General features: G+C 45.6%; 3 protein-coding genes, 2 long non-coding RNA genes and 1 pseudogene across 6 annotated transcripts in view; 4 read left to right on the top strand and 2 right to left on the bottom strand.

Moving 5' to 3' along the window:
• Positions 1-2,519: 2,519 nt before the first annotated feature.
• Positions 2,520-32,929, top strand: LOC105484831 (solute carrier family 26 member 9). The gene is made up of 22 exons (XM_011746871.2): positions 2,520-2,579; positions 10,072-10,214; positions 12,812-12,951; positions 13,082-13,192; positions 13,859-14,034; positions 15,846-16,010; positions 16,544-16,696; positions 16,991-17,073; positions 17,849-17,996; positions 18,293-18,406; positions 18,611-18,688; positions 19,269-19,364; positions 21,407-21,513; positions 22,292-22,361; positions 22,478-22,570; positions 22,710-22,823; positions 24,063-24,344; positions 25,676-25,730; positions 26,895-27,040; positions 28,524-28,595; positions 30,474-30,517; positions 30,692-32,929. Exons 2-22 carry the CDS (start codon positions 10,090-10,092, stop codon positions 31,098-31,100), a joined length of 2,781 nt encoding a protein of 926 aa, XP_011745173.1. The 5' UTR covers positions 2,520-2,579; positions 10,072-10,089; the 3' UTR covers positions 31,101-32,929.
• On the bottom strand, positions 21,298-24,854 carry LOC139358437 (uncharacterized). Its single transcript, XR_011613275.1, has 3 exons — positions 24,679-24,854; positions 22,201-22,351; positions 21,298-21,754 (listed from the first exon to the last, which is right to left on the bottom strand). It is a non-coding gene; the product is annotated as an uncharacterized lncRNA (long non-coding RNA).
• An 18,721-nt stretch (positions 32,930-51,650) lies between the features above and the next one.
• LOC139356612 (uncharacterized) lies at positions 51,651-90,568 on the bottom strand. Its single transcript, XR_011608706.1, has 4 exons — positions 90,050-90,568; positions 89,797-89,801; positions 56,435-56,588; positions 51,651-53,567 (listed from the first exon to the last, which is right to left on the bottom strand). It is a non-coding gene; the product is annotated as an uncharacterized lncRNA (long non-coding RNA).
• Positions 74,143-74,515, top strand: LOC105484830 (non-histone chromosomal protein HMG-17 pseudogene; annotated as a pseudogene).
• A 10,114-nt stretch (positions 90,569-100,682) lies between the features above and the next one.
• Positions 100,683-123,524, top strand: LOC105484829 (peptidase M20 domain containing 1). The gene is made up of 13 exons (XM_011746869.2): positions 100,683-100,911; positions 102,850-102,936; positions 105,566-105,798; positions 106,227-106,313; positions 106,907-107,037; positions 107,338-107,457; positions 108,373-108,448; positions 108,928-108,989; positions 109,254-109,332; positions 110,822-110,893; positions 118,964-119,132; positions 121,174-121,273; positions 122,805-123,524. The coding sequence occupies exons 1-13, from the start codon at positions 100,743-100,745 to the stop codon at positions 122,926-122,928; spliced, it is 1,509 nt and encodes a 502-aa protein (XP_011745171.2). The 5' UTR covers positions 100,683-100,742; the 3' UTR covers positions 122,929-123,524.
• A 14,568-nt stretch (positions 123,525-138,092) lies between these two features.
• Positions 138,093-143,252, top strand: part of LOC105484828 (solute carrier family 41 member 1) — a 23,463-nt gene continuing 18,303 nt past the window's right edge. The window contains exons 1-2 of one of the 2 annotated variants that reach the window (XM_011746868.2): positions 138,093-138,190; positions 140,789-141,806. In XM_011746868.2, coding sequence (XP_011745170.1) covers positions 141,435-141,806 — 372 coding nt within the window. In that variant the 5' untranslated portion in view covers positions 138,093-138,190; positions 140,789-141,434. Of the gene's footprint in view, positions 138,191-138,681; positions 139,075-140,788; positions 141,807-143,252 lie in introns of those variants that run through there. The other variant, XM_011746867.2, reaches the window with a different exon arrangement.

The raw sequence follows: 143,252 nt of genomic DNA, 5'->3' as shown, positions 1-143,252 counted from the left end.
GTCCCTATGATGCAAGGGCTACCTGCTCAGAATTTTGCTGAGACAGTAGAAAAGTTTTGAGGAGAACAGACAACAAGTTTCCAACTCCAGCACATGTCCCAGAGGCCCCAGACATCTTCATCCAGGTTACCTTAGGAGTTATACCTGCAAGGGAGCCTGATGGTATCTAAAAGGTATGGTCTTGAATAGGATCTCATCCTTAGCTTCGCAGGCTCAAAGGTTAAGATGATATCATAGACTAAGCAGAGGATTTGAAGCCATTTTAGCCAAGTTAGATTCCTGTCTCTTCCATCCAAATCTTTGTGACCTTGGACAAGGTATTTCACTTCAGTCAACTCAGTTTACTCATCAAAAAAAGACAGTAACATACCTATATGTTTGGTATAAGAATTAAACCAAATAACCTGTGTGAAAACCAAGTGTTACTATGGAAAGTAGGTCAGACTCAGGAGATACTAACTCACATTAATGAAACTCACACTGGACCAATGGGTAGCCCAGAGTGTCCATGGGTCATTTAAAAGAGAAGCATGCCTGCAAAAGCAGCCCTAGACGCTCCAGCCAGCTGGGCAGTGCATTCTCTGCCCTAAAGGACGAACAACTAGAAGATTCCCTGGTGGACATGGTGTCTCAGCAAGGGGACTTAGTTGTTTGATCTTGATGGCCACTGTCACCTGGCTACAGGAAGAACCTAATGACTCATCTGCTTTCTAGGAATTTCCTGGCCAAAGTCTAGAACAGGTCAGGCTACCCATGACACTGGACAATACTGAAGATGCACGGACAAATTCTCGCCCTCTGGCTCTGCTTTGTTTAAAGACTCTATCGTACAATTGTTCATTCATTCTACAAATCTATATTGAGCTCCTCCTAAGTGCCGGGCACTGGGCTAGATGGGTAGGGATACAAAAAAGGCATTGCCCCCTTGCCCTCCTCAGGGAGCTCACAGTGTTTTCAGAAAGACTGACAATTCCATACATAATTACCATTAATTGTGGTCAGTATTATGAGAGTGAAGCAGAGGAAGCCAGAGGAACGAATGTGCAACCTGTCAGCTAAGTCCACATAGGGGTCTGGGGAAGGGCTCCCCGAGGCAGTGTCCATGCACATATCCTTCCCTTAGCCAGGTGTCAGGGCACACTTGGGTCACTTGAATTCTGGCTCTCTTCAGCCAGTTGTCTGGCTACACCCTGACAACTCTGAGTGACCCCGGGTGTTTCCCTAGTCCCCACAAGTAATACATCTACAAACTATCCCTTGGGTTGGGCTTGCAGACAATTCACTCTTTCATTCATTTAGCAAATATTTATTGAGTCCCTATTATGTACTGAAGCTAGCGCATTTCACCATAGGGAACTTTCACCCCAACTTCCAGAGGTGCCTTACTGAAGCCCCTTGCACAGATTCCAGCCCACTTCAGAGCCTCTGGTTTCTTTTGGAGAGATGGGAGGACAATTGAGATGAGGACAGTGCAGCCTTTGATGTCTCAAAGAATGGGCACCTGGTGTCAGGAAGGGACTCTCCCTCCCAGGAATTAAATCAAGAAACACCTCCACCCACCCTCCCAGCCCCTGTCCAGAATTGCTTTCTGAGGTCCTTCCGCAGCACTCAACGGGCCTGGGAAGGGCAGCTCTGCTGGCAGCAGCCGGAGCAGTGCCATGACCCAGGGAGACATTAATTCCTGGAAGCAGCAGAGGGCTGTGATTGGAGATTTGCTAGCCTTCAGGTCACCTCTCATATAATTGTTCTAAGTCCAGTTTCTTGAGCTCTTTTATCAGATCCTAAACCCCTGTGTTCTCTTTGCACACTACCTGGAGGGCCAGGAATAATTTCCCCCATTGCACTGTTGGATAGACCAAGGCACAGAACTCATAAGCGACTTAAGACTGGGGACAGAACTGGGAACCAGGTCTCCATCACAACTCAAAACTGCATAAAGGCTCCCAGGGCCTCTCAGACATGGTTCTTCCCCTTCCCCAGGGGTGTTCAGAGGACTACTGTCTTCCCACCCCCTAGATCTCCAATCTTCAAAGCAAGCAGCCCCAAGAGCACACCCCTCGGGTGGCCTCAATAGCTCCCATTGTCCAAGAGGCTATTTGGCCTGACCCCCAGCCCCATAAGCAGCAGGACAGCAAGCTGAGAGGAGCTTGTCCTGCCTTGTCCCCTCCTCTGCCTCGTCCCCCTCCTTCCAGGCTGCCTTGGGGGAGCCTGTGGGGCAGGAGCCCCGCTGAATGTGACCTATTGTCTTCGGGGTGGATTTAGGAAGTGCCAAGCTCCCATCAAACAGCCCTGCTGCCCAGGTAAAACAAAAAAAGGGCTGTTCATTTGGGACCTTTTCCCCCTTATCTCCTTTTCCTATCTCCTCAGGCTTAGCTATGGTGTAGTGTTCAAAACCACTTCCCCTCTGAGCCAATCAGAAGCCGGGGCTCACCCAGTGGCCCTAAGGAAAAGTTATTTATAAACGCCTCCCTGGATTATTTGAGCAGAGCCCTTTCACACACCTCAGGAACACCTTTCGGCTGCCCGCTCCCCAGACACACCTGCAGCCCTGCCCAGCCGCCGGCTTTGCTCACCCACCGGTAAGCCCCACCCAGCCCAGCCCAGCCCACTGGGCTGGGGTCATCCCTGCAAGAGGGCGGGCACCAGGGGTACCGAGAGGAGGGATGAGAGGAGGGATGACAGGAACCAACTGCCAACCTGAGCACAAGTAGGAAGGACACTGTGGCCCCTGGAGTCTGAGAGCAGCCTCCCAGCCTTTCCCCTCTGAGACGCCCTTTGGGTTTTCAGGTCCATGTAAGGACCTGGGTTGCAAGGCTGGGCTTGGCTGAGAGAGCAAGTAGGGTGAAGGTGTGGTGGAGGAGGCCGCCAGACCCCAAAACAGAGCGAGGCAAGGCCTCCTAGGGAAACGAAAATGTTAGACCTTCCTCTGCACCAGCCTTTGAAGCTGTGGACTGCTCCTCTCCCTTTCTTTTCAAGTCTTGGAGGCAAAAGCTCTTAATGCTTGACTCACCAGCCTACTCTGTACGGCTGTCTCCCCTCCTTCTACCCCCTAGACATCATCCTTCACTCATTTACTTCTCCACCAGCTCAGGGAACTTAGCATGGACTACACAGAATCCCATGTATCTCCATTAGTCCTGAGAAGTTGGAAGAGGTGGAGGGGGAGGAAACCGAGGAGTGGGAGAGGGTGAGCAAGGGACCAGCTCCATCAGGCAGGTGGGTGGGTGGTAGCTGGACCTGGGATGCCCGACTCCCTGGTGAATGCTTCAACACAGAAGGGCTTGGGCCAGGACAGTGGATGGGCCGGCAGCTCCCCAGGCTCTCAGCCTCCAAACCCCTCATACTGCAGCTCCAAGGGGTTCCAAGCCACTCTCAGGCAGTGCCCTCATTCCTCAAAACTAGCCCAGAGGGTCCCCAGCTGAGACCTAGCAAAGCTTTGATTATTCCAGCATCAACTGCCCCTTACACTTGACCTCAAGGGTCTGAGCACCAAAAGAAGACCTTGGAGTGACACAGCCCCCCAAGTGGGCAGACTGAGAGAGGACTTTCCCCCTGAGTGACTTCACTCATGCAGATTACCCTCTCTCGGAGCCCCACGGTCCTCCCCCACCTCCCTCATCCTGGCCCTGGCATTCAGAACCCGGCAAGACCCTGCACGGGCCGCATGGAGACCAGCATGGCCCAGCAGCACCTCCACTGCAAGCATGGCCTTCCCAGGCACTTTCCAGAGCTAGCCACCCACTCTGAGTCTCATTTGTATAAACCCTGGAGCAGAGACGGACGCCTCTTTATCTTTTAATGCCCAGAGTCTTCCGGAGATTGGCATATACCCAGTATTCAAGAGTGCCTCTTAAACTGTACTAAACAGCCAGACTCTGACCCCCGTGAACTGGCTGGGGGAATTGAGGACCAGCTCAACACTGACCAAGCTTTGCGGGCTGCGGGGTCACTACTTGGAAGATGGAAGGGGCAGAGCCACCCCTTCAAGGGGAGTTGATCTTTACTGGATGCCTCTCCGGGCTTTCACCTGGATTTCTGGGACCAGAGCAGCTGGGCCTTTCCCTGGTCTCCTTGCCCAGGCCCTGCTTCCCAGTGAAAGCAGCCCCAGTCTCCTTAAAGACTTCTAGGAATTTAACCTCAAGTGCCCATTCCAGGGAGCCCATGACCTTGTCAGTCTTGCTGTTAGGAAGTGATTCTCAAAGTCTAGCCTTGATCCCTCTTTCTGAAGCCTATTTCCTCAGCCCAGCACCCATCCCTAGCAGGGAAAGTGCAGAGAGAGGGAGAGTCCGCCTGGAGATAAAGAGTGGGGATTTAGGGGTTAGTATCAGTGAATCTCTACTCTACACGGGATGCGGTCTCTATGACACCTTAGGGACATCTCATCCTCCCCTACACTGAGAAGGAAATTAGGCTGGGTGAGGAGCGGGGAGAGATTTGCCCTGGAAACACAGGGACAGTAGAAGGAAAAGGAGTGTTTAAAAATGCCTTGGGGGACTGGGTGCAGTGGCTCAGCCTGTAATCTCAGCACTTTGGGAGGCCGAAGAGGGCAGATCTCTTGAGGTCAGGAGTTCGAGACCAGCCTGGCCAACATGGTGAAACCCTGTCTCTACTAAAAATACAAAAAAAAAAAAAAAATTAGCTGGGTGTCATGGTACACACCTGTAATCCCAGCTCCCAGAAAGGCTGAAGCAGGAAATTGCTTGAACCCAGAAGGCAGAGGTTGCGGTGAGCCAAGATCGTGCCACTGCACTCCAGTCTGGGTGACAAAGGGAGATTGCGTCTCCAAAAAAAAAAAAAGCCTAGGGGTGCAGAGGCCTCTACATCCTTCCTCCTCCTGCCAGGGATGTGGTCTCCCACTGAGACCCCAGCCAGTTTGTCTGTCCCCCTCACATTCACACCTGGGTCACTCAGAGGCTGCTCTTGCCCTGTGGCCCCCTGTGGCCCCCACCCTGGATGAGGCAGGGAGGCAACCAGCAGCTAGAGCAAAGGGGAAACCTCAAGGTGACTTTTCGTCTTCCCAGAACACAGCAACCAGCTGGCTAGGAACCAGTGATAAGGACGCCAGGGTGGGTTGGCCAAGCCGGGGCTGTTCCTGTACCTGGCACACGTGCGTCAAAAACCCCCTCCCCGACATGCAGGACTGAGGGAGGAAGTCAGCCTGGGCCACAGTGACAGCATCGCCTCCAGATCCGACCAAAACCCACAAATAGGCCCCTCATCGTCCTGCTCCCCCGATGTTCTACCCTTTTCTGACAAGATTTTCTGCTGTTCCTCTCATCAAGTCCTGGGAAAATTTGGAGGAGTTAAGTCATGGGGCAGCGGGTACAGGGGCAGATGGAAAAGGGAAAGCCAAGAAAAGGCAGAGTGCCCACTAGAGATGGCAGAGCAGGAAAGAGGCTCCTCTGGAATCATGGCAGTAATGATAATAGTCGGAGTTTATTGCATGCTTCCCACAGCCAGGGGCCGTTCCGAGCCTTTCGGTGCATCCACTCAGGCACTGTCTCTGCCTGAGCCCATCTCTGCCACAGCCCATCTCTGCCTACAATATTTGGATGGTGTTGACAGAGACCTGGTCAGAAATGTGACCGGGAGGAGGTACCAGGGGTTTCTTTGGCCTGAGCTCATTGGAGGAGAAATCCTGGAGAAACCCAGGAGGGGATCTGCTCCAGCCTGTGTCCCCCTCCCCACACAGGGTCTATTTTCTCTTTGCTTCCCCTCTCCCAGCTCCTCCACCTCACAGGACCCCTGCATCCCCTCTGCTCCAGATTTGACCCACTCTCCTGCCGGGGCATAGGAATGGTCCATGCACCCACATCTCCTGCCCTCTGCTCTCCCCGGCTCACCCCCTACTCCCCTTAAACCTCACAGCCCCTCCTCTAAGTCCCTCCAGCTCTTTGGGACCTGCCCCCCTTCCCTGCACAGTGGAGGAGGGGCAGGGTCACCCTTTTGTTTCTCAGTATTATCACATAGCACCTGCTATTTATCCCTGGCCCGGTGGGGGGATGGGAGGCTGTGGAGGGATGGTGGGGGCAGGGCTCGTAGATACACACCTCTGGCAATAGGGCACTTGACTTTTTTTTCCAGCGATGCTGACATCACCTAGCAGGGCTGTTTGTTTGTTTAACTGGGGATCAGATTGTTATGTTCCCTATACCTGGCTCTCTTTCTTGCTCCCTCTTCCACTTTCCCGCCCCTAACCTAGCATTGTGAGACACCCTTTCTGAGGATTCCCTGGAACCCCCGTCCCTGCTAGTTCTCTGAGACCCCTCTTCCCCACCATGCCACTCACCCTTTTCCGCCACTCCCATCCCTCTTCCCTCCACCTCTTGTCCTCACTTGAAGGGCTGGCTGGGGATGAAGTAACCTTGCCTTCTACGTCCCACCCCACCTCAACCCCTTTCTTGGAATTAGGAAGTACGTTGAGGGCACCTCCTCACCAGGAGCTGGGTCAGTTCCTGTGGCTGCAGATTTGCAACTCTGGCCATCATAGTCCTGGGAAACCAAAGCCAGGAGGGAACCAGAGCCCTCAAGAGGAGTAACAGAACTCAGAGGTCCTGTCTCATCAGCTGGGGTGGCAAGGTCGCCACGGTGGTTAGAAAGGGGCATTCTGGGTGCCACTCAGGGGAAAACATTGTCCTGGGATCAGCTTTGTCCCTGGAAGTTCTGAAACCCCTTCCAATAGGAACATCAGAGTTGGAACCAAGTGCAGTTTCTTTATCTGCAAAATGAGACAATTGGATGAATGTGGTCCTCAAGTTCTCTTCTACACAAAGCTTTCTGACTCTGACTGGCTGCTGGGCTCTCCTCTTTACGCAAATTCAGAATTATGAAAGCTCCCAGAGCCTTCTCCCCTTCAGCATCCTATTTCTTGGATGGGCAGAGGGCATGGGAAAGAGACAGATTTGGTATTCCAGTAACGCAGAGGAGGCTTTTCCTCTATGAGCCTGTGTCAGAGGGGACTCCCTAGCATCTGGCGCCCCATCTGTCTGTGAACCTGCCCAGAGGGGCAGGACTGGTCCTGAGTCACCTACCTGTTGCTCTCTGAAGGACTTCCGCCACCCCTGCCGCTTTCCTCCCAAAGGAAAAATGGCCAAAGCCAACACTAGTGTACAGGCTGGAGGGGAGCACGTGGAGATCCTGGGAGAAAGAGAAATCCTTCAGGGTTTCTTCAAGTGGTCAGGAAAGGCTTCATAGGCAAGAAGGAGGAGGGAAAAGTGTTGGAGAGGAAGGAGAGGGAAGGAGGAGGAACTTCAACAGGTCTTAAGGATGGGCAAGTCTAGAAAGGCAGAAACGAGTCAGGGCACCTCAGGTAAGGAGGAAAGTGGGAACAGACACCCAGGCTTGTTTGGCGGGTGCAGAACAGACCAGCCCGGATGGTGTGGAGGGACCCGGCCAACAGATTTCCCGAATCCACCAATACAAGGTCAGAGGATAAAAAAACAAAAATGCCAAAATAAGGAGTTTGGGTCTCATCCTCCTGGAAATGAGGGAGATAGAGGTTTCGGAGCAGGGAGTTTAGGCTGGGTTGAAGGGGCATGGCTGGAGACCAGCAAATCAATTTTGCAATAGTCCAGGTGTGAGATAAGACTTGAAGATGGAGGTGATGGGACGGGGTGGGTGGAGGCATGGAGGCAATGGACAGGACAGAAGGACAAGAAGGAAGGAAGGGAGGGAGGGAGGAAGGAGGGAAATAACAACAGGATTTGATGAACAACTGAATGGAGGCTGAGGGGGAGGGAGAGGACAGGAACAAGGAAGGGGGTGGGCTGGGTGGCAGGAAGAAAGGTACCACTGAGGAAGTGGGGAAATCGTGGGGAGGAGAGCTGGGATAGTAGGGTTCAGCGGAATCAGATGCTAATAACTCCCTTCCCCGCAAACACACTACTGCAAGTTAGAGCCTTTGAAAGCAGCCTAGGAAGATGCTTCAGGGATCGCTGTCTGTTGGTTGGTGTGGAAGCAAGATCTCCCATCACCTCCTCTTCCAAAGGGCTCTTCTTTTCATTCAGCCCCCCTTGAAATTTTTGCCCTTTTTTTTTTTTGCAGGTGGTCTGTTTAGTGGCCTGGGCTAGACTCCCCAAACCATAAGTCTTTTTCTGAAGCAAGGTCTGGAGCTCGGGTTCCTATGGGGGGAGGTCATGCTCCCCACTCGTTGTGCCCCCCAGGCAAACCACCTGGACAACCAGACCCATGCAGACTCTGGAGCAGGTGGAGAGGAAGAGCCAGACCACCCCGCCTTATGGGCCGGTGAAGGGCCGGAAGCCTCTGAATAGTCTCTGCTAGGAGGTAGAAAGCACCCTCCCATCTTAATCATAGTAATCATCGCCACTACCATTTACTGGGTGCCTATAAAAGGCCAGCCTCCTCATACACATGATCTCACTTAATCCTCATAGCAACTGCCTGCGACTGTTATTATCCCCATTTACAGATGAAGAAACTGAATCTTTGAACCCAGGTCATCTGGCTCTCAAACTTGTGCTGTTTTCCTTAAGCCACCCTGTCTCTAATTTCTCCCACTAAAATGTCTCACATGCCATTGCCCTTACTCATTTCTGTCCATGTCTCCTCCAAAACACCATTTATCAATTCACTCAACAAGCATTTGTTGAGTACACTAAGGGCCAGGCGAGGGGCTGGGCACAGGCGCTGGGGGTAGGTTCATTCTCCCACCTCCCCTTCTGCTGGGTATCACCTGTGGGGTCTTGCTGGGCATCCCACCCTCACTTGTAGCTCACAGTGGACCTCGGGACCCCAAGACCAAATGAATAGAATGCACCAGCCCAGCCTTCACCAACGAGCACAATCTTATTCACAATAGAAACTCACATTTGCATCACACTTTACATTTTACACAACCCTTTCTTATCCATTAACTCATTTGATCTTCACAACAACCCTGTGAGATATGTCTGTTACCCCCACTTTATGGATACAGAATCTGAGGTTCAAAAAATAATGTTGCCCATTCTACCTCTTCAATAAAAGCAGGACTAACCCAGGCTCCTGGACCCTTCCACAAAAGGCATTAGGCAACCTGCTCCCCTCTGACAACCTCCCCTCTCACCCAGGCTCTCCTCTGGAAAGTTGGGGGTATCTCCAGCCCCCACGTAGTTACTCATTTTCAATCCCATCTCAAATCTTTTGCCAAACTGGCCACAGCCACCCCACAATCCCCACCTCCCAGATACAAATCCTCACTCTAAGCCTGCCCCATCTCTTTCTTCTCTGTCCTTTCTCTGTGGTCCTCTGAGCGACTTCTCCCAGCTCTGGGAGGTAGAGGGGAGGTGGGAGGCCCAGTAATTGGAAGAGGGAGGGGGAAAGTTTCCTACAGGGAACTCCTCAGGGGCCCTGGCACTCAGCTCTGCCCAACTCAGCTCCTGGAACGTCGGCGAGGTTGCGCAAAAGTGAGGAGGAGAGGAGCGGCAGTACAAAAGGGTGGGGGAAAGGTTAGGCACAGGAAGCCGTGGGAGAGAGCCGGCAGGTGGACCATCCTGGTTTCCCCACACACACCATTGTCCCCCTGGGAAACCTGTTGGTGAAGTTCTAGGTGTCTTATCCAAGAAGGGTCCTCATCTCAGCTATCCCCTTGCCTCCAGGCAAGTTGTTTTCTGTTTCTTCCAAACTGACTGGTTGAATGGTAGGAACCTTTCTGCCAGGGAAACTGAGGTCTGGGGAGGGAGTATGGCTTGTGGGGACACCAGAGGTCAGGGGAGAGTAGGGTCCACGTGCTGAATCAAGTGGGGACTCCTGCCCTCGTACTTCTACCTCCCCTTTGCCTGGTGCTCGGTGGGAGTGATGGTGACGTCACAGGTGTGGAGTCCCAGCCATGTACTGAGCGCCAAGCAAAACAGCCAGGGCGAGTGTATGCATCATCAGTGCCTGGGAAGGAAGGCCACTGCAAGAAGGGAGTCTGACGGAAAAACTTGACAGAGGGAAGGGAGGCACCTTGCTTTATCGGGGCGGGGAAGGCCAGAATAAAACTCGGCTGCTGCGAGGACCAGAGAGAGAAGGCCTGGGCTGGCACTGGAGAGGGATGTTCCCTCACTCTCCCCTCCTTTGCTTCTCCCAAAGCTTGTAAATGCCCCAGATATGAGCCAGCCCAGGCCCCGCTACGTGGTAGACAGAGCCGCATACTCTCTCACCCTCTTCGACGATGAGTTTGAGAAGAAGGACCGGACATACCCAGTGGGAGAGAAACTTCGCAATACCTTCAGGTAACTGGTCCAGAACCCAAACTCCTGCCTCCTCTGCTCCCCACCAAAATCCTTTCTGCACCAGGACACAGCTTCTGCACCAGTATCCCTAAGATGGGGTTAAGGGAAGCCCTGGGGAAGCGAGGTTCTGAATGATGAATTTAAGATCCTACAACCTCATCTGTACTGAGACCCCCAGGGAGGATGGGGAGCAGGAGCAAGAACCATCTAGAAGGGTTATAGGGCATCCCCAAACCCCTGCATGGCATCTCCCATATTCTCAATCCACCCGAGTCTCTCTGGGTTTGTTAAGGCACGGTAGATGAGCATGTTACATTATGAAGGGGTGGGGAGCATCAGAGCCCTTAATCCACACCCTGCTCCCTCCTTACAAAAAATACCTGAAGTTACCATCACCCCAAGCCCTTTGTCCTTTCCCTCCCGGATGTTCCTTCCTCCACTTGGTCCAGAGAATGCCAAAAGGAGGCCCTAAATTTCTGGACTTTCCTGAGGGGACCTACCAGGGTGTAGTCCTACCAGCGCCCAGGCTCTTTCCATTCTTAGCTCCCTGGAAATGCGATGGTGGGTATGAAACCTTGTCCATAAGGAGGTGCTACGCAAGGTGATCCATACCCACACCCCAGGAGGCTGGGGCTGCGAACGTCACCCTCCCCCTTCCCAGACTCCTGGCAGACCTCCTCCGGCCTAGCTATAGGCCGGCTCACTCTCCCTCACTCCCCTGGGGAGACGGCTGATTCAGTTACCTGGATTGAGGTCACTGGTAATGGCTGAAGTGGAGACGCAGGTGGAACTGGTTCAGGCCAGGGGAATCACCCACTTGAGTTTTTACTAAAAGCTCCAGCCCAACCCTGTTTCTCTTGGGAGGCTCCATTTCTGCCCAGTTAGTCTGTCCTCACAGCTGTGCTCCTCAGACAGGTGGTCTCTGCCAGTCTCTGTGCCCAAAGACTTTAGGGCACAGAGTCCGAGGATGAGAAGATCTGCTAAAAGATTGGATAATGAAAGCTGTAAAGGGATATAGCAAACTAACAATTCCCATGATGCTGGCATAAGAGCCTTGAACAGTGTCTGGCATAGAGAAGGTGCACCAATAAATATTTGTTTCATGAATGAATGAATGAATGTCTAGAAAGCTAATCCCTCTCAGCCTCTGTGTCCAGCTCTTCTTTCAAGCTTCAGATTGCTTTGCCCAACATACAGCAGACTTGCAAGTAAGGTTGGGCATGGACTTGCCCTCAAATGAGTTGCTTTTCTTTCCCTAGCCAGCTCTCTATTCATAAGTCCGGCTTTCTCTGCCACAAGCAGACCTGATGGAGCCCCTGCAGGGCTGGTTCTCTCTTCGAGCAACGCTTTAGAGTTGCATTAAGCAATTTATGCCCCATCTACCCCCCCTTCCAGCATCCCAGGAATGGCAGAGGCACCCATGAGCCCCAGAAGGGACAGGGGGTAAGATATTGATGATGATGCTGTTTCATGGAGTGTTAGTTGGAAAAGAAAATCTGCCCAGACTTTCCAAGGTACAAAGCATTGCCTTTGTTGGTTTCAGTCTTGGGTGACATCCAGGGGACCAAGTGTCAGGGAATCTATTGTTGAACAACAGCAAAGAGCAGGAATTGGTGCTGGGCAGGAAAAGAAGCCTCATCAGAGCAGGCCAGTGAGTCACCAGATGGGCCGTAAGTATTCGAGTTCCCTCAACTGGGAGAAGGAAAGCAAATGCCCCTCACCCACTTCCAGTCATCAATCCACCGGCTGTCACCCTTGAGTTTGTAAGCCCTTGTTCCTACCGCTCCTGGGTTTCTATGAAAGGACCTTGAGGTGTTCGACAAATAGGGAAGGAATCAACTCTCCCCACCCTGCGTTGACCAGCGAATTAATCCCTCCTCTGCTGCCCAGTGAATTCACAGGAGAAAGAACTCCGGTATTGGAGTTACCACACATACAGGATAGTGAGTCAGCAGAGTTCACCCTGCAGGAACAATAGAGCCTTCCTTTTCAAGGAAGTTCTAAGAAAAATGGCAGCAGGCAGACCCCACTCAGAGGTATTCACTCATTCATTTATTCAACAAATATTTACTAAGCGCCCCTGTGCAAGACTCAAGGTGTACAAAGATGAACAGGAGAGCTAGACTTTTGCCATCCGTGGTGGGGTTTGCTGCCTAGTGGGAGAGACAGACAAAAAGCAAGGAATGCACACACAGGATGCACACACAGCAGCAAGAGCCAAGGTACAGGTACCCAGGCCTGGAATCAGACAGACAGCACTCGGAGGAGCCTTTCCCAGAGAAAAGCCATCTGAGCCAGGAGACGGATCTGATACCTCCGAAGACTGAGCCACCACAACACTCATACCTTTAAGCCAAGTCTTGTAAACTCCCCAGGTAAGGAGCTGGCAGTCAGAAGACCTCCAGCTAATGCCCAGGGCAAGTTGACGAGCTCTTAAGAAAAAGTTCCTGCCTTTTCTTCTCAGTATCCCTGGCACACAGTTCAGTGAATTTTGAATGAACCAATGAATGAAATGAGCAGGATATGATAATCCCTCTCCAACATGGAATGTCCAAGCCATGCAGAGCCAACTGGAAATTTTCCCCTTTCCCCTCCAGATGTTCCTCAGCCAAGATCAAAGCTGTGGTGTTTGGGCTGCTGCCTGTGCTCTCCTGGCTCCCCAAGTACAAGATTAAAGACTACATCGTTCCCGACCTGCTTGGTGGACTCAGCGGGGGATCCATCCAGGTCCCACAAGGTGAAGGGGCCCCCTTAGCCAGGCCTGGATTGCCACTTCCCCAACCATTCCTCTCCATCCCCACTCCATCCGTCTGTGATCCCCATAAGTCAGTCGTGCTGCTGAGCTTCAATCTCGTTGTCCTCTGCAGGCATGGCATTTGCTCTGCTGGCCAACCTTCCTGCAGTCAATGGCCTCTACTCCTCCTTCTTCCCCCTCCTGACCTACTTCTTCCTGGGGGGAGTGCACCAGATGGTGCCAGGTAAGGCCTCTCCCCTCTGGGCAGGCAGGATGACCCAGACCACAAGGATGGGAGGTGTGGCAAAGGGGGCTCGGGAGACTTTCCACCTGCATTCTCCTAGAATTGTTGTCGTCAGTCCTAGGGGAATGGTCACTGTGAATGTCAGTCCCAGGTCCTCGGTGACCTTGGGGAAACCACTGAGCCTCTTTGAGTTCAGTTAGCATTACCTGTTCCATCTTCCCCCCAGGAATGAGAGGAAGGCTTGGCAGAATAAGATATACCATATGCTATACCATGCTTAAACAGATGTGAGAAATCACCATCTAACTCCCTGGCTGGTCCCAGCCGGCCACTACAGGGACATTTGTACTTCTCTGGTGCTAAGTGAGATGGAGAAAAGCCTGGTCACAAGCGCTGGTTTCTGGTTCAGGCTTTGCTTATATTTCTTATTTCTGAGTTCATTTCTTCACGCGTCTGATAAGACAATATTGACCGTTGAGGTGAAAGCACCTTGAAAAGCATAGATCATGGTTAGAGTGAGTGGTTGTTTTTATTATGATGGAGAAGAGCCTTGGAGGTGCAGGGACCCATCCCCCTGGGGGTCGGGAAGCGTTTCTGGGCCCCTTTCTGGTTTCCACGGGTGTGGTCCAAACCTCTGATTTTTGCTGGCTGGGTGGGGCACCACAGGTACCTTTGCCGTTATCAGCATCCTGGTGGGTAACATCTGTCTGCAGCTGGCCCCAGAGTCGAAATTCCAGGTCTTCAACAATGCCACCAATGAGAGCTATGTGGACACAGCAGCCATGGAGGCAGAGAGGCTGCACGTGTCAGCTACGCTAGCCTGCCTCACTGCCATCATCCAGGTGAGGGGGCAGCCCCCAACCCTGCTAGGAAGGCATCAGACCACCCTGCCCCTGCCTCAAAGCCTTAGCTTTGATGCTAAATCTGATTTAGGGGGCTGAGCGTGGAGGCTCATACCTGTAATCCCAGCACTTTGGGAGGCTGAGGTGGGCGGATCACTTGAGGTCAGGAGTTTGAGACCAGCTTGACCAACATGATGAAACCCCATCTCTACTAAATATACAAAAATAAGCCAGGCTTGGTGATGTGCGCCTGTAATCCCAGGTACTCAGGAGGCTGAGGCAGAAGAATCACTTGAATCCGGGAGGCAGAGGTTGCAGTGAGCTGAGATCACGCCACTGCACTTCAGCCTGGGTGACAGAGCGAGACTCCATCTCAAAAAAAAAAAAAATCCAATTTAGGGCTCTACCTTCTCCTTCCTCCCCATCCCAGGGCTAAAGTGAACCTTGAAAATTAACAGTGTTTCCTACCTGCATCTAGCAGGACCATAAAAAAAAACAACAGCTGCACCTGGTAAAACTGTCCTGAGCTTTAAAACTGTCTAAAAGACTCACCGCCTCTCTCCATTATCCCGTGGAGAAACCCAACTCTCTGCCAGTGCAGTCTTGCAGACTGCTACTTTTCTCTAACATCCCTCACCCTGCTCCAGCCTCCTCTGCTCCAAGCCACAGCAGCAGTTGCACAACATAAATTGAGCTTCCACAAAGGGTTGCAAAGGATTCTGCTAGGTTTTATGAAGGGAAGCACCGCATGACAGAATGCAAGAGCAAAACGCAGTCCCAGAGAGCAGCTTTCCATTCACTCATTCATTCAGTTTTTTGCCAAGAACTAGGCTAAACCCTGGGATACAAAGATAAGTAAGAAAGAGGTCCAATTCACAAGCTGCTCACAGCGCAGCAGAGGAAAGAGCCATGTCAACAGATAAATTTGTATGCAGTGAGATAAGCAGCAAAGTAGAGCTATGTACAAAGAACTGTAGGAACACAGAGCAGAGAGTCACGGAGGACCTCAAAGAGGAGGTGACACTCCACCTGTCTTAAAGGATGAAGCTAACCAGGAACAAGATATACAGAGGATGGTCCAGGCAGAGGGAACAGTGCCTAAAAACACTGAGGCCTGAGAGAGTGTGATCTGCCCAGGGAAAGCAAGGAGGTTGGTGTGGCTGGAGGGTAGAGGGCCCCAGAAGAGGATGGAAAAGTAGGCAGGAGCCAGACAATGAAATCTGGGGTCTGTCCTCTAAACAGCGGCTTTGGGTCTGATTAGCAGTTTATAAGGACCATTTCGGCTACACAGAGAATGAAGAGTGGGAGGTGGATTAGAATCAAGGCAGGGAACCTGCTGGGAGACTCCGCAGAGGCCCAGGCGGGAGTAATGCAGGCCAAGACCACGTAGAGAAAGAGATGGGGCTGGACTTGAAAAGAACATTTTACCAGAAGCTTGGTGATAGATTGGATGTGGGAGGTAAGGGAGGATGACTCTCAAGTTTTTGGTTGGGCAACCAGGTTAATGATGGTGTCATTTTCTGAGAGAGAAAACACTGGGGGAGGACCAGACTTATTTTACAGATAAGGAAGCCAAAGCCAGAGATGTGATGTAACAAAAAGGCCCATGCTCTAAAGGAACTGAAGGTCTAATGGCAGGCATGTAAAGCACAGTGAAGGGCAGGTGAAGGTCACAGATGGCCCGTTTCCCTCAAGCTACTGCTATCCTAGGACTGCACGGAGCTCCAGACCTAGGTGTGGGTGGGGCGGGTTGTTGGAACTGCTGAACCACATGGGTCTTCCCCCACCAACCACCTTTTTCCTCCTCTCAGATAGGCCTGGGCTTCATGCAGTTTGGCTTTGTGGCCATCTACCTCTCCGAATCCTTCATCCGGGGCTTCATGACGGCCGCTGGCCTACAGATCCTGATTTCAGTGCTCAAGTACATCTTCGGACTGACCATTCCCTCCTACGCAGGCCCGGGGTCCATCGTCTTTGTGAGTCTGGGGATGCACCCCTGCCAACGGGGCAAGGCTCCAGCAGACACACGAGGAGGCTGTACTGTTTTAAGAAGTTGTGAGCTCCTCATTGCAAGGGCTGGCTTAGCTGTTGTTCAGCGAGGATTCTGAGGGGGTTTCTGTCTTGGGAGGGTCAAAGTCATGACCTTGAGGTTCTTGGTAGTTAATCCCTGCAGAAAAGAGCTGTATCCTCTCCACCAGTTCCCCATTCTATGGCCTCAACCCCTCCCTGCCTGGAAAGTCCTTCCTTATGTCTAATCTCCATCCTTCCTTCTTTAGCTCAAAGTCTTCTAAAGAAAAAGGAAGCATTCCTTTTCTAGCACGAGTTCCCCATGTGCCTTTTGGGAGAGGGCGGTGGATGAGGGGACAGTGTTCCTGATCTGGGTTTTAATTCTGTCTTGGTGTGCCTCCATTAGCTTTGATGGCATCCCTTCCCTGGGTCAGACACCTAAAGGTGGGGTAGTATGGGAAGAAGGGGTGGGAGCCTGTGAGCATGATGCTCTTTCCCCCAGACCTTCATTGACATTTGCAAAAACCTCCCCCACACCAACATCGCCTCGCTCATCTTCGCCCTCATCAGCGGTGCCTTCCTGGTGCTGGTGAAGGAGCTCAATGCTCGCTACATGCACAAGATCCGCTTCCCCATCCCTACAGAGATGATTGTGGTAAGGACCGTGTCCAGAGCTGGGGTGTTGGGGGGCCAGGCTGTGAGACGAGGAAGCCGCTACCCTTCCTCACCCCATCCCCCCCACTGGCAGCCAGTGGGACAGGAAGTCAGATGTGAATCCATCCCATCCGCCATATGTGGCGTTTCCTCTCTTTCTACTGCTCTAATAATTCCCCCTAACGAGGCAGGGGAGTGGGATTCAGGGTCCCCAGAGAAAAGGGAGACTTGAGAGAGACCCCTGCCCTGGCCCCAACTTAGGGCTAATTCCCATTCTCCACTCTGGGGTTTGCAGGTGGTGGTGGCAACAGCTATCTCCGGGGGCTGTAAGATGCCCAAAAAGTATCACATGCAGATCGTGGGAGAAATCCAACGCGGGTGAGTCCAGGTGGCCAGAGGCCTGGCCCACCCGCACCACATGCCCCACTTAGGCCTGAGCTCGGAGAGGGAGACAAGATGAACTCTGTGAAAGTGCTGTCGAAACTGTATGACACTGGCCATGTCTGAATTCTTACTATTACTGTTTCCTGAGAAGGGCCACACAACCAGCCAATGTAGGCTATTTTATGAAAAATGAGTCTTAACTGCCACACTCCCCTTATAAATCTCATTCAACTGATGCTGTTAAACAAAGCCTCTCTGATCAGCCCCTTGCTGGCTCTTTGCCTTGCTCTAATGCATTGGTTCTTTGTCCATGCAGAAAGGGAGCTATTAGGTTCAACCAGATTCATGAAGCATCCACTCGGTGCCAGGCACCATGCTGGGCCCTGGGAAGAGAAGGGCGATGCTTGTCCTGCAGGGTTGGAGCAGGCACGGGAGGGAAGGCCACACAGCACCAAAGGTCTAGGGGTCTGTGGACTCATGAGCGTGCAGGGTTCAGAATCTGAGAGTTAACAAACGAGGCCCTACCATGTACTGGCCCAGGGACTTTGGGCAAGTTGGTTCTCTAAGCCTCAGTTTCCTCCTTTGTAAAACAGGATTGATGGTCCCTACCCTATGGGGTGGTGCTGAGGATTCAGACTGCATGGGATAACTTAGGCAAAGATTCCGGCACACCATGGGGGCCTGGCTGGTCCTTGTGGGCTGGTGAAGGATTTGGCTGCCCTCCCTACTCACACCCTTGGGCTCAGCCTCCTTCCGGGCTCCTCGGCAGGTTTCCCACCCCGGTGTCACCTGTGGTCTCACAGTGGAAGGACATGATAGGCACAGCCTTCTCCCTAGCCATCGTGGGCTATGTCATCAACCTGGCTATGGGCCGGACCCTGGCCAACAAGCACGGCTACGACGTGGATTCGAACCAGGTAGCTCCGGCCACCCCTGGCAGGACTGGGCAGGATGGGTCAACTCAGGCCTGGCATGAGGTATCTTGGGTGGGGTGCTCACTGTGCTGAGGTGAGGCAGGCTGCCTTGAGTGTGGGGGATAGGGGGTCCTCTGACCCCAAGAGGCTGACGTCCTCTTGACTGGGAATGTGTGACTTTATAGCCACAGGGTCACTCTCAGGTCCTAGGCCCACAATCCAGCTTGCATGCCTGACTGCACTTGGTCCCTGTGCCCCCCAGCCCCACACTGGCTTCTAATCCTGTCCCCTCCTGACAGGAGATGATCGCCCTGGGCTGCAGCAACTTCTTTGGCTCCTTCTTTAAAATTCATGTCATTTGCTGTGCGCTTTCCGTCACTCTGGCTGTGGATGGAGCTGGAGGAAAATCCCAGGTGAGCCTTGTTCTAGGGGAGTGGTGGGGAGGTGGTAACAGAACGGTTGCCCCAGAGAAGCCTGGGCACTGCAAGCTAGGCCAGCTCTTCTCCAACCCCCTTCTTCCCTTCTTAGTCTCCACTCCACCAAAGCCATGGATTGGAAATAAATCAAGAGCAAAGAATTCACACCTATCCTCTATCCCCAACTCTTTCTCGGAATAGGTGGCAAGCCTGTGTGTGTCTCTGGTGGTGATGATCACCATGCTGGTCCTGGGGACCTATCTGTATCCTCTCCCCAAGGTAAGAGCCCAACCATCGAGCAGAGGACAGCGAGAGACTCCAGTAAGAACAATCCCTGAGAGTTGTGTGGCACTTTACAGACTACAAAGTGCCACCGTTGTCATACTTAGTCTCAACCACAATCTGTGAGGTAGACAATGCAGGTTTTATCCTCCCCATTTTGTAGGTGAAGGAAACTGAGTCTGAAAGTCTAAGTAACCTTGTCCATAGTGAGGCAGCTCACAGTGCAGGGCTGGTCCCAAACTCCAGCTTTCTGGCCTCAGAGTCTAATCCCTAGGCAGCATTTGCACCTACCCATGAGTACCGGGCTCTCATATAGCCCAGCTAGGAGGGCTCTAGGCATGTGTCATTTAGGGATGAGGGGAGAGAGATAGGGCAAGGATGGAGCCAGGAAGGACCCCATGGCTCTAACGCCAGCACTTTCCACACCTAAGGGCAAATGCAGCGATTTGGGGGATCAGCCAGGGGAGGTGTTCCAGAACTCCATCTCTGTCCTGCCAGGCTTCAGGGTCGGGTATGCGCAGGAGGGCAAAAAGAAGGGGAAACCCTGGGGGCCTGGAGCAATGTTCTGCTTCTCTAGTCTGTGCTAGGAGCCCTGATCGCTGTCAATCTCAAGAACTCCCTCAAGCAACTCACTGACCCCTACTACCTGTGGAGGAAGAGCAAGTTGGACTGTGTAAGTATCGGGCAGCCTCTGGGTACCGGCCATGCCCCTGCCCTCTCCTCCAACCCCACAGCCCTGTCAGTTAGCCCTGTCCTAACAATGAACTCTCTAGTCTGCTGCTTCCTAATTAGCATAGCTGAGTGGTTAAAAGTCCAAGTTTCGAAGTGAAACATCCTATGTTCAAACCCTCACTCAGCCATCTGCTGGCTCCGTGGCCAATAGCAAGCCCCCTAACCTTTCTGAGTCTTGGCGTCTTAATCGGGGAAATGGTTATTTTGTACTCTCTGCCTCCCAGGGTTTTCTATGAAGAAGAAGCAAGGTAATACAAGTAAACATGTTGTCTACATCGTATTTTATACTCAACAAAGCTTATCTATGACTACTTTATGACATATAGCTCCAAAAAAGCAAAAGGAAATAGTTTAAAAAAAAAAAACAAACAAACCTAGAACATAAAGCCAGAGGACCAAAACCTTCAGGAAGTTACTAGACTTCCCTGGGGTTCTATTTCCTCATCTGTAAATGGGGGTGAGACTCATGCAGTCACGGTTGCGTCAAACACTGGTTCCGAGGATTAAATGAGATCACAGTGGGAAAACACCACACGGGCACAAACATTCTGCAAACATGACTTATTGTTATGATTAGTCACACACTCCACCTCATCTTCCTCTGGGCATAGTCACGAAGACCAGTGTACATTGACGACACTGCATTCTCTCCATTTTAAGCCCCATCATAACCTATGGGAGAGGATTTACTAACCTTTCTTAACGATGATGAAACCAAGGCTCAGAATGGTTAAGTCAATCATCAGAGGTAGGAAGTGGTAGAGTCTGGATTAAAACTCCAAGTCTTGGACTCCAGACCTCCAGGCTGTACTGTCTCATAGGGAAGGGAGGCTCACCCATCGAAGGCAGGGAAGAAAATCCTTAAAGCCAGAGAAGTGAGTGGCTCATCTGTGGTCACCGAGGGAGAGAGAGTGATGAGGACAGGGAGAAAAATTATACCTCAGTTCCCAGCCCAAGGATCTGCTTTGACCACAGCCCAACAAGCTCCTGCTATGGCAGTATTTCCTTAGGTTCATATGGCGGCTTGTGTTTCCATTTGATCTTCACAGCAATTCTCTACAGGAATCTGGGCAGATTTATTTCCTTTAGAGGAATTTGTGGGTCTTAAAATCTACAGGGGGCAACTATCAAAACTTCACCCAATGTTGGCCCCCACCCACACACAACGAGGCCCCCAGTCAATCAGAAAGCACTGCTGAGCTCCTGCCAGGGCCCACGCAGCTTGCTATTAGACAGAGAGAGGGAACTCACATTTATTGATCACCCACTGAGCATCCATCACTAGGCCAGGACCGTCACTTTCCTTAACATTTGAATCCTTTCATAAGGTAGGCGTTATTATTCTCCTTTTGTTTCACATAGCCATTAAAGAACAAAACTTTGGGCAGGGTGCAGTGACTTACACCTGTGATCTAGCACTTTAGGAGGCTGAGGCAGGAGAATTGCTTGAGGTAAGGAGTTCAAGGTCAGCTTGGGCAGCATAGCGAGAGCCATCTCTAGAAAAATAAAAAGTTAGCTGGGTGTGGTGGCACGTGGCTATAGTCCTAACTACTCAGGAAGGTAAGGCCGGAGCACAACTTGGGTTCAAGAGTTTGAGGCTGCAGTGAGCTGATCTTGCCACTGCACTATAGCCTGAGCAACAGAGAAAGACCCTCTGACTCCAAAAACAAACAAACACACACGTTTTGAACCCAAGCAGATCTGACCCCAGCTGCATGCTCTTATAGATGCTGCCTCCCTGTGTGCTGGGGCTTCTGTTAAAAACACAGACAAGATTAGGCAACCACAGTCAATCTAAGGGAAACAGGAAAGTGTAACTGAAGCACAAATAACATAAAATAATGCAAAAACGCAATTTAAAAAAAAAGAGAAGAGAGGCTCTGAGGTTTTACTAGCAGAGAATGGCCTTGGCTAATCCAGGAAGACTTCCTGAAAGAGGTTGTGTTTTCCCCAGGTCTGCTTTTGACATCTCTCTTTTTACAGTGCATCTGGGTAGTGAGCTTCCTCTCCTCCTTCTTCCTCAGCCTGCCCTATGGTGTGGCAGTGGGTGTCGCCTTCTCCGTCCTGGTCGTGGTCTTCCAGACTCAGTTGTAAGTAATAGCTTCCGCCCTTCCAGCCCCATAGTCGGCTCCCTGGGCCAGCCCTCAGAAGGCTACCATGCCACGGCCTGGCTTAGTCCACTGTACTTTCCACCTCTGGGCCTGACACAGGAGTTGCTGCCAGGCCCAAGGAGAGCCCAACCCAGCCAGGACTGTGGGCACAGGCTGGGCTGTTTGACTTCCCATATCCTGAAAAACCTAGAGGAAGCCAGCATAGTCTTGCTGGGGATGGCTGGGGAGAAGGTGGTGGCAGAGAAAGGAGGGCAAGAGCAGGTAGTGAGATTCAACATCCTTCCAAAGACACTGCCAGAACCCCAAACCAAATGGGACCCCACCCCAGGAGAGTGCCAGCGTAGAAGACAGAAGCTGTGTTCTACACACTGGGAGTATCACAGAGAAAGGGTCCTGGCCAAGGCAGGGAGGATGCTGAATGTTGGGGGAATCTATCTTCTCTTCTTGAGAACTCAGAACAAGGAAGTGATGACTTCAGGGCAACTGAACCTTGTCACCTTGTGTGCTCCCACCACTTCACTTCCCTGCCCTCTGGTCTGGAAGCTATGTCAAGGGCCTGCCTGTCATCCTCCTAGTTATAGGAGGCCACAGGCCACCAGACATATGTCTCCAGTGCAGAAAGACAGACACAGCAAGTCTGGGGGTGAGGACAGGACCCCATCCTACCTTGGCTCTGCCCCGGCTCCAGCAGGAGCACCCTTCCGGGCCCATGGGCCATGAACATTCTCTTATGTTTTTCTCTTCCTTCTTCATCCAGTCGAAATGGCTATGCGCTGGCCCAGGTCATGGACACAGACATTTATGTGAATCCCAAGACCTACAATAGGGTAGGTGATTCAAGCTTATGACCTCTTTCTTTTACTCTGCACCACCCCAAGAAGAGGTTGTTTTTTAAAGCCAATAAAGACATTTCTGCAACTTGAGCTCAGTCTCCCTGTCACAGGCCCAGGATATCCAGGGGATTAAAATCATCACTTACTGCTCCCCTCTCTACTTTGCCAACTCAGAGATCTTCAGGCAAAAGGTCATTGCCAAGGTAAGGCTCAGTGCCTGGGGAACAGAGGCTCTGGACAGAGAGTGGCCAGAAGATGGAAGCAAAAGGGTGGTGGGAGCTGAAAACAGGTCACTCCCATAGAGGATGGAGGTCAAGATTGCTATTGGTTCTCTCCCTACAGACAGGCATGGACCCCCAGAAAGTATTACTAGCCAAGCAAAAATACCTCAAGAAGCAGGAGAAGCGGAGAATGAGGCCCACACAACAGAGGAGGTCTCTATTCATGAAAACCAAGGTGAACAGAGGCCAGAAGCAGCCCCCGTGCCCTGCTCCCCTGCCCATTCTGATATTGCCTCCTGTTATTCATGGTACCCCGGGGACCCCACTTCCCACCCTGACAGGCAAAGACAGAAAGTCTCTGGGAACACTGCCTGGCGGCCGCTGGGCATTTTTCTTCTTCTTTTTTTTCCCTTTTATTTTTTACAGACGGAGTTTTGCTCTTGTCACACAGGCTTGAGTGCAATGGCGTGATCTCGGCTCACTGCAACCTCCACCTCTGGGTTTCAAGCAATTCTCCTGCCTTAGCCTTCCAAGTAGCTGGGATTACAGGTGCCACCACGCCCGGCTAATTTTTGTATTTTTGGTAGAGACGGGGTTTCACCATGTTGGCCAGGGTGGTGTCAAACTCCTGACCTCAGGTGATTCACCTACCTCAGTCTCCCAAAGTGCTGGGATTACAGGCCTGAGCCACTGCACCCAGCCTGGGCATTTTTCTTCTTGGATGAGGTGCTACCATCTCCCAGGGAAGCCACTGAACCCCCATGGCCCTTCTCCATTTTCTGGCTCAGATAGGATATGGCCCATGGACTTTTGAACAACCCAGAGGGGGAGCAGCAGTGAATTTCCTGGGGAACCTAGGCAGCCCAGGGCTAGCAAGGCCTGGGGAGTGGGGGGCATGGGAGTAATCCTTGTAATCCCAGCACTTTGGGTGGCCGAGGTGGGTGAATCACTTGAGGTCAGGAGTTTGAGACCAACCTGCCCAACATGGCAAAACCCTGTCTCTACTAAAAATACACAAAATTAGCCAGGCGTGGTGGTGGGCACTGTAATCCCAGTTATTCGGGAGGCTGAGGCACGAGAATCACTTGAACCCGGGAGGCAGAGGTTGCAGTGAGCTGAGATAGTGCCACTGCACTCCAGCCTGGGCAACAGAGGGAGACTCTGTCTTAAGAAATAAAGGAGCTCAGTGTCCCCGGAGGGGCTTTCTCCCGGACAGGGTGGGCTGAGGCTTCAGTGCCTCTCTTGGCTGGGTCCTCTCACTTTGTCTGGGTTGTAGGATACCAAGTTTGCAGGCCCTGCCCAAGAAGGGGCTTTGGGAGAGGCCTCTCTGGTGGAGCTTTCGGGGTCTGTGTTCACCATCACCAAGGAGAGTTATTCCCCTCCACCTACACCATCCATGCCCCTGCTTCAGCCACAGCAAGGTCTGGCTCAGTCTGGTGGTCCCTGACTCTGCCCACCATCTCCACCCCTCCAGACTGTCTCCCTGCAGGAGCTGCAGCAGGACTTTGAGAACGCGTCCCCCACTGACCCCAACAACAACCAGACACAGGCTAACGGCACCAGTGTGTCCTACATCACCTTCAGCCCCGACAGCTCCTCAGCTGCCCAGAGTGAGCCACCGGCCTCTGCTGAGGCCCCCGGCGAGCCCAGTGACACTCTGGCCAGTGTCCCGCCCTTCGTCACCTTCCACACCCTCATCCTGGACATGAGTGGAGTCAGCTTTGTGGACTTGATGGGCATCAAGACCCTGGCCAAGGTGAGCTCTTGGGGGCAGCAAGCACTACCTGCTCCGCCCCCTCTGCTCTGCTCTCCACATTCCCTTTCCTGGGAGCCCTCATTTCAGGAAGCTGAGGGAGGAAGCTCACCACGGAGGCTAAAGGCTCCTAGGGATCCCTCCTTTCCCCAGACGCTACCAGGATGGGACATTCTCCACAAAGCAGGCCCAGACGGCCCATGACAATGATTGGCTAGAGAGGTCTACCAGAGCTTCAGGCTCCCATGCTCCCAACGCCCCCAGCAGTGACCATCCCAAGTCCCTCTCAGCCACCAGGAACCCACCCAGGGTCTCTGAATAGGGTTCAGTTTGGCACCTGGTTCATGATCTGCTGCCCTTGTCCCTCATTCACTGGCCAGCCTAGGAGAGAGGAAGAAATAACACCAGCACCCCACACCATTAGGCCAAACAGACAGCCCACGGGACACCTTGAATGAATGTATCTATCTGATAACTTTCCAGCAGCCACCACCAATGGCAGGAGTCAGCAAACCTCAGAGCTGGCTCAGATAGAGGCAAGCCAGGGGAACAATGGGCACAAAGAGTGTTCGGACTGATGTCACCATCAACCAGGCTCAGGGCAGGCCCCATACCCAGCCTTGGGCCTCAGCTGGCTTCCTTAGCCGGGATCTGGAGTCCAGGCCAGCCTTGACTGAAGCTCTTGATTCCCTGAGCCTCTGTCCTCCCCTCCAGCTTCTGTCTGAAGCCACAAAGGAATCTGGGAATCTAAGCTACTGAAAGAAAAGATCAGCTGGGCGTGGTGGCTCACGCCTGTAATCCCAGCACTTTGGGAGGTCAAGGCAGGTGGATCACAAGGTCAGGAGTACAAGAGCAGCCTGGCCAACATGGTGAAACCCCATCTCTACTAAAAATACAAAAATTATCCAGGTGTGGTGGCAGGTGCCTGTAGTCCCAGCTACTCCGGAGGCTGAGGCAGAAAATTGCTTGAAGCCAGGAGGTGGAGGTTGCAGTGAGCCGAGATCGCGCCACTGCACTCCAGCTTGGGTGACAGAGAGAAACTCTATCTCAAAAGAAAAAAAAAGAAAAGATCTAGCCCCACAAGAAGGGGCCATGGTGACTTTAAGTGCCTGCCACATTGGCAAAACTCCATTTCCGCCCCCCTTCCCAGAGGAGCCATCAGCCAGCACTCCAGGGAGAAGCGGTGTGCTTTGCTGCTATTTTCGTCTTTGGCTGCTGGGCTCTCGGGGTTGCTTATTTGTTTGGCTTCCCCTCTGAAGTACGTTTCGTGAATCACTTTTGAGACCCACTCAGAACATTCCTTTCCTTTTGCCTCCCTACCCCAACACTTCTAGCTGAGCTCCACCTATGGGAAGATTGGCGTGAAGGTCTTCTTGGTGAACATCCACGGTAAGACAAAGAGAACATTTAGGGACTGAAAGGCTGGCAAGGAGTGTGGGGTAGGAACAGTTGGTGGGGTCTGAATAGTGAGGAGCTTGGAAATGAGAGCACCCAGATATCCTCCCCAAGCTGCTGCCTGCTCATAAGAGCTTCAGGTACAAGTCCAAAGAGACTGATCAGATTGTATAAACATCCTAGGGGCCTTAGTGACAGAATGAGGGTAAGGGGGTCATGGAGTTACAAAAGGACAGCTAGGATTCTAATCTACCCCATAACTAATTTGCCATGTATCCTTGGCTGAGTCACTTTATCTATCAAGGGATCTATCTCTACCTATGTAAAACAAGAGGGCTGACTAGATGGATTTGAGGATCCTCTCCCAATCAGAAACTCTGTGAATCTATATAGGCATAGAGCACACCCAGGGAACGTATAAATATGCAGTTTTGTAGGCACACAGCCTCCAAAGGGTGCATATACACAGCCTCAAGGATGTGGCCACAGAGCAACAGACATTTACATTACTAGCATGTATGCAAACTGCAGAGATGTGGGAGCAAGTGCACACAGACACACAGGAGAATGTGAAGGGGCACATACATACACCCCCAGCTCCCTGCACTGGGTCAGACCCCCTCCAGCAGGGCTGCAGGTCCCAAGCTCCACATGGCCATGCTCAGGGAGAGAATCTGCAGTGGCAATGACCTGCTATGATATGCTCTGGAGTAAGAAGCAGTGGATTCTCCCCAACCTCACTGGACACCCCCTCAAGAAACCATCTCTAGGATTAAGAGTAATGGTTCTGCCACACATTGGAAGTTGCTGGAAAGGTCTGGGAAAACAAGAGGAAGGATGGGTCCTTGGGGGATATAACTGGCAACGGCCTCCTCAAGGATGGCTTAGGCTTTTCCACTTGAATCACCACAAAGTACTGACTCCCTAAATCAAACTGCTTCCTTCTGCCCTGGGTTGAACGTTCAGCATCCTCAAGTTCATGTCGCCCTCTGCTGTCCAGAGCTGATATTGCACTGCCAATGCCATGGCCCTCAGATACAGCAAGAGCTCAGACCTCAGGCCTCTCCCATCCCTGCTCTGGTCTCACCATCTTCCCCACCCCCAGCTCCAATCCACAATGGCTGTTATCTTTCTGAAGGTGATCTTTTCTCCTTCTAGCCCAGGTGTACAATGACATTAGCCATGGAGGCGTCTTTGAGGATGGGAGTCTAGAATGCAAGCACGTCTTTCCCAGCATACACGATGCAGTCCTCTTTGCCCAGGCAAATGCCAGAGATGTGACTCCAGGACACAATTTCCAAGGGGTAAGGTCCTTGCATCTGGGGAATCCTAGGCTCCAAGGCACTGAAATAGCAGGACCAAGATGTATTAGAAAGAACACAAGAGAAGGTTTAAGTTCCAATATCAAGTCTGCCATTTCAGTTTTCTGAATCTCAGTTTCCTTATCTGTAGAAGGAGCACCATCAACTAACATTACCTACCTCTCTGCATTTTTCTTTTGTTTTGTTTTAGGGTTAAATGATAATTACATCTTTTGTGTCACTTGAAAGTGCTTTGCGTATTGTAAAAATTCTTTATCAATATAAATTTTCTGGCTGCACAAACACCCAAAGCGTAGAAGAGCAGGCCCACTCTGCTGGCATCGTTCCCTGCCTCCTCCACATCTCTTTCTAATGGGGGCTTTGGGGAAGGAAGGGGAGGGGAGAAAGCCTACCCATTTTAACTTACCAGAGCTTAGAGATTTCAGGCTGATGAGGGATGAAGAGATTGGGTCTGAGTTTTATCTCAGCTTTTCGACATTTAATTTACTAGCTCAGTAAGTGACATACAAATGGGATACAAATAACAGCATCTAAAACTCCAGAAGGCTGAGGAGTCAGAAAAAGCCCACGCCCTTGGGGTCCCTGCCTAGGTATCCCCAGTCGTCTCTCAGCCTTCAGGGTCCCCTCCCAGCTCAGCTCCTGCCCTTGGCCTCCCAAGACTCTGTTTGTGCCCTAGCCCTGGATAAAAACCTCCCCCGCCCTCTGTGGGTCATAAGAAAGGCTTTTCTGGCCCTAGAGCAACGATTTGCTCTTTGCCTTAAGAGACTGATGAAGGTGAAACCATCTGTTCTAAGTGCTGAAAGACTGCCCAGGAACACACCGGGCGCTGGCTCCTGCCCTCCATGCCTAGAGGGAAACCCTGGGGGAACAACGGGCTTTCCTGCTTTGTGAACTTGTCCGCAGAGCAAAGAGGGAGATTCGGGAGGAAACTGCAGTATTTGCTAGTGCCCTAATCATGTTCAGCTACTCTCGTTGATATGTATACTTTATTAGTTATAGACATAAATAATTTATATTTTGTATAACATTACTTACATATTATAGACTACATTCACAGATACAAATCACACACATAAACACACACCTTTTCAACAGCGTGGTGACGGACAAAGCAAGCAAAGTGAGGCTGGTTATCAGACTTTAACAGATTAGAAAACAGATTCCCAAGAGGACAGGAATTCCCCAAGGTCAGGCAGCTAGCCGGTAGCTTTTCTAAGCTGGGTAAAACCTTCCCTGCCTCTAACGGCCCACAAGGGAGAGAAGACCGTGATACACACCTGTCTGGTATAAAGGGGAAGACCACAGCTGTGATGTTTTTGTGAGGCAGGTGAGGGAAGGGGCAAGAGGATGAGTCATGTGTCAGGAAGCAGCGTCCAACCAGAGCCTGTCCCTTTTCCTGCCACCATGCACCAACTTTGCTGTTCAGTCACTGAAGCTCATTCTGCACCGACTTCCTCCCTTCCAGGCTCCAGGGGACCCTGAACTCTCCTTGTACGACTCAGAGGAGGACATCCCCAGCTACTGGGACTTAGAGCAGGTGAGCTGAGGGACGGGGCTGTGAGGGTGGGAGCAGGGTGAGGAGGGGAAGGATGGAGTCGCTGTCAAATACAAGGTGTTCACTCGGCTGTCTCACCTCCAGCCCAGAGCAGTCACATTCAAGGCCACAAAGATTTGTGGTCATCTTTGTTTCTTTTCTTTTCTTTTCTTTTTTTTTTTTTTTTTTTTTTGAGACAAAGTCTCACTCTCTCACCCAGACTGGAGTGCAGTGGCATGATCTCGATTCACTGCAACCTCTGCCTCCCGGGTTCTAGCAGTTCTCCTGCCTCAGCCTCCTGAGTAGCTGGGACTTCAGGCCTGTGCCCAGCTAATTTTCGTATTTTTAGTAGAGACAGGGTTTCACCATGTTGGCCGGGCTGGTCTCGAACTTCCGATCTCAAGCGATCTGCCTGTCTCGGTCTCCTAAGTGCCTGGATTACAGGCATAAGCCACTATGCCTGGCCTTTGCTTTCATTCTTCTCAATCCCTGAAAGGCATCGTGGGGAGAGGGTGAGTCACTGGACCAAGTCCTAGAGAACTAGTATCTATTCTTACTCTCCAACACATCATTCATGTGACCTTGGGCAAGCCACGTACACCCTGGGCCCTAGTTTTTATCATCTGTGAAGTTAGGGAAACATAGGTAATACCTGTCCCATCCACCACACCAGATTGGCAGGGCAGTCACTTGTTCTTTCACTAATTCAGCAGGTATTTATAGTGTACCTACTGTTTGCCTGATGCAGTTCAGGATGGACAAACAGCAGTGAGCAAAACAAAGGCCTCTGCCTTTTAGAAACGTATGTTCTAGTAGAATAAATGAATTCTGGGTCTAAAAATAAATTATTATTGCATGTGGACAGGGCTTAAGAACTAAAAGACATGTGGCTGGGTGGAATGGTTTACACCTGTAATCCCAGCACCTTGGGAGGCTGAGGCGGGCGGATCACCTGAGGTCAGGAGTTTGAGACCAGCCTGGCCAACATGGCAAAACCCTGTCTCTACTAAAAATACAAAAATTAGCCAGGTGTGATGGTGCATGCCTGTAGTCCCAGCTACTCAGGAGTCTGAGGCATGAGAATCACTTGAACCTGGGAGGCAGAGGTTGCAGTGAGCTGAGATCGTGCCACTGCGCTCCAGCCTGGGTGACAGAGCGAGACTGTCTCAAAGACAAACAAACAAAACAAAACCTAAAAGGTCTGTGGATATGAGGGATCACCATCCCCACAGGGCCCCTGGATTAACACCACCCCACCAACACCCTGAATTAAAAGAAACCAGATAACTAGGTTTGGAGAAATCTGGCTTTGGGTCTATGAGAAATAGTGTCTCTCTTTGTGCTTCTTCCCATTCTTTTTGACATTGAGCTCCGTGGTGCTCTGAATCCATCTCTCACAGTGCTGATGGCAGGTGGGACAGATTAGAAAATAGAGCTTGAGCCACAGAGATTTGGCAGACTGATTTCTGTGCCCTCTTGGAATCTCCAGCACATTCCGAAAAGCCTGGATAGGACCAAAATAGCTTATCAAAGTGAGAAAGGACTTTAGAGCTTGTCTACTGCCAACCCTTGTTTTACCCAATGAGGAAAGTGAAGCTAAAAGGGGGCGAGGGACACGTGGAAGGTCACACAGCACACGGGAGGCAATTCACATGTAGATTTCTGCACCTGCTCCTGCCACGCTGGACTGGTTCACCTCCTAGGATGACCCTGCCTCTCCCCTGTTCACACACACACTCTCTCACGCACACACACACAGGCACACATGGTGCCTTGTTCTGGCAAGGGGTTCCTAGGGTCACCTCTTGGTTGCAGCCACTGTGACTCCAACTGGTCTAACCTCTCTCTTCCCCTCCCACTTCCTTCCTGTGGTTCCTGCAGGAGATGTTCGGGAGCATGTTTCACACAGAGACCCTGACCGCCCTGTGAGGGCCCGACCAGTCTTCATGCTGCCTATAGAGCACCTGGCACTTGGAACTTCCACAAAAGATGAGCCTGGGTCACAGGGAGTGTCGGGCAGAGGAAAGTGCATCCCCCAGAGCTTGGCTTCCTGTCTCCTTTCCCCCGTCTCCTCCCCTCTTTCCTTCCCGCATCTCCAGAGAGAGCCTCTCAGCAGCAGGGGGGTGCTACCCTTCCAGGAGTGAGAGTCTGGTGAGCCCAGTCTTCACCCGTCAGGCCTTGGCCGCAATGGACAAGCCTCCTGCTCGCTCCACCCCACCCACCTCTGCCCTGTCCTTGGCAGCTGAAGGACACCTTGACTTCCAGCTTTTACGAGTGAGCCAAAAACAGAAGGACAAGTACAACTGTGCTGGCCTGCTGTACAAGCTTCAAAAAGTGTCCCAGAGCCCACACGGCTCAGTGTCAGATGGTGTCAGGCTGTCATGGGACATAGGGATAAACTTGGTTAGGACTCTGGCTTGCCTTCCCCAGCTGCCTCAACTCTGTCTCTGGCAGCTCTGCACCCGAGGACCATGTGCTCTCCACACCCAGGAGTCTAGGCCTTGGTAACTATATGCCCCCCTCCATCATCGCCAAGGCTGCCCAAACCACCACTGCTGTCAGCAAGCACATCAGACTCTAGCCTGGACAGTGACCAGGGCCATCGAGACCACCAGAGCTACCTCCCCAGGGGCAGCCCACTAAGGTTCTGCCTCAGTCCCCCGAAACATTGGTGCCCCTGCCCTCAGAGGCTGCTCCCTCCCCCTGGAGGCTGGCTAGAAACCCCAAAGAGGGGGATGGGTAGCTGGCAGAATCCCCTGGCTTCCTAGTAATAGATACCAGTTATTCTGCACAAAAGCTTTTGGGAATCCTTCTTTGCACCCAGAGACTCAGAGGAAAAGAGGGTGCTAGTACCAACACAGGGAAAACTGATGGGACCTGGGCCCGGACAGTCCCCCTTGACCTCAGGGCCGGTCAGGGAAATGCCTCCCTTTGGTAAATCTGTGTTATCCTTCTTTACTTGGCAAACAGCCAATCATGTTAACTCTTCCTTATCAGCTTGTGGCCCAGAGACACGATGGGGTCCTTCTGCAGGCAAAGGAGGAAATCCTCCAGGGACCCGCTGCATCCCCTAACTGCATGCAGATATGGAAAGGGGCTGATCCAGATTGGGTCTTCCTCCACAGGAAGATTCCTTAACACGCTTAGGACCTGAGGCCATCTTCTCCTATGAAGATGAAAATAGGGGTTAAGTTCTCCACATGTACAAGGAGGTATTGAGAGGAACCCCACTGTTGACTTGAAAATAAATAGGTTCCATGTGTAAGTGTTTTGTAAAATTTCAATGGAAATGCACAGAAAATCTTCTGGCCTCTCATCACTGCTTTTCTCAAGCTTCTTCAACTTAACAACCCCTTCCCTAACAGGTTGGGCTGGCCCAGCCTAGGAAAACATCCCAATTTCTAACTTCAGCCAGACCTGCATTGTGTGTCTGTGTGTTGAGTGAGCTGATCAGCTAACAAGTCTTCTTAGAGTTAAAGGAGGGGGTGCTGGCCAAGAGCCAACACATTCTTGGCCCAGGAGCACTGCTTTTCTGTGAATTCATTATGCCATCTGGCTGCCAATGGAACTCAAAACTTGGAAGGCGAAAGACAATGTTATCTGGGATTCACCGTGCCCAGCACCCGAAGTGCCAAATTCCAGGAGGACAAGAGCCTTAGCCAATGACAACTCACTCTCCCCTACTCCACCTCCTTCCAAGTCTAGCTCAGGCCCAGGAGGTGGGAGAAGGTCACAGAGCCTCAGGACATTCCAAGTCAGAGTCCCCTTTGAACCAAGTATCTAGATCCCCTGAGGACTTGAGGAAGTGATCCTTAACCCCCAAGTAATCATCAACCCCCAGACCAGCCTCAGAACTGAAGGGGATTGTTGATCCAGTGGCCTGGAGTTGGGGCTCAGGGAGAGGTCTGCAACATGTCTGAGGGTTGCAGAGCCCGCTGTGGAGGTAAGATTGGAAACACGTGGAGCAGAGGGAAGACATTGAAGAAAACGTCTCCGCTGGAATATTTGGAAAAGAACACTCTTCTGGACCTGGTTGAAACAGGAAAGATGGAGGCAAAGTAGTGAAATAATCCAGAATTTCAATACTTTTGAATGTTCTTAGTGATACTGACCTGTGATAATATAATTCCCAGGGAGGTCTGGGAACCTTATCTCTTGAGATATTTGCATAATTTATTTAATTTAAGACTCATTCTCCTTTTGTTTGTTTTGGTAATAAACTGGATTTGAAATGTGAACAAATGCACATGTTTGGGTGGTTTTATAGAAAAGCAAAACAAGTCACTTCCACGGAGACCTGGCCTTGCTTTGCATTATCCTAGGGGGAAGCAATGAGGACTCAGATTTCTCCATGGGTCTCCCAGCTCCTCTCCAAGTTCTGATTTTTCACTCCTGGGAATGCATAAACTTCCACGATCCAGCTAAATAACAGAAACTGGGGAGAGAAGATTGGGCTGAGGGGTCCACACACCCAGTACCAGTACCCAGAGTCAACTCTGGATTTTTGAGGCTATAGGCGATGTCAAAGCCCCATCATCCCTCTGCATGCCTTTCACTCACTAATTCTTTCACCTTCATGGGATGCCTATTAAGGGCCAATCCCATTGTTACTTAGCAAAGCCTTCAGAATCCTTAGTGTGGGGCAGCACACAATCTAATCCCACCTTTCACTCCCCTGTTTGTGAGACAATGCAAGGAGAGCAAAGCCATGGGAGTCAAGTGTCCCACAAGCTAGGTTGACGGTCAACTGTGTTTACCAGCAATCAGAAAGGGAAGAAATAAGAGGAATCACAGAAAAACAAGAAGCAAAGGCATAAAGGAGACAGAAAGAGGATGAAGTGGAAAGAGATGAAGGACCAGAGATTAGACAAAACAAAGAGGGCATGGAGATGAATGGTCAATGGGATGGAGAAACACAAGAATAAAAAGATGGGGAGAGGCCAGGCACAGTGGCTCACACCTGTAATCCCAACACTTTGGAGATTTAAAGGATCAATTCAAGCCAGGAGTTCAAGACCAGTCTGGGCAACAAAGTGTGACCCCATCTCTTTAAAAAAAAAAATGGGGATAACCAGAAGGAGAAACAGTTGAAGGAAGAAGATATGTTGCAGAGACAGAGAAGTCAATGAGTCCCAAAATGATGTTTATTTAAGATAAGCTAATCTTGCTTCAGCCTGCTATTCAGCTGAGCTGTGGAATTTTGGTAAATTAGCAATTAGCATCCCTGTCATAGGAGTTTCAGACTGTTTTTCTAATGATGCTATCTTAGCCTGATTCCCCCTGGATGCAGAACCTGAGACAAAAGTCTGTGCACGGGCTCTTCAGGCAATGATCTCAGGGAGAGGAGTGATGGGCAAGAGTGAAAACAGGGAGGCAGAGAAAGCCAACACAAGAATAAGCCACTGTGAAAGGCAACTGGGGCTCTACCCCGCCAGTCCTTCCCAGGAGCCCTGTGAGAAGCATCTGCAAACTGTCCTAGAGAAACATTTAACCCTCACACCCATAGTCCATTGATCAAGGATGGCCCTATGAGTATTAACTCTTCAACAAATATAGGATGCATGCAGAGCAGTTCCCAAGGTGACCCATGCTAGGGCATCAGTGACGCACCTGCAGGAAGGAAGAGGTATGGCATGGTTCCTGGGAGGGACTGGCAGATAAGACCATCCAGAACCATTATTCCAACAGAGGATTAGTAGGAGCGTTTTGAGTGGCACATAAGTAGCATCTAAATTGGGTACATTTCTTTAGCCTTTCATCTTCCAAACCCGCTGTTACCTATGCAGTTGTCTAACTACAACATGGCATTAGTCGTATATAGAGGTAGTATAGAAGCATTTGTAAGACAGCCATCTCACCATTCTGGACTGGAATGGGGTAATTTTAAGACTGTGAATCCCTGAACATGCCCAAGAAGAGGTAAGCTAACCACCTGCCAGGGATGCTGTCGGGGGAGCTCCTGCTCTAGATGGTAGATCAAACAAGATGACACTAAGACCTCCTGTCTCTAAATCGCATAACATGAAAGCAGGTTCTTTAGAATTATGGGAGTTACTTCTTACTTCCAGCGCTAGAAGTAAACACTTTCCTTCAACAAAGATTTTTGTTTAAATAAGGGATTTTTTTTTTTAAACAAACTTTTCACTTGGAAATAATTTCAAACGAAAAAAAGTTGCAAAACTAAAAGTATCACAAGAGGCCGGATGCAGTGACTCACACCTGTAATATTAACACTTTGGGAGACCAAGGCAGGAAGATCATTTGAGGTCAGGAGTTTGAGACCAGCCTGAGCAACAAAAGGAGATCCCCACCCCTACCCCCCATTTCTACAAAGACAATTTAGAATTTAAAAAAAATTAGCTGTGCACGATGGCACGTGCCTATAGTCCTAGCTACCAGGAAGGCTGAGACAAGAGGATCACTTGAGTCCAGGGATTTGAGATTACAATGAGCTATGATCGTGTCACTGCACTCCAGCCTGGGCAACAGAGCAAGATCCTGTTTTCAAAAAGAAAAAAAAAATTGCACAATAAATACTGTATGCTCTTTAATCTAGTTCACTTATGGTTAACATTTTACCCCATCTGCTTTATCATTGTCTCTCTCATTGTCTCTCTCTCTCTCTTTTTTATTTTATTTTTTTTTAGACAAAGTCTCGCTCTTGTCACCCAGGCTGGAGTACAATGGTGTGACCTCAGCTCACTGCAACCTCTGCCTCCCGGGTTCAAGCGATTCTCCCTGCCTCAGCCTCCTGAATAGCTGGGATTACAGGCACCTGCCACCGCACCTGGCTAATTTTTTTTGTATTTTTAGTAGAGACAGGGCTTCACCATGTTGGCCAGGCTGGTCTCAAACTCCTGACCTCCAGTGATCCGCCCGCCTCGGCCTCCTAAAGTGCTGGGATTACAGGCATGAGCCACCACCACCAACTTATCTCTCTTTTCTTTCTCTCTGTGGACATGCATAACTTTTTTCTGAGCCATTTGAGGATAAAGTCCTTTAACTTTAAATACTTCAATGTGTATTTCCTGAGAGATAGTCTCTTACATAATCACAGTACAGGTATCAACTTAATGCATTTACATCCAATACTTTTATCTAATCTACCATCCATATGCCAATTTTGTCAGTTTATCTAATGAAGCATTTTTTCTCTCCAGCACAGGATCTAATCTAAAGTCAGGTATTGAATTTATTTTCTTTTTTTTCATATAGTTATTGAGATGGGGTCTTACTCTATCACCCAGGCTGGAGCACAGTGGAGCTATCGTAGCTCAATGCAGTCTCAACCTCTGGGGCCAAGTGATCCTCCCACCTCACCCTCCCAGGTAGTTTGGACTATAGGTGAACGCCACTACTCCTGGCTAATTTTTGGTATTTTTTGTAGAGATAGGATTTCTCCGTGTTCCCCAGGCTGGTCTCAAACTCCTCAGCTCAAGGAATCCTCTTGCCTCAGCCTCCCAAAGGGCTGGGATTACAGGCATGAGCCACCATGCCCAACCAGGTATTGAATTTAGTTGCATGCATTTTAGTGTCCTTTTATCTGGAACATTTCTACAATTCGTCTTTGTCTTTTACAACATTGACATTTTTCTAAGATTGCAGTTCACCCACCCTTTCTTTGTATTCCTCATTTTGCATTTGTCTGATATTTCCTCATGATTACACTGAGGTTTTGCATTTTCTCCCAGAATCCTCCATAGGAATCGTCTGTCCTTTTCTGCCTAACATATCTGGAAGCACATAATGGCCACCAGTCTCTCATAGGTGAAGTTAATTTTGATTACTCAGTCGGGGTATTGCCCGATTTCTTCCCTGTGTGATTACTGGGTTTTTTTTTTTTTCTCCCTTGCAACTTATAGTTTGTGAGGACACACTTTAAGACCATGCAAATATTCTGCTGCTCCTTAAAATTTCCCCTAGGTTACGTATCCATTAACAATTCTTGTCTGATCCTATCAATACTGTGATGATTGCAAAAGGATGATTCTCCAACCCCAGCACACCCTCTACATTTACCAGTTCTAATAGGCATCCTACTATAACTAAGAACACTCGCTTCTCACCTTTTTCTACAAGTTCCTCAAAACTGTATATGTGTGTTAGTGTGCCTGTTTATGTGCACATGTATATGTATGAATATGTATATGTGTATGTATGTACATTTGTAGGGATGGGTATGTAGCCATGTGCCACACAGGTTTCAGTCAATGACAATCGCATATACAGTGGGATCCCAAAAGGTTATAATACTGTATTTTTATTGTACCTTTTTCTGTGTTTAGACACACAAATACTTAGCATCAAATTATAGTATGCAGTACAGTAACGTGCTGTACAGGCTTCTAGACTTGGAGCAATAGGCTACTCCATATAGTCAAGGTGTATAGTAGACTATACCATTTAGGTTTGTGTAAATACACTCTATGATGTTCACACAATGACAAAACACCTAAAGAGACGTTTCTCAGAATGTATCTCCATTGTTAAGCAATGCATGAAGAGGGCCCTAGCTAGACAATGAATCTGCCAGCACCTTGATCCTGGACTTCCCAGCCTCCAGAACAATGGTGTGTACATGGATATATTTCCTAGTGCTGACTGCTGGAACTTCCAAGCAGCAATGACACCCAGTAAAAAGGAACAAATCTAGGACCCAGATTTCAGCTTCTAACACCATTCCTTTCTAAAAGGAGACAGAACTCCTTAAAAGAAATGGTTGATTCCAAGGCCAGGGTAGATAGGTACGAGATAAGTATGGAACATATTTTTATACCAGAAAGCAAGGAATTGTTCCAAAAAATTGATGGGGGTATGTCACAAGGTCACAGGAATCAGATCAAAGTGGCCTCTACTCGCAATTTAAGCACCAAAATAATTAAATACAATAATTAATTTTAAACCAATAAAAACAAGAATCGAGCTCATACCAACGATGATATGAGAGAGAGAGAGAGAATTAGAAAGGCTTTGTAGTTGCTATAGAATGTATGTGTTGCCCCAAAATTTGTATGTTGAAATCCTAACCCCCAAGGTGATAGTATTAAGGGCCTTTGGGAAGTGATTAAGTCATGAGGGTAGAGTCCTCATGAGTGGGATTAGTGCCCTTATAAAAGACCCAGAGATATCTCACCTTCTGCCATGTGAGGTTATAATGGAATGACAGCTATCTATGGACCAGGAGGAGGGCTCTCACCAACATCAAATCTGCCAGCACCTTGGTCTTGGAATTCCCAACATCCTTGGATTCCCTTGATGTTGTCATCCCAACATCTGAGTTCTGGAAAGGTGTAGTGGCTACTGGCGCCCAGAGGAGGGCACACTGCAGAAGTGGCACGACAATGTGAGGAGTTCCACTCACCAGCTCCCCTGTGAAACTGGTAAAAATTACTAAAAAAAAAAAAATTAAAGCCTCTAGAAATAGTCCTAAGGGCAAACAGCAAATGAAGAAACATCTATTCAAGAAAACCTATGAAAATTTAATAATAAAGCAAAAGCTATAAGCCTAAAACATCTTTATGTTAGCTCCAAAGTACATCTTTGTGGTCTTTATCTGTAATAGCCCCCAAGTACATTTTTATGTTCTAGGTAGGAACGGACCCTACCAGATATAGAGGAAGGTCAGTCCTTACTGTGGAAAACTGAAACTGTGGGTTTCGCTTTCCACAGTTTCAGTTACCCGCAGTCAACTCTGGTCTGAAAAATATTAAATGGAAGATTTCAGAAATAAACAATTCATAAGTTTTAAATTGCATGCTGTTCTGGGTAGCATGATGAAACCTTGCACCATCCTGCTGTAGTCCTGCTTGGAATGTGAATCACCCCTTTGTCCAGCATATCCATGCTGTGTACACTATGTGCTCATTAGCCATTGAGTAGTCATCTCAGTTATTAAATTAACTGTCACAGTATCACAGCGCTTGTGTTCAAGTAACCCCTATTTTACTTAATAATAGCCCCAAAGTAGGCCAGGCGCGGTGGCTCACGCCTATAATCCCAGCACTTTGAGAGGCCGAGGAGGGCGGATCATGAGGTCAAGAGATCAAGCCCATCCTTGCCAATATGGTGAAACCTGGTCTCTACCAAAAATACAAAAATTAGCTGGGCATGGTGGTCCACGCCTGTAGTCCCAGCTACTCAAGAAGCTGAGGCAGGAGAATTGCTTAAACCCTGGAGGTGGAGGTTGCAGTGAACCAATATCGTGCCACTGCACTCCAGCCTGGCGACAGAATGATACTACATCTCAAAAAATACGTAATAATAATAATAGCCCCAAAGTACAAGCATCGTGATGCTGGTATATTGTTATAATTGTTCTATTTTATTAGTAGTAGTTAATATATTCCTATGCCTAATTTATAAATAAAACTGTATCATATGTATGTATAATATGTACAGCAAAAAAACCAGTATAAATAAGGTTTTGTAGTATCCAAGGTTTCAGGCATCTACTGGGGGTAGATGGATTACGTCACCCACAGATAAATGGGGGACCACTGTAGGTTTTTTTAGTTTAAGAATATGGTATTTCTTTCCATTTGTTTAAGTCTTCTTTTGATAATTTCAGAAGTGTTTCCATATAGCTCTTACACACTTCTTTTTTTTGGAGACAGAATCTTGCTCTGTCGCCCAGGCTGGAGTGCAGTGGCATAATCTCGGCTCACTGCAATCTCCATATCCCGGGTTCAAGCTATTCTCCTGTCTCAGCCTTCCTGAGTAGCTGGGACTTCAGGCACGCACCATCATACCTGGCTAATTTTTGTATTTTTAGTAGAGACGGGGTTTCACTATGTTGGGCAGGCTGGTCTTGAACTCCTACCCTCAAGTGATCTGCCCGCCTTGGCCTCCCAAAGTGTTGGGATTACAGGCGTGAGCCACTGTGCTCAGCCAGCACTTACACATTTCTTAAGTTTAACCCTAAATATTTTTTACCGCCTTTATAAATGGAATTTATTTTATTATATTTTCTAACTGTTTGTTGTTATTTACATATATAAAGGCTATCGATTCTGTATATTAATTGTGCATCCAGGCTACTTACTGAATTCTCTCACAATGTTAGTTTTGCTTTTGATTGCTTCCGGTTTTTCAGCTATACATTATATGGCTGCAAATAATTATAACTGTACCTCCTTTTCAAATTTTATACCTATAATTTCTCTTATCTAATTGCATTGACTAGTATCTGCAAAACAATGTTAAATAATAGTGAGGACAGTAGACATTCTGTATTGTTATTATTATACATCAAGTTCTGGGGTACATGTGCACAACATGCAGGGTTGTTACATGGGTATACATGTGCCATGTTGGTTGGCTGCCCCCATCCACTCGTCATTTACATTAGGTAGTTCTCCTAATGCTATCCCTCCTCCAAGCCCCCCACCCCCCGACAGGTCCCAGTGTGTGATGTTCCCTTTCCTGTGTCCATGTGTTCTCATTGTTCAATTCCCACTTATGAGTAAGAACATGTGGCGTTTGGTTTTCTGTCCTTGCAATAGTTTGCTGAGAATGATGGTTTCCAGTTTCATCCATGTCCCTGCAAAGGACATGAACTCATCCTTTTTTATGGCTGCATAGTATTCCATGGTGTATATGTGCCACAGTTTCCTTATCCAGTCTATTATTGATGGACATTTGGGTTGGTTCCAAGTCTTTGCTATTGTCAATAGTGCCGCAATAAACATATGTGTGCATGTGTCTTTATAGCAGCATGATTTATAATCCTTTGGTTATATACCCAGTAATGGGATAGCTAGGTCAAATGGTATTTCTAGTTCTAGATCCTTCAGGAATCACCACACTGTTTTCCACAATGGTTGAACTAGTTTACGTCCCACCAACAGTGTAAAAGTGTTCCTATTTCTCCACATCCTCTCCAGCACCTGTTGTTTCCTGACTTTTTAATGATTGCCATTCTAACTGGTGTAAGATGGTATCTCATTGTGGTTTTGATTTGCACTTCTCTAATGACCAGTGATGATCACCATTTTTTCATATGTCTGTTGGATGCTTAAATGTCTTCTTTTGAGAAGTGTCTGTTCATACCCTTTGCCCACTTTTTGATGGGGTTTTTTGTTTTTTGCTTATAAATTTGTTTAAGTTCTTTGTAGATTCTGGATATTAGCCCTTTGTCAGATAGATAGATTGCAAAAATTTTCTCCTCTTCTGCAGGTTTCCTGTTTACTCTGCTGATAGTTTCTTTTGCTGTGCAGAAGCCCTTTAGTTTAATTAGATCCCATTTATCTATTTTGGCTTTGTTGTCATTGCTTTTGGTGTTTTAGTCATGAAGTTTTTGCCCATGCCTATGTCCTGAATGACATTGCCTAGGTTTTCTTCTAGGGTTTTTATGGTTTTAGGTCTTACATTTAAGTCTTTAATCCATCTTGAGTTAATTTTTGTATAAGGTGTAAGGAAGGGATCCAGTTTCAGCTTTCTACATATGGCCAGCCAGTTTTCCCAGCACCATTTATTAAATTTAGAATCTCTCCCCATTGCTTGTTTTTGTCAGGTTTGTCAAAGATCAGATGGTTGTAGATTTGTGGTGTTATTTCTGAGGCCTCTGTTCTGTTCCATTGGTTTATATATCTGTTTTGGTACCAATACCATGCTGTTTTGGTTACTGTAGCCTTGTAGTATAGTTTGAAGTCAGGTAGCATGATGCCTCCAGCTTTGTTCTTTTGGCTTAGGATTGTTTTGACTATGCATGCAGGCTCTTTTTTGGTTCCAAATGAACTTTAAAATAGCTTTGTCCAATTCTGTGAATAAAGTCAGTGGTAGCTTGATGGGGATAGCACTGAATCTATAGATTACTTTGGGCAGTATAGCCATTTTCACAATATTGATTCTTCCTATCCATGAGCATGGAATGTTCTTCCACTTGTTTGTGTCCTCTTTTATTTCATTGAGCAATGGTTTGTAGTTCTCCTTAAAGAGTTCCTTCACATCCCTTGTAAGTTGGATTCCTAGGTATTTTATTCTCTTTGTAGCAATTGTCAATGGGAGTTCACTCATGATTTGTCTGTTTGTCTGCTATTGGTGTATAGGAATACTTGTGATTTTCGCACATCGATTTTGTATCCTGAGACTTTGTTGAAGTTGCTTATCAGTTTAAAGGAGATTTTCGGCTGAGACAACGTGGTTTTCTAAATATACTATCATGTCATCTGCAAACAGAGACAATTTGACTTCCTATTTTCCTAATTGAATACCCTTTATTTCTTTTTCTTGCCTGATTGCCCTGGCCAGAACTTCCAACACTATGCTGAATAGGAGTGATGAGAGAGGGCATCCTTGTCTTGTGCTGGTTTTCAAAGGGAATGCTTCCAGTTTTTGCCCATTCAGTATGATATTGACTGTGGGTTTGTCATAAATATCTCTTATTATTTTGAGATATAGTCCATCAATACCTAGTTTATTGAGAGTTTTTAGCCTTAAGCGCTGTTGAATTTTGTCGAAGGCCTTTCCTGCATCTATTGAGATAATCATGTGGTTTTTGTCATTGGTTCTGTTTATGTGATGGATTACATTTATTGATTTGGGTATGTTGAACCAGCCTTGCATCCCAGGGATAAAGCTGACTTGATCACAGTGGATATGCTTTTTGAAGCACTGCTGGATTCGGTTTGCCAGTATTTTATTAAGGAGTTTCACATCAATGTTCATCAGGGATATTGGCCTAAAATTCTCTTTTTTGTTGTTGTGTCTCTGCCAGACTTTGCTATCAGGATGATGCTGGCCTCATAAAATGAGTTAGGGAGGATTCCCTCTTTTTCTATTGATTGGAATAGTTTCAGAAGGAATGGTACCAGCTCCTCTTTGTACCTCTGGTAGAATTCAGCTGTGAATCCATCTGGTCCTGGACTTTTTTTGGTTGGTAGGCTATTAATTATTGCCTCAATTCCAGAACCTGTTATTGGTCTATTCAGAGATTTGACTTCTTCCTGGTTTAGTCTTGGGAGGGTGTATGTGTTCAGGAATTTATCCATTTCTTCTAGATTTTCTAATTTATTTGCGTAGAGGTGTTTATAGTATTCTCTGATGGTAGTTTGTATTTCTGTGGGATTGGTGGTGATATCCCCTTTATCATTTTTTATTGCATCTATATGATTCTTCTCTCTTTTCTTCTTTATTAGTCTTGCTAGCATTCTCTCTATTTTGTTGATCTTTTCAAAAAATCAGCTCCTGGATTCATTGATTTTTTGAAGGGTGTTTTGTGTCTCTATCTCCTTCAGTTCTGCTCTGATCTTAGTTATTTCTTGTTTTCTGCTAGCTTTTGAATTTGTTTGCTCTTGCTTCTCCAGTTCTTTTAATTGTGATGTTAGAGTGTCGATTTTAGATCTTTCCTGCTTTGTCTTGTGGGCATTTAGTGCTATAAATTTCCCTCTACACACTGCCTTAAATGTGTCCCAGAGATTCTGGTACATTGTGTCTTTGTTCTCATTGGTTTCAAAGAGTATCTTTATTTCTGCCTTCATTTTGTTATTCACCCAGTAGTCATTCAGGAGCAAGCTGTTCAGTTTCCATGTAGTTGTGTGGTTTTGAGTGAGTTTCTTAATCCTGAGTTCTAATTTGATTGCACTGTGGTCTGAGAGATAGTTTGTTGTGATTTCTATTCTTTTACATTTGCTGAGGAGTGTTTTACTTCCAATTATGTGGTCAATTTTAGAATAAGTGCAATGTGATGCTGAGAAGAATGTATATTCTGTTGACTTGGGGTGGAAAGTTCTGTAGATGTCTATTAGGTCCACTTGGTCCAGAGCTGAGTTCAAGTCCTGGATATCCTTGTTAATTTTCTGTCTTGCTGATCTGTCTAATATTGACAGTGGGTTGTTAAAGTCCCCCATTATTATTGTGTGGGAGTGTAAACCTCTTTGTAGGTCTCTAAGAACTTGCTTTATGAATCTGGATGCTTCTGTATTGAGTGCATACATATTTAGGATAGTTAGCTCTTCTTGTTGAATTGATCTCTTTACCATTATGTAATAGCCCTCTTTGTCTCTTTTGATCTTTGTTGGTATAAAGTCTGTTTTATCAGAGACTAGGATTGCAAATTCTGTTTTGTTTTGTTTTATTCTTTTCTTTCTTTCTCTCTCTTTTTTTTTTTTTTTTTTTTTTTTTTTTTTTTTTTTTTTTTTTTGCTTTCCATTTGCTTGGCAGATCTTCCTCCATCCCTTTATTTTGAGCCTACATGTGTCTTTGCATGTGAGGTGGATCTCCTGAATAGAGCACATCGATGGGTCTTGACTCTTTATCCAATTTGCCAGTCTATGTCTTTTAATTGGGGCATTTAGCCCATTTACATTTAAGGTTAATGTTGTTATGTGTGAATTTGATCCAGTCATTATGATGCTAGCTGGTTATTTTGCCTGTTAGTTGATGCAGTTTCTTCATAGCGTTGATGGTCTTTACAATTTGTTATGTTTTTGCAGTAACTGGTACCGGTTGTTTCTTTCCACGTTTAGTGCTTCCTTCAAGAGCTCTTGTAAGGCAGGCCTGGTGGTGACAAAATCTCTCAGCATTTGCTTGTCTGTAAAGGATTTTATTTTTCCTTCACTTATGAAGCTGAGTTTGGCTGGATATGAAATTCTGGGTTGAAAATTCTTTTCTCTAAGAATGTTGAATATGGCCCCCACTCTCTTCTGGCTTGTAGGGTTTCTGCAGAGAGATCCACTCTTAGTCTGATAGGCTTCCCTTTGTGGGTAACCTGACCTTTCTCTCTGGCTGCCCTTAACATTTTTTCCTTCATTTTAACCTTGGTGAATCTGATGATTATGTGTCTTGGGGTTACTCTTCTCAAGGAACATCTTTGTGGTGTTCTCTGTATTTCCTGAATTTGAATATTGGCCTGCCTTGCTATGTTGGGGAAGCTCTCCTGGATAATATCTTGAAGAGTGTTTTCTCACTTGGTCCCATTCTCCCCATCACTTTCAGGTACACCAATCAAATGTAGATTTGGTCTTTTCACATAGTCCCATATTTCTTGAAGGCTTTGTTTCTTTTCACTCTTTTTCTGTAATCTTGTCTTCCCACTTTATTTCATTAATTTGATCTTCAATCACTGATATCCTTTCTTCTGCTTGATCAGATTGGCTATTGAAGCTTGTGTATGCCTCATGAAGTTCTCGTGCTGTGTTTTTCAGCTCCATCAGGTCATTTACGCTCTTCCCTACACTGGTTATTCTAGTTAGCCATTCCCTTAACTTTTTTTCAAGGTTTTTAGCTTCCTTGCGATGGGTTGGAACATGCTCCTTTAGCTCAGAGAAGTTTGTTATTACACACCTTCTGAAGCCTACTTCTGTCAACTCATCAAATTAATTCTCCATTCAGTTTTGTTCCCTTGCTGGGAGGAGTTGTAATCCTTTGGAGAAGAAAAGGTGGTTTTTGGAATTTTCAGCCTTTCTGCTCTGGTTTCCCTGCTTCTTTGTGGTTTTATCTACCTTTGGTCTTTGATGTTGCTGACCTACAGATGGGGTTTTGGTGTGGATGTCCTTTTTGTTGATGTTGATGCTAGTCCTTTCTATTTGTTAGTTTTCCTTCTAACAGTCAGGCCCCTCAGCTGCAGGTCTGTTAGAGTTTGCCGGAGGTCCACTCCAGACCCTGTTTTCCTGGATATCACCAGAGGAGGTGGCAAAACAGCAAATATTGCTGCCTGATACTTCCTCTGGAAGCTTCGTCCAAGACGGGCACCCACCAGAGCCAGACAGAGCTCTCCTGTATGATGTGTCTGTTGGCCCCTACTGGGAGATGTCTCCCAGTCAGGCTACACAAGGGTCAGGGACCCACTTGAGGAGGCAGTCTGTCTGTTATCTGAGCTCAAACGTCATGCTGGGAGAACGACTGCTCTCTTCAGAGCTCTCAGACAGGGATGTTGAAGCCTGGAGAAGCTGGGCCCACAGCTGCCCCTTCCCCCAGGTGCTCTGTCCCAGGGGGATGAGGGTTTTATCTATAAGTCCCTGACTAGGGCTGCTGCCTTTTGTTCAGATATGCCCTGCCACAGAGGTGGAATTTAGAGAGGCAGTTGGCCTTGCTGAGCTGCGGTGGCTCCACCCAGTTCAAGCTTTTTCACAGCTTTGTTTATGCTGTGAGCATAAAACCACCTACTCAAGCCTCAGCAATGGCAGACACCCCTCCCCCTACCAAGCTAAAGCAACCCAGGTCAATCCCAGACTGCTGAGCTAGCAGCAAGAATATCAAGCCAATGGATCATAGATTGCTGGGCTCTGTGGGCATGGGACCCACCGAGCCAGGCACCAGAGGGAATCTCCTAGTCTGCCAGTTGCAAAGACCATGGGAAAGGTGCAGTATTTGGGCAGAAGTGTACCATTCCTTCCAGTACAGTCTCTCATGGCTTCCCTCGATGAGGAAAGGGAAATCCCCCTACCCTTTGCGCTTCCCGGATGAGGCAACATTACGCCCTGCTTCACTCTTCCTCTGTGGGCTGCACCCACTGTTCAACCAGTCCCAGTGAGATGAACCAGGTACCTCAGTTGGAAGTGCAGAAATCACCCATCTTCTGTGTCAGTCTCGCTGGGAGCTGCAGACAGAGGCTGTTCCTATTCGGCCATCTTGGAAGAATCCACAGTAGAAATTCTTATACCATTTCTGACTTTATTATAAATGTATCTAGTTTTTTTGTGATTAAACATGATTCTTATTTTGCATTGGGAAAAATATATATATTGTTATTTTGAGATTTTTATCAAGAATGGATGGACAGAGATCAACAACTGGCATGACAATGGGAGGAGTTCCACTGACCAGCTCCCCAGTGAAACTGGTGAAAATTATTAAAAAAAAACAAAACAAAAAAAAAACATGTAGGCCAGGTGCGGTGGCTCATGCCTGTAATCCCACACTTTGGGAGGCCTAGGTGGGTGGATCACTTGACGTCAGGAGTTTGAGACCAGCCTGTGCAACATGGTGAGACCTTATCTCTACTAAAAATACAAAAATTGGCAGGGTGCAGTGGCTCATGTCTATAATCCCAACACTTTGGAAGGCCGAAGCAGGCAGATCACCTGAGGTCAGGAGTTTGAGACCAGCCTGACCAACATGGAAAAACCTTATCTCTACTAAAAATACAAAATTAGCCAGGCATGGTGGCACATGCCTGTAATCCCAGCTACTCAGGAGGCTGAGTCAGGAGAACCACTTGAACCCAGAAGGCGGAGTTGCAGTGAGGCAAGATTGCACCATTGCACCCCAGCCTGGGAGACAAAGTGAACTCTGTCTGAAAAAAAAAAAAAGAAAAGAAAAGAAAACACAGACACACACACACACTCTCTCTCTCTCTCTTAAAGCCTCTAGAAATAGTCCTAAGGGTAAACAGCAAGTGAAGAAACTTCTATTCAAGAAAATTGACGAAAATTTAGTAAGAAAGCAAAAGCTATTAACCTTTTAGAAGAAAACACAGAGGTAAATCTTCATGATCTCAAATTTGGCAAAGAATTCTTAGATATAACTCCAAAAACATGAGAAAAGAATAGGCAAATTGAACTTCATCAAAATTTAAAACTTTTGAGCAAGATGGCTGACTAGAGATGCCTGGTGCTAGTCTCCCCCACAAGAAAGGACATGGCAATAAATAAATAGCTAATAGTTGACTGGATTGTTGAAGGAAGAGCACTAGAGTACAGTGAGAAAGTGGAGATGGACCTGTGGTGACTGGAAGTACAGGAGGGCAACATGGAGGCACCTGCCCTTTGAAGCCCCATTTCCCTCACCAGGATCAGATCAGCCCAGAGATGGGAAGGATTTCCCACTGCAAGGAATAGGTAAGCAGAAGATTCTCACTAGATACATGGCCACCACAAATACCTACAGTCTGTACTATAGGAGAATCTCACAGTCCTCGCAAGTCCTAAGCCCAGTTTGGAGATCTACCAGGAATTGACTTAGCTGCCTTGCCCTGGATTAGGAGCACAAAGTGTACACTCCCCACACTCCACCCACTCCCTGTGAGCCAAGCTGCTGCAGCATGGTGCAATATTGAGACCATAGCCACTTCTGCAGTGTGCCCTTCTCTGGGGGCCAGTAGCCACTACACCCTTCAAGTACACCGATGGCTGAAGGCTCCAGCTCCAGAGAGCCAGACCCCATGTTGGCTGACCCACTGTGTAAACACACATGCTTCCAACCTGAGAAACAGAAACAGCCAGGTGAGCCCACCTCTGGCAAAGCCACACCATCATCACCACAGATTCTCTCAGCTTAGGCTACTGGGAAACTTGCAGATTCCACTAGTGTGGATTATAGCTGAAGAAACTACGTGGAGACCACCACTGCATCCACCTAGAACCAAGACCAATGCACCCCACTGTAGTGACATCCCAAGACTCATTCATACAAGTAAACTTTTCCCTTGAAAATGTATTCCATAAACATAGAAAAGATGACTTTTCCACCAGACATGTAGAAATCAATGTAGAAATACATCAACCATGAAAAAGAAACATGTCACCTCTAACAGAAAACAATAATTCTCCAGTAACAGTAATCGTAGGAAATATAGGAAATGCCAGAAAGAAAAACAATTAAAAATAATAATCTTAAAGAAACTTAATGAGTAGTTCATGCCTCTAATCCCAGTACTTTGAGAAGCCAGGATGGAAGGATGACTTAAGGCCAGGGTTTCGAGATCAACCTGGGCAACACAGGAAGACCACATCTCTACAAAAAAAATAAATAATTAGCTGGGGATGGTGACACACAGCTATATTCCCAGCTACTCTGGAGGCTGAGGCAGGAGGATTGCTTGAGCCCAAGAGTTTGAGGTTGTAGTGGGCTACAATCACACCACCGCACTCCAGCCTGGGCAAGAGGGTAAGGCCCTGTCTCAAAAACAATGACAAGAAAAAAAAATTCAGTGAGATACAAAAGAACACAAACAGACAATTCAACAAAATCAGAAAAACATTTCATAATTTGAATGAGAAATTCAACAACAAAAAAAATAGTATTAAAAAAAGCAGAAATCTCAAAACTGAAGAATTTAATGAATTAAATAAAAATTTAGCCACACACTAGACCAAGTATATAAAATAATTTCTGAACTGGAAGACATGTCTTTTGAAATAAGACAGGGAGGAAGGAAGGAAGGAAGGAAAGAAGGAAGGAAGGAAGGAAGGAAGGAAGGAAGGAAGGAAGGAAGGAAGGAAGGAAGGAAGGAAGGAAGGAAGGAAAGGAGGGAGGGAGGGAGGGAGGGAAGGAAGGAAGGAAGGAAGGAAGGAAGGAAAGAAGGAGGGAGGGAGGGAGGGAGGGAGGGAAGGAAGGAAGGAAGGAAGGAAGGAAGGAAGGAAGGAAGGAAGGAAGGAAGGAAGGAAGGAAAGAGTCAGGCATGGTGGCTCATGCTTGTAATCCCAGCACTTTGGGAGGCTAAGGTGTGTAGATCACCTAAGGTCAGGAGTTCAAGACCGCCTGGCCAACATGGTGAAACACTATCTCTACTAAAAATACAAAAATTACCTGGGCATACTGGTGTGCACCTATAATCCCAACTACTCGGAAGGCTGAGGTGGAAGAATCACTTGAACCCAGGGAGTGGAGGCTGCAGTGAGCTGAGATTGCACCACTGCACTCCAGCCTGGGCAACAAGAGCGAAACTCTGAAAAACAACAACAACAACAAACAAAAGCAGAAATAGCAAGGAAGGAAGGAAGGAAGGAAGGAGAAGGCAGGCAGGCAGGCTGCAGGATTTATGGACACCACTAAGTGAACGCTGTTTTTGTTTTTTGGGGTTTTTTTTTTGGTCTGAGACAGAGTTTCACTCTTTGTTGCCCGGGCTGGAGTGCAGTGGCATGATCCTGGCTCACTGCAACCTCTGCCTCCTGAATTCAAGCGATTCTTCTGCCTCAGCCTCCTGAGTAGCTGGGATTATAGACGCCCACCACCACACCCAGCTAATTTTTGCATTTTTTAGTAGAGACGGGGTTTCACCATGTTGGCCAGGCTGGCCTCGAAATCCTGACCTCAGGTGATCAGCCTGCCTTGGCCTCCCAAAGTGCTAGGATTACAGGCCTGAGCCACTGCACCCGGCCTAAATGAAAAAACATTGATATTGTGGATTTTCCAGAAGGATAAAGGGTGGTAAAATATTAGAAAAGCATATTTAATAAAATAATAGATTCGACCCAAACAGGTCCTCTCTAAAGCATATTATAGTCAAATTGTCAAAAATCAAAGACAATGTAACAATTTTAAAAGCAGCAAGAGAAAAGTATCAAGTAACCTATGAGAGAATCCTCAGTAGACTAGCAGTGGATTTATCAATAACAAACTTGAAAGCTAAGAGAGAATGGATGGTATATTCAAACTAGAGTAAGAAAAACACTGTCTATGCCTATCAAGAATGCTGTACCCAGCAATGCTATCTGTAAGAAATAAAGGCTGGGCATCGTGGCTCATGCTTGTAATCCTAGCACTTTGGGAGGCCAAGGCAGGTGGATCATGTGAGGTCAAGTTCAAGACCAGCCTGACCAACATGGTGAAACCCCGTTTCTACTAAAAATACAAACTTTAGCTGGGCATGGTGGTGGTCTTCTGTAATCCCAGCTACTTGGGAGGCTGAGGCAGGAGAATCACTGGAACCCAGGAGGTGGAGGTTGCAGTGAGCCAAGATCACACCATTGCACTCCATCCTGAACAACAGAGTAAGACTCCATCTTAAAAAAATTAAAAAAAAAAATTCACGAACAAGCAAAAACTAAGAGAATTCATCACCTCTAGACCCACCTTAAAAGAAATGCTCCAGGGGACTGGGCACAGTGGCTGACGCCTATAATCTCAGCCCTTTAGGAAGCTGAACCAGGTGGGTCACCTGAGGTCAGGAGTTCGAAACCAGCCTGGCCAACATGGTGAAATCCCATCTCTACCTAAAATACAAAACTTAGCGGCTGGGCACAGTGGCTCAAGCCTGTAATCCCAGCACTTTGGGAGGCTGAGGCGGGTGGATCACAAGGTCAGGAGATCGATACCATCCTGGCTAACATGGTGAAACCCCGTCTCTACTAAAAATACAAACAAATGAGCTGGGCGTGGTGGTGGGCGCCTGTAGTCCCACCTACTCGGGAGGCTGAGGCAGGAGAATGGCAGGAACCCGGGAGGTGGAGATTGCAGTGAGCCGAGATCGAGCCACTGCACTTCAGCCTAGGCGACAGAGCAAGACTCCATCTCAAAAAAAAAAAAAAAAAAGCTTAGCTGGGTGTGATGGCACATGTCCACAGTCCTAGCTACTCAGGAGGCTGAGGTAAAGGAATTGCTTGAACTTGGGAGACAGAAGTTGCAGTGAGCCGAGATCACACCACTGTAGCCTGGGCAACAGAGTGAGACTCTGAGAAAAGAAAGAAGGAAGGAAGGAACCCAGAGTGAGACCGTGAGGAAGGAAGGAAGGAAGGAAGGAAGGAAGGAAGGAAGGAAGGAAGGAAGGAAGGAAGGAAGGAAGGAAGGAAGGAAGGAAAGAGGGAGGGAGGGAGGGAGGGAGGGAGGGAGGGAGGGAAGGGAGGGAGGGAGGGAGGGAGGGAGGGAGGGAGGGAGGGAGGGAGGGAAGGAAAAAAGGAAGAAAGGAAGGAAGGAAGGAAAAAAGGGAAGGAAGGAAGGAAAAATGGGAAGGAAGGAAGGAAAAATGGGAAGGAAGGAAGGAGAAATGCTCCGGGGATGGCCAGGTGTAGTGGCTGATGTCTGTAATCTCAGCACTTTGGAAGGCCAAGGCAGGAAGACAATGAGTGCAGGAATGTGAGACCAGACTGGGCAACATAGTGAGACTTTGTCTCTAAGGGGAAAAAAAATTAAAGTAACCAGACATGGTGGCACATGCCTGTGATCCTAGCTATTCAGGAGGCTGAGATGGGAGGATTGCTTGAGCCTGAGAGATCCAGACTGCAGCAAGCCATGAATATACTACAGCACACCAGCCTGGATGAAAGAGCAAGACCTTTTAAAAAAAAAAAAAAAAAACTCCAGGGAGGCCTATATTCAGAAGTGAGAAGTGCCAAGACCAGCTTGGTCTAGGAGACCCTAACCCAGCAGCACTAGAGGAATTAAAGACACACACACAGAAATACAGAGGTGTTAGGTGGGAAATGAGGGGTCTCACAGCCTTCAGAGCTGAGAACCTCCAACAGAGATTTACCCATGTATTTATTAACTGCAAGCCAGTCATTAGCATTGTTTCTATAGATATTAGATTAACTAAAAGTATCCCTTATGGGAAACGAAGGGATGGGCCAAAATAAAGGTATGGGTTGGGCTAGTTATCTGCAGCAGGAGCATGGTCTTAAGACACAGATCGCTCATGCTATTGTTTGTGGTTTAAGAATGCCTTTCAGTGGTTTTCTGCCCTGGGCGGGCCAGGTGTTCCTTGCCCTCATTCCAGTAAACCCACAACCTTCCAGCGTGGGCATTATGGCCATCATGAGCATGTCACAGTGCTGCAGAGATTTTGTTTACGGCCAGTTTGGGGCCAGTTTATGGCCAGATTTTGGGGGGCCTCTTCCCAACATGTGCCCCTTCTTTGATTTGCAAATCAATAACAGCAAAGGCAACTTTGTCACAGTGAGCTACTTCTCACAGGAGTCAGGATCCACATCTGCAGACTATACAAAGACTAACAACACAGATTAAAAGCACAATCATCATTGAAATCACAGAGCTTCCAAGTGTTTTACCCATTTTAATGGGTTACTAACTGCTAATTTGTCTGCAGTTCCTTCAACACTCCAGTTCCTGGCATTAAGGCCAGGTGTGCCTGGGATGCTTTAAATATTTGTTCTTTTAATTTTGAAATATCCAAAGACAAGTTTATAGAGTGTCTTTCTAGATGCTTTTCTATTCTTTCCCAAATTTTGATCTTATTAAGAACTATTAATAGTTTCCACAAATCCTTATGTTTAGCTCCTACAATGAGCCATATCATTTGAGGTTGAGATGGCACTATACGGCCATGGTTCCAGGTAATAGGAACTTTTGCCATACTTCTTATCATTTCTACCATCTGACCATTTTCTTCAGACCATCTGAACTAGTGTGGCCATGGCACACAGACTGAGAAGTGCAATTTAAGCTAAACATCCCCTTAGGGGACCAATCAATAATGATTCCATAAGAATCATTGCGTAGCACCTCTGCCTGTTCTGCAATGCAATCTTACTAAACAAGTATGCTCATTATTTCTGGCCAGGTTCTATTTTGTTTACAAATATGTTTTTGAGGGCGGTATGCCTCAATTATAGGAGCAGATTTATTATGGTAAATACTGAGATCAGAAAGCATGTGTAACTGTGTCATAGGGTGATTACATCCAGGCATTATTGCCAGCCAAGATTGATAAATATGCCCAACAAGTATAATTGTTCTCTGTGTCAGCCCTTGCAGAAGGAATACTCACGGCAATGGTGATCACCGCTATCATAGCTACCATTAAATTACTTATTGTGACTGGTTGTTCCACTTTCCTCAGGTTTTCTTCCACCATCTGTGACAGTGTCATGATTTGTCCCCAGGTGGGTGGCTGTGTTCGACAGGTGTTGCTCATGACAGTTAGGGTCCTCCTCAGCATCAGCCTCAACATGGCTGCAACCAGGGGATCCTCGGGATCCTCGCAGAAATTCTTCCTCGTCATCTGGCTCATGATAAGATTTCAGGTGTCTTGATGGTATCCACATTGGCTGTTGATTTTGGCCTGGAGAAACACAAGCATAACCTCTACCCCAAGTTATTATTTTACCTATTTCCCAACTTTTTGTTATCAGATCTCTCCACCAAACCAGTTGTTCTGCTTCTGTCTTTGCAGCCGGTTTCTGTAGATGCTGTTCAGCTGCTGATAACATCTGGCATTTGGGCAGGCTCAAAAAATTTAAAGTTAATAATGCTAGATTCAATTGTATGTGGGCTGTCCTGTAATCCCTGTTTCTTCCCCGTTTTTGTTTTTTTCATCAGTTGTTCATCTATATGAAATAGTAACTGAGCATTTTCAATTAACTGTGTGGAATGAACCACATATGAAGAATCAGAAATCACATTAATAGGCATATCTAAACCAGTCAATACATCAATTACAGCTACAACCTCCGCTTTTTGAGCTGAAGTATAGGGCATCTGGAAAACTTTACTTTTTGATCCAGAATAAGAAGCTTTACCATTACTAGACCCATCTGTAAAACAATGAAAATGCTTAGCAGGTTGCAGGTTGTTTACTGCAGGAATTGTAAATGCATACCATTCACAGTCTTGCTCAGCTAAAGGGATAATAAAGAAACAGTCTTTCAAATCTATGACTATTAAAGGCCAGCTCTTTGGAATTATAGCAGAAGAAGGCAATCCTGGCTGTAATACTCCCATAGGATGTATAACTGAATTGATGGCTCTTAAGTCAGTTAACATTCTCCATTTACCTGATTTTTTTCTTAATTACAAAAACTAGATAATTTCAAGGGGAAATGTTGGAGGTATGTGCCCATTTTCTAATTGAACTAATTTCTCTAAAGCCTCCAGTTTCTCTTTACTTAGTGGCCATTGTTCTATCCAAATTGGTTTATCTGTTAACCTTTTTAAAAGGACAGATTCTGGAGGTGTAACAATGGCCGCTATCAAAAATGATATCCTAAACCTTGGTGGGAACTTAGTCTTTCTGCTAGAAGCAGTTCTTTCAAACAGTGCAAATTCTTTCCTAGTCCAATACCAGGAACACACCCCATTATATGCATCATAGGTTGACTTTGAAGGCTATATAATTTTTCTGGAATTAGAACTTGTGCTCCCCATTGTTGTAATAAACCTCTCCCCCATAAATGTATGGGTACAGAAGCTATAATTGGTTGAATAGTCCCAGGTTGTCCATTGGGCCCTTCACAATGCAAAATATAACTACTTTGATATACTTCAGGGGCTTTACCAACTCCAACTATGTTAAATTGAGTGGGTTGAATTGGCCATGTGGACAGCCAGTGCTGTAGAGAAATGATTGAAATGTCTGCTCCTGTATCGACCAAACCTTTAAATTTCTTTCCCTGAATAGTTATTTCACAGGTAGGACGTTTATCAGTAATTTGATTTACCCAATAAGCTGCTTTGCCTTGTTTGTTCGTGCTTCCAAATCCTCCTGTTCATTTAATTTCACTTTTTCCCATTCCCACATATGGCAAAATCAGGAGCTGTGCTATGCACTCTCTGGGCTCTGCTTTCCAGGGAACAGAAGTAGATATAACAATTTAAATTTCCCCATTGTAATCTGAATCAATGAGTCCTGTATGTATTTGTACCCCTTTTAAATTTAAACTAGACCTGCCTAGAACTAATCCTATCATCCCCACTGGCAAGGGTCCACAGACTCCTGTTGGGAACTTTTGTGGGAGTTCCCCAGGCAGAAGGCCCACAGCTTTTGTGCAGCATAAATCTACTGTGGCACTACCAGCTGTGGCAGGGGACAGACATGGTACAGGGGTGAGGGAATGGCCTGAGCTGGAAATGCCCCAGTTTGGAATGGGGCCCAGGACGGGCCCCTCATGGTGTTTCCTGAAATCAGGTTTCCATCTTTATCAAATTTAGAGTGACACTGAGTAGCCCAATGTTTTCCTTTTTTACATTATGGACATATTTCAGGCTCAGCAGTTTTCTTTTTTCCCCTATCTGGCAGCCTGACTCGCTGATTTTTTCTACATTCTTTTTTAGTATGACCATGCTTCCCACAGTTAAAACAAGCTCCAGGAAATGGAGTATTTCCTTTATCCACTCTCAGTCCTGCCATTGCCTGTGCTAGCAGAGTAGCCTGATGCAGACTACCTCCAATGCCATCACAGGCCTTCATATAATCAACTTAAATGTGCTTTCCCTCTGATAAGTCACAGAGCAGCCTGGCAATTGGGATTAGCATTGTCGAAAGCTAATAATTGCTGCACTGTATCCTGAGCAGCCAAATCTGCAATCACCTTTTTAAGAGACTCCTGTAACAGAGCTATAAAATCCACATATGGTTCTTTTGGTCCCTGTTTTATAGCACTAAAGGAAGGGTATTGTTCCCCACCTGAAGTGATTTTTTCCCAAGCTCTAATGCACACTCCTGTAAGCTGTTCTATAGCATCATCCTGCATGACCACTTGTGCATCTAAACCAGCCCAGCCACCAACCCCCAAAAGTTGGTCTGCAGTTATATTAATTTGAGGTTGGGCCTGGGCATTGCGAGCAGCCTGAATGGTAACTTCATCTGCCCACCAAGTTTTAAACTGTAAGAACCGAGCAGGAGTTAGACAAGCTCAAGTAAGAGCGACCCAGTCAGTAGGAATCATCTGACTTGAAACAGCAACATTCTTTAACAGTCCCATTACAAAAGGAGAAACTGGTCCATACTGATTAATAGCTTGTTTAAATTCTTTGAGAAATTTAAAAGGAAAAGGCTCAAAGGTAGCTATACTATTTCCCTGTTGATCTGGGGGGTATATTCTCACAGGGAACCGCCAACCCTCCAAATCACCCTCTCGTCAAGCTTGCTGAATTCCTGCCTGAATAGAACTAAGAGCGGTCACTCGAGGCGCTGCTCGAACAGTCACTGGGGCAACCACTTTTCACCCAGTGTCCTCTGGAAAAGAAAATTTTGGAGGGTCAGGCCCTCCAAATTACCTTTTTCTTCAAAATAATAATGAGGGGGTGCAGAAGGGTAGGGATGAACCTCTCCCTCCTTTGCCGCTTTAGCTTTAGCTGGCAAATTAACCTGCTCTGTAATCTCTTCTGTTACTTTGTTATACTCTCCTTCCTCCCCATCATCAGTGTGAAAAAGTTCCAAGGTGGAATGAACCAGAACCCATACTTGACCCATTGTTACCCTACACTTCTGAGCTTCCCTTCTTACTCACCATGGGAATTGCTTTAAGAGTACTCAGGTGTCCTCCAGCTAGTTCCACATTCTCCAACCATCATTCCGGTGACGCTTCAGCCTAGATTTGAGGCCCTACGATGGACACCACTTACCAAGACCAACTCGGTCAGGGAGACCCTAACCCAGCAGCGCTAGAGGACTTAAAGACACACACACAGAAATACAGAGGTGTTAGGTGGGAAATGAGGGGTCTCACAGCCTTCAGAGCTGAGAACCTCCAACAGAGATTTACCCATGTATTTATTAACTGCAAGCCAGTCATTAGCATTGTTTCTATAGATATTAGATTAACTAAAAGTATCCCTTATGGGAAACGAAGGGATGGGCCGAAATAAAAGGATGGGTTGGGCTAGTTATCTGCAGCAGGAGCATGGCCTTAAGGCGCAGATCGCTCATGCTATTGTTTGTGGTTTAAGAATGTCTTTAAGCGGTTTTCCGCCCTGGGCTGGCCAGGTGTTCCTTGCCCTCATTCCAGTAAACCCACAACCTTCCAGCGTGGGAATTATGGCCGTCATGAACACGTCACAGTGCTGCAGAGATTTTGTTTATGGCCAGTTTGGGGGCCAGTTTATGGCCAGATTTTGGGGGGCCTGTTCCCAACAGAGAAGATGATAACCACCATCATAAAAATATGTGAAACTGTAAAATTCACTGGTAAAGCTAATACACAGGGAGAAAGAGATTAAGACTCAAATCTTAACCCTACAGAAAACCTCCCAACCACAAAAGTAAACAGTAAGAAAGGAAGGAACAAAGGATATACAGAACAAGCAGAAAACCATAGAATGCTAGGAGTAAATACTCACCTGTTAAGAATAACGTTGCATGTAAATTGATTGAATTTTCCCATTTAAAAGATATAGACTGGGCTGACTATTTTCGGACTCAGCCCACCTGCACCCAGGTGAAATAAACAGCCTTGTTGCTCACACAAATCCTGCTTGGTGGTCTCTGCACATGGATGTGTGAGACATTTGGCGCCAAAGACACAAGTCAGAGGGACTCCTTCAGGAGACCAGTCCCCTGTCCTCACCATCATTCCATGAAGAGATCCACCTACGACCTCGGGTCCTCAGACCAACCAGCCCAGGGAACATCTGACCAATTTTAAATTGGGTAAGTGGCCTTTTTTTACTCTCTTCTCCAACCTCTCCCACTATCGCTCAATCTCTTTCTCCTTTCAATCTTGTCGCCACCCTTCAATCACTCCCTTCTCTTAATTTCAATTCTTTTCATTTTCTGGTAGAGATGAAGGAGACATATTTTATCTGTGGACCCAAAACTCCAGTGCCGGTCACAGACGGGACGGCAGGCTTCCCTTGGTGTTTAATATTGCAGGGACGCCTGCCTGATTATTCACCCATGTTCCATTGGTGTCTGACCACCGCAGGGACACCTGCTTTGGTCATTCACCCACATTACCTTAGTGGCAAGTCAATTGCGGGGACGCCTGCTTTGGCTGCTCACCCACATTGCGGCCCAGGGCTGCTCCCCAGCCCATTCTCTGTGTTTCTACCCTTCTCTTTAAACTTGCCTCCTTCACTATGGGCAACCTTCCACCCTCCATTCCTCCCTCTTCTCCCTTAGTCTGTGTTCTCAAGAACTTAAAACTTCTTCAACTCTCACCTGAACTAAAATCTAAGTGCCTTATTTTCTTCTGCAACACTGCTTGGCCCCAATACAAACTCGACAATGGTTCTAAATGGCCAGAAAATGGCACTTTTGATTTCTCCATCCTATGAAATCTAGATAATTTTTGTCAAAAACTGGGCAAATGGTCTGAGGTGCCTAATTCCAGGCATTCTTTTACACATTGGTCCCTCCCTAGTCTCTGCTCCCAATGCGACTCATCCCAAATCTTTCTTCTTTCTCTCCTGTCTGTTTCTTCAGTCTCCACCCCAAGCTCTGAGTCCTTTGAATCCTTCTTTTCTATGGACTCATCTGACCTCTCCCCTTCTCCTCAGGCTGCTCCTCACCAGGACAACCCAGGTCCCAATTCTTCCTCAGCCTCTGCTCCTCCACCCTATAATCTTTCTATCACCTCCCCTCCTCACACCCAGTCTGGCTTACAGTTTTGTTCCATGACTAGCCTTCCCCCACCTGCCCAACAATTTCCTCTTAAAGAGGTGACTGGAGCTAAAGGCAGAGTCAAGGTTAATGTTTCTTTTTTCTTTATCCAACCTCTCCCAAATCAGGTGGCATTCATCAAATATAAAAATATAAAATTTTTATCAAATATAAAAATCCAGACCAGTTCCTGGCCCATTTGGCAACAACCCTTAGATGCTTTACCGCCCTAGACCCAGAGGGGCCAGAAGGCCGTCTTATTCTGTATGCATTTTGTTACCCAATCTGCTCCCAACATTAGAAAAAGCTCCAAAAATTAGATTCCAGCCCTCAAACCCCACAGCAGGACTTAATTAACCATGCCTTCAAGGTGTACAATAATAGGGAAGAGTTGCAATTACTTGCCTCTGCTGTGAGAGAAACCCCAGTCATATCTCCATACACAAAAACTTCAAAATGCCTAAGCCACAGAAGTCAGGCATTCCTTCAGGACTTCCTCTCCCAGGATCTTGCTTTAAGTGCTGGAAATCTGGCCACTGGACCAAGGAATGCCCGCAGCCTGGGATTTCTCCTAAGCTCTGTCCCATCTGTGTGTGACCCCAGTGGAAATTGGACTGTCCAACTGACCCAAGACTCTAATTCCTTCCCAGATCTTCTCAGCTTAGTGGCTGAAGACTGATGCTGCTGAATCACCTCGGAAGCCCCCTGGACTTCCACAGATGCCAAGCTTCAGGTAACTCTTACCGTGGAGGGTAAGGCTGTCCCCTTCTTAATCAATATGGAGGCTACCAACTCCACATTACCTTCTTTACAAGGGGCTGTTTCCCTTGCCTCCATAACTGTTGTGGGTATTGATGGCCAGGCTACTAAACTTCTGAAAACTCCCCAACTCTGATGCCAGCTTGGACAACATTCTTTTATGCACCCCTTTTTAGTTATCCCCACCTGCCCAGCTCCCTTATTAGGTGGAGATATATATATATATATTTTTTTTTTTTTTTTTTTTTTTTTGAGATGGAGTCTCGCTGTGTCTCCCAGGCTGGAGTGCAGTGGCGTGATCTCGGCTCACTGCAAGCTCCGCCTCCCGGGTTCACGCCATTCTCCCACCTCAGCCTCCCAAGTAGCTGAGACTACAGGCGCCCGCCACCACGCCCGGCTAGTTTTTTGTATTTTTAGTAGAGACGGGGTTTCACCATGTTAGCCAGGATAGTCTCGATCTCCTGACCTCGTGATCCACCCACCTCGGCCTCCCAAAGTGCTGGGATTACAGGCTTGAGCCACCGCGCCTGGCCTAGGTGGAGATATTTTAACTAAATTATCTGCTTCCTTGACTATTCCTAGGCTACAGCCACACCTCATTGCTGCCTTTTTCCCCAGTTCAGAGCCTCCTTCTCATCCTCCCCTTGTTATCTCCCCACCTTAATCCACAAGTATGGGATACCTCTACTCCCCTCCCTGGCAACCAGTCACACACCCATTACTATCCCATTAAACCTAATCACCCTTATCCCACTCAATGCCAATATCCCATCCCACAGCACACTTTAAAATGATTAAAGCCTGTTGTCACTTGCCTGTTACAGCATGGCCTTTTAAAGCCTATAAACACTCCTTACAATTCCCCCATTTTACCTGTCAAAAAACCAGACAAGCCTTACAAGTTAGTTCAGGATCCACACCTTATCAACCAAATTGTCTTGCCTATCCACTCCACGGTGCCAAACCCATATACTCTTCTATCCTCAATACCTCCCTCCACAACCCCTCCATACCCATTATTCTGTTCTGGATCTCAGACATGCTTTCTTTACTATTCCTCTGCACATTTCATCCCAGTCTCTCTTCACTTTCACTTGGACTGACCCTGACACCCAACAGGCTCAGCAAATTACCTGGGCCATACTGCCACAAGGCTTTGTGGACAGCCCCCATTACTTCAGTATCTGTTTTCTGTCCCCATTTCTTCGTCATCTGTTACCTGTCGTGGCATAATTCTTTATGAAAATGCACGTGCTCTCCCTGCTGATCATGTCTGGCTAATCTCCCAAACCCCAAGCCCTTCTACAAAACAACTTCTTTCCTTCCTAGGCATGGTTAGGTACTTCCGCCTTTGGATAACTAGTTCTACCATCCTGACTAAACCATTATGTCAACTCACAAAAGCAAACATAGCTGATCCCATAGATCCTAAATCCTTTCACCACTCCTCTTTCCATTCCTTAAAAACAGCCCTAGAAGTTGCCCCCATGCTGGTTCTCCCTAACTCATCCCAACCCTTTTCATTACACACAGCCAAAGTACAGGACTGTGCAGTCAAATTTCTTACACAAGAGCCAGGACTGTGCCCTGTAGCCTTTCTGTCCAAACAACTTGACCTTACTGTTTTAGGCTGGTCCCCACCCCCATGACTGTATCTCTCTGATCCACCTGACATTCATTCCATTTCCCCGTATTTCCTTCTTTCATGTTCCTCACTCTGATCGCACTTGGTTTATTGATGGCAGTTCCACCAGGCCTAATTGCCACTCACCAGCAAAGGCAGGCTATGCTATAGCATCTTCCACATCTATCATTGAGGCTACCACTCTGCCCCCTTCCACTACCTCTCAGCAAGCCAAACTCATTGCCTTAACTCGAGCCCTCACTCTTGCAAAGGAATTAGGCATCAATATTTATACTGACTCTAAATATGCCTTCCATATCCTGCATCACCATGGTGTTATATGGACAGAAAGAGGTTTCCTTACTACTCAAGGTCCTCCATCATTAATGCCTCTTTAATAAAAACTCTTCTTAAGGCGCTTTACTTCCAAAGGAAGCTGGAGTCATTCACTGCAAGTGCCATCAAAAGGTGTTGGATCCCATCACTCAGGGCAATGCTTATGCTGATATGATAGCTAAAAAACCAGCTAGCATCCATCTTCTATCCCTCATGGCAGTTTTTCTCCTTCTCATCTGGTCACTCCCACCTACTCCCCCACTGAAACTTCTACATATCAATCTCTTCCCACACAAGGCAAATGGTTCTTGGACCAAGGAAAATATCTCCTTCCAGCCTCACAGGCCCATTCTACGTTGCCATTTCATAGCGTCTTCCATGTAGGTTACAAGCTGCTAGCCTGCCTCTTAGAACCTCTCATTTCCTTTCCATCATGGAAATCCATCCTCAAGGAAATCAATTGTCAGTGTTCCATCTGCTATTTTACTACTACTCAGGGATTGTTCAGGCCCCCTTCCTTCCCTACACATCAAGCTTGGGGATTTGCCCCGCCCAGGACTGGAAAATTGACTTTACTCACATGCCTCGAGTCAGGAAACAAATACCTCTGGTCTGGGTAGACACTTTCACTGGATGGGTAGCAGCCTTTCCCATAGGGTCTGAGAAGGCCACCACAGTCATTTCTTCCCTTCGGTCAGACATAATTCCTCAGTTTGGCCTTCCCACCTCTCTACAGTCTGATAATGGACTGGCCTTTACTAGTCAAATCACCCAAGCAGTTTCTCAGGCTCTTGGTATTCAGTGGCACCCGGGTTTCCCTCAAACTGCCACCCTTAAGTCTCTCTTTAAGTGGATAGAAGATCTTCAGTGACAAAGTACACTCCAATACTTTCACCCTGATGAAGTCCTATTCTTTACTTTTATACTCACTCTTATTCTGGTTCCCGTTCTTATGCCACCCTCTACCTCTCCCCAGCTTTCTCCACCACACTATCAAACTTACTCTCTCCTAGCCATTTCTAATCCTTCTTCAACAAACAATTGCTGGCTTTGCATTTCTCTTTCCTCCAAAATCGCTGAGGCCCTGATTTACTCACTGCTAAAAAAAAATGGGACTCTGTATATTTTTAAATGAAGAGTGTTGTTTTTACCTAAATCAATCTGGCCTGGTATAAAAACTCAAGGATAGAGCCCAAAAACTCACCAATCAAGCAAACAATAACATTGAACCCCTTGGACACTCTCTAATTGGACATCCTGGGTACTCCCAATTCTTAGTCCTTTAATACCTATTTTTCTCCTTCTTTTATTTGGACCTTGTGTCTTTTGTTTAGTTTCTCAATTCATACAAACTGCATTGAGGCCCTCACCAATAATTCTATATGACAAATGCTCCTTCTAACAAATCCACAGTATCATCCCTTACCATAAAATCTTCCTTCAGCTTAATCTCTCCCACTCTAGGTTCTCACATCGCCCCTAATCCCACTTGAAGCAGCCCTGAGAAGCCTCGTGCATTATCTCTCCATACCACCCCCAACATTTTTTGCTGCTCCAACACTTCACTATTTTGTTTTGCTTTTCTTATTAATATAAGAAGACAGGAATGTCAGGCCTCTGAGCCCAAGCTAAGCCATCATATCCCCTGTGAATTGCACGTATATATCCAGATGGCCTGAAGCAACTGAAGATCCACAAAAGAAGTGAAAATAGCTGTAACTGATGACATTCCACCATTGTGATTTTTTTCTGCCCCACCCTAACTGATAAATGTATGTTGTAATCTCCTCCACTCTTAAGAAGATTCTTTGTAATCTCCCCCACCCTTAAAAAGGTTCTTTGTAATTCTCCCCACCCTTGAGAATGTACTTTGTGAGATCCACCCCCTGCCTACAAAACATTGCTCATAACTCCACCACTTATCCCAAAACCTATAAGAACTAATGATAATCCCACCACCCTTGCTGACTCTTTTCAGACTCAGCCCACCTGCACCCAGGTGAAATAAACAGCCCTGTTGCTCTCTCTCTCTCTCTCTCTCTCTCTATATATATATATATATATATGCACACACACATAGACTGGCTGCATGGATAAAAACACAAGACCCAGTCATATGCTGCTTACAAGAACCTCACCTTACCTTTAAAGACACACAGACTGAAAGAGGAGGGATGGAAAAAGATATTCCATGCAAATGGCAACCATATTTGAGCATGAGTAGCTATACTTATATCAGACAAAACAGACTTCAAGTTAAAAGCTGTAAAGAGATAAAGAAGGACATTATATAACAACAAAGGTATCAATTCAGTGAGACAATGTAACAGTTGTAAATATATAAGCACCCAACACTGGAGCACTCAAATACAAATAAAGCAAAATTATTAGATCTAAAGGAAGAGATAGGTCCTAATATAATAATAGCTGGGGACTGCAACACTTAACTCTTGTTCCTGGACAGATGATCTAGACAGAAAATCAACAAAGAAACATCAGATTTAAACTGCACCATAGACCTAATGGACCTAAGAGATATTTACAGAACCTTTCATCCAATGGCTACAGAATACACATTATTTTCATCAGAACATGGAACATTCTCCAGGATGGACCATATATTAGGCCACAAAACAGTCTCAACAAATTTTTAAAAATCAAAATTATATTAAGTATCTTCTCAGACCACAGTGGAATAAAAGTAGTTATCAACACCAACAGGAACTTTGGAAACTATACAAATAAATGGAAATTTAACAACATGCTCCTGAATGACCAATGGATGAAGAAACAAATTAAGAGTAAAATTTTTAAATTCCTGGAAAAAATAAAAATACAAATACACATACCAAAACCTGTAGGATACAGCAAAAGCAGTATTAAGAAGCAAGTATATAACAATAAATGTGTACGTCAAAAAACTAAAAAGGTCCCAAACAACCTAACAATGCACCTCAAAAAACTAAAAAAGCAGGAACAAACCAAACCCAAAATTAATAGAAAGAAATTAAAAATAAGGGCAAAAATCAATGAAACTGAGACTAGAAAAACAATAACAATACAAATGATCAATGAAACAAAAAGCTGATTTTTTGAAAAGATAAACAAAACTAACAAACCTATCTAGATAAACAAATCTAATAGACTAAGAGAAAAGAAAGAGAACCCAAATAAATGAAATCAGAAACAAAAAAGAAGACATTACAATGTATACCATAGAAATACAAAAGATCATTACAGAATATTGTGAAGAATCATATGCTGACAAACTGGAGAATCTGAAGGAAATGGACACATTCCTGGAAACATACAACTTACTAAGATTGAACCAAGAAGAAACAGAAAACACAAGCAGATCAGTAACAAGCAACGAAATCAAATAGTAATAAAAATCCTTCCAACAGAGAGAAGTCCAGGACCAATTGCTCCATTGCTTAATTCTACTGAACTTTTAAAGAATTAATACCAATTATTCTCAAACTATTCCAAAATATTAGATCAGAAGGAATTCTTCCTAACTCATTCTATGAGGCCAGCATAACCCTGATACCAACACCAGACAAGGACACAACAGGTCAATACCTCTAGTGAACATAAATGCAAAAATCCTCAGTAAAATACTAGAAAATCAAATCTAAAAACACATCAAAAACATAATACCCCATGATTGAGTGGGATTTATACCAGGAATGCAAAGATGATTCAAAATATGCATATCAACAAATGTCACCCATCACTTCAATAGAATGAAAGACAAAATACTATGATAATCTCAATAGATGCAGAAAAAGCTTTTTCTAAAATTCAACATTTCTTTATTATAAAAACCCTTAATAAATTAGGTATAAAATGAAAGTACCTCAACCTAATAAAGGCCATATATGATAAATCCACAACTAATATCTTACTGAATGGATAAAAGCTTGAAGATTTTTCTGTAAGAACTATAACAGGACAAAGATACCTACCCTCACCATTTGTAGTCAACATAGTGCTAGAAGTGCTAGTCAGAGCAGTCAGGCAAGAAAAAGAAATAAAAGGTATCAAAATTGGAAATGAGGAAATCAAATTATCCCTGTTTGCAGATGACATACTCTGATATATAGAAAAACCTAAAGGGTTTACCCAAAACAACCCTTAGAACTGATAAATGAATTCAGTAAAATTGCAGGATACAAACTTAATATACAAAAATCAGTAGCAGCTCTATACACAAACAGTGAACTAGCTGAAAAAGAAATCAAGAGGGCAATCCCATTTACAATAGCAAAAAATATAAAATACCTAGGAATAAATTTAACCAAGAAGGTGAACAACCTCCACAAGAAAACTACAAAATGCTGATTTAAAATAAAGAAATTGAAGATGATACAAACAAATGGAAAGACATCCCATCCTCATGGAATGGAATAATTTATATAACTAAAATGAAAATACTACCCAACACAATCTACAGATTCAATCCAATTCCTATGAAAATACCAATGACATTTTTTACAGAAATAGAAAAAAAATTCTAAAATTTGTGTGGAACCACAAAAGACTCCAAATGGCCAAAGCAATCCTGAGCAGAAAGAACAATGCTGGAGATATCACAATACCAGACCTCAAAATATACTACACAGCTATAGTAACTAAAATGCATGGTATTGCATAAAAACAGACACACAGACCAATAGAACAGAGTAGAGAACCCAGAAATTAATCCACATATTTACAGCCAACTGATTTTTGACGAAGATGTCAAGAACACTCACTGGGACAGCCTCTTCAATAAATGATGCTGGGGGCTGGGTCCAGTGGTTCACATCTATAATCCCAGCACTTTGGGAGGCTGAGGTGACATCTCACCTCTTCCCTTGCTTGAGCCTGGGAAGTCGAGGCTGCAATGTGTTGTGACTGCACCACTGCACTCCAGCCTGGGCAACAGAGTGAGATTCTGTCTCAGAAAAATAGAGGTGATGCTAGGAAAACTGGATACCGATATGCAGAATGAAACTAGACTCCCACCTCTCACCCTGTACAAAAATCAACTGAAACTGGATCTAAGACCTAAATGTAAGACATACAACAATAAAACTACTAGAAGAAAACATAGGGGAAACACTTCAGGACATTGGTCTGGAAAAAGATTTTATGGATAAAACCTTAAAAGCACAGGCAGCAAAAGCAAAAATAAACAAATGGGATTACCAAACCAAAAAGCTTTTGCACAACAACAGAAGGAATCAACAAAGTGAAAAAACAACTTACAGAATGGGTGAAATATATTCAAACTATTTATCCAACAGGGAATTTATATCCAGAATATACAAGGAACTCAAACATCTTAACAATCAAAAAGCAATCTGATTAAAAAATGGGCAAGTTGGCCAGGCTCGGTGGCTCAAGCCTGTAATCCCAGCACTTTGGGAGGCTGAGACGGGCGGATCATGAGGTCAGGAGATCGAGACCATCCTGGCTAAAACGGTGAAACCCCGTCTCTACTAAAAAATACAAAAAACTAGCCGGGCGCCGTGGCGGGCGCCTGTAGTCCCAGCTACTCGGGAGGCTGAGGCAGGAGAATGGCGTGAACCCGGGAGGCAGAGCTTGCAGTGAGCTGAGATCCGGCCACTGCACTCCAGCCTGGGGGACAGAGCGAGACTCTGTCTCAAAAAAAAAAAATGGGCAAGTGACCTGAACAGACACTTCTCAAGAGCAGACACATAAATGGCCAACACGTATATTTTTAAAATGCTAAACATCACTAATCATCCAGGAAATGCAAATCAAAACCACAGCGAGGTATCATCTCACCCCCGTTAGGTTAGCTATTATCAAAAAGACAAAAAATAACAAATGCTGACAAGGATGTGGAGAAAAGGGAATTCCTATACACTGCTAGTGGAAATATAAACTAGTACAGCCACTATGAAGAACACTATGGAGGTTCCTCAAAAACAAACAAACAAAAAAAAACTACAAATAGAATTCCCATATGATCCAGCAATCTCACTAATAGGAATTTATCCAATAGAAAGGATATAATTATATCAGAGAGACATCTGCACCCTGAGGTTTATTACAGCACTATTCACAATAGCCAAGATACAAAATCAACCTGGGTGTCCAACGAGATATAACTGGATAAAGAAAATGTAGTACGTATACACAATGGATTACTATTCAGTTATATAAAAGAATGAAATCCTGTCATTTGCAGCAACATGGATGAAACTGGCAAACATTACATTAAGTGAAATAAGCTAGAAACAGAAAGTTAAACCCTGCATGTTCTCATTCATATATGAAAGCTAAAAAAAAAAAGTTGATCTCATAGAAATAAAAAGTAGAACAGAGGATACTAGAGGCTAGGAAGGGTAGGGGAAAGGAAGGGATAGAGAGATTTGTTAAAAGATACAAAATTACAGCAAGGAAGGGTGCAATTTAGCTGACTAGATGCAGCTAGAACACACCTCTTCTCTGGACAGGAGCCAAAGTAACAAGTAGATATTCATACATCAACTAGATTATCTATGAGAGAACAATGTAATTCAAAAGAGAAGTGACAGGAAGCACCAAAAGCAAAGAAAGAGAGGGAAGCAAGGCAGTCTGCTCAGCCAGGATCAGCTAGGAGCTGAGATAAGCTCCCACACATCAGTAAAAGGGTGAGAGACCCTCAGGGCTCCACATTCCTCTAAGAACTAGAGAAATGTTCACAGCCACCACTACTCCCACCTAAGGATTCCGCTGGTGGCCTAGAGACCACCCCACCCCTGTCTATCACAGCTGGCCCCTGAATGCAATACTCAGGGACTTGAGTACAAGTCCACTAGCCCAATCCAGTCCCCCCAGTACTCGAGCATGCCATTCAGGGGCCTGGGGATCTCCCAGCCCAGTCTACCATCATTGGCACTTGAACACTCCTCCCAGGATCTGAAGTCAGGCCAACACAATCTGTCAATACTACCAAAGATAGTACCTACCTGCACATGCCACTAGTGGGCTATGGAACTGGCCCACTTAACCTGTCACAGTCACCACCAACACCAGCACAGACTACTTGGGTTTCAGTGAGTTGTTCCTCTACTGCTACTGCCACCACCCACATTACCCTCTCTGCCTAGGGGCCCAAAAACCTGTCAACATGCCCAGTCCCCCACTGTCTCTACTGGCATCAGAGCAAGCCACCTGGAGGCCCAGTAGTCAGCCTCCCTGGACCCACTAACACTAATGCTAGCATAAGCTGCCCTGGGAACAAAGGACAGCATGCTCAGCCCTCTGCTCCCAAAACTGGGGCCCAAAGGCTAGCCCACCTGGCATCCTAGTCCCTAGCAAAAACTTCACCACAGCCTCCACTAATAACGGCACCCTAAGTCACTGAGGAAATCACAGATACCACTGACACTATTTACAACTGGAAAAAACCATAGAAAGATTATACTAGTGCACTCACTCAAAATCAAAGCCAAAGTGCCCTACCCACCAAAAACACATAAATCTTCAGGAATAAGTACTCCTTTATGAAAGCAAATACAAAAAAATTGGAATAAGCAACTGTTACACTAGGTGCACAGATGTCAATGTAAAGACACAGGAAACATGAAAAAGTAAAGGACTCTAAGTGTTTTCTTGGACTGTTTGTTTTCACATTAAAAAAAAAAAGTAAAGGAATCTGACACCTCCAAAGGAACACAATAAATCTCCAACAGCAGATCCTAATCAAAAATAAATTATGAAATCCCAGATAAATAATTCAAAATACAGATTTTAAAGGAGCTCAGAGAGATATCAGATAATTCTGAAAAACAATACACAGAAATAAGAAAAACAATTCAGGATATGAATGAGAACTTTACCAAAGAGAGAGGTTTTTGGTTTTTTTATTCTGGAACTGAATAATTCATTGAATTAAATACAAAATACATTTGAAAGCTTCAATAGTCTAGATCAAGCAGAAGAAAGAATCTCAGAACTTGAAGACAAGTCTTTTGAACTAATCCAGGTGATAAAAATAAAGAAAAAATTAGAAAGAATGTGCAGAGCCTTTGTAACATTTGGGACAATATAAAGTGAACAAATATTCAAATTACCACTGTCCCTGAGAGTGAAGAGAAAACAAAGGGTGAGAAAACCTATTTAACAAAATATTAGTTGAAAACTTCCCAAATCTAGCAAGAGATACAGATAACCAGATAGAGAAGGCCCAAAGATTCCCTAACAAACATAATTGAAAAATATCTTCTCCATGGCATATTATGATTAAACTGTTTAAAGTCAAAACAAACCATAGAACACCAAAAACAGCAAGAGAAAAGTATCTAGTCACCTACAAAGAAACTCACATCAAAACCTTGCAGGCCAGGAGAGAATGGGATAACATATTCAAAGTGCTGGGAGAAAAAACCTGCCACCCAGGGATACTACATCCAGCAAAATTCATAAATGAAAGAGAAACAGACTTTCTCAGACAAGTAAATTCTGAGGGAACACGCCACAAGACCAATGCTACAAGAAATGCCCAAGGGAGTCCTGAACTTGGAAGTGAAAGAATATTTACCATCATAAAAACACACAAAAGTATAAAACTCACTGGTAAACCAAACACATAAATGAGGAAGAGAAAGGATTTAAGTGGTACCACTACAGTAAACCATAAAACCACAATTACTATCAATAAGAGAGAAGAAAAGAACAAAGAATATACAAAACAACCAGAAAATAATTAACAATATGACAGTAACAAACCTCACATATCAATAATAACCTTGAATATGAATGCATTAAATTCTCCACTTAAAAAATATAGACTGGCTGAATGGATAAAAAAACATAATCCAACCAAATGGTGCTTACAAGAAAGACGACACATCTACACTCAAAGGAATGGAAAAAGATATTCCATGTAAATGGAAACCAAAAGCAAGCAGTAGCTATACTTAGATAAAACAAACTTTAAGTCAAAAACAGTAAAAAGGGCTGGGTGTGGTGGTTCACGCCTGTAATCCCAGCACCTTGGGAGGCCAAGGTGGGTGGATCACTTGAGGTCAGAAGTTCAAGACAAACCTGGCCAACATGGCAAAACCCCATCTCTACTAAAAACACACACAAAAGAATGTGCTGGGCATAATGGCAGGTGCTTGTAATCCCAGCTGCTTGGGAGATTGAGGCACTGGTATAAAAACAGACACACAGACCGATGGAACAGAATAGACAGTCCAGAAATAAATCCACACATTCACAGCCAACTGATTTTCAGTAAAAGCTTCAAGAGCATACACTGGGGGAAAGATACCCTCTTCAATAAATGGTACTGGGAAAATTGGATATTTGTATGCAGAAGAATGAAACTGGACCCCTTTCTCTCCCCATACACAAAAATCAACTGAAGATGGATTAAAACTGTAAACATAAGACCCAAAACTATAAAACCGCTAGGAAAAAACATAGAGAAAATATTTTAAGATATGAGTCTAGCAAAGATTTTATGGCTAAGACCTCAAAAGCACAGAAACTATAACAAAAATAGACAAATGGGACTATATTAAACTAAAAAGCTTCTGCACAGCAAAGGGAACAATCAACAGAGTGAAGAGACAACTTACTGAATGGGAGAAAATATTTGCAAACTATTTATCTGACAAGGGACTAATAGCCAGAATATACAGGAATGTCAAACAACTCAGCAATAATAAAAAAAAATAATAATAATCTCATTTAAAAGTGGGCAAACGACATGAATACATATTTCTCAAAAGAAGACATACAGGCTGGGCATGGTGGCTCACATCTGTAATCCTAGCATTTTGGGATGCCAAGGCAGGAGGATTACTTGAGGTCAGGAGTTCAAGACCAGTCTGAGAAATATAGCGAGACCCTGTCTCCACAAAAATTTAAAAAATTAGCCAGGCATGGTGGTGCACACCTGTAGTCCCAGCTACTCAGGAGGCTGAGACAGGAGGATCACTTGAGCCCAGGAGTTTGAGGTTACAGTGAGTTATGATCCTGCCACTGCACTCCAGCCTGGGTTCAGAAAGAGACTCTGTCTCAAAAAAAAAAAATTAAATTAAATTAAAAAATAAAAAGACATACAAATGGCCAGCAGGTATATGGGAAAATGCTCAACATCACTAAGCATCAGGGAAATGCAAATCAAAGCCACAATGAAATATCATCTTAACCCCATGAGAATGGCTATTAATAAAATTACAAAAAATAACTGATGCTGATGCGGATGTGGAGAAAAGGAAAATCTTATACACTGTTACTGGGAATGTAAATTAGTACAACCACTATGGAAAACAGTATCAGGATTTCTCACAAAACTAAAAGTAGAACTACCATATGATCTGGCAATCCCACTACAGGATATCTGTCCAAAGGAAAAGTCTCTATATCAAAGGAATGCCTGCACTTGCATGTTTATAGCAGTGCTATTCACAATAGCAAAGATATAGAATCAACATATATAGAATCAAAGATATAGAATCATCAACAATAGATGAATGAATATAGAAAATGTGATATACACATATGCATATATATGTATATTTATATATGTGTGTATGTATGTATATACACACACATATATATGCATATACATGCATATATATCACATATACAAGTCAAATGTGATTTGACCATAAGAAAGAATGAAATTATGTCATTTGCAGCAACATGGATGGAACTAGAGGTCATCATGTTAAATGAAATAACTTAGGCACAGAAAGACAGATACCTCTTGTTCTCACTCATATATGGGAGTTTAAAAAATTGATCTCCTCAAGAGAGAGAAAAGAATGATAGATAACAAAGGCTAAGAAGAGTGTGTGGGTGGGAGGGAGGATAAAGAGAGATTTGTTAACTGGTACAAACATATAGTTAGATAGAACAAATAAGCCCCAGTATTCTCTTGCACAGTAGGGTGCCTATAGTTGGCAACAATGCACTATACATTTCAAAGTAGCTAGAAGAGAGGATTTGAAATGTTACCAATACATAGAAATGAGAAATACTCAAGATGATGAGTACCCCAAATACCCTGACTTGATCATTACACATTCTATGGATGTAAAAAATACATGTGCAGAACAAAGACCCACCTGCAACATTTGGTGGCAACCATAAGGGGATTCTCCAAAGCAGTGAGTAATATTGTACCACTTTCACTTGCTATTCTGTCCTATCCTTCCTTAGAATTGGAGGAAAATACTGGGCACCTGTCAGCCGGTTAAAAATGATTAGCATGGCCGCTGGACTTAAGACTCAAGTGTGAGGCTTCCTGGAAAAAGGCTTTCTAACAACCCCCAACCCTTCTGGGTTGGGAACATTGGTCTGCCTGGAAATAGCTTCCACTTTCACAATTTCCTGGGGGAAGCCAAGGGCCAACTAGAGGCTGAAAGCTGTCATACTGAACTGGCATTGGCCAGTTAAGATCATGGCACAGCCAGAAGTCTCTACTCAACAGTCGCCCATGTGTGCACCCCTACCTCTCCTTCTGACCCATACCTCCTGGGTCCTGACCATGACTTTCTTGAAAGTGTAGCCCCAAAATTCTCCTTACCTCTGAATCTACTTCCTCCAATCCCTGCCTCCTAGGTACTAATGCTTCAGACTTTCGTTTCCTCTCCAAGTATTAGAGCAAGTTGTATCTCCAAAGGGATCTAAGGAAGCTCTATGCTGTGTCCTTAAGCAACTAGGCTATGAACCCAGGGAGTCTTACCCCAATTTAGGCAAACAGCTCTCAACACGAGCAGTTATGTGGGACCCATTCCCCACCACCCTTGCCAGAGTCCCAAGTTTGTAAATGGCTAGTGTCTCATGTGTCCGTGTAAAGAGACCACCAAACAGGCTTTGTGTGAGCAACAAGGCTGTTTATTTCACCTGGGTGCAGGTGGGCTGAGTCCAAAAAAGGAGTCAGCAAAGGATGGTGGGATTATCACTAGTTCTTATAGGTTTGGGATAGGCATACAAAGTACCTTCTTAAGGGCAGGGAGAGAATATTACAAAGTATCTTCTTAAGGGTGGGGGAGAATATATCTTTTCAGTTAGGGTAGGGCAGGAACAAATCACAATGGTGGAATGTCATCAGTTAAGGCTATTTTCACTTCTTTTGTGGATCTTCAGTTGCTTCAGGCCGTCTAGATGTATACATGCAGGTCACAGGATATGATGGCTTAGCTTGGGCTCAGAGGCCTGACATTCCTGTCTTCATATATTAATAAGAAAAACAAAACAAAGTAGTGGTGAAGTGTTGGGGCAGCAAAAATTTTTGGGGGTGGTATGAAGAGATAATGGGTGATGTTTCTCAGGGCTGCTTCAAGTGGGACTAGGAGCAGCATGGGAACCTAGAGTGGGAGAGATTAAACTGAAGAAAGATTTTGGGGTAAGGAGTGATATTGTGGGGTTGTTAGAAGGAGCATTTGTCACATAGAATTATTGGTGAGGGCCTGGATGTGGTTTTGTATGAATTGAGAAACTAAACAAAAGACACAAGGTCTGAATAAGAGAAGGAGAAAAACAGGTATTAAAGGACTAAGAATTGGGAGGAGCCAGAATATCCAATTAGAGAGTGGCCAAGGGGGTTCATAATTATTTGCTTGGTTGATGAGTTTTTGAGCTCTATCCTTGAGGTTTTTTTATGTTGTCATATACCAGGCCAGATGGATTTAGGTAAAAACAACACTCTTCATTTAAAAATATACAGAGTCCTCCTTTTTCAGCAGGGAGTAAATTGAGGCCTCAGCGATTATGGAGGAAAAAGAAATGCAAAGCCAGCGACTGTTTGTTAAAGAAGGATTAGAAATGGCTAGGAGAGGAGCAGTGTGAAGAAGAAGAGGCAAGAACGACCCTCGGACCGACCAAAGCCCGCGTGCGCTGCATCCTGCATCCAGCACCTACATCCCGCCGCCATCACCACCATGCCCAAGAGAAAGGCTGAAGGGGATGCTAAAGGAGATAAAGCCAAGGTGAAGCATGAACCACAGAGAAGATCCACGAGGTTGTCTGCTAAACCTGCTCCTCCAAAGCCAGAGCCCAAGCCTAAAAAGGCCCCTGCAAAGAAGGGAGAGAAGGTACCCAAAGGGAAAAAGGGAAAAGCTGATGCTGGCAAGGAAGGGGATAACCCTGCAGAAAATGGAGATGCCAAAACAGACCAGGCACAGAAAGCTGAAGATGCTGGAGATGCCAAGTGAAGTGTGCATTTTTGATAACTGTGTACTTCTGGTGACTGTACAGTTTGAAATACTATTTTTTATCAAGTTTTATAAAAATGCAGAATTTTGTTTTACTTTTTTTTTTAAGCTTAGCACACAGAACACTTCATTGTTGTTTTTGGGGGAAGGGGCATATGTCACTAATAGAATGTCTCCACAGCTGGATTGATGTGGAGAAAACACCTTTCCCTTCTAGTTTTGAGAGACTTCCTCTTGGTTCCCAGTAGGAGGGATTCCCTGAGTTTGACACACATGGCCACGTTGGCACAAAAGCCTTGTGGTATGGAAAAACAAATTTGTTTTTATGTCCTCTTCTCTCTTTCCATCTTTCAGCATAGACTTAACTCCCTAAAGCCCAGACATCTGTTGGGACCTGACCCCCAGTCATTGGTTACCAATGTGTCAGGCAATCTAGACTTTCCAGTGATGCCACTGAGATAGCACCTGTCAAAACAGCAGTGGTTCCATTTCTAGATTGTGGATCTTCAGACACATTCTGCCATTTTCATTTCACTTCCTGAAAGTCAGGGTCGGCTTGTGAAAAGTTGTTAAACAACATGCTAAATATGAAATGTCAACCGTCACTCTAAACTTTCCCTGTTCAGAGCATCAGATGAAGACTTCATTGGGTTTTATAGTGGCTTTCTGATTTTTGGTAGTCCATTGAAGAAGGGAGTTTGAAAGTTGTTGTATACTGTTAACAATTGTCTGCCCATGTTCTGCCTGAAATATCATGATTGTTTATGGAAAGTATCTTTAATAAAGCTGGATACAGCTTGACTTGGAAAAAAAAAAAGAAATGTCTAGGAGAGAGTGAGTGAGATTGATAGTGTGGTGGAGATAGCTGGGGAGAGGTTGAGGGTGGCATAAGAACAGGAATGAGAGTAAGAGCGAGTATAACAGTAAAGAACAGGACTTCATCAGAGTGAAAGTGTTGGAGTGTGTCCTGTCAGCAAAGATCATCTATCCACTCCAAGAGGGAGTCAAGAGTGGAGGATTAGGGGATTGGGAATAGATATTCATGATGGAAAGGAAATTAGAGGTTTTAAGAGGCGGGCTAACAGCTTGTAACCTACATGGAAGAGGTTATGAAATGATGACAGAATAGAATGGGCCTGTGAGGCTGGAAGGAGATATTTTCCTTGGTCCAAGAACCATTTGCCTTGTGTGGGAAGAGATTGATAAGTGGAAACTTCAGTAGGAGAGTAAATAGGAATGACCAATTAGAAGGAGAAAAACTGGCCATGAGGGACGGAAGTTGGAATGCTAGCTGCTTCTTTAGCTACCTTATCAGCATAAGCATTTCCCTGAGCGATGGGATCTGATGCCTTTTGGTGGCCCTTGCAGTGCATGACTCCAGCTTCCTTTGGAAGTAAAGTGGCCTTGAGAAGAGTTTTTATTAAAGAGGCATTAATGATGAAAGACCCTTGAGTAGTGAGGAAAGCTCTTTCAGCCCATATAACAGCATGGATATGTAGGATAATACATGAATATGTAGCATATCCATGTAGGATATGGAAGGCATACTTAGAGTCAGTATAAATATTGACACGTAATTGCTTTGCAAGAATGAGGGCTTGAGTTAAGGCAATGAGTTTGGCTTGCTGAGAGGTAGTGGAGAGGTGCAAAGTGGTAGCCTCAATGATAGATGTGGAAGATGCTATAGCATAGCCTGCCTTTTGCTGGTGAGTAGTGATTAGGCCTGGTGGAATGGCCATCAATAAACCAACCAAGTGTGATCAGGGTGAGGAACATGAAAGAAGGAAATACGGGGAAATGGAGTGAATGTCAGGTGGATCAGAGAGATATGTCATGGGGTTGGGGGCCAGCCTAAAACAGTAAGGTCAAGTTGTTTGGACAGAAAGGCTACAGGGCACAGTCCTGGCTCTTGTGTAAGAAATTTGACCGCAGAGCCCTGTGCTTTGGCTGTGTGTAATGAAAAGGGTTGGGATAAGTTAGGGAAAGCCAGCGTGGGGGCATCTTCTAGGGCTGTTTTTAAAGAACAGAAAGAAGAATGGTGAAGGATTTAGGATCTATGGGGTCAGCTAGATTTGCTTTTGTGAGTTGACATAATGGTTTAGTCAGGATGGTAAAACAAGGTATCCAAAGGCGGAAGTACCTAACCATGCCCAGGAAGGAAAAGAGTTGTTTTGTAGAAGGGCTGGGTGTTTGGGAGATTAGCCAGACATGATCAGCAGGGAGAGCACATGTGTTTTCAGGAATAATTATGCCAAGATAGGTAACAGATGACAAAGAAATCTGGGCTTGACTGAAGTAAGGGGGGAGGTCTGCAAAGCCTTGCAGCACTACAGCCCAGGTAATTTGCTGAGCCTAATGGGTATCAAGGTCAGTCCAAGTGAAAGCAAAGAGAGGTTGGGATGAAAGGTGCAAAGGAATAGAAAAGAAAGCATGTTTGAGATCCAGAACAGAATAATGGGTTATGGAGGGGTTGTGGAGAGAAGTATTGAAGATAGGAGAGTATATGGGTTTGGCACCACGGAGTGCTTAGGCAAGACAATTTGGTTGATAAGGCGCAGACCCTGAACTAACTTGTAAGTCTTGTCCGGTTTTTAGACAGGTAAAATGGGGGAATTGTAAGGAGAGTTTATAGGCTTTAAAAGGCCATGCTGTAACAGGCAAGTAATAACAGGCTTTAATCCTTTTAAAGCTTGCTGTGGGATGGGATATTGGCATTGAGCGGGGCAAGGGTGATTAGGTTTTAATGGGATGATAAGGGGTGCATCATCTGTCACCAAGGAGGAAGTAGCGGTATCCTATACTTGTGGATTAAGGTGGGGAGATACAAGGAGAGGATGAGAAGGAGGCTTTGAACTGGGGCAAAAGGCAGCAATGAGGTGTGACTATAACCCAGGAATACTCAGGGAAGCAGATAATTTAGTTAAAATATCTCCACCTAATAAGGGAGCTGGGCAGGTGGGGATAACTAAAAAGGAGTGCATTAAAGAATGTTGTCCAAGTTGGCACCAGAGTTGGGGAGTTTTAAGAGGTTTAGAAGCCTGGCCGTCAATACCTACAACAGTTATGGAGGCAAGGGAAACAGCCCCTTGAAAAGAAGGTAATATGTAGTTGGTAGCCTCCATATTGATTAAGAAGGGGACGAACTTACCCTCCACTGTAAGAGTTACCCAAAGTGTCCGTGATGGTCCAGGAGGCTTCTGAGGGGATCAGGCAGTGTCAGTCTTCAGCCACTAAGCCAAGAAGATCTGGGGAGTCAGTCAGAGAGCCTTGGGTCAGAGTTCCAGGGGCTCTGGGAGTGGCTGTCCGGGGAGTTAGACAGTCCGATTTCCAGTGGGGTCCCACACAGATGGGACCTGGCTTAGGAGGAATCCAGGGCTGCAGGCATTCCTTTGCCCAGTGGCCAGATTTCTGGCACTTGTAGCAAGCTCCTGGGGGAGGAGGTTCTGGAGGAACTGCTGGCAACTGTGGTTAAGGCGTTTGGAGTTCTTGTGTGCTGGAGATGTGGCTGGGATTTCTCTCACAGTGGAGGAAAGGAATTGTAACTCAGAAATACATTGATACTTGGCTGCCTCTACTCTATTATTGTACACCTTGAAGGCAAGGTTAATTAAGTCCTGTTGTGGGGTTTGAGGGCCAGAATCTAATTTTTGAAGCTTTTTCTAATGTTGGGAGCGAACGGTAAAGCGTCTAAGGGTTGCTGCTAAGCAGGCCATGAACTGGGCTGGGTTTTTGTCTCTACCTTGGGTAGTTTCTTTAGGCTTGTCATAATTAACAGCTTTGTACGCTGCTTTTTTAAGCCCTTCAACTAGGCAGGAAATCATGTAATCTCACCTACCTATACCTGGGGAATCTGCCTGATAGTTCCATTGGGGATCCTCTCTAGGGACTGCTCTAATGTCTTCCTGGAGGTCTGGTTCATGGAGCCGGCAGTTGTCAGTGTGAGATTGGGCTAGAGAAAAAACTCTTTCCCGTTCATCTGGAGAGAAGGTAGAAGTTAGGATGACATTTAAGTCACTCCAGGTAAATTGTAGGACTGAGTTAGATATTGGAATTCCTGTATATATTTAGTGGGGTCTGATGAGAAAGAGCCTAAACACTGGCTGATTTGGGAAAGGTCTGATAGAGAAAAAGGCACATGTACCCCGAATGTACCCTGACTATACCTTCAGCTCCAACCACCTCTCTAAGAGAAAATTGTTGGGCACGTAGGGGAGGGCTAGTCGCAGAATGAAACTGTAAGCCAGACCGGGTGTAAGGAGGGGAGGTGATAGAAGGATTATAGGGTGGGGGAGCAGAGGCTGAGGAAGAATTGGGACCTGGGTTGGCCTGGTGAGGAGAGGCCTGGGGAGAAGGGGAGAGGTCAGATGAGTTCATAGAAAAGAAGGAGTCAAAGAACTCAGAGCTTGGGGTGGAGACTGAAGGAACACAGGAGAGAAAGAAGAAAGATTTGGGATGAGTCACACTGGGAGCAGAGACTAGGGAGGGACCAATGTGTAAAAGAATGCCTGGACGTCAGGCATCTCAGATCATTTGCCCATTTTTCAACAAAAACTATCTAGGTCTCGTAGGATGGAGAAATCAAAAGTGCTGTTTTCTGGCCATTTAGAACCATTGTCGAGTTTGTATTGGGGCCAAGCGGTGTTGAAGAAGAAAATAAGGTGTTTAGGTTTTAGGTCAGGTGTGAGTTGAAGAGGTTTTAAGTTTTTGAGAACACAGACTAAGGGAGAAGAGGGAGGAATGGAGGGTGGAAGGTTGCCCGTAGTGAAGCAGGAAAGTTTAAAGAGAAGTGTAGAGACACAGAAGGGGTGGGAGGTGCTTGCCCCCCAGGAAAGTGGAAAAGGGGTGTAGACACGGAGAGAAGGGGTGGGGTGAGCAGCCCTGGGCTGCAATGTGGATGAGCAGCCTAAGCAGGCATCCCCGCAATTGACTCGCCACCAAGGGAATGTGGGTGAATAACCAAGGCAGGCATCCTCGCGGAGATCAGACACCAATGCAATGTGGGTGAATAATCAGGCAGGCATCCCCACAATGATTAAACACCAAGGGAAGGCTGCCTTCCCGAGTCCATGACCAGCGCTGGAGTTTTGGGTCCACAGATAAAATGTGTCTCCTTTGTCTCTACCAGAAAATGAAAGGAATTGAAATTAAGAGAAGGGAGAGATTGAAGGGTGACACCAAGATTGAAAGGAGAAAGAGGTTGAGGGATAGTGAAAGGTTGGAGAAGAGAGTAAAAAGAGGCCACTTACCGGATTTAAAATTGGTGAGATGTTCCTTGGGCTGGTTGGTCTGAGGACCCAAGGTCACAGGTGGATATCTTCACAGAGTGAGGGTGAGGACAGGGACTGGTCTCCCAAAGGAGTCCTGCTGACACAGGTCTTCAGCACCAAATGTCTCACGTGTCTGTGTGAAGAGACCACCAAACACTTTGTGTGAGCAACAAGACTGTTTATTTTACCTGGGTGCAGTTGGACTGAGTCCAAAAAAGGAGTCAGCAAAGGGTGGTGGGATTATTAGTTCTTACAGGTTTGGGATAGGCATACAAAGTGCCTTCTTAAGGGCATGGGGAGAATATTACAAAGTGCCTTTAAGGGCGGGGGAGAATATATCTTTTCAGTTAGGGTAGGGCAGGGACAAATCACAATGGTGGAATGTCATCAGTTAAGGCTATTTTCACTTCTTTTGTGGATCTTCAGTTGCTTCAGGCCATCTGGATGTATACATGCAGGTCACAGGGGATATGATGGCTTAGCTTGGGCTCTGAGGCCTGACAGCTAGGAGGATTGCTCTCCCATTGTGTAAGATGCTCTCCTCCCCCATTTCTACCCAGATTACCACCCCCAACCCCCCCACCCCCCCCCCCCCCCGCAATACAATCTCCAAGCCTTGGCTCCTTGTCCAGGGCCTTAGAACTGTTGACACAGTACTTTAACAACTGGAACTGGGTCTATGACAACAGATCGGGATGAAAGCAAATTGAGTACATAAAAGAGAGGCACATATTCCTATAGTGGCAAATGGGGGCAATAAGCGAACGTCCTTCTGCTGTGTTCCCAAAATCCATCTACAAAAAGAGAAAGAGAGAGAGGAAGAGACAGAGAGAAAAAGAGGGAGTCAAAGAGAGGAGTGAGAGACAGAGAGACAGAGGCAAAGAGGGAGTCAGAGAGAGAGAGAGAGAGACAGAAAGTCAAAGAGAGAGAGAAAGAGAGAGATATACAAGTAGTTAAAGAAAAAACAGTGTACACTATTCCTTTAAAAGCCAAGGTAAATTTAAAACCTATAATTGATAATTGAAGGTCTTCTCTGGGACCCTATAACACTCCAATACCAACTTGTTGTCAGTGTAAGCAAGGGCGTAGCCTGAAAACACTGAGACCACTGACAACCCGTAGCATTCCTACCAAAAATCCTTTAACCCAGTAACCCACGGATGGCCCATATGCATTCAATCGGTAGCGGCTACTGCTTTGCTAACAGAAGAAAGTAGAAAAATAGCTTTTAGAGGAAACCTCACTGTGAGTACATCTCACCAGTTCAGAATTATCCTAAGTAAAAAAAGCAGAAAGGTAGCTTACTAACTCAAAAAACTTAAAGTATGGGGCCATTCTGTTAGAAAAAGATGACTTAGCATTAACCACTGAAAATTTCCTTAACCCAGCAGATTTCCTAACAGGGGATTTAAATCTTAATTACCATACAAAGGTCTGACCAGACCTAGGAGAAACTCCCTTCAGGACAGGATGATAGATGGTTCCTCCAGGGTGAGACTGAAACACACACACACACACACACACACACACACACACACACACACACACACAATGGGTATTCAGTAATTGATAGGGAAACTCTTGTAGAAGCAGAGTTAGGAAAATTGCCTAATAATTGGTCTGCTCAAACGTGCAAGCTGTTTGAACTCAGCCAAGCCTTAAAATACTTACAGAATCAAAAAAACCTATCTCAATCCTGACTCAAAATGTTACCTCCACCTGCTCAGAAACAAATTTGCATAACAACTGTTGTTTATGGGACTGCCTCTTGATGAGGCAGCTGGGTTGTTAGAAATAGGAACCCAGCCCAGCTCTAGAACTCACTCCTGAGCATAAAGGCAATGTTGGGCACGCTGGTAAAGGGCCACTAGAATCCAGCAGCCATACCCCTTTCTTCGTGGTCAAGAAAGGCAGGAAAACAGGTGTTTTGACAGCTACATCAGTGAGCGTAGCTAATCCGATAAGCAGAGGTCCATGAGTGGTTTTGCACCTGGAAAGGAATAAGCATTAGGACCACAGAGGATGCTCTAGGACTAATGCTCATCGGAAAATGACTAGCGGTGCTGGCATCCCTATGTTCTTTTTTCAGATGGGAAACGTTCCCTACAGGGCAAAAATGTCCCTAAGATGTATTCTAGAGAATTCGGCCCAGTAAGAGTGTATGTACCTTTTTCCCTCTTAGATTTGAAGCAAATTAAAAGACCTAGGTAAATTCTCAGATAACCCTGATGGCTATACTGATGTTTTACAAGGATTAGGACAATCCTTTGATCTGACATGGAGAGATATAATGTTACTGCTAGATCAGACACTAACCCCAAATGAGAGAAGTGCCACCATAACTGCAGCCCCAGAGTTTGGCAATCTCTGGTATCTCAGTCAGGTCAATAATAGGATGACAACAGAAGAAAGCGAACAATTCCCCACAGGCCAGCAGGCAGTTCCCAGTGTAGACCCTCATTGGGACGCAGAATCAGAACATGGAGATTGGTGCTGCAGACATTTGCTAACTTGTGTGCTAGAAGGACTAAGGAAAACTAGAAAGAAACCTATAAATTATTCAATGATGTCCACCATAACACAGGGAAAGGAAGAAAATCCTACTGCCTTTCTGGAGAGACTAAGGGAGGCATTGAGTAATCACACCCTCTGTCACCTGACTCTACTGAAGGCCAACTAATCTTTTTTTTTTTTTTTTTTTTTGAGACGGAGTCTTGCTCTGTCACCCAGGCTGGAGTGCAGTGGCCGGATCTCAGCCCACTGCAAGCTCCTCCTCTCGGGTTCACGCCATTCTCCTGCCTCAGCCTCCCCAGTAGCTGGGACTACAGGCACCCGCCACTTCGCCCGGCTAGTTTTTTGTATTTTTTAGTAGAGACGGGGTTTCACCGTGTTAGCCAGGATGGTCTCGATCTCCTGACCTCATGATCCGCCTGTCTCGGCCTCCCAAAGTGCTGGGATTACAGGCTTGAGCCACCGCGCCCGGCCAGGCCAACTAATCTTAAAGGATAAGTTTATCACTCAGTCAGTTGCAGACTTTAGAAAAAACTTCAAAAGTCTGCCTTAGGCCTGGAGCAAAACTTAAAAACCCTATTGAACTTGGCAACCTCTGTTTTTTATAACAGAGATCAGAAGGAGCAGGTGGAACGAGACAAACGGGAAAAAAAAAATAAAGCCACCGCTTTAGTCAGGGCCCTCAGGCAAGCTGACTTTGGAGGCTCTGAAAAAGGGAAAGGCTGGGCAAATTGAATGCCTAATAGGGCTTGCTTCCCGAGTGGTCTACAAGGACACTTTTAAAAACATTGTCCAAATGGAAATAAGCCACCCCTCATCCATGCCCCTTATGTCAAGGGACTCACTGGAAGACCCACTGCCCCAGGGGATCAAGGTCCTCTGAGTCAGAATCCACTAACTAGCTGATCCAGCAGCAGGACCAAGGGTGCCCAGGACAAATGCCAGCCCATGCAATCACCCTCACGGAGCGCCGGGTATGCTTGACCATTGAGGGCCAAGGGGTTAACTGTCTCTTGGATACTGGTGCAGCCTTCTCAGTCTTACTCTCCTGTCCCAGACAACTGTCCTCTAGATCTGTCACTGTCTGAGGGGTCCTAGGACAGGCAGTCACTAAATACCTCTCCAAGACACTAAGTCATGACTGGGGAACTTTACTCTTTTCTTATGCCTTTCTAATTTTGCCTGAAAGCCCCACTCCTTTGTTAGGGGAGACATCCTAGCAAAAGCAGCAGCCATTATACACTAGAATTAGAAGGAAAAAGGGTAAATATATATACAGAGTCTAAGTATACTTACCTAGTCCTCCATGCCCATGCAGAAATGTGGAGAGAAAGGGAATTCCTAACTTCTGAGTGAACGCCTATCAAACATCAGGAAGCCATTAGGAGATTATTATTGGCTGTACAGAAACCTAAAGAGGTGGCAGTTTTACACTGCCGGGGTCATCAGAAAGGAAAGGAAAGGGAAATAAAAGAGAACTGCCAAGCTGATATTGAAGCCAAAAGAGCCACAAGGCAGGATCCTCCATTAGAAATGCTTATAGAAGGACCCCTAGTGTGGGGTAACCCCCTCCGGGAAACCAAGCCCCAGTACTCAGAAGAAGAAATAGAATGGGGAACCCCACAAGAACATAGTTTCCTCCCCTCAGGATGGCTAGCCACTGAAGAAGGAAAAATACTTTTGCCTGCAGCTAACCAAGGGAAATTGCTTAAAACGCTTCACCAGACCTTTCACTTAGGCATTGATAGCACCCATCAGATGGCCAAATCATTATTTACTGTACCAGGCCTTTTCAAAACTATCAAGCAGATAGTCAGGGCCTATGAAGTGTGCCAAAGAAATAATCCCCTGCTTTTATTGCCAAGCTCCTTCAGGAGAACAAAGAACAGGCCATTACCTAGGAGAAGATTGACAACTAGATTTTACCCACATGCCCAAATCTCAGGGATTTCAGTATCTACTAGTCTGGGTAGACATTTTCACTGGTTGGTTGGAGGCTTTTCCTTGTAGAACAGAAAAGGCCCAAGAGATAATAAAGGCACTAATTCATGAAATAATTCCCAGATTCAGACTTCCCCAAGGCTTACAGAGTGACAATGGCCCCGCTTTCAAGGCTGCAGTAACCCAGGGAGTATCCTAGGCATTAGGCATACAACATCACTTACACTGCACCTGGAGGCCACGATCCTGAGGAAAAGTCGAGAAAATGAATGAAACACTCAAATGATATCTAAAAAAGCTAATCCAAGAAACCCACCTTGCATGGCCTGCTCTGTTGCCTATAGCCTTACTAAGAATCTGAAACTCTCCTCAGAAAGCAGGACTTAGCCCATACGAGATGCTGTAGGGACAGCCCTTCCTAACCAATGACCTTGTGCTTGACCGAGAGATGGCCAACTTATTTGCAGACATCACCTCCTTAGCCAAATATCAACAAGCTCTTAAAACATTACAGGGAACCTGTCCCCAAGAGGAGGGAAAGGAATTATTCCACCCTGGTTACATGGTATTAGTCAAGTCCCTTCCCTCTAATTCCCCATCCCTAGACACATCCTGGGATAACCCTACAAAGTCATTTTATCTACCCCAACCATGGTTAAAATGTCTGGAGTGGAGTCTTGGATACATCACACTCGAGTCAAACACTGGATACTGCCAAAGGAATCCAAAAATCCAGGAGACAACACTAGCTATTCCTGTGAACCTCTAGAGGATCTGCACCTGCTCTTCAAGCAACGACCGTGAGGAAAGTAACTAGAATCGTAGATTCCCATGGCCCTCCCTTGTCATATTTTTCTTTTTACTGTTCTCTTACCCCCTTTCACACTCTCTGCACCTCCTCTATGCCGCTGTACTACCAGTACCTCCCCTTACCAAGAACTTCTATGGAGAATGCGGCTTCCCTGAAATATTGATGCCCCATTGTATAGGAGTTTTTCTAAAGGAAACCCTACTTTCACCACCCACACCCATATGCCCTTGTACTTCAGGCCATACATTTCAATCCCTGTATCTTTAACCTCCTTGTTAAGTTTGTCTCTTCCAGAATTGAAGCTGTAAAACTACAAATGGTTCTTCAAATGGAGCCTCAGATGCAGTCCATGACTAAGATCTACTGCGGACCCCTGGACCAGCCTGCTAGCCCATGCTCCGACGTTGATGACATCGAAGGCACCCCTCCTGAGGAACTCTCAACTGCATGACTGCTACTATGCCCCAATTCAGCAGGAAGTAGTTAGAGCAGTCGTCAGCCAACCTCCCCAACAGCACTTGGGTTTTCCTGTTGAGAGGGGGGACTGAAAGACAGGACTAGCTGGACTTCCTAGACCAACTAAGAATTCCTAAGTCTAGCTGGAGAAGATAATTGCACCCACCTTTAAACACAGGGCTTGTAACTCTGCTTACACCCAACCAGTCAGGTAGTAAAGAGGGCTCCTAAAATACAAATTAGACTAAAAGCAGGAGGTAAAGAAATAGTCAAATGATCTATCATCTGAGAGCACAGGGGGAGGGACAATGATTAGGATATAAACCCCAAGCATTCAAGCTGGGAGTGGGCAACCCTCTTTGGGTCCCCTCCCTTTGTATGGGAGCTCTGTTTTCACTCTAATATGTCTTGCAACTGCAAAATAAAAAGATAAATAAAAAATGTGCACCAAAAATATGTAAAATATTTTGTATCAATAAAAAACAAAATAAAATAAAAACTTTTGAAAAGCAAGATTATGGCTAGATAAGAGGGAAAAGTACTAGTATTTGATACCAAGGATCCCCTGCCCCCGGGCCACAGGCTGGTACTGGTATGTGGCCTGTTAGGAACCAGACCACACAGCAGGAGGTGAGCAGCAGACGAGAGAGCAGCACCCTGTCAGATCAGCGGGGTCATGAGATTCTTATAGGAGTGCGAACCCTATAGTGAACTGTGCATGCAAGGGATCTAGGTTGCATGCTGCTTGTAAGAATCTAACTGATGATCCAAGGTGGAACAGTTTCATCCTGAAACCATTCCCCCTCCCCCACCCATGTTTGTCTTCCACCAAACTAGTCCCTGATGCCAACAAGGTTGGAGACCACTGTTCTATACCACTGTAGGAAGACTATAGTTAACAATAACGCACTATATGGTTTCAAGTAGCTAAAAGGAGGATATTGAATGTTCCCAACACAAAGAAATGACAAATGTTTGAGATTATGGATATGCTAATATCCCTGATCTGATCACTATACATTATAGGTATCAAAACTTCACTATGTGGCCGGGCACAGTGGCTCACACCTATAATTCCAGCACTTTGGGAGGCTAAGGCAGGCGGATCTCTTGAGGTCAGGAGTTCAAGGCCAGCCTGGGCAACGTTGTGGAAATCTCTACTGAAAATACAAAAGTTAGCCATGTGTGGTGGTATGTGCCTGTAGTCCCAGCCACTTGGGAGAATGAGGCAGGAGAATCACTTGAACCTGGGAGGCAGAGGTTGCAGTGAGCTGAGATTGTGCCACTGCACTCCAGCCTGGGTGACAGAGGGAGACTCTGTCTCAAAAAAAAAAGAAAGAAACAGTCTCCAACTCCATCCAGGTTGCTACTAATGCCATTATTTTGTTCCTTTTTATGCCTAAGTAGTATTCCATGGTATATATATACCACATTTTCTTTATCCACTCATTGCTTGATGGGCATTTAGATTGGTTCCATATTTTTGCAATTGTGAATTGTGCCACTATAAACATACATGTGCAGATGTCTTTTTCATATAATGACTTATTTTCCTTTGGGTAGATACCCAGGAGTGGGATTGCTGGATCAAATGGTAGATCTAGATCTACTTTTCATTCTTTTTTTTTTTTTTTTTTTTTTTGAGATGGAGTCTTGCTCTGTCGCCCAGGCTGGAGTGTAGTGGCCGGATCTCAGCTCACTGCAAGCTCCGCCTCCCGGGTTCATGCCATTCTCCTGCCTCAGCCTCCCGAGTAGCTGGGACTACAGGCGCCTGCCACCTCGCCTGGCTAGTTTTTTGTATTTTTTAGTAAAGACGGGGTTTCACCATGTTAGCCAGGATGGTCTCGATCTCCTGACCTCGTGATCCACCTGTCTCGGCCTCCCAAAGTGCTGGGATTACAGGCTTGAGCCACCGTGCCCGGCCTACTTTTCATTCTTTAAGGAATCTCCATACTGATTTCCATAGTGGTTGTACTAGTTTACATTCCTACCAGCCATATAAAAGTGTTCCCTTTTCACCACATCTATGCCAACATCTATTTGTTTTTTTAAATTATGACCATTCTTGCAAAAGTAAAATGGTATCTCCTTGTGGTTTAGATTTACATTTCCCTAATAATTAGTGATGTTGAGCATTTTTTCATATGTTTGTTGGCCATTTGTGTATCTTCTTATGAATTGTCTATTCATGTCCTTTACCCACTTTTTAATGAAATTATGTGATTGTTTTCCTTGCTGATTTACAGAACAAACACAAAACAAGTGTTTTTTCTTGCTAATTTGTTTGAGTTCCTTGTAGATTCTGGATATTAGTCCATTGTCAGAAGAACAGTTTGCAAATATTTTCTCCCACTTTGTGGGTTGTCTGTTTGCTCTGCTGATTATTTCTTTTGCCTTGCGGAAGCTTTTTAGTTTAATTAGGTCCCATCTATTTATCTTCATTTTTATTGCATTCGCTTTTGGGTTCTTGGTCATGAACTCTTTGCCTAAACCAATGTCTAGAAGAGTTTTTCCATTGTTATTTTCTAGAATTGTTATGTTTTCAGGTCTTAGAGTTAAGACTTTGACCCATTTTGAGTTGATTTTTGTATAAAGTGAGAGATTAGGATCCAGCTTCATTTTTCTACATGTGGCTGGCCAATTATCCCTGCACCATTTGTGGAATGGGGTGTCCTTTCCCCCACTTTGTTTTTGTTTGCTTTGTCAGAGATCAGTTGGCTGTAAATATTTGGCTTTGTTTCTGGGTTCTCTATTCTGTTCCACTGGGACAGAACACACACCTATTTTAATACAGTGCCATGCTTTTTTGGTAACTATAGTTGGGCGCTTGTCTCCCTTTTCATTTTTGCAAAACCACCACAGCTATCATTGCTTGTCCTCGGTGGCAGCTTTCTCTCCAGAGGTGGATTCCACATCTACAGACTATATAAAGACAAACAACATAGATTAAAAGCACAATCATTGAAATCACAGAGCCTCCCAGTGTCTTGATCCATTTAAGCAGGTTAATAGCTGCTAATCCATCTGCAGCTCCTTCAAGCAGTTCAGTTCCTGGTGTTAGTGTCAGATGTGCCTGAGAGGCTTGAAATATTTGCTCCTTTGGTTTTGTAATATCCAAAGATAAATTTCTAGTATGATCTTTTAAATGTTTCTTAACTTCTTCCCACTCATGCTCTGTTTCATTATACAGATGAGGAGTAAAGCAAAAATCAGAGGTATTCCAATCACATTGTAACTGCATTTTATATTCTAAACTAACTACACTGTCTCCTAGCCACATTAAAGTTTGTTGGAGATCATTAATTTGATCAGCTAGTTTCTGATCTATATTACTTTGGTAATTCCACAGCAGAGTAAAATTTTTCTGCCAATTATTTACATAGCAATCAATCCCATAATAATGAAAATTAAAGTAGCAATGAAATGCTGAGAGCACCTCAAAATCTTTTGAAGAATTTCAGTAATAATATGCACAGAAGGAGAGGCTTCCCAGGGATGGGAAAACTTCACAGGTATCCCTACTCCTTCTCGGGCTCTTACCACTAAAATAGAATGATCAGTGTTATACATGGAAGAATTCACACAAGAAAACAATCTACATTATTGACAAGTCACATGATGATTAAGGAGATCAAGTTTTAAATCCCCCACTACAAACAGGAAAGGTGGATGGACACAACTCTGTATCCAGACTGAATCACTGTGAGCCAATTCTAACATGTAATTAGGACTATATTGGGTTGGTTTAGTATATTTCCCTTTCCAAATCTTTATCTTTTTTTAGTGCCGTTAATATTTTCTGTAACTCCTCATGTTCTGCTCCTACAGCAGGCCATATCATTTGGGGCTGAGGGACCACTATACCACCATATGCCCAAATAATAGGATCTCTTGCTATACTTCTTATAGTGTCCACCATCTGATTATTTTGTTTAGATGCAGGGTGACCATTACTTACAGATTGAGAGGTGAGCCCCATAAATGCCCCTTTAGGGGACCAATCAATAATGACGCCATATGAATCATTATGCAACACCTTTGCTTTCCATGTGATACAGTCTTCCAAAGCAAATGCCTTCATTTTTTCTGACCATGTCCAATCCACTTTACAGATAGGTTTTTGAGGGTGGTAACTTCAGTTACAGAAGCATAATCATTGTGATAAATACTAAGACCAGAAAGCATATGCAATTGTGCTATGGAGATGTTACATTCAGGCATTATTGCCAGCAAAGATTGATGACTAGGAGGTGAACACCCATTGGCTTTTCCCAAGCAAATAGGTAAATGCTCAAATCCCAATGAGATATTCATAATTGTTCCTTCCTCTTGGGGGTGAGATGGGCCTCTATCAACAGTAGAACCAGGCGTCCAAAAACTATCATTAGTGTATACCTCCACTGGGGGGGTCTAACCACGTTACTGGCCATAGAAGTAGTGGAAAGGAATATATGCACAATAAGTATAATTTTTTTTTGTTTCAGCTGTTACTGGGGGAATACTTGCAGCAATGGTGAGCACAGCCATCAAAGCCACCATTAAATTACTAGTTGTCTTTGGTTTGTTTTGTGCCATCAAGTTGCCCTCTGCCATCTGTGCCAGTTTTTTTATTTGCACCCATGTTGGAGGATCTGCTTGACGAGTATACTTGGTCATCTCCTTTGTCTCTGAGATGTTCATTTGTGCCATCACTCATATCAGGAGCTCTGGCTCTTCCCAGAGTCCTCTCTTCCTGGTGTGGCTCATGGTAGATCTTCAGATGTTTGGTGGGCACCCACACAGGTGCCTGATTGTTATCTGGAGAGACACAAGCAAATCCTCTTCCCCATATAATTATCTGCCCTTTGATTAAGTTTAGTTAAAGGGCCAGGGAGGTTAGTATGTGCTCTCATATGAGTGTTATAGAAAGGGGAATGCCTTTGTTGTACTGCTTGCTGTAAAGAATGAAATAAAACCTTAAGTTGGTCATTAGTCACATTTTGAATTAAGGCACATTCAATATTTTGTGTGGCTTGCACTACATAGGCTGAATCAGAAACAATGTTTACTGGCTGTTTAAAAGTTTTTAACACTGTTATCACAGTCATAAGTTCAGCCCTTTGAGCAGAAGCAAAGTCAGTTTGAAAAACTTGTTGTTGAGGTCCCACAAATGAGGCCTTTCCATTACTAGATCCATCAGTAAAAACAGTGATGGCCCCTTCAATAGGGGTTTTTTGAGTAATGGAAGGCAATATCCATGATGTTAATTTAAGAAATTGGAATATTTTGGATTTAGGATAATGATTATCAAGACCACCAATAAAATCTGCCACATTAATTTGCCATTCCTGGGAATTAATACAAGCCTGCTGAATTTGTTGTTTGTTTAATGGAACTATAATTTGATTTGGATTATATCCCATTAACTTTGTTGTGCACAGCCTTGCTTGTCCTACTAGTACAGCGATTTGATTTAAGTACAGAGTGAGTATTTTCGTTGTATTGTGAGGTAGAAAAAGCCACTCAACCAAATCATCTTGTTGAACAATAACACCTGTTGGTGAATGTTTAGTAGGAAAAACTAAAAACAGTTATGGCTGCATAGGGTTAATTCGAGTCACTTGTGCCTGTTGAATTTTTTCTTCAACTAATTGAAGTGCCTCTAACGCCTCTTTGGACAGGGAGTGTTTACTGTTAAGATCAGAATCAACTCATAAGGTAGAAAAGAGGTGAGACATAGCATAAGTAGGAATGCCTAAAGTGGGATGAATCCAATTAATGTCTCTTAATAATTTTTGAAAATCATTTAGAGTTTTTAAATTATCTCTTCTAATTTGAACTTTTTGAGGCTTAATAGTACTTTGTTCTACTTTCATTCCTAAATATTGAAAGAGAGTAGAAGTTTGGATTTTATCAGGGGCTATGATTAACCCTGTTGCAGTCACAGCCTTTTCTAACTGTTTGTAGCATAGCATTAACTCCTTTCTAGTTTCAGCTGCACATAAAATATTATCCATGTAATGTATGATATAACATTCTTTAAATTGTTCTCTAACTAGCTTAATAGCTTTTCCAACATAAGTTTGACAAATAGTTGGGCTATTTAACATGTCTTGTGGTAGTACTTTCCAATGGTATCTGTCCGCTTGTTCTTTGTTCTTTATAGCAGGAACAGTAAAAGCAAATTTTTCATAATCTTTGGCAGCTAAAGGAATGGTAAAGAAGCAATCTTTTAAATCTATCACTATCAGAGGTCAGTATTTGGGGATCATTGTTGGAGAAGGCAGCCCTGGTTGCAATGTGCCCATGGGTTGAATTACAGCATTAACAGCCCTCAAATCTGTTAACATTCTCCGTTTCCTTGATTTTTTCTTAATAACAAACACAGGAGAATTCCAAGGGGAGAAAGTAGGCTCTATATGTCCCTTTTGTACCTGTTCCTGTATCAATTCTTTTAAAACCTCCAGTTTTCCCTGTTTCAGTGGCCATTGCTCCACCCAAACTCGTTTGTCAGTTAACCAAACAAGAGGAATGGGAGCCAAAGGCTCAGCAATGGCCACTCTGAAAAATGATACCCTAGTCCAGTTCTATCTGTTTGCCCTTTTAGTTCTAAATGTTCTGGTTGGCCATTTTCATTTTTTCCCAGTCCTTTCCCTGGGAGATATCCCATTTTTATCATCATTTGTTTACTCTTATTATTATACTGATCCATAGGAATACATATTTCAGCACCCCATTGTTGTAATAAGTCTCTACCCCATAGATTGACAGGAATAGGTGTAATAATAGGTTGAATTATCCCTTCTTGGCCATCCAGCCCCTGGCATGGCAAAATTAAAGAACTTCAAAAATTTTCTGAGGTAGCCCCTACTCCAACAATACCAGTGGATGCCTTTTGTTTTGGCCAATGCTGGGGCCATTGATTTAAACCAATAATAGAAACATCAGCTCCAGTATTTACTAGCCCCTCAAAATCTTTTCCTTGAATGGTTACTGTACAAATAGGTCTTTTGTCTGACACTTGATTATCCCAATATATAGCTTTTCCTGCTAGGTTACTACTACCAAAACCTCCTGTTCCTTTTACTGTACTACTTCCTAGCTTTGTATAAGGTAACAGTAAAAATTGAGCAATTCTTTCTCCTGGGGAAGCAGACCATGGAATTGAGGAACTAATAACTAATTGAATCTCTCCAGTATAATCAGAATCAATTCTTCTTGTATGTACAGTGACACTTCTTAAATTTAAACTAGACCTTCCAAGCAATAGACCAACTGTTCCTGAGGGTAAAGGGCCCCTAACTCCCCTGGGGACCTTCTTTGGTGGCTCCCCAGGAAGTAAGAAAATGGGAACTGTTCTACAAAGATCTACGCAGCACTGCCTGCTGTGGTGGGATACAATTGTTGTACTTTTGTAAGGGCACTGGCTGTGCTGGATATGCCTTGGTTTGTTGAGGGGCCCAAGGTGGGTCCCTCTTCCCATTTCCTGAAAGAGGTTGCCCATCTTTGCTAAATTTAGAATGACATTGATTTGCCCAGTGATTGCCTTTCTTACACCAGGGCATACACCAGGACTATTCTATTGATTGATGGTAACAGTTTTTGCCTTTTGATTTCCTTTTCTACATTCCTTTTTTGTGTGTCCAAATTGCCCACAATTAAAACAAGAGCCTGAGAAATGGGGCATATTTTTTCCCACCTTTAATCCAGCCATAGTTTGAGCTAAAAGAGTAGTAGCCTTATGTAAATTACCCCAGTGCCATCACAAGCCTTAATATATTCAGTCAAATGAGGCTTCCCTCGCATAGGTCTAATAGCAGCTTCACTCTATAATAACTCTGCGTTAGCATTATCATATGCAAGAAGTTGTATTACCATGTCTTGAGCTGTTTTATCAGTTACAGCTTTACGCATAGCCTCTTGGAGCTGAGCAATAAAGTCAGTATATGGTTCTTTAGGTCCTTGTTGGACAGAACTGAAAGAAGGACATATTTCTCCTGTAACATTTATTTTTTCCCATGCCTGTAAACACACGGTGCATAACTGAACAATAGCAACATCCTCCATTACTGCTTAAGTGTCTAATCAGCCCCAGTTAGGGCCCAACCCCATTAACCGTTCAAAGGAAACAGGCACAGGTGGCTGTGTTTGTGTGTTTTCTCTTGCCTGAGTTTGAGCTTCATCAACCCACCAGGTTTTAAACTGCAAGTGCTGAGATGGAGGGAGAAGAGACTTTGTTAAAGTACCCAGTCATATGGTATTAATCTATTATCAAGAGTCACATTTTTTAGTAAAGTTTGTACAAAAGGAGAATTTGGCCCATATTGACTAATGGCTTGCTTTAATTCCTTTAATGACTTAAAAGGAAAGTTGGGCCCAATTAGCTATATTCTGTCCTCCTTGCTGGATTATAGTAATGGGAAATTGCCATGCTTCTAGGTCTCTTTCAGCTCTAACCTTCTAAATATAATTTTGTATAGCATCACCACTTCCTCCAGGTTTTAATGTTGCAGCTACCAGAGTAGTAAGTTTTGCAGCTAATTCATCTTCTCGCCCATTAGAGGGAGAGGAAGAAGATGGCCATTCACTTAATTCAGCAGGTGGAACCAACGGGTTACTAAAATATATCTGTTTTAGTTTCCCTTTCTTTTCTTTAATTTCCTCTGGTCACTGTTCCTCACATTCAGAATCTGAAGTTAATTTTTTACACTTGTCTGCCTCTTCCTCATCTGAATCTGCCTCGTCATCTGTTTGAAATGGCTCAAGACCTGCCTTTATCAACAACAACACTGACCAAACAGAAACTGGAATTTTGGCTCCTTCTTTATGCACCTATTTTAGACCTCTGCCAATTCTTTCCTATTCATCTAACTCCATTGTCCCTTGTTCTGAGAACCATGGGCAAAACTGCTACACTGTATTAAAGAGTGTTAATAAATTCTGAGTACTAACTTTCACACCCCCTCTCAGTAATAAATGCCTTAGAAAGTTTAAATAAGCAGAATGTTTACTTTCTTTTTGTCCCATTGTTACCCTTGTTCTTCAGAGTGCCCAGCCTACCCACCAAGCTTCTTTCAGTCATCCTTGGGTGTCCTTTGTTGATGTGTCCTCCACTTCCACACACTCTAGCATTCCTTTACCGGGGTCTTCGTAGCCCCATGTTGGGTGCCAGAAATGTTGGGGTGATCAGGCCCAACACCAGGCTGTGGGGACTACAAAGTCCAGCGGGGTCAAAGGAATGAGAAAAAACAAGTTAAAAGTGCATAAAGTGGGTCCAGAAGGCCAATGCTAGATTGGAGGCTGTCAAGGCCCCAAGCTCTGGGAGCCCACACTATTTATTGGTGACCAAGAAAAGAAGCAGGTGGTGAGGACGTGCAGATGTGGGAGTAAACAGGTGAGGGCATGAGGACATGGGGGTAGAAAGGTAGTGGTGCATTAAGCATAGCTGTGATGGTTTAGCATTTTCTTTGACGCATATAGAATATGCTCTGCTGCTAGAGATAATGGAGGACATGTTTACGAGTAAGAAGCAAGGAACCAACAAGTCTGTGCACATTCCAGAGGCTACAAGGGGGTTTATGCCCTGAGCCCCAGATTCCATACAAGCTACAAGGGGTTTTATGCCCTGGGCTTAGAGTTTGGCATGTCAGGGCAGCCTTCCACTCTTTGGCATAGAGCTTGCTGTTCCAAAGGCCACGAGGGGTTTTAGACCCCGGACCCCGGACATCTTCCAAGACTCTTTCACGTTATGACAGACAAGTTAGTCCTGCTTCACTCTGGTAATGTGATGCTTCCAGATATCTTCTTTTCATTTAGTCTTGCTTTGGCTATGCAGGCTCATTTTTGGTTCCACATGAATTTTAATATTTGTTTTAGTTCTGTGAAGAATGATGATGGTATTTTGATGGGAATTGCATTGAATTTGTAGATTGCTTTTGGTAGTATGCTCATTTTCATAATATTGTTTCCACCCATTTGTGAGCATAGGATATGTTTCCATTTGTTTGTGTCATCTATGATTTCTTTCAGGAGTTTTTTTGTAGTTTTCATTGTAGAGATCTTCCACCTCCTTGGTTAGGTATATTCCTAAGTATTTAATTTTGTTGCAGCTGCTGTAAAAGGAGTTGAGTTCTTTATTTGATTATTAGTTTGGTTGTTGGTGTTGTCTAGCAGTACTGCTGATTTGTATACATTGATTTTGTATCCTGAAACTTTACTGAATTCGTTTATCACATCTAGGAGCTTTATGGATGGGTCTTTAGGGTTTTCTAGGTATACAATTATGTCATCATATCATGTCATTATATCAGTGAATAGTGACAATTTGACTTTCTATTTTGCAATTTGGATGTCTTTTATTTCTTTCTCTAGTCTGATTACTCTGGCTAGGACTTCCAGTACAATATTGAATAGCATTGGTGAAAGTAGGCATCCTTTTCTTGTTCCAGTTCTCACAGGGAATGCTTTCCACTTTTCCCCATTCGCTGTAACATCAGCTGTGGGTTTTTCATAGATGGCTTTTATTGCCTTGAGTCATGTCCCTTCTATGCTGACTTTGCTGATGGTTTTCAACATAAAGTGATGCTGGATTTTGTCAAATGCTTTTTCTGCATCCATTGAGATGATTACATAATTTTTGTTCTTAATTCTCTTATGTGATGTATTATATTTATTGACTTGTGTATGTTAAACCATCCCTGCATTTCTGGCATGAAACCCACTTGATCATGGTGTATTACCTTTTTGATATGTTGTTGGATTCAGTTAGCTAGCATTTTATTGAGGATTTTCACATCTATGTTCATCAGGGATATTGGTCTGTAGTTTTCTTTTTTTGTTATGTCCTTTTCTTGTTTTGGTATTAGGGTGATACTGACTTTGTAGAATGATTTAGGGAGGACTCCATCTTTCTCTATCTTATGGAATAGTTTCAGTAAGATTGGTACCAATTCTTCTTTGAATGCCTGATAGAATGCAGTTGTGAATCCATCTGATCCTGGGCTTTGTTTTGTTGGCAAATTTTTAATTACCATTTCAATCTCACTACTTGTTATTGGTCTGTTCAGAGTTTCTATTTATTCCCAGTTTAACCTAGGAGTGTTGTATATTCCCAGGAATTTATCCATCTCTTCTAGATTTTCTAGTTTGTGTGCATAAAGGTGTTCATAGTAGCCTTGAATGATCTTTTGTGTTTCTATGGTATCAGTTGTAATATCTTCTGTTTCGTTTCTAATTGAGTATGTGGATCTTCTCTCTGTTCTTGGTTAATCTCACTAATGGTCTATCAATTTTGTTTATCTTTTCAAAGAACCATCTTTTTGTTTCATTTATCTTTTGTACCTTTTTTGTTTGTTTGTTTCAATTTCATTTAGTTCTGCTCTGACTTTTGCTATTTCTTATCTTCTGCTGGGTTTGGGTTTGGTTTGTTCTTGTTTCTCTAGTTCCTTGAAGTGTGATCTTAGGTTGTCTATTTGTGTTCTTTCACATTTTTGATGTAGGCATTTAATGCTATGAACTTTCCTCTTAGCATCGCTTTTGCTGTATCCAAGAGGTTTTAACATGTTCTGTCACTATTATCATTCAGTTCAAAGAATTTTTTAATTTCCATTTTTATTTCATTGTTGATCCAAAGATCATTCAGGAGCAGATTATTTAATTTCCACATATTTGTATAGTTTTGGGGGTTCCTTTTAGAGCTAATTTCCAATTTTATTCCACTGTAGCCTGAGAGAGTATTTGATATAATTTTGATTTTCTTAAATTTATTGAGATTTGTTTTGTGGCCGATCAAATGGTCTATCTTGGAGAATGTTCCATGTGCTGATGAAAAAAAAATGTATATTCTGAATTGTTAGGTAGAATGGTCTGTAAATACCAGTTAAGTACATTTATTCTAGGGTATAGTTTAAGTTCATTTCACTCCAGCATGGGTGAAAAGAGCAAAAATCCATCTCAAAAAAAAAGGACTCACTATTAAGATGGTCAATATCTCAAGCTCAGGCTTGGTCAGACCTATATCATGCTATCACAAGTACATGTTAAAGGGCTATGCAGATGAGGGATGCATTGAATTTTGACCATAGGAGGCCTCATTAACCAAATTATATTAAATTATTATGTTAAATTAGTAGGCCCCATTAACCAAATTATATTTAAATATTATATTAAAAATCCAGAGACATTTTTCTTTTTAAAAAGCTACACATCTAGTGTATGTGTTATGTGAACATAAAGATTATTCTGTTTAGCACAAGGTCGTACTTCTGTGTGCAGGTGTAGATGTTCCTAGGGTCAATTATTCAAGCGACCTTAGCTACATAGGAGAAATAGATTTTCTCTCTCTCTGGGCTTTTTGGAAGAATTCACATATACTTCTGTGGATACCCAAAAACTGAAGAAGAATATGGTTTTATCTTGTCACCTAGCTTATCTAGTTCACTGTCACTATACTTTTATTTTCCTGCGTTTATCTCCTATTTAGTAGAGACTTCCAGCCTTTCCAGCCTGGCCTCAGCTTGGCTACTGGGCATTAATCCCTGAGCCACTCATTTTTGTTTTTTCCTTCTTCTTTTTTTTTTTTTTTTTTTTTTCAGGGACAAGGTCTTGAACTCTCACTTATGCTTGAGCACAGTGGCACATTCATAGCTCACTGTAGCCTTGAACTCCTGGACTCAAGCGATCCTCCCACCTCAGCCTCCTGTAACTAGGACTACAGGTGCGAGCGACCATGCATGGCTAATCCCAGAGCCATTTGTCTCAGGGTGTTAGAGAGGGGTCTACTTGCTGCTCCTAGACCAGCTTCTCCCACCTCCAACAACTTCGGAGGGGTTGTTTTTAATTAGATTTAGGAAGGTAATCTCACTACTCTCCATGAGATTTTCACAAGGAGAGGGAGGAGTTCCAAGAATCCTTTTTTCCTCTGACCCATCCATCCTCAGTTCTGTACTCAATGGGTGGTGGGGATGAGGGAAAAGGACTGATGTTATAGCTCAAAGTTGTTGACTGCTTAGAAGCCTAGAAATGTGTTAGTAATGAGTCTGGAGTAGGCCTGAGTACATGGAGTGTATGTGCACAGGTGTGTGGGGGTGTGTAAGGAGGTAGGGGTGGGAGGAGCATGGAACATAGTTCTGGGCAGTTGCATAAGTAGAAGGAAACCCTAGTTCTACCTTTTGATGATTTAGCATTTATTGAATGACACATACGTAGGGCAAAGTTTGAGAGAGTTTACACTCTCACGCGATGGCTGGATGAACTCTCAATCTTTGCCCTACATATGGTGGCTTAGTTTTTCCAAGAGCAAATCTACAGTCTCTACTCTGTCCATGGGAATTAGATTGTCCTCTGATCAGTCGCAAAATAAACTCGTTATCACTTTGTAAAAGAATGGTGTCTCCATTGCTATTTCTACCACCCACCCCTTGCCCCTGATTTGCAGCTGACCTTCATAAATGTATTTTCCAAACTCAACCAGGGTTGTAGTATTGGACTTCTCAGAGCCAAAAGACACTGTTGGAATCTGGATGGCACCTGTCAGAGTCAAATAGTGAGAGATGAAAGATTAAAAATGAATTAATCATTTTTTTCTACAATCTTCTATGCATAAAAAGTTCTTTTGCATTTATTATCATATTGCAGAGGGCAAAACACTAATGTGAGGTAGGCGCTATGGTTTCCCCTAATTCGAAGATGAGGGGAAAAGCTTGAGTCCTGGAGTTCAAGAGCAGCCTGGGCAAAATAGTGAAACCCTATCTCTACAAAAATAATAATAATTTTTAAAAATAATAAATACATAAAAAGTCTCTTTTAAAAAATTTTTAAAGTTTGGTAGAGATTAAGCTACTTTTTACTAAAAATTCTGTCAATGTTCGTGTTTAAATTTCAACTCTATTTTTAACATTCTAAATCTTAAACTAGGTGGTGAATCCAGAAATGTTCATTATGCTATTCTTTATATCTTTATAATATGTGAAGTATTTAATAATACTGTTTTAAAGTTGCTATTAAAAAGTAACTAGGCAGGGCGAGGTGGCTGACGCCTGTAATCCCAGCACTTTGGGAGGCCCAGGCAGGCAGATCACCTGAGGTCGGGAGTCCGAGACCAGCCTGACCAACATGGAGAAACCCCATCTCTACTAAAAATACAAAATTAGCCAGGCGTGGTGGTGCATGCCTGTAATCCCAGCTACTTGGGAGGCTGAGGCCAGAGAATTGCTTGAAACTGGGAGGCAGAGGTTGCCGTGAGCCGAGATCGCCCCATTGCACTCCAACCTGGGCAACAGGAGAGAAAACTTCGTCTCAAAAAAAAAAAGAAAAGAAAAAAGGAAAAGAAAAGAAAAGTAACTACATGGCTGAAGTTTTTTTTTTTGTTTGTTTGTTTGTTTTAAGCAAATCTTAAATGAAATGCAAACGCCAGGAGTGTGAATTTGTAGCTTTGGTCACAGGTAGCAATATGACCTTACTGACTGTATAGCACTTACTGAATTTTTCTTGAGAATTCTAAAATTTGAGAGTGGTGCCAGATAAAATTGCATCAAGAAATCTGGAAGGAACAGTTTCTTCTGGCTTCAAGAAATCTAATTTTATATTTCTGTGACATAAGACAGGTTTTCTTTTTTCCAGAAAGATCCTCCACTCTGAATAACCATAAAATTTCACTTGGTTGAATACATCAAAATTCTTTATACATCAAAATTCTCTTAAATATTTTATAGTAATCTTTCTAAAAATCCTTCAGTCTTACTGTACCTGTTTAGAGTTGCAAAAATGTCGTGTTAACATTAATATTAAAAGCACTTTCAATAAAATTTCTAAACAGGAGCCAACCCTCTGAGTTGGTATTTCAAAACAGTATCTACAAACAGAGCAATTTGTTCCAATTTTAGATGAAATCAGGCTGGGAACCTAGAGAGCTCCCCGCCAGAACCTAGGGAATGGTGGTCAGGTCCTAAGCTTCGGAAAAAGGGAGCAGCAGAGTATGGTCTGATAAGTTTCGTGCGTTTTATTTTGCTTTTCCTCCTTTATTTGATTTGTTGTCATACAGGAAGGGATTTATGGGTGAGAGATCAAGTGCAGACCAGACCTGACTCTAGCCTGGAGCCCTACCTCACCTGTGCTCTACCGTATCTGCTGGCCTCAGCACGAAAAACCACAACCCCCGAAAGGCCTTAAGGGTCCTGGGCGGGGTCATTCTGTCGATTGGGTGTTCCGCAGTCCTAGCGAATCGATGACTGGTCAGATCTGGAGATGGGGTGTGGCTAAGGCTGTTTGCGGGAATAAGAACAGAGCCAGGACCCAGAAACGCTAGTCGGGGCGTTTAGGTCAGAACTCCTCCGGCAGCCTGACAGCAGGAGCTCGAGAGAAGCATGGCTCAGCGGTGCCTTTGCGTGCTGGCCCTGGCGGCTATGCTGCTCCTAGTTTTCGCCACCGTCTCCAGATCGATGGGCCTGAGAAGCGACGAGCATCAGAGGGCGTCGCGAATCCCTGCTGAGTTCAGCAAAGAGGAGCGCGACGCGATGAAAGAGGCGCTGAAAGGTGAACCCTGGTCCCCTTCACCCATCTATACTCAGATGTCGGTCCTTCCCTCCCCAGGTCAACCCGTGACTCCCCGCTTCCGCCGCAAAGCATCAGCTACTGCAGCCGGAGCCCCGACACGCACCCCAGCCCGGCCCCAGCACCCTTCCCAGCACATCGTGCCCCGGCGTGGGGACGTCACACTTCCCCCATTCCTGCCTCCTGGAACTCTGGTGTGCCCTGCCTAACCTGGATACTCCAACTTCACCCCTCTTGGCGTGACCACCGTCCACTCTTTCCCCTGCTTGCCTCGAATATTACACGAACTTTCATTTGTACATCACTTTTAACCTTTGAAAGTTTGCATGCCTGATAAATTACTGCGGTGCCGTAAAATAAGACAAATGATATTAGTCTTATCTACAAAGGAGAGAAATTGAGGCTTAGGTCAGCTAAATGATCTTCTCCAGGGCCCCACAGCAAAGAGTGGGCAGTGGGTCTCAGTATCCAGTGCCGGACTCGCTGGGATCAGATGGCTCTAAAGAAAGGGAGTGGAGTGTTCCTGGGGTGTGGGATGTTCCTAATTCTCAGTCCTAATTGAAGAATATGTCTCCCCTAGATCTGTAATCCAGACCAAAAACTCATTCCCGTTCTGAATCTGCATTTTCCAGGAAACAGGAAAGTTTCTGTTCAGAGTGCTAGATCCTATGGGATGAAATCCTTCTTTACCATTCAGCTTAGCTCCAGTCTTTTCCCTTTCATTAAGTAATGGATTAAGAGAGACTGCCTGCATAAACATATAGAAGCAGATGCAGGGACCAAAAGCTAACCCCAATGGTTGGACGTAGATTGTTCATATGCTAGACTGACAGGCCTGGGAGGCAGCATTTTCCCAAAGCATAAATAGTCCTCTAAAAGGCATTAGACAGCCACTCCCAGTCTGCACAGAACAGAACAAAAGCTATGTAAGAACCTAGAATAGGGACCTTATAGCAACACAGCTTAGAACTCTGAGCAGGGGACAGAACACCTGAGCTCAGATCCTTGGGTCTGCCCTTGAGTAGGCACTTGAATCTTTCTGAACCTCGGCTTCCCCATCTATCTGGTGGGCTATGCTATTGTAGCGTTGATCCTTAGCAAAACTGATGAAGTTTGTCTTTCAGAGACCCTTCCTGCCTCAGGTGAATTTGTTCTCACTGTGTTCTTGGAGAGCAGTCTACTTCAATATTCTCATGACTCATGCTTTCCCTCCCAGTGGTGTTTGTCTTTGATCATGCAACTCTTTAAAACTGTAAAGCCTTAAAGACTCAAAGAGAGGAGCCCAGAGAAGTTTCAGGAATTGAGACAACTGAGTAAGGAGGATGAGATTATTTTAGGACTGAGGAGTTTGTTTGGGGGCTTCTAAATCCACCCCTTCCCGGGCATTATATGCCCAAAAAGCTGGTCTTGGTTGACAGACTAGTGAGACTCCACATTAGGAATAAGCCTTTACATACAAAAACAAAAACACACAAGCCTCATTGATGTAGGGACCCAGGACAGTGGGTGCCTTGAGAATGATGAAGCTTGGATTCATCAAAGGAAGTGGTGATTTCACAGGTAGTGAGGCCTTAGAAAGTAATTTATAGTAGCTTCCCTTCAAGACCAGGGTCCAAAAATCCACGTCCCCCCAATCTTAGACTGTATTTGCCTTTAAGAACCGTATCAGCCTAACAAACCCAGAAGACATGGGTTTAAATCTCTAGTCTGCCTGTTGCTCACACAGCTCACCTAACCTCTCCAAGCTTTTTCCCTCATCTTTGAATTAGGGGAAACAATAGCGCCTACCTCACATTAGTGTTTTGCCCTCTGCAATATGATAATAAATGCAAAAGAACTTTTTATGCACAGAGGACTGTAGAAAAAAACAATGATTAATTCATTTTTAATCTTTCATCTCTCACTATTTGACTCTGACAGGTGCCATCCAGATTCCAACAGTGACTTTTAGCTATGAGAAGGCCAATACCACAGCCCTGGTTGAGTTTGGAAAATACATTTATAAAGGTCAGCTGCAAATCAGGGGCAAGGGGTGGGTGGTAGAAATAGCAATGGAGACACCGTTCTTTTACAAAGTGATAACGAGTTTATTTTGCGACTGATCAGAGGACAATCTAATTCCCATGGACAGAGTAGAGACTGTAGATTTGCTCTTGGAAAAACTAAGCCACCATATGTAGGGCAAAGATTGAGAGTTCATCCAGCCATCGCATGAGAGTGTAAACTCTCTCAAACTTTGCCCTACGTATGTGTCATTCAATAAATGCTAAATCATCAAAAGGTAGAATTAGCGTTTCCTTCTACTTATGCAACTGCCCAGAACTATGTTCCATGCTCCTCCCACCCCTACCTACCTCCTTACACACCCCCACACACCTGTACACATACACTCCATGTACTCAGGCCTACTCCAGATTCATTACTAACACATTTCTAGGCTTCTAGGCAGTCAACAACTTTAAGCTATAACATCAGTCCTTTTCCCTCATCCCCACCACCCATTGAGTACAGAACTGTGGACCGATGGGTCAGAGGAAAAAAGGATTCTTGGAACTCCTCCCTCTCCTTGTGAAAATCTCATGGAGAGTAGTGAGATTACCTTCCTAAATCTAATTTAAAACAACCCCTCCGGGCCGGGCGCGGTGGCTCAAGCCTGTAATCCCAGCACTTTGGGAGGCCGAGGTGGGCGGATCACAAGGTCAGGAGATCGAGACCACAGTGAAACCCCGTCTCTACTAAAAATACAAAAAAAAAAATTAGCCGGGCGCGGTGGCGGGCGCCTGTAGTCCCAGCTACTCAGGAGGCTGAGGCAGGAGAATGGCGTGAACCCAGGAGGCGGAGCTTGCAGTGAGCCGAGATCGCGCCACTGCACTCCAGCCTGGGCAACAGCGTGAGACTCCGTCTCAAAAAAAAAAAAAAAAAAAAAAAAAAAAACAACCCCTCCGAAGTTGTTGGAGGTGGGAGAAGCTGGTCTAGGAGCAGCAAGTAGACCCCTCTCTAACACCCTGAGACAAATGGCTCTGGGATTAGCCATGCATGGTCGCTCGCACCTGTAGTCCTAGTTACAGGAGGCTGAGGTGGGAGGATCGCTTGAGTCCAGGAGTTCAAGGCTACAGTGAGCTATGAATGTGCCACTGTGCTCAAGCATAAGTGAGAGTTCAAGACCTTGTCCCTGAAAAAAAAAAAAAAAAAGAAGAAGGAAAAAACAAAAATGAGTGGCTCAGGGATTAATGCCCAGTAGCCAAGCTGAGGCCAGGCTGGAAAGGCTGGAAGTCTCTACTAAATAGGAGATAAACGCAGGAAAATAAAAGTATAGTGACAGTGAACTAGATAAGCTAGGTGACAAGATAAAACCATATTCTTCTTCAGTTTTTGGGTATCCACAGAAGTATATGTGAATTCTTCCAAAAAGCCCAGAGAGAGAGAAAATCTATTTCTCCTATGTAGCTAAGGTCGCTTGAATAATTGACCCTAGGAACATCTACACCTGCACACAGAAGTACGACCTTGTGCTAAACAGAATAATCTTTATGTTCACATAACACATACACTAGATGTGTAGCTTTTTAAAAAGAAAAATGTCTCTAGATTTTTAATATAATATTTAAATATAATTTGGTTAATGGGGCCTACTAATTTAATATAATAATTTAATATAATTTGATTAATGAGGCCTCCTATGGTCAAAATTTAATGCATCCTTCATCTGCATAGGCCTTTAATATGTACTTGTGATAGCATGTTATGGGTCTGACCAAGCCTGAGCTTGAGATATTGACCATCTTAATAGTGAGTCTTTTTTTTTTTGAGATGGAGTCTTGCTGTGTCGGCTAGGCTGGAGTACAGTGGTGTGATCTCAGCTCACTGCCACCTCCAGCTCCTGGATTCAAGCAGTTCTGCCTCAGCCTACCAAGTTGCTGGGATTACAAGCATGCGCCACCACGCCCGGCTGCTTTTTGTATTTTTACAAAAAACAGAGACAGAGTTTCACCATGTGGGCCAGGCTGGTTTCAAACTCCTGACCTCTAGTGATCCACCTGCCTCAGCCTCCCAAAGTGCTGGGATTATAGGCATGAGCCACCACGCCTGGCCGAGTCTCTTTTTTTTTTGAGATGGAGTTTTGCTCTCATCACCCATGCTGGAGTGCAACGGCGCAACCTCAGCTCACTGCAAACTCCGCCTCCCAGGTTCAAGTGATTCTCCTGTCTCAGCCTCCTGGGTAGCTGGGATTACAGGCATGAGCCACCACACCTGGCTGATTTTTGTATTTTTAGTAGAGACGGAGTTTCGCCATGTTGGCCAGGCCAATCTCAAACTCCTGAACTCAGGTGATCCACCTGCCTCGGCCTCCCAAAGTGCTGGGATTATAGACGTGAGCCACTGCGCCTGGCCTTAATGGTGGGTCTTGATTTGCATGTTATTATATAGTAATAGCACATTGAAATATGGGGAAGACGAATTTCAAAGATTGTCCAGGTAGATCAGGAATCAGACTAGCTTTGTCCTAGAAGGCTTCCTAAAGAAGGATGCATGTTTAAAAAAACAAGTAAATAAAGGAACAGGAAGCACAACATGGTAGGAAAACCTAAGGAAACTGTTAACCCTGGTTCTCCCTGCCTGCCCTTTTTGCCTCTAGTCTTTCCTACAGTGCTCAGCACCAGCTTTATCCAGCATGAAGTTGTGGAAGAGTATAGCCACCTGTTCACTATCAAAGGCTCGGACCCCAGCTTGCAGCCCTACCTGCTGATGGCTCACTTTGATGTGGTGCCTGCCCCTGAGGAAGGCTGGGAAGTGCCCCCATTCTCTGGGTTGGAGCGTGAAGGCGCCATCTATGGTCGGGGCACACTGGACGACAAGAACTCTGTGATGGTCTGAGATGCAATGTTCCCTCTGACTTGGGGCCCTAAAGATCAATTCAGGATGGGGGTGCTTGACTGACCCTGGCAGGTGGACGATAATGGTAAAAAGAACCTTGGCTCCAGGAGACCTGGGTTCCAGCCATCAGTTTGTCACTTCCCTTCTCTGGGCCTTGATTTCTCCGCTGTAAATGGGATTAAATGATCCCCAGGGACCCTTTCAGTCCTGTCATTGATATGTTTATACTCTTCTCCAGGTGGTAAAGGTTATGTTTCTCCACATCAGGTCCCCTGTACTATTTGAATCTGTTCTCTTTCAAGAGAATCTATCAGATCCTTATCCCACCATCCTTGAAAACAGGCAACTGAGTGTTTCTGATACCCTGGTACACCCACCTAAATAACGTCTTTTTCCTCTTCCGTTGTGCTTCTGAACCCCAGGCATTACTGCAGGCCTTGGAGCTCCTGCTGATCAAGAAGTACATCCCCCGAAGATCTTTCTTCATTTCTCTGGGCCATGATGAGGAGGTAGAACCTCCTCATCTTATACCTATCTCTGTCCTCTGTTGAGGGTAGGGGAGTGGGCGCTTAACCCTAGTCCAGTTTGCCCACAGTGGCAAGGTCTCCATGATATGGTAGTTTACCACCTTCTCTGTGTGTCTATATGCCAGGACTATCTAAGGACCTTGACCAAAATTCAGATTCCTGGGCCCTGTGCCATAGATCTGAATTTTTAACAAACTCCTTCATAATATCTGAGGCAGGCAGCGGGTCCATCACCTATACCCTGAGAAACATAGGTGTGATGGAAAAAGAACTGAAAAGGGAGAGCGATAACTGCATTTTATTTGCAATGATGCTACTTAATTAGACCCTGGGCAAGTCACTTCACTCTTTTGGCTCCAGTTTCTTCATTTGTGAAATAAGGGAGGGTGGACCTTTCCAGCTCTGACATTCCAGGATTCTGTGAGGCAGAATTCTCTAGGGCCCTGGCTCCCAGGAAGGAGACTAGGTAGAAAGGTTCTGGAGCCCCTAGCTAGGCTGAATGGGTCCCCATTAGCTATGTCTGGAGGTCTGTCTCTGACTGAGAAGGACTATAGCTCTGTGTTCCATGTCTGCAGTCGTCAGGGACAGGGGCTCAGAAGGTCTCAGCCCTGCTACAGTCAAGGGGCGTCCAGCTAGCCTTCGTTGTGGATGAGGGGGGCTTCATCTTGGATGATTTCATTCCCGACTTCAAGAAGCCCATCGCCTTGTGAGTAAAGCACCCCACTCCCCACCTTGGAAGGAAATCTCACCCCATTTGAGATGACCCCAGCCTGGTATCTGTGAGCCATGCTGAGACAACTCTTTGTTTACACCTCTCGCATTAATCGCCCCAATCTTTAACCTCTCCTAGGCTTCCCCCTCCATTCTTCCTCCAGTATAAAATTTTTAAAACTGCATGAAGCTACCTCCTTGCCCACTAGACTATTGCACAGATGGATCTATGGGCCTATGGGAGAATTCAGAGAGGCAAGAAGTCAGGAGGGTGGTTTCCGATCCTCTTCTACAGAATTGGTGTCTCAGAGAAGGGTTCCATGAACCTCTTGCTGCAAGTAAACATGTCTTCAGGCCACTCTTCAGCTCCTCCAAAGGAGACGAGCATTGGCATCCTCGCAGCTGCTGTCAGCCGGTAAGCAACTCCTGGCTCTGCTCCCATGCCAGACTTAAGATGGAAGACCTAGCACTTTCCCACTTTAAATTTGAGGAGGCTCAGCTTCCTGCCCTAAAGTTGGGCTGGGAAGCTATGCTTTAAAAAATCGACACTAGAGGAAGAACAGAAGGGGAAACCCAGGACAGACTAAAGATCCAGGCGATTAATACAAGAGGTGTAAACAAAGAGTTATTTCAGCATGGCTCACAGATACCAGACTGGGGTCATCTCAAATGGAGTGAGAATTCCTTCCAAGGTGGGGGTTGAGGGAGACACAGGAGAGACAGAGCCACCAGTATCCTGCAAGGGCTGGAGTCAGAAGAGGATCTATCAGTATATACATATGGAAAGCAAGGACCTACAGGCAGAAGCTGGGTCAGGCAACTAGAGTGGTCCAGAGTCCAGACATTTAGAATCACAAATTGGCAATGACTGGTAGAGCTGTCGAAATTCTCCACCTGTCCTGGCAGGAGGACAAAAAGAAATAAGAGCCACTGGCTATGAATGAGGACAGCAGAATCTGTAACAGCAGAGCTTACCCCTGGCTGGGTTTTCTTAGCAAAGTGGGAAGGAGTGCTATATTCATTCAGACTGTCAGGAGACTGACAATTCTGCTGTAGTATGGGATGGACTATGAGAGTGGACACACAAGATTCTAGAAAACAGCAGAGGGAGGAAAGAAGGACCCTAATGCCGACTTGGTAGACAGGGAAAGCTTCTGCGGCTGTTTTGAGATCTTCAGAATGTTGAGTTGGTGGAGGTGGGAGGGAGGTGAATGGGAGACCTCTTGGCCAGGAGTGTTGAAACTTCCTCCTATTTCCCTTCTTCTCCTCTTCAAGCCACTGATCTTTGGCTGGGGTTCGCTAAGTCTTGAGGACTCTGTTTCTCTTCCAGACTGGAGCAGACACCAATGCCTATCATATTTGGAAGCGGGACGCTGGTGACAGTATTGCGGCAAATGGCAGATGAGGTATGGGAAGAAGTATCACATACTACTGGTCAGCTAGGAACAAAAGAGTGACAGAAAAGTAACCTTCAGAGTAAGAAAAGGACCCTAGTGCTGCCCAGTTCTCTGCCTATTCTCACCTGTTCCCAGCCAGTGGCTGAGCCAAGACAGAGGGATCTGACTTGTTCTCTATGGCTGTTAGTGTGTTTCTGAGACCCTAAGACCTAATATACCCTTTGGGAGCTGGTTCCCACTTATCCTTGAGGCTGCTGAGCAATTGTTCTAACCAATCAGATAAGCCAGCCAGACAGTAATTGCCTCCCCATTCCTGACCCTCTAGCAGGGATTGAGCTAACTGAATTTAGCAGCACTCCTGACTGCTAAGGGCTCCTGAGGCAGTTCTAAAGTAAAGAGACATCCAGGTCTCAGAGACCCAGGCTAAAGTAGAGGTGACCCTGTGGTGCTGACCCCTTGGAAATCCTGCTGACCTTGTTCTTTCCCAGTTTCCCTTCCCTGTCGATAAAATCCTGAGCAACCCACGGCTATTTGAACCCCTTATAACCAGGTAAAGTATTATCTTTCCTTCTTTCATATCCCTCACCTCAAACCTACCCACCCCCCAGGCCCCTCTCCTTGGCTTAACTGGACCTGACTAATCATCCCTCAGCCACCAGACACTGCATCTCTAAGTGTGTATATTTAAGACATCTCTCAGATGTCTCTCTCAGTCTTAAAGATCTCCAGGGTTCAGGAAAGTGGGTAATGTTTCTGCCCTTTCCTTCACCCCATTAGTTCTTTCTAACATCTGCCCTTGGTCCGTTTGTTTTAGGTTTATGGAGAAAAATCCCTTAACCAATGCAATGATCAGGACCACCACGGCACTCACCATATTCGAAGCAGGGATCAAGGTAACATCTCTGGTTCCTCCCCATACAGCTTTTCCCTACCACCCTCCACTCCTCCCTTCCTTGGCTCTATCTACTGGCCCTTCCTTCCTTCTCTGTGTGTCAGCTGGATCCAAGCCTAGCCATGCAAAGACATAGGCCTTTCTGAAATCTTGAAGGGAGTTAGACCATTCTTGTAACTGCTGGTACTACCAGCACAACTTCAAGGGGCACCATTCACCTAGAGTACAATGTGACCTTGAAGCACTCTAGTAATCAGGTATATAAGTGAATGATGCCCCTGAATTAATTCCTGGCATAACTTCCTGGAGTGTCCAGTGTGTCAGCTGTAGTGTTCATCAGAATAATAGCACTGTGTCCTGACATTTGAGTGGTGTTTTCATCCCCCCAGGATACTTTGTTACTCCATCTGACCCTTCTAAGAGCCCTATGAGTATTACCCCAATAACCAGTTGAGAAAACAGATGCACAAAGAGGTTGCAACAGCTAATTTTCAACAGCCCAGTTCTGTCCCTAACAACTTAGTGCTTTTTTGCACCATACGAGTTCAAAGAAACATATGCACTTGGGGAGTCTCCCGGCCTCCAAGGAACAATCCCTTCCTAGCCTAATTCTTTTCTCCAATTAGTCCTGGATTCCTCCTGGTCGGGCAAAAAAGTCAGATTTTACAACAGGACCTGGGAAACCACCAATCCCTGCTAGAGGGTCAGGAATGGGGAGGCAATTACTGCCTGACTGGCTTATCTGATTGGTTAGAAGAATTGCTCAGCAGCCTCAAGGATAAGTGGGAACCAGCTCCCAAAGGGTATATGAGGTCTTAGGGTCTCAGAAACACACTAACAGCCATAGAGAACAAGCCAGATCCCTCTGTCTTGGCTCAGCCACTGGCTGGGAATAGGTAAGAATAGGCAGAGCACTGGCCAGCACTAGGGTCCTTTTCTTACTCTGAAGGTTACTTTTCTGTCACTCTTTTGTTCCTGCCTGACCAGGAATATGTGAGGAGTATGTGTTCTTCTCATCCCCCTCAAGCATCAAACCTGATGTGAGCCCCGTGCTATGCCATGATGGGGGCCAACAGAGGCTCTGGCTGCCCCGTTGTGAGTAAGCACTAATGTTAACAGCTGCAGAAATGTCCTGGGTGTGCTGGGAAAGAAAGTTCATGCAGAAGGCTTCTAATGGCACAGCATGGGGCCAAAACAGAGATATCTGGGCGATCAGAGAAAGCAGCCTTGCTCTGAACATGTCTGTGACCCCCTCCAGCACCAAGAAGCACAAAGGTCTGGCTTAAAGCAGAGACACCCCTTCAGCTCTGAATATAACCACATGTCACTTAGCTCAGAGAAGACAAGAGGCAGACTAGAAAAGCTAAGCCTTGGGTCCTTAAGTCAAATCAGCCAGCTCTGCCTGAGCTGAGGAAATTAGCATTTCCTGGGCAGGCAGATGTAGAAGATTGAGGTTGACTCAGGCCAGGGTTTTGTGCTTCTCTCTCTAGGTGAATGTCATCCCCTCAGTGGCCAAGGCCGCAGTCAACTTCCGGATTCACTCTGGACAGACAGTCCAAGAGGTATGTACCATATGTTCCAGACAGTTCTTGCAGCATCAGGGAGATGTGGCCCTCAGGGCCCGGGTTTAACTACAGTCCTAGGGCTGGTCCAGTGTCCCATTTATTCAACCAACATTTTTCAAAGACAACCTATGTACCAATTACTTCGCTAGGATTGGAGATCCTGGGTTTGGATATACATGGGGTCTGGAGTGGAAGATAAGTATGAATAAATGATAGCAATATCTGTAGTAACAAACATTATATATATGTAGTAGGTTTGCTATGTATTTTTTTTTTTTTTTTTTTGAGTCGGAGTCTCGCTCTGTGGCCCAGGCTGGAGTGCAGTGGCATGATCTTGGCTCACTGCAACCTCTGCCTCCCGGGTTCAAGCAATTCTCCTGTCTCAGACTGCTGAGTGGCTGGGACTACAGGCACATGTGCCTGGCTAATTTTTTGTATTTTTAGTAGAGACGGGGTTTCACTGTGTTAGCCAGAGTGGTCTTGATCTGACCTTGTGATCCATTCACCTTGGCCTTCCAAAGTGTTGGGATTACAGGTGTGAGCCACCATGCCCAGCCATATTTGGCACCTTTCTAAGGTATACCCGTACATTTTAATCCTCACAACCACCCACCCTAAATCTGCATTTAACTGGTGAAAATTGAGGTACAGAGTACCACAGCAATCAAATAGTATACCCAAGATTATACATCTAGCTGTCTAGTTCCAGAGTTTGTGCTTTTAGCCACAACCCTAAACTATGATTATAAAAATTAGAGGGCCAGGCCGGGCGCGGTGGCTCAAGCCTGTAATCCCAGCACTTTGGGAGGCCGAGACAGGCGGATCACAAGGTCAGGAGATCGAGACCATCCTGGCTAACACGGTGAAACCCTGTCTCTACTAAAAAATACAAAAAACTAGCCGGGCGTGGTGGTGGGCGCCTGTAGTCCCAGCTACTCGGGAGGCTAAGGCAGGAAAATGGCGTGAACCCGGGAGGCGGAGCTTGCAGTGAGCTGAGATCCAGCCACTGCACTCCAGCCTGGGCAACAAGCGAGACTCTGTCTCAAAAAAAAGAAAAAAAAAAAAAAAAATTAGAGGTGAACAAATTGCCATAGGACCACTGCAAAGAAAGAAATTCATGCTATTTCTTAGGGTCAAAAAAGTCTTTTCTGACTACCAAAATTTTGAACCAAGCCTTAGAGGACAAACAGAACTTGGCTAGAAGTAAGACATTCATTGTGGCTTAAGGAATAGGATAAATTGGGGACAAGTAATAGGAGATGAAAACTGATAGGAAATGAAGTTGTAGTTTAGAGATCTGGGCCTTGTATGCTATGCTGAGGAGTTTGGGCCCTAATCTGTGAAATCTGTGACAGGAGAGAACTTTTAGAGGTCTTCAATCAAATACTCAGATTTGCTTTTAGAGAGGTCATGCTAGCAGCATTGAAGAGGGAGTGCTGGAGGAGAAGGAGACAGGGAGCTATTGCAGCATCTTAGGTAGTGCATGTGAAGGTCTGGACTGAGGCCATGGTCATGGGGTGGAGAAGAGGGCACCCACCAGAGGTGGGACAGAGGTGGGTTCAATAGGATGTGGTATGTATATGGGTGTGGAGTGAGAGAAAAGCAGGATGGCTCCAAGGTTTTTCACCTGGGTAGTTGACCAAGTAGTTAATGCCTTTCACTAAGATTGGAAAGTCAGAAATAAAAACAAGTTCAAGAATATCATAGTTTGGAAGTTTGAGAAACTTGTAACATATGAAATAGGCAATTATAAATACTTCAGGTCTGGAGAGAGATATGAACTAGAGATGCGGCTGGAGCGTCACTCACATCATGGGAACCTCTAGATTGAATAAAAGCCCATGGGAAGAAGGTGCAGAGAGCTAGGAGAGAAAAGAGTTGAGGCCAGAGCCTTGCAATGGTCTGCTACAAACATCAATTTAAAAATGAATGTATAATTGCAAACCACGATGAGTGCTATAATGAAGAGGAACCTGGTGCTTGTTAGAGAATATAACAAGGAACCAGACCCCATCTGGGAATCAGGCAAGACTTCCTAAGGCAGTGAATTTTTTTTTTTTTTTTTTTTTTGAGACGGAGTCTTGCTCTGTCGCCCGGGCTGGAGTGCAGTGGCCGGATCTCAGCTCACTACAAGCTCCGCCTCCCGGGTTTACGCCATTCTCCTGCCTCAGCCTCCCGAGTAGCTGGGACTACAAGGCAGTGATGTTTAAGCTGAAAGCCGAAGGGTGAGTAGAAGTTACACAGAATGTCTGACATCCACAGTAAATGCCAGCTTATTTAAACATCAGACTGAGCAAAAGGAATTCAAAGGGTAAACCTGATGCTTCAGAAAAAAAAAAGATCCAAAAAGGCAACCCAGTGACTATCAGATGAGTTATACATTCCAGAATACACCAGGGTTAGGGGCAGTTCTGTGGCACAGATCATCAAGGGTCAGTGGCACTTGGACTTCTACGGTCCTTTCTCCTAAGTTCTTCCCCAGAGAGGACTTTACTTGCCCTCATGCAAGGAGAGAGGCACACTCCCCATTGTAGAGCGGGGAGCAGATCGACATCCTGCCCAGAGCCACACACCATTGAAGGGGGTCGGGGGAGTGCGGGGGAGTTAAGACCAATGTGAGCCCTGGGTTCTCCTGCCTTTCATCAGGTGCCAACCTTTGTCCTCTCCCTGGGGTCTCATGGGGCCAGGAAATCACTGAATTCCCCTCATTGAGCTTCTTTCCACCAGTTTTTTTTCCAGCCTCATTCCAACTCCATGCCCTTTCCAAGGGCTGTTTTCCACCCAGCTGGGGCTTTCATCTCCCCGGGTCCTGGCACTCTTCCCTCCTCTCTATTCCCCTGCCACAGTGACCTTCCTTCCGGTCTCTCTGATGAAACCCCTGGAATCCCTAGGTCCATCCTGCCCACGTGCTGCAGTGAGGAATGGAAAGCCTCCATATTCAAAAAGCTTGTGGGTGCATTTGTCCTGGTTACTCCTCTCCCTCGGGCCCCATTTCCATGCATCAGGAACACTCCCTGCTGCACACCCTGTGCACAGAGCCTCGGGCTGCATCCAGCAGGAACACAGGCCGCCCCCAGAGTTCTCCTGCTCCATATTCAACTTCAGTTGTATGTAGGTCTCCAGCACCTAGCTGTGAGGAACAGAACCTTCAGAAATCCAAGAGGTTGCCATGTGGAAAGGAAAGTGTGTCCTGAATGGGCCTGAAGGAGTAGAGAGGCCAGTGGGAGATGTTTAAGAGAGTCTCCACTTGAGGGAGAGTTTTGGAATGTGCTATCTTGGACTGTAATTGTGCTCCTCATCACTAAAAGGGTGGAATAAGAGTGTTGTAGAGAAGATTCTTTCCTTTCTTCCTTCATCTATTCATTCAAGTGTCTATTGGTAGCTACTGTGGACTAGACATTCTTCTAAATATTTGGGAGAATGGTGAACAAGACAGACAAGATTCCCATTCTAATGGTGCTTACGTTCTAGTGAAAAGACAGCAGTAAGCAAGGAGATTTTTTTTAAGTGGTAAATGCCACAAAGAAAATAATAGGATGCTGTGTCACAGAGTAATTTTGGGGCAGGGGTAGAGCAGTGAGCTCCTTTAAATGCAGTGGTCAGTGAAGCCCTCTCTGAGGAGGAGCAAAGACCTGGCAATAGCATCCAGGCAGCAAGAGCACAAAGTGGGGAACAGTACAGATGCCCTCTAATTTCGACAGGTAAGATTCTGCTGAGTGTTTATGATGAGTTTAGTACTATATTACTAGAGTATGTTGAGACAGAGTCTCGCTCTGTCACCCAGGCTGGAGTGCAATGGTGTGATCTCGGCTCGCTGCAACCTCCGCCTCCTGGGTTCAGGTGATTCTCCTGCCTCAGTCTCCTGAGTAGTGGGATTACAGGTGCTCACCATGGAGCGAGAGAACTCTGGGGGCGGCCTGTGTTCCTGCTGGATGCAGCCCGAGGCTCTGTGCACAGGGTGTGCAGCAGGGAGTGTTCCTGATGCATGGAAATGGGGCCCGAGGGAGAGGAGTAACCAGGACAAATGCACCCACAAGCTTTCTGAACATGGAGGCTTTCCATTCCAGCACGTGGGCAGGATGGACCTAGAGATTCCAGGGGTTTCATCAGAGAGACCGGAAGGAAGGTCACTGTGGCAGGGGAATAGAGAGGAGGGAAGAGTGCCAGGACCTGGGGAGATGAAAGCCCCAGCTGGGTGGAAAACAGCCCTTGGAAAGGGCATGGAGTTGGAATGAGGCTGGAGTATATTCATTATCAAAAAAAGGAGAGGCAGGGCCAGGCACAGTGGCTCATACCTGTAATCCCAGTGCTTTGGGAGGCTGAGTCCAGAGGATTGCTTGAGGCCAAGAGTTCAAGACCAGCCCGGACAACACAGCGAGACCCTATCTCTACAAATAAAAATAAATATTAAGCAGGCACACTCCTATACTCCCAGCTACTCACAGGAGGCTGAGGCAGGAGGATCTCTTGATCTCAGAAGTTGGAAGTTACAGTGAGCTATGATCACACCACTGCATTCCAACCTGGGTGACAGAGCAAGACCCTGTCTCAAAAAAGAAGGAGAGGGGTTAGATATTACAGGACACCGTATCTGAGTTCATTATAAGGAAGGCATTTATAACTGAAATGCTCAAAAATGGAATGGTGTATAGCATGCAGTGATGAGCTTTCTGCCACTGGAAATATTCCAGCAGATGGGATGCCAACCTGTCATGAGTTTTCTAATGAGCAGCCTTACAGCAGGACAGAAGCTGGACTTGCTAACTCTAAAGACCTTACCTGTTTTTAAGTATCCATTGTCCTTGCCTTCAACAGCTGTACCATTCACTTACAGGAAAATATCTTTACACATAAAACAGAGAGCAACATAAGGTTGTGGGAATGCACTGTAAGAACTACAGGAGATCTGGGCCGGGTGCGGTGGCTCACGCCTGTAATCCCAGCACTTTGGGAGGCTGAGCCTGGCAGATCACAAGGTCAGGAGTTCGAGACCAGCCTGACCAACATGGTGAAACCCCATCTCTACAAAAATACAAAAATTAGCTGGGCATGGTGGTGAGCACCTGTAATCCCGCTACTCAGGAGGCTGAGGCAGGAGAATCACCTGAACCCAGGAGGCAGAGGTTGCAGTGAGCCGAGATCACATCCTTGCACTCCAGACTGGGTGACAGAGCGAGACTCTGTCTCAAAAAAAAAAAAAAAAGAACTACAGGAGATCAGAGAAATGAGAGATTCGTGTGCTCTAAAGTCACCTTTGAGATCTCTCACCATTGACAAGTCTCTCCTCCTAGTTCCATTCTTATACCTCTGATTCTTGCCCAAGCTGGTCCCTCTATTCTAAACAAGCAAATAACAGCTAGCATTTTTTGAGTGCTTACCATATGCCAGGCACTGCCCTAAGCACATTACACATATTAACTCCAGTAACGGTCACCACCACTTATGAAGTAGGTGCTACCATCATCTACATGTTAACAGATAGGCAGGCTGAGGCACAGAAAGGTTAAGAAGCTTGTCCAAGCTCACACAACTGTGAGTGACTGTCTGAAGCACAAAGTTGGTTGTTACATCTCAATTTTTGTGCCTGCCCCTCTCCATGCTCAGACGATCTGTTTCCTCATCTCTGTCAGTTTCATATCCTTCCTTGAAACTTGTGCTAAACATTCATACCACTAAGGAGTCCATCTCAGATGAACACCTCCGCTCAGGTTCTACTCCACACCATCTCTAACTGTATGTACTTAGGAAGCAGTAAAGCGTTATTCCCATAAAGTCAGACAGATACCCGACCTGACAAAACTGACTATATAACCCATGGCAAGTTATTTAATGAATCAACGCCTATTCTTATTTTTATTGGTTCACATCTTTTAAATTTTATGTATCCAAGATTTATTGCATGCCTTTTATGTGCTTGCTACTGGAAATGTGGAAATGAGATAGACAGTCCCTGCCCCTGAGTCAGACACAGTCCCTGCCTGGCCTAACAGCTACTGGGAAACCTGAGCTCTTGCAGCCTCTTACTGAAGGGATCCATTCTGCATGCCTTCTTTGATTTCTGGAGGACCCTCTAAGGAATTTGGAGCAGTGGGCATAGTCCCAACCCACCTCATGGAGGCTGACTTCAGAAACTTGCCAATGGGCTGAGAATATGTCAAGACCGTGCACTAATTCTTGTATTAGAATACTTGTATTATAAGTGCTGGAGTGAAAATATGGTCTGAGAAGTGAGAATACACCTTGGTGACCCCTTTGCCCATCTAATAGCGGGATACTTGTTTTGATTCAAATGGTGGTTTCTAAGCCAGAAGTGGGAACCTTCACTTCCTCTCCAGACTCAACTCCTAACATTCTTCTGGCATAAAAGAGGTACTCTTGGGACAGGGCACGGTGGCTCACACCTGTAATCCTAGCACTTTGGGAGACCAAGGCAGGTGGATCACCTGAGGTCAGGAGTTTCAAGACCAGCCTGGCCAACATGGCAAAACCCCGTCTCTACTAAAAGTACAAAAAGTAGCTGCACATAGTGGTGCATGCCTATAGTCCCAGCTACTTGGGAGGCTGAGACAGAAGAATTGCTTGAATCCAGGAGGTAGAGATTGCAGTGAGCTGAGATGGTGCCACTGCACTCCAGCCTGGGCGACACAGTGAGACTCTGTCTCAAAAAAAAAAGAGGTACTCTTGGCCAGGCATGATGGCTCACACCTGTAATCCCAACAGTTTGGGAGGCCAAGGTGGGCAGATCACTTGAGGTCAGGAGTTCAAGACTAGCCTGACCAACATGGTGAAACCCCCGTGTCAACTAAAAATACAAAAATTAGCCAGACGTGGTGATACATGCCTATAATCCCAGCTACTCAGGAGGCTGAGGCAGGAGAATCACTTGAACCTGGGAGGTGGAGGTTGCAGTGAGCCAAGATTGTGCCACTGCACTCTGGCCTGGGTGACAGAGTGAGATTCTGTCTCAAAAAAAAAAAAAAAAAGAGGTACTCTTAAGATAATGTCCCACGTTCAGGTGATCTGCAGCTATGGGACAACCCCCCCTTTCTAGAGCAGAGGCAGTTTTAAAGCAACTACTGAACAAATGGATTGGGACTAGTGCTGGAGCTTTGGAGAGCGAAGGTCCCTCTAAGTCAGTCTCCTGGTCCATTCCCACATGGCTCTATGTGACCTAATCCTCGGGGTCTGGTCTACTTCCTGACTGGGGACAGGAATTTTTCTGGATTTACTCTTCGTTTCAGACTGAATTTTCTAGGAGTTTCCTCAGGTTCTTTCCCGAGGAAAGGAGGCAAAGAGAAAACTTGAATACCCGTATCACAACTTCTGACTTTTTGTCTGTGTTGAGCTCATCTTCCTGGCTCCAGTGCAGCTGGTTACAAACAGGAAGCAGGAATGCCCAGAGAGGGGAAAGAAAAGTGTGTGACCTTTTTATCACCTGTCTGAGGTTCTCCGAGGCTGAAGCCAGGTCATCACATCTATTCCCCAGCCTGGGGATGATTGACATTCTGCTGTCTCTTCAACACTTTCAACCAGCCTGTGGCTCACCACCCAAGGGGAAAGATACATAACTTCCTCATTTTCCAATTCCCATCCAATTTTTCATCCAAGGGATGTCTCACCAATGCCCTTTGAAGGAGATTCCATGCTCCTGGCTGAAATGGTGCTTTTTGTAAGGATAGCTATAGGCTTTCAAGAGAGCCCAGGCATTGCTCTATAGTGACCCAGTAGTCCTAATTTTCCAGCCAGGCCACCCCCCTGCCACTTCGTTAGTTTGGTTGCTCATGTAAATTTGTTCCTATTCAAGATCTGATTCATGACTGTAAGACAAGTCTCCCAAAACATTTAACCTAAATCTATCATGCTATAGATTGCTTTCCAGGAAGACCCAACTCTTACATCACCTTTAGCCAGTCAGCTGAAATTGAAGTCCCAATGTTTAAAAAAATGAGTCCTGTCTGTAAACCCCCGGGCTCTCCCTTGCTGGAAAGAAATCAGAATATTTAAGCTCATATTGTACATGTATAGAAATCAATAAGAAATCAAACCCCCTTTGTTTCTACCCTGGAGGTCCTAGAACTCACGAAGAACATTGTGGCTGATAACAGAGTCCAGTTCCATGTGATGACTGCCTTTGATCCCCTCCCCATCAGCCCTTATGATGACAAGGCCTTGGGCTACCAGCTGCTCCGCCAGACCATACAGTCCGTCTTCCCAGAAGTCAATATTACTATCCCAGGTAATGACTTCATCAGCTGTGGCTGGAGGGAGGAGGGGGCTGGAACTGTTTCCTATCCAATGTCTACTTCCCCACCCCTACCCCAGATGTTCAGCCTGTAAACAGCTGGCTGCTTCCCCTCCTGATGAGACTAGAACTGTATTTTCCCTTCAGAGTGGAAGTGAAAACGCAAACAGGAAAGGAGCAGAAACAATAAATTAGGTCAGTCAAGCCTGGGTCCTTGCTTAACCTAGGCCAGCCACTCTGGCATAGAGGGGATAATTGGCTTAGACTACTCCCTCCTCTCTAAGAGTCACAGAAGGGGCCAAGATTTTTCCAGAGTCTGGTTCTGATCCATTCTAGGATAACAGCTCAGCAGCAAAGCTCAGAATCTTTAGCTCAGAAAAGCCTCCCAGCCCATACCGTTTGCCTTAACCTAATTTACGCTTCCCAGCCCAGATCAATCCCAGCAGCACTCCTCTGTACCTGTACCCCTTCTGCAGCCTTCTAGCACACCATCCAAATCTATGCTTTGCAGACAGTGGTTCTCCAATCTAAGAGTGGAAGAGGTCTCCCCAGGGAACTATTAAAATGCAGATTACCTGGACTCACTGCAAAGATTTGGGTTAACCAAATCTGGAAGGGACCCTGGAATTTGCCTTTTTCACAAATATCCACAGGAGATTCTGACAGGTGGTGATGTCTAACCTAGTCATCACTAAGGTGATGACTAACCATAGTTTGAGAATCTCTGGTCAATGGTTATTGCTCTAATATTAAGACATTGCTTGGCCGGGCATGGTGGCTCACATGTGTAATCCCAGCACTTTGGGAGGCTGAGGCGGGTGGATCACAAGGTCAGGAGTTCGAGAACAGCCTGACCAATATGGTGAAACCTCGTCTCTACTAAAAATACAAAAATTAGCTGGGCCTGGTGGTGGGCACCTGTAGTCCCAGCTACTTGGGAGGATAAGGCAGGAGAATCACTTGAACCCAGGAGGCAGAGATTCCAGTGAGCCGAGACAGCACCACTGCACTCCAGCCTGGGGGACAGAGCAAGACTCTGTCAAAAAAAAAAGGAAAAAAGACATTGCTCAATAATAATGATATTGCTTAATTATTAATGCTCTAATATTAAGACCCGTGTCTAGTTTTCTTTTCTCTTGGTCTAATCTGAGATTCCTCCAAACATCCAGGAACCCGGCCTTCACAGTCCCAGATTCTCCTCCCTTGGCCCTTAAAGGCTACCTACTCTATTCTCTTTCTTCTGGAGCACTTGTCCACCAATGGGGCCAGGCTTTTACAGAAAAAAGACAGGCAGAAATCAACCACAAAGCAAGGAACTGTGAAGGGCCTGGATGTCCATTTGAAACCACGAGTGGAAGATGAAAGAAAACACAAATTACTGTCTCAAATCACCCCACACACTTGAGTTCTTTTCCCAAAGAACACACCTAGGGGCACAAGTCCCAGCCCCTGCCAGGTGACCTGCTACCACCTTCAGGAGAGTGGGAAACTGGAAAGAGTATCCTGGCACTTTCCAGATCTAAGGTTTGACCCTAGGAAGACAGAGTCATCCTTCAGAGAGTGAGAATAACAGGAAATTTTGTTCCAATTCAAGAGGGTTATATTTTATAGTAGTAAAGTTCTCCCAGAGGGTATTTATTTTTGACCTAGAGTGATACAGAATAAAGGTCAGGTGATAAAGAAGTGCTATCTAGTTTCTCGTTTCTTAAATAGCAAATGGCCATGGCCTTGGGTATGAAATGAAGATATTGGCCTCCCTGGTCATCACAGGGAGAGGACACTTCCAAGGGCATTGGTGAGACATCCCTTGAATGGTCCATCCAAGGGATGTCTCACCAATGCCCTTGGAAGGAGATTCCATGTTCCTGGCTGAAATGGTGCGTTTTGTAAGGATAGCTATAGGCTTTCAAGAGAGCCCAGGCATTGCTCTGTAACGACCCAGTAATCCTAATTTTCCAGCCAGGCCACACGCCAGCCACTTTGTTGGTTTGGTTGCTCATGTAAAGCCCCTTTCCTGTTTATCTTCCCTCTCTAGGTACTTGTCTTGGCAACACAGACAGCCGATTCTTTACAGACCTCACCACTGGCATCTACAGGTTCAATCCCTACTATCTACAGCCTGAAGACTTAAAACGGTGAGTGGAACAGGTTTGAGCAGCAGGTGGGAGAAAAGAAACACACTTGACGTGTCTCTTTCCCACCCTGTGCTCCTGACAGTCCACAGAATCAGGGCGGGGGGAAGCCGGGATTTGGCAAAATGAAATGGAGACATTGTAGAACCTAACCCATCTACCGTCCTTATTGCCAGAGTCTCATCGTCACCCCCTAGAATTTATGGAAATTGGCCCCTCTTTTATAAAGATGGAGATAATTGGGTGATTGGGGAGAAGCTGCTGGAATCCGTACCCTTGGGTGCTAATCCCAGCTCTTCCTGTCTTTGGGAGAGGGCTTATCCTCTGGACCCCGTTTCCTCCACTTACAAAATGGGGAGACTCCTCAGCATTTCGTGAAATGCAGACCACACATGAGGTCAAAGGTGGGTGCATGTTTTGATTTCTCAGAAGAAAGCACTATGGAAATCCACGATGTGAGCACCAATTTTAACTGCTCTGTGTGAATTACTATTTTTGTGGGTTCTTCAGCACATTTTTAATCCTGGGGTATGGGAGGACGATTTCCATTTACCTCTCTGCTACTTATCATGTCCAGACCTGGTCTCCCCATCTTAAGTCCTCTGTAGACAGAGTGAAAATATTTGAATAGGAGTTTAAGAACAGCTTTCTTTTTTTGTTTTTTAAATGGGAGATGGATAGGTACTCTGTTTCCTTTTATCTTTGAGATTACATATGTAGTTTGGTGGTGGTTTGTTTTGTTTTGCTCTGTTTTGTTTCACTGTGGGGAGGCAGGTTGGTGGGTGTAAGGTCTGATAGTAAAGTTCCTAGGTGCCACAGAAAACTGGGTAGGTACCCTGGGCAGTTGCCTTCTCTACCCTCTAGTGGGAGAGTAGGGGACTGGCTTAGAGATAGTCTAGCTAGGTACTCTGTCCTAAGAGAAAGAGAATTGGAAAGATAGTTCTCAGTCAAGTGTGGTGGCTCACACCTATAATCCCAATACTTTGGGAGGCTGAGGCAGGAGGATCACTTGAGCCGCGAAGTTTGAGACCGGCCTGGGCAACCTAACAAGACTCCATCTCTTCAAAATAATTTAAAAAATAAAAAAATTAGCCACACGCCTGTGGTCCCAGCTACTCAGGAGCTGAGGTGGGAGGATCACTGGAACCCAGGAGGTTGAGGCTGCAGTGAGCTGTGATTGTACCCCTGCACTCTAGCCTGGGCTACAGAATGAGAACCTGTCTCAAAAAAAAAAAAGACAATTCTCCTGGAGGACAAATTATTGAGTGGATTTCACAGCAGGAGATTATTTTGGGACTCCCCAAGAGTTTATTCCACACTGTTCTTTGTCATGAGCATGGATGGATCCCTGAGAAACAACCAATGTGTCATATGAAATCTCAGATGCCCCCTCCCTTGCCCCTCCCTTTCCTAGCCCTGGAGGGCCAGTAGTTTCCGGGTTGGTGAGGGGAGTAAGGAAAGTGCTCTATAATAACACTTGTGCTGTGGCACTTGGCCCTCCCCTCCTTCCCTAAATGCATCTTACTTTCCTCAGCTTCCATGGAATCAATGAGAAAATCTCAGTCCAAGGCTATGAGAACCAAGTGAAATTCATCTTTGAGTTGATTCAGAATGCTGACACAGACCAGGAGCCAGTTTCTCACCTGCACAAACTGTGAGGTCAAGGGGCCTGCTGGGTTAGGCATGCCCGACCCCGGGCCAGGACTAACCCAAGGGGGAAAGCCAGTGTTGATGAAACTTTTGATTAAAACCACATTGTAAAACATTGCCCATCTGTCTTGCTCACTCTTAAACTCACCCAAGAACAAGGCCAGGGGTAAGGTAAAGTCAGCAGAAATCTGGCTTCTCCCTTCCTCCTGATATCTGCATCCCTTGATCCACTGGCATTTGCTGCCTTCTTGTCCCTTATCTGTCTTATGCTGGTTATTTCACTGCTTCACCCTCCAGGCTTGGCTTAGCAAATGTAGATTTGAGAAATCTCAACCAGGTGTTATCTGATAGGAGTCTTTAATTTGGGGCACTGTTGCTGGGATGCTTTCTCCAGAGCTTATATATTTCTTCTTGCTAGAACTTTCTTTCCCCTTTTATTCCCCTCTCTTCTTGGACTTGTGAGCTGTATCTTCATCTCTCTTCTCTCCCCTGCATCTCTCCCCTTACTCTCCAATTTATTCTACTTCTGGACCTGGACTTACCCAAACTGTGAAACTACCATAATTGTCACCACAATCAGTCAAATAAAGTGATCTGTCCATCACCAGCTGGATACTGAGGGGTGAAACTGAGGCGGGGGCTTTGGAGAAACCCCAAACCTCCTGGTTCTGGAGGCCAGAGACTGGAAAAGAAAGCCTCTGTCCTTGGGCTCCTCCCAAGGGCTCCCTGGGCTTTGTTCCCTCCCTGCCCTGTTCCTGCCACCTGCTGCTACTGTCTCACCCCAGGAGGCACTAATCTGTGGAAACATTTCCCTGGCACATCCGATGGGCTAAGCTCCCAAGGGAAGGGCACTCGGAGCTAAGGACCAGCAGGGCCGTGGCCCTGGCATCATGTCCTGGTTCAGGCAGATCAAGGGAAAGTGGAGGGCATTAGGGTGGAGAAGGAGGGGGAGGCTGGCTTGAGGGGCTCTGCGCTGTCTGGTGGGGTATGAGGAGGCACAAACTAGCCTCCACTGGGGACAGCAGAATTCCTGTCTTTTTTCTCTGGGCTCCAACCCTGAGCATGTTTGAATCTGCTCAGTAGCTGCCAGGTGGGGGGCATTGGAAGGCAGCATTTCTTGGCTCAAAGCTGGAAGCTGTGCTTTCTGGATCACAAGAGAGTCTGTGATCCTCTTGAGAGGAGCTGGGACTCAAGGGACACCCTCTTCTTTTCCTCACCAGGCAAGGACCTTCCATGTCCTCCTGGGCTTTGACAGCAGTGGGCTCCTTCTCCCTCTCCTCATAACCCCCTTCCCCCTCGAGCCCCCAGTTTCTCACCTCCCTCCCTGGATGTGTACTGTTCCTTGGAGCTCGGGCTTCATGAAAAGTGTTGGAACCACAGTGTGGGGATTATTCCAGCTTTTTTGCTACTCCCCCTAAGATTCACATTCCTTCCTTTGCCCTCCCTTTTTTGGCCAATTCAGTACTTATTCAGCCTTTGTTAGAGGGCGAGCTGAAGAACAAAAATAATCCTTCACATTTGTACAGAGCTGTACAGAGTGCTTTCATACATCTTATCTCAGCAGAGCCCCACAAGAACCCTGCGAAGAAGGCATTGTTACTCCTTACAGGGGAGGAATTGGTTCTCAGAGAGGCTACGCATCTAGCTGCAGGCAGTTGGCTCAAGTCTATGTCACCTGGCTCCAAACTCACTGTTATTCTGCAATCCTACATAACCAATAGAATCTACTTCCCAAAAATTATCTTATTTACTCATCGCAACAACTCTAAGGTGTTACTGTTCATTTTACAGATGAGGCCACTGAGACTCTTAGGTTAAATAACTTGTCCAAGGTCATGCAGGTGCCAGGAGCTGAGTCTATCTGAATCCAAAGCCTGTGCTAAAAGTACCGAAACTGAGACTCAGAGAAGTCATTTGACAGCGTTCTTATGGGGCAGCCCCAGAATTGAAATGCAGGTCAAAAATCCCAAGTCCAGTACTTCTTCAGTTGCACCATGCTGCCTGCCTCAAGAACCTGTGGTATGTGGCTCATTCATTCTGACCCAGAGAGATGTCAAGGACAAAGGCTATTCTACTGTTGGACTTGGTTCTTCTTCTTTTTTTTTTTTTTTTTTTTTTGAGACGGAGTCTCGCTCTGTCGCCCAGGCTGGAGTGCAGTGGCGGGATCTCAGCTCACTGCAAGCTCCGCCTCCCGGGTTCACGCCATTCTCCTGCCTCAGCCTCCCCAGTAGCTGGGACTACAGGTGCCCGCCACCTCACCCGGCTAGTTTTTTGTATTTTTTAGTAGAGACGGGGTTTCACCGTGTTAGCCAGGATAGTCTCGATCTCCTGACCTCGTGATCCACCCGTCTCGGCCTCCCAAAGTGCTGGGATTACAGGCTTGAGCCACCGCGCCCGGCCGGACTTGGTTCTTAGCTCTAGCTCTCTGTACTCCTCTGGCTGAACTCTCCCTATTCACACCTCTCCCACTGTCTGCAGCATTTCTTACCAGCCCCACCCCCAGCTTCTGGGTTCAGCTCTTTTCCCTTTTCTCTGAGTTTGGGAACAACCAGGTCTCTAATGATCATACAGCAACTGGGAGAAGAGTGAACAGCAGACCCTCCCCTCCTCTAGTCTCACTACCCTCTTCCAGCTGTAGAAAAAAAAAGCCCCAGAGCGGGTAGGAAGCCCATGAGAGGGAACTGCTACAAATCCTGGCTCTGAGAACGCATGCATTACAGCCCAGTGGTCCCTGAAGGCTTCTCAAGAGAGCAGTTCAAAGTCCCCCGCCTGGCTGGAACAACAGCAGCCTCGAGACTTGTTGGGGCTTGGCGCAGTAGCTCTCGCCTGTAATCCCAGCACTTTAGGAGGTGGAGGCAGGAGGATCGCTTGAGGGCAGGAGTTCAAGACTAGCCTGAGTGATAGGGTGAGACCACCAGCTCAAAAAACAAACGAAAAGACTCTGGATGGAATAAGGCAACAAATCGGTGACTTTCCACCACCCCATCCCCATCCATCTACCACTTTCCAAATCCCACAATGAAAGAGCTCCAACAGATAATCATAGGTACATCCTACACCCTTATCAAGGACTTAGCTCAAGCTTTTTACACCTCACTGCCTGAGGTGAGAAGGAAGACAAAATATTCATACGCAAAGAGAATGGGAAAAGAAAGTTTGGCTGGAATCCTTTGATTGTGAATCTGGGTTGCTAAAAACATGGCCATCCTAAACCCGGTATTCCTTTTATCCAAGGGAGATAATAGGAGACAAAGTTCCTACTTGAGAGCTGAACATTTCATTAAATTTTTTTTTTGAAAATTCAAATCTAATCAAAGAGGGTTGGTTTTTGTTGTTGTTGTTGTTTCTTGAGAGGGGGTCTTGCTCTGTCACCCAGGATGGAGTGCAGTGGCAAGATCATGACACTGCAGCCTCAACTTCCCAGGCTTAAGAGATCCTCCCACTTCAGCCTCCTGAAAAGCTAGGACCACTGGTGCATGTCACCACACCTGGCTTTTTTTTTTTCTATTTTTTTTGTAGAGATAGGGTCTCACTGTGTTGCTGAGACTGGCCTCAAACTCCTGGGCTCAAGCGATCATCCTACTTCAGGCCTCCCAAAGTGCTGGGATTACAGGTTTAGCCACTGCACCTGGCCTAATTAAATATTTTATAAAAACAAACCTACTTGCAATTCTAATATTCAGTGTCCATCTAATGTCAATAAAAAGAATCAGTATCATGTTTAACATGTTGTATCTAGAGGTACAAATATAAAAATTTAAGAATAATATAAATTATTTATTACTACAAAATGTTTCTTAGCACCAACGTGCAATGTTGCAAATACTACACTAATTCATGGGTACCTCCAGAACCAGAAATTGGAACATAAAACAGAGCAAGAAAATGGACACTCAGCACTACTGGTAGATAATATGTCACGCGAGAATTCACTACACAGCCAAGCGTGGTGGCTTATGCCTGTAGTCCCAGCACTTTGGGAGGCCAAGGCAGGTGGATTTGACCTGAGGTCAGAGTTTGAGACCAGCCTCACCAACATAGCAAGACCCTGTCTCTACTAAAAATACAAAAATTAGCTGGGCGTGGTAGCAGGCGCCTTTAATTCCAGCTACTTGGGAGGCTGAGGCAGGAGAATCGCTTGAACCCAGGAGGCAGAGGTTGCGGTGAGCCGAGATGACCACTGTACTCCAGACTGGGCAACAGAGCAAGACTCTGTCTCAGAAAAAAAAGAAAAAAAAATCCACTACAGGCAGGGCGCAGTGGCTCACGCTTGTAATCCCAGTACTTTGGGAGGTTGAGTCGGATGAATCACTTGAAGTCAGGAGTTTGAGACCAGCCTGACCAGCATGGTGAAACCCCATCTCTAATAAAAATACAAAAATTAGCTGGGTGTGGTGGCATGCGCCTGTAATCCCAGCTACTCAGGAGGCTGAGGCACGAGAATTGCTTGAATCGGGGAGGCAGAGGTTCAAGCAGTGTGCAGTGTGCAGTGTGCTGAGATCACACCACTGCACCCCAGGCTGGGCAATAGAGTGAGACTGTCTCAGAAAAAAGGAATCCACTACAGCCATGCTATCTAAAAGGAAGGATTTGACAAGTAAATTTTCTTTTCTCTTAGCTAAGCACTTGGACAGCTCAATTCCTGCCTACACTCCAAAACCACAGTGGCCTCCAAAGTTCACACTGATACAACCCACAAACCTTCAGGGCATCCAGACACAGTTACCTTTCTTTTTTTAAAGACATAGAGTGTGTTTGCTTAGGTAGCACATACACTAAAACTGGAACAATACAAATTTCCAATTAAAACAACACAACCACACAAGGATAACACAAAAATATCTGAAGCACTCCATATTTTTAATGTATATGTATTTCTAAATGTCAAGTACACAGTAAATACATACAGTGTTTATCTATCAACTTAAATGAATAAGACAGGGCAAGATATATAAAGAATTGACCCCCGGGGTCTGAACTGTATTAGACTCAGTAATGTGGGTTCAGTGTTACTGGTTGTTCTGTGCCAGTGCTGAGCACAGAATCCCAAGGGACAGAGGCATCTCTGTGTTTTTAATGGATTTATTTCCTTTGTGGTTATATTATATGATGCCTTCTAAAGCATTAAGTTTGGGGCAGGGGGCTTTCTTGCCTGGGTCTGAGAGGTAAGGTGTTATTTTATATACCACATGGTGCCTGGTCTGGAAAATCAGGAAGGCCTCTGGTAAGGAAGTCATGATTGAAGCTGAGATTTCAAGGTTGAGTAAGAGTTAGCTAGGCAAAGCACAGAATGGGAAAAAATATTTGCAAACTTTGCATCCAACAAAAGTCTAATATTCAGAATCTATAAGTAACTGAAACAATTGAATAAGCAAGAAACAAATAACCCCTTTAAAAAATGGGCAAAAGACATGAACAGACACTCCTCAAAACAGGATATACAAGCAGTCAACAAACTTATGAAAAAAAATGCTCCACATCACTAATCACCAGAGAAATGCAAATCAAAACCACAGTGTGATACCATCTCACACCAATCAGAATGAAAGTTATTAAAAAGTCAAAGAACAACAGACGTTGACAAGGCTGCAGAGAAGGGAACACTTACACATTCTTGGTGGGAATGTAAATTAGTTCAGCCACTGTGGAAATCAGTTTGGAGATTTCTCAAAGAACTTAAAACAGAACTACCATTTGACCCAGCAATCCCACTACTGGATATACATCCAAAAGAAAACAAATCATTCTGCCAAAAAGACACATACACTCACATGTTCATAACAGCACTATTCACAATAGCAAAGACATGGAATTAACCTAGGTGCCCATCAATGGTGGTTTGGATAAAGAAAATGTACATATATACCATGTAATACTATGCAGCCATAAAAAAGAACAAAATCGTGTCCTTTGTAGCAACATGGATGCAGCCAGAGGCTATTGTCTTAAGCAAGTTAACACAGGAACAGAAAACCAAATAGCATTTGTGCTCACTTATAAGTTTGGGTACTCACGGACGTAAAGATGGCAACAATAGACACTGGGGACTGTTGTGGGGGAGCAAGGAAAGGGGGACAAGGTTGAAAAACTAACTATTGAATACTATGCTCAGTACCTGGGTAACAAGATCATTCATACCTCAAACGTCAGCATCACACAGTATACCCAGGTAACCAACCTGCACAGGTACCCCCTGAATCTAAAACAAAAGTTGAAAAACAGAAAGAAATGAAAATATATACCCCTAAAAAGGCTTGCACACATTGCATATAGCAGCCTTCTTTGTAATAGCCCCAAACTGGAAACTACAGAAATGTCCATCAACAGATGAATGAATAAGCAAACAGGTGCATCTATATGACGGAACACTACTCAACAGCAGAAAGGAACAACCTGTTGATACACATAACATGGATAAATCTCAGAATAAGTATGCTGAGTGAAAGAAATCAGACAAAAAAAGATATCTACTACATGATTCCATTTATATAAAATTCTAGAAATGAAAAACATCTGTAGTGACAGACGGCAGGTGGCCCAAGGCATGGGTTGAGAGAGAAAGATGAAAAGAAGCAGGAAGAAATGCAGGGGGTTATGGATACACTCTTTACCTTGATTGTAGTGATGTTTTACTGATGTATACATATGTCAAAACATCAAATTGTACACCTTAAATCTGTGCTGTTTATTGCATATTATACCTCAAAAAAGCTCTTAAATTTAAAAACAAAACAAAAAAACAGTGAGTTAGCTAGGCAAAGAGTTGGGGGGGCAAGGGAGAGAATTGTGCCAGACAGGAAATAGAGTAGGCAAAGTAGTAAGCAAAAGTAAAATAGTAAGGCAAATGAGAGCCTGAAACCTTCATGAAATGAGTTGGCCAGCCACGGTGGCTCAAGCCTGTGATCCCAGCACTTTGGGAGGCCAAGGCGGGGGATCACCTGAGGTCAGGAGTTCATGACCAGCCTGACCAACATGGAGAAACCCCATCTCTACTAAACATACAAAATTAACCGGTCATGGTGGCGCATGCCTATAATCCCAGCTACTCTGGAGGCTGAGGCAGGAGAATCACTTTTACCCAGGAGATGGAGGTTGTGATGAGCTGAGATTGCGCCACTGCACTCCAGCCTGGGCAACGAGAACAAAACTCTGGCTCCAAAAAAGAAAAGAAAATAAAAGAAAGGAGTCCAGTTGGGGCCTTGTAAATTAGGAGTGGAATTGTGGGCTTTGACTTAGGACAATGGGAAAGGAAGTATAGCTAAGAGGTCCTTCTTTCCTTCTGTTCTTTTGTTCCTTTTTCTACTTTCTTTTTAATACTTATACATTATTTATTATATGCCAGGCACTGTTCTAAGTTATATGTACGTATATATAATCATTTAATCCTAATAATTACCCTATGAAGTAGGCAAATTAGAAGGTTACTTAGGTTAGTCATTTGGGAAATGCAAATCAAAATCACAATGGGATACCACTTCACATCCACTAGGTTGGCCATAATCCAAAAATGCAAAATAATAAATGTTGGTGAGGATGTGGAGAAACTGGAACCCTTGTACCTTGCTAGTAGGAATGTAAAATGGTGCAGCAGCTATCGAAAGCAGTTTAGTGTTTCTTCAAAAAGTTAAACATAGGCTGGACACTGTGGTGTGTACCTGTCGTCCCGGCTACTTGAGAGGCTGAGGCAGGAGGATGGCTGGAGCTCAAGAGTTCAAGTCCAACCTAGGTAGAAAAAAAAAAAAAAGGCCAGGCACAGTGGCTCACACCTGTAATACCAGCACTTTGGGAGGCCAAGGCAGGCAGATCACCTGAGGTCAGGAGTTGGAGGTCAGCCTAGCTAACATGGTGAAACCCTGTCTCCACTAAAAATACAAAAAATTAGCCAGGCATGGTGGTGCGTGCCTGTAATCCTAGCTACTCAGGAGGCTGAGGCAGGAGAATTACTTGAACCCAGGAAGCAGAGGTTGCAGTGAGCTGAGATCATACCATTGCACCCCAGCTTGGGCAACAAGAGTGAAACTCTGTCTCTAAAATAAAATAAAATAAAAAGTTAAACAGAATTGCCATATCACCCAGCAATGGTATATAGTCAAAAGAAATTAAAACAAAAGATACTCAAATGAAACTTATATATGAATGTTCACAGAGGACTATTCACAATCAAAAAAGGTGAAAACAACCCAAATGTCCATCCATGGATGAATGGATAAACAAAATATGTTGTATCCATACAGTGAAATATTATTTATAAAAAGGAATGAAGTATTGATCTATGCTACAGTGTGGTTGAACCTTGAAAACATTTGGATAGAATATTTGAGGGCAAAAAATAAAACAACAACAACAACATAATTACGTTAAGTAAAAAACCCATTCGCAGAAAGTTACATATTGCATGGTTCCATTTATATGACATATCCAAAATAGGGAAATCTATAGAGACGAAAAGTGACTAGTGGTTGACTAATCAGGGAGGGGAGGGGAAGGAAGAGGAGAGTGGGTACTGACTGCTAATGGATACAGGATTTCTTTTTGGGGTGATGAAAATGTCTTAAAACTAGACAGGCGTGATGGTTGTCCAACACTGTGAATATAATAAACACCAATGAATTGTACATTTTAAATTTATGTTATGTGAATTTTACCTCAAAAAATAAATAAATCCAAAAAAAAGTTATTTAGGAGGTAGAGTCGATGCATGGCAAGTGGTGATTGATGGGTGGTGGGCGAGGAGGCAGGGAAGTAGAGGAAGGAGTCAAGAATGACTCCCAGATGGCTGACAATCAAATGAGAGGGGGAATCCTGTTTTTTGGGATGGAGAAGACAGAGTAAGAAATATACATCTGGAAGATAACTAGCACATTTTGGATATCACAAGTTGGAAGTGCTGAGACATCCAAGTTCAGAGCTCAGAAGAGAAGTCTAAGACAAAGATATTTGGGCGTCATCAACAGAGCACCATAAATGGACACTATACAAGTGAATGAGACTCCATATGTAAGGGTTTGACAGAAAGAAGGCCCAGATGTGTAAATTACAAGGTGTCAGCAAACCTCACAGAAATTTTTAAATATAAGGCATTTAGAAATTAATATAAATTTTAAAATATAAAGTCTCTGTGTTCAAGGACTTTGTGATCAAGCATAAAACAATAAGTTCATGTTAAAGAAGGCTTCAGCTATGTAACATATCACCAAAGCCTACCATTTCATCTTTCATTTTACACGTCCCTACCTGCATCAACCACATGTTAAAGAACCTGCTGTTCCTTGAAAATGCCAAATTCTCGCTTGCCTCCCTGCCATTTCACTCTGTTCTCTCTAACTGGAATAATTCTTTCCCATTCCCAATTCTTTTAGGCATATACTTAGGAGTGAAATTGCTCAGTGATATGGTAATTCTGTGTTTAACCTTCTGAAGAAACATCAAACTGTTTCCTATAGCAGCTGCACCACATTATATTCTCACCAGCAAATGGACAAGGTTCCAATTTCTCCACACTCTCACCAACACTTGTCATTTTCTGTTATTTTCTCTTTTTTTTTTTTTATTTTTCTGGCCAACCTACTGGATATGAAGGGGTATCCCATTGTGGTTTTGATTTGCAATTCTCTAACAAGTAACCTAAATAACTTTTTAATCTATTTACCATTCTCCAACCCACTGACCTCATTTTCCACCTGATATATTGCAACAGCCTACCTCCTAGGGTAATTATTAGGATTAAATGAGTTTGCATATAAACCCACACAGTCAGAGTCAATCAAAGCACCTCCATGTCTTTGAAGACTTCCTGAGCCTTGCCTTCCTGTGACAAAATATACCTTTGTCACAATGTTTCCTCCTGTGACAAAGGTATATTTTTGTTAAAGCTCCCCAGGAGATTCTAATATGCAGCCAAGACTGAGAATCACCAGACTGGGGCAATGTTTCCCAACCCGGTAGGATCATGGGAGTCACCTGGGGCACTTATTTAAAAGGGTAGGTTTCCTGGCCCAGCACCAGACGTTTGGAAACAGAATTTCCAGGAAAGAGGCCTGGAAATCTATATTTTAAAAGAAGTTCCCAACAGGTGATTCCTATGACCAGGCCAGTTTAGGAAACCCTGGTCTAGAGGATAATCATAGAGCAGTAGGCAGTAAACACAGAGGGCAGTTTGAAACTAGGTAATCTGGTTTACAAGGATACAGTCCTTTTGCCTCCTGGCTCCTGCAAGATAAAGTTTGCTCATCTTTGGCTTGTGACCCACTGTGGGGATGCTGCCCCTATTAGCTCCCACCTGCATCTATGTAAGAGACTGTCCATCATTGACCCTTTCCAGGTAGGCATGCCCTCACACTCTGGGAAGTCTAAAATTTCATGTGAGGCCCAGAGAGAGCCTGAGCTGCCCATTCCAAATGCCTAATCCCTGTTTATGGCTCTTTCTCTTTGGTGAAATCTTAACAGTCCTACTGTGTGCAGGGAATGTTCCAAATGCCATATTATCCTAATCCTCTCATCATCTGTGAAGGCTAATGTAACCCCATCTTGGATGCTAATCCACCGTGTTGACTTCTGATTAACCCCAGTTCCGGAAATGCCTCTAAGATTTCTATTTTATCTACTATTCCTTGGTTAGACCACGTACTTACCATAAATCCTGCTCTTAGGTTAAAACAATTGACCATAAATCCTGCCCTTAGGGAGCTTCACATAGCATTCTCGCCTTTCTCTACACATTCCTTCCCTGTAAGGTATAGGTATTCCTTCCTTACAAGATATACAAGCCCTGGTCTCACTGCTGTCCGAGATATAGACAGGGCTTCTGTTCATAAGTCCCTATTAAATGCTTCTTTCTAAGAAACAAGATTTGTCAGCCTCTTTGGCCTCTCAGCTTTCTCAGACTTTGGGGGTAGGTTTGCACAGAACTGCTCACCATGGAATATATGTTGCAGAAAGGGAATTATGTCTCCATTTGATAGATATGGCCCAAGGTCACGTACCTAATGAATGGCTGAGCCATTCATGGATTCAAATCCATATGATTACAAAGCTGTGGCATATTCCACTCTGCAGCACTGCCTCTCAAAGATTGCATTTCTATCCCCAGTTATAGTTCACCAGACCATTTTGTTTGCTGTCAAGGCTTCCCAGCTATACTCAGTAAATTCAGAGCTGCAGCTCCAAAACACCTGGAACCATCTTGCCTAAGGGAATCCCGGCGTGGGTATCCAGGGGGCTTTGGGGAAGGGGAACTCAGTTTTAGAGAAGCAAAGGGAATGATGACAGTGCTGAGCACAGATGGCCACACTTCCCTATCCCACCCCCATCACTACATCCTCCTAAAACTGAATGAAGCCGGAAGGGGATGTCACCTCAGCTCTGGGCAGCAGGAAAGAAGTTGACCTCTGGGAGGGAGGGAGCAGCAGAGGAGTCAAAGCAAGGGGAAAAATGGGAGGGGGTACCCTCCGCCACAGTACAAAACACAGAAAAGTTTCCAGCCATGTCAGGCTAGTCTTATGACTAGCCATGCTGGTTAGGGGGTCCAGGATCTGTGGGGCTCTGGAATTTTATGATGTCTCAAGATGAGTGTTCAGGTAGTTTATGGAGAAGCCATTGGTAGACAGTACTTGGCCCAGAAGGAAGGCCATGGGGCTAAGAGAACCTCAGGATAGAGGCTAAATTACCCACATATTAGACAAGTGCCAAGCAAGACTGAAGAATGCTGCCCCACAGAGGACCTTCCCACACAGGCTCCTTCACAGGCCCCTGCCAGTGATCAACAATTCCTTTTGCCACAACCCTCTTTCCCACCCCACACCCAACATATGCTCATATTCTAAGTGCTTGCTATACAAATGCTGTTTCATGACAAGTCACCCAGCCTCTCTCCAACTAGATGGCATCCCCAAGCTCAGTTTATATAAAAATTTGGGGTGCTACTACCAGCTTCTAGGTAAATGCCACATTATATTCTGAAAGACATGAGGAGGGGATGCTGTGAGTTTGTTAGGGTGCTGCAAGGAGAAATTTCTGTCTCCCAGAGTAACAGGAATCAGTGAGAGACTCTTGACCAGACCTGGTCAAGGATGCTGGAGAGAAACACAGCAAGAGAAAAACGCTATAGAATGCAACAGGCCTATGAAAACAGTGCATGGAGAAGAGGCTGACTCAGTGGTCTTCCATATTCAGGATGGACATTACAGGCCATGAGGAAGTTAAGCTGATTTTGAAAAAAGAGTTGCCCAATGGGGGATAGGAATAAGACCCTCCAACCAAAGTTTCAGGGGACCTCCTTTGGAGAAAGAAATGTGTTTCTAGGCGTGGAAGAGCTCACTTGGCCAACCAGCTCTAAGATTGGGCATGTCTTGAGGCAAGAGAGAGTCCACACGACCTTTGGAAGTTCTTGTCATACAAAGGTCCACAGTGATGCTTAGAGACCCTCACTATCTTTTTGACACCCCCAACTGAGTCTCTCCTTCTGAAGTATCTGGCTGGCCTGCTACTTGCTGGTAGTTCCTGTCTTTTCATCTGTGACCTCTGCTCCCTACATCTGTGTTCGTCATTTCACCGACTGTAGCTATTTCTGCTCTTTCAGTAGAGAAGGGCCAGGATGTCTTCCTCTTTCCAAGGTCACAGCTGGCTAAACCAGAGGAAATCGGCTTCCCCCAGGCCCTCTTGGTGTTTGACTCTAGGGATCAGCACAACATAGAGCAAGGTACCTACCTCAGTCTTATCCACCTCATCCATCATTCATTCAACGTATTTATTAAGTACCTACTATGTGCCAGGAGCTGGGTTTACACTAGTGATCGAAATAGATATAGAGATTATATTCTTGTTCCAGTGGCCCTGATACTTCAGAAGACACCAAAACCAAGGGCTTTTATATTTATTTACTATAGAAATATTTGCAATACCTATAACCAACAAAGGACTCATATCTGATATTCATGAAGAACTCCTACAAAGTAATAAGACAGGGCCAGGCTCAGTGGTTCACACCTGTAATCCCAGCACTTTGGGAGGCCAAGGCAGGCGGATCACTTGAGGTCAGGGGTTAGAGACCAGCCTGGCCAACATGGTGAAACCCTGTCTCTATCAAAAATACAAAAATTAGCCAGTCATGATGGCATGTGCCTGTAGTCCCAGCTACTCGGGAGACTGAGGCAGAAGAATCACATGAACCCAAGAGGTTCCAGCCTGGGCGACAGAGCGAGATGCCATCTCAAAAAAAAAAAAAAAAAAAAAAAAAAAAAAAAAAAAAAAAAGTAGTAGGACAGAAGGAATAGAATAATAGAAAATGGACATAATACTTGAACAGATATCCAAGGGTCAAATAAATGTATGGAAAGGTGGTCAACTTCATTGGTTATCAGGACAAAGTAAATTTAAATTGCAATACCACTATACACCCACCAGAATGGCTAAATTTTTTAATTTTTCTAGATTGACAATATCAAGTGTTAATGAGAATATAGAGCAACTGGAACACTAAGACGCTGCTGGCAGGAGTGTAAATTAATATGAGCACTTCGAAAAAATTGTTTAGTCGCATTTGCTAAAGTTAAAAATATGCCTATCCTTTTATGACCCAGTAATTCTACTCCTAGGTATATATCTAGTATAAATATGAACGTAAGTGTACCAAAGGACATGAACAAAAACATTATCACAGCCTTATTCATAACAACCCCAAAGTAGGAACAACCCAAATGTCCATCAACAGAATAACAGATAAATTGTGGTATATTTATTTAATGGCACACCGTACGGCAATGAAAACAAATAAGCTACTGCTACCACAATATTTTTGATGAGTTTCACAAACATAGTATTTAGTGAGAGAAGTCAGACACAAAATAATACCTACTGAATGGTTCCATTTATATAAAGTTCAGAAGCAAGCAAAACCAACCTGTAGTGTTAGTAAACGTTACTTTTGAGAAGGAATATGGCATAGTCACCAGGAGCAGATAGAAGGAGGGTATCTGGGATGCCAATAATGATCTCATTCTAGATCTGGATGGTGGTCATAGGGGGATGTTCACTGTGTCATCATTTGTTGACCTGTACACTTAGGTTTCGTGTTCCTTTCCTAAATGCCTGGTATATTTCAATTAAAAAAAAAATACACACAGGAGAGGGAAACTGTTTTCAAGTAAGTGAAAACATGGAAGGTAGAAAGGAAATAGGAGAGAGATCAAGGATTTATACACCGGTAGCTGAGCTGTGGCAAGATTAAATGGGGTAGTGGAGGGGAGGGAACTGTTGAATACAACAGGGCAGAAGTTGCCTCCAGCCCAACTGAAGTTTCTCCAGATATATCAGCCTTAATTCCCCATCCAGCCCCACACCCCGTATTCACAAACCTCATCTTTCTGGACAAGGCCCAGCATTTCCCAGACTATCAGCTACTTCTCCAGGCAGAGAAACCCAGTATTTGAGGCCAAAACTGGGGTCTGAGACACTGATATTTTGCTCTAGTAGGTCCTGTGAGTCTGCAGGCCCTTGATGCAAATACTCCAGAGCTGATCCGGAATCATCCTGGGGGTACTGGTTTGGCGTGGGTGAGGGGAACAGGGTTTGGTATGTGTATTTGTCATCCTTATCAAAAGGAATGACCTGCTCAAGTTGCTGTGTGTGCTCTTGTGTGCACGTGCCCAAAGTTTCATACACAGCACTGCGTTCTCCTCTCCCCAGGCACATCTTTGTTCCAAACCCTATTCAGGGGTCTAGAGCCATGTTCGAATGCCCCCGGGCCACTTTTCAGGGAGGAAAAGGACAGGAAGGAACCGTTGGTCACAGGTTCCACTGACAAGAGGGGAAAACTTGGGGGTGGGAGTTCCTTTATGGGGGAGGTCACACCCCCTGCACAAAAACATCCCAAAGAGAACTGGCATTGAGTTTGTGTTGGAGAGATGGAGATACCCCAGGGAGGAAGTGGCGAAAGGTGAGCATGGGAACACCCCTCTTTGATCCCACAAGGTGCGTCAGGGAAAGTTGGATTTCATTTAGCGCGGGATGGAGACATCTCTCCGCACGCTGCCACCAGGCTCAGTGGGTCAGAGGAAGTGAGGCTCCCCTCCCTCCTACCTCAGGTGATACGTGTGCGACCCCAGCCGTGAGTCTGACCTCCTTTCCCTCCCGCCCACCAGTCTCCACCCCTTTCGAGGCTGGGACTTTTTTAAGGCCGGATTCGTCAGGGGTGAGCCATTTGCTCAAGGAACGCGGAATCTGGAGGGAGCTGAATGACGAGCTGGCGGGAGAGGAGCTGTGTCCAAGAGTAAGGTAGGGACTGTTCTGTCCGGGTACCGAGCGGGAGGAGGGAGCACGCGGATGGCTGCTTGAGCCCAGGGTCAGAGGTGGCTGGCTGGCTGGCTCCACAGGGACGTTTGCCGGTCTTCCCGAAGCCCAGAGGCTCCAAGGAAACATCCAGCGGCAGGAGAGGACGCGCACTGTCGCACACGCCTCTCAAAGGCCGCTGGGGCTCCGGCGCGGCGCAGCGGACCCGGGGGCGGTAGCACCACGCAGTGAGCTCGGGCAGCGGGTCAACCGGACCCCAGGCGGATGGGCGCTGGGACCCGCTCGCTCCAGGCGCGTAGAGCCGGCTCCCGGTTCCCGTCACTACTCTGACTGCGTTTCCCCGGCGCCCCGCCTCCAGGGCAGCAAGCGAAGGAAAGGGGCCGGGCCGAGGGTGATCCCGCCCCCTCCCCAGTCCCTGATTGGCTGCTGCTGTTGTCCATCCGAGAATCTATTTTTGATGGAGGGGGGTTGCCACCCAGTCTGCCCCAGATCACGTTTGCCACCGGCAGCCAACCAGTTGGGCCCAAGTCCGCGGGCAAGAAGCGATTGGGGGCGAGTGAGCTCGGCCCCCCGGTCCCCCGTCCGCGTGCCCCCCCGCCGGGCCTGAAGCGGTGTATCCTGCCCTCCCCGGTCACCTCCCACGCGTGGAAGCGGAGCGGCGGCCTCGCTGTAACGCAGAAGCGAAATGTAGCCAGCCGGGTGTCGCGGCTGGACGCTCGCCTTGGCTGGGGGTGTGGGGGGGGCACGCCGGGGGCCAAGGAGGACTGCCGAGGAGGAGTGATGAGAAGAGGGGGTACCCTGCACCCCCCGAGACCACGGGCCCCGTTGCCACTCGCCAGGCGCCCCCCTTCCTCCCAAGCGAGAGGCAGGTCAGTCCTGTGGGGTCCTGGGGCGGGGAGGGGGTGGTTGAGGGCGGGAGTCCTGGCGCGCAGCGCATTTGCTGAATCTGAGTGGTGGAGAGACTGAGGAGGCCACCCAGTTACTTTCTCTCCCTCCTCGGGGTTGGGGATACTAAAATGGGTCTTTTTTGTCCCCGCCTGGGAGGAGGGGATAGGGCGTCCTGGTTCACTTTTGCTTCTTTCGTCCCAGGGCCTTAGGCCCATCTGAAGTCTCTTTACTGGGGGAGTGGTGAGGGAGGACTGGCTTCCCCTCCTGCGAGCCCCCTCTCAGGTTCAGTGGCCTGCCAGGAACACAAGAGGGAGGCGGGGGTGTCAGCTTTTAGCGGACTCAGAAACTTTTCTGGCATAGGGGCCCTAGGACTCAGAGGTTTCCTCCTGGATCTCTGGTGAGGGAGTTTGAAAGAACCACAGTACTGTGTTTAAGGAGATTGAAAAAGGGAGCCCTGATGGGTGACTGAATTGATAGAGGAAACAGTTCTCCTGGCCAGTTCCTGGGGTTTGATACCGCCTTTCCTAAACTGAAGTTGACTAATTGTGTGTGTTTGGAATACTTAAGGACCTGTTCCTCTTACCTGGTGGAACTCTCTTTAAATTTATTTTTTACGAATAAGAGTTCTTCTGGTGAAATGGAATAGGATGAGAGTCCATGAGGAATTAGGAAGCCTGGGGATTCCTTTAGGCAAAGAGAAGTGGAGCCATTACAGCTAAAGAGATGCATTTGGAGCAAGTGCATATTGGCTTAGGGTGCTTTGGTTTTTGTTTGGGGTTTTTTTTTTTATTGCTACTTTTGTTTTTTTGTTTTTGTTTCTAAGAATTCCACTATATCCAACTCTCAGTAACCCTGGGGAACAGGAGGAGCCTAATTAACTGAAATGCGTGGGTAATAAGCAATCATTTTATGCTCTGTCCCTTCTAACTGAGATAACTCCGTTGTCCTATCTGACAAGCTCACAGGGCCAAGAGCAGGGGGAGAGGGGGAGAGACAGAGGCCTGGATCCGAGTCAGCTGTCTGAGCTCTTTGTAACACTGTTGACTCTCAAGGGCAGGAGTGGGTAGGCCTCTGGCTCTTGGCCTTGGTCTGGCAGGCTTGCCCCACTGCCCAGGGAGTCCTCCTAGCTTTGTTTTGTTTTCTCAGAAGCTAGAGCGTTCTGGGGTCTGGGGGACTTCACGCAGCAATCAGTTTCTCCCTGTTTCTTTGCCCTGTGTGACTGTCTTTCTGTTGCTGTCTTGTGATGATAAGCAGTCACTTTATACAGGGGTGGCTTGTGGCAGGGAGTTTGTGACTGAATTTATAACTGAACCCCACTTAAATAATGGAGGGGCATTCAAGAAGGGGTCTTGCTGAGGACATACCTACCCACCCCCAGTTGCTGAGGAAACAATGCAGAGGGCACTTGCATGGCATCTTCCCAATCCCAGGCTGGTCACATCTCGTTGCTGGTGACCATGGTGGTGATCCCCCAGGAGGGTTGCTGGTGGGGAGGATGGCAGGGATAGCTCCTGCTGAGCCTCCAGATGGAGCAGTGCAGGACTAAGTAATTTTTGCGAAAAAAGGGAGGCAAATAGCAAACTCTATAACTATATGACGAACTCCTAACTGCCTTGGGGGGAAATTCTCCCAGTAGGAGCTGTCCTTTGCTGTAACGTAATGTTCTTTTTCTTTTCTTTCTCCTTCCCACATAAGGTGTTCCACACTGATTCTTGTGACTTTAAGGACCAGGGATTTGAAGAGGTATTAGCTCTTCCCAGGAAGAGAGGAAGTTTCTGGAAGAGAAGGAAAAGACAGCAGATGCTGCACTGGGACCAGCAGAGCCTAAGGAGCTGTGGGAAGCTGACAGAGCCCAGCCAAAGCAGTGGGAAGAAGCCACAGTCCCAGGCCGGCACTGTGTTCTGAAAGATTTGAACTCAAGCTGCTTTTCAAGGAGGAGGGGCCCCTTCAGAGGGCGCCCCAGACTTTGGTTGAGCTCTTCTACTCTGGATGCCCCCTACTCCCAGGAGCCTGCTGCTGAGAACCAAAGAAGATAAGAGGACAGATACATTTTCTTCAAGCACAGAGCTGGTGGGTTGGAGTCAGGCATCTGCACCCCTAGTGGCTGTCTGGTGAGGAGTTTCTTGTTTCTGCCCAGCTTGCGGCTTCAGTGCTTGATGGGGCTGCCTGTTGGTGGATCAGTTTTTGCAGTGCCTGGTAGGAGTGGAGAGCCGTGGGAAGAGGTCCCGCGGCGCCCAAGCCTGGGTTCACCCCAAGACTAAGTTCTTTCCCAAGTTAGAGAAGGAGAGAGAAAGCAAAAAGAAGAGAGGAAAGTTCTCCCTTCCCCTCCTCCCTGCCTGTCATGTCCTCTAAGCCAGAGCCGAAGGACGTCCACCAACTGAACGGGACTGGCCCTTCTGCCTCTCCCTGCTCTTCAGATGGCCCAGGGAGAGAGCCCTTGGCTGGGACCTCAGAGTTCCTGGGGCCTGATGGGGCTGGGGTAGAGGTGGTGATTGAGTCTCGGGCCAACGCCAAGGGGGTTCGGGAGGAGGACGCCCTGCTGGAGAACGGGAGCCAGAGCAACGAAAGTGACGACGTCAGCACAGACCGTGGCCCTGCGCCACCCTCCCCACTCAAGGAGACCTCCTTTTCCATTGGGCTGCAAGTGCTGTTTCCATTCCTTCTGGCAGGCTTTGGGACCGTGGCTGCTGGCATGGTGTTGGACATCGTGCAGGTAGGACCTGAGTAGGGCAGCTCTTGACTGTGAGCCCAGGGCCACCTTTGCCTGCTGGGAAACTTTTAACTTCCTCTCTACCTCCCTGTCAGAAGTGGCTGCTGCTTCCTAGAATACTGTTTCCCTTTGGATCATGTCCTTGGTTTCTTCTTAGTCTAGTTCCTTCCTACAGAAACCTCAAGGAAGCCGAGTAGCCCCGGGGAGGCAGTCAGGGCAGTATTGCTAAATAGAAACAGAATTGGCTCCAGAGCTCAGGCTTGGGAGAGGAGAGATGGAACAGGGTCGTTGCTTGCCATCTCTCCCAAGCATTCCTGCCGAGACCAGCTCAGTAGGAGACATTTACAAGGGTCTCCTCTTTATGCCTTTTCTCCCCTGCATTTGTGGTTTCAAGGATACCCATAATAGAAAGCTCAGTTTCAAGCCTCTCCTCCATCCCCCTACTGGGCAGGAATTTGTTCAGCTGCCAAGAGGGTCTCAAATTAAGTGGGAAGGCTCTTGAAGGCATTTTGCTTTGCTTATCTTCCTGTAACCTTGGCATAATCCCCTTGGGGAGGGGGGGTGGACACTTGCTGTCTGATGCATGATTCGGAGATTTGGTGTAACAAGACCCAAAAGCACTAATTATCTGCTGTAAATGGGGACAAAATGTAACTAGGCCTGGGCAGAACTGTCTCTCCTCTTTGCTCCTTACCTGTCATTCTGAACCTGCCCTGGGCAAAGAGGGTTCTTTTTGAGGACATTGGGTAGAATGAAGTATGAGAGTCGGAGGGACCTGGAAGCTAAGAGCCAGAGACGTGCTATGTTAATTTATTGTGAGTCAGGACTTATAAAGAACCTCCAGGTCCAAGAGATAAAGTTTTGTTTTTCGATGAAAGTCTTTTAGGCACAGTGTGGCACACCAAACTTTTTGAAGGTGCTGGGTTTATCTAAGTAATTCAGCAATGTGTATCAAATTCCTGCTAAAGGCCGGGCGCGGTGGCTCAAGCCTGTAATCCCAGCACTTTGGGAGGCCGAGGCGGGCGGATCACAAGGTCAGGAGATCGAGACCACAGTGAAACCCCGTCTCTACTAAAAATACAAAAAATTAGCTGGGCACGGTGGCGGGCGCCTGTAGTCCCAGCTACTCAGGAGGCTGAGGCAGGAGAATGGCGGGAACCCGGGAGGCGGAGCTTGCAGTGAGCCGAGATCGCGCCACTGCACTCCAGCCTGGGCAACAGCGTGAGACTCCGTCTCAAAAAAAAAAAAAACAAATTCCTGCTAAATGCTGGCCTCTGTCCTAGGTACTCAGAGAAATATTAATACTGAGGCAGAAGGAGATCTGGCTTTTGCTTTTTGGGACCCCCAGTGTTCCCTGACTATGATATCTCCCAGAAGGACACGAAGCTTAGCGTCACCTTCCCTGTGCCAAGCCAACCCTACAGACCATAGCGATATAGAGTCCTGCTG

The sequence above is a fragment of the Macaca nemestrina genome, chromosome 1 (genome assembly GCF_043159975.1).
Source record: "Macaca nemestrina isolate mMacNem1 chromosome 1, mMacNem.hap1, whole genome shotgun sequence".
Taxonomy (NCBI): domain Eukaryota; kingdom Metazoa; phylum Chordata; class Mammalia; order Primates; family Cercopithecidae; genus Macaca; species Macaca nemestrina.
The sequence above is the reverse complement of the archived record's forward strand: the minus strand, read 5'-3'. Positions and strand labels throughout refer to the sequence as shown.

Excerpts from the sequence above, each read along its gene's own strand:
- LOC105484831 (XM_011746871.2), top strand. The coding sequence starts at position 10,090 with ATGAGCCAGCCCAGGCCCCGCTACGTGGTAGACAGAGCCGCATACTCT. Across the intron at positions 14,035-15,845 it reads GCCTCACTGCCATCATCCAG|ATAGGCCTGGGCTTCATGCA; the intron begins GTGAGGGGGCAG and ends TCCTCCTCTCAG. Across the intron at positions 16,011-16,543 it reads GCCCGGGGTCCATCGTCTTT|ACCTTCATTGACATTTGCAA; the intron begins GTGAGTCTGGGG and ends TCTTTCCCCCAG.
- LOC105484829 (XM_011746869.2), top strand. The coding sequence starts at position 100,743 with ATGGCTCAGCGGTGCCTTTGCGTGCTGGCCCTGGCGGCTATGCTGCTC. Across the intron at positions 107,458-108,372 it reads CTCGCAGCTGCTGTCAGCCG|ACTGGAGCAGACACCAATGC; the intron begins GTAAGCAACTCC and ends TTTCTCTTCCAG. Across the intron at positions 121,274-122,804 it reads CAGCCTGAAGACTTAAAACG|CTTCCATGGAATCAATGAGA; the intron begins GTGAGTGGAACA and ends TACTTTCCTCAG.